This window comes from Scyliorhinus canicula, chromosome 5, assembly GCF_902713615.1.
Source record: "Scyliorhinus canicula chromosome 5, sScyCan1.1, whole genome shotgun sequence".
In the NCBI taxonomy this organism is placed as follows: Eukaryota; Metazoa; Chordata; class Chondrichthyes; order Carcharhiniformes; family Scyliorhinidae; genus Scyliorhinus; species Scyliorhinus canicula.
The window spans coordinates 191,585,119-191,722,121 of record NC_052150.1 but is presented as its reverse complement, the minus strand read 5'-3'; the positions used below and the strand labels follow the sequence as shown (position 1 = coordinate 191,722,121).

The following is a 137,003-nucleotide window of genomic DNA, read 5'->3' as shown; positions in this document are numbered from 1 at the left end:
GTGCCCTTCTCCACTGCGTCTCTGCCTTCCTGGTGGTCAGCAGGTCGAACTTGACCTGCAGGCTGCGCCGTTCTCCCAGCAGCCCCTCCTCTGGTGCCTCCGCATATCTCCTATCCACTTCCAATAGCTCCCCCACCAGCCTCTCCCTCTCCTGCCTCTCCTTTCTTTCTCTGTGCGCCCTTATGGAGATCAGCTCTCCCCTGATCACTGCCTTCAGGGCCTCCCAGACCATCCCCACCTGCACCTCACCCGTGTCATTCAAGTCCAGATAGCTCTCAATGCTCTTCCGGACCCTTTTACACACCTCGTCGTCCGCTAACAGCCCCACATCCAGCCGCCACAGCGAGCGCTGGTCCCGCGCCTCCCCCATTTCCACATCCACCCAATGCGGTGCATGATCAGAGATCGCAATGGCCGAGTACTCAGCTTCCCGTACCCTCGGGATCAGCCCCCTGCTCAACACGAAGAAATCGATTCTGGAGTACACTCTATGGACGTGGGAGAAAAAGGAATACTCCCTCGCCCTCGGCCTACCAAACCTCCATGGGTCTACTCCTCCCATCTGCTCCATGTACCCCCTCAGCACTTCTGCCGCTGCCGGCCTCCTATTGGTCCTTGAGCTCGATCTGTCTAGCCCGGGGTCCAGCACTGTGTTAAAGTCCCCCCCCATGATCAAGCCCCCTGCCTCCAGTTCCGGAATGAGGCCCAATAGGCGCCTCATAAAACCCGCGTCATCCCAGTTCGGGGCATATACGTTGACCATCACCACTTTCTCCCCCTGCAGCTTACCCTTCACCATCACATACCTACCCTCCTTATCCGCCACCACCTCCTCCGCCACGAATGACACCCTCTTTCCCACCAGAATCGCCACCCCCCCGGTTCTTTGCGTCCAATCCAGAGTGGAACACCTGTCCCACCCACCCCCTTCTCAGGCGAACCTGGTCCACTACCTTCAAATGGGTCTCCTGTAACATTGCTACATCAGCCTTCAGTCCCTTCAGGTGTGAGAATACCCTTGATCTCTTGACCGGCCCATTCAACCCCCTCACGTTCCAAGTGATCAGCCGGGTCGCGGGACGACCCGCCCCCTTCCCCTGCCGATTAGCCATGTCCTGTTCCCTGCTCGCCCCGGGTCGACCCTCCCCTTCTGACCCGCTCCCCATGGCGATGTCCCCCTCCCCCCACCTCTCCAGTCCTCCACTTCCCGTTTCTGGTCTTTTCAGCAGCAACCCGGTGTCCCTCCCTAACCCCCCTCCCCCCCCCCCCAGGCTAGGACCCCTCCTAGCCGCGATGTACCCTCCATCGTACTCCCGTTGGAGTTGCATTGTTGATTAAAGAAGATATTGATATCATGTTAAGGGAAGATATTAGTACAGATGATGTGGAATCTGTCTGGGTCGAGTTAAGAAACTCCAAAGGGGGGGTCAGTACAGCTGCACAGTGGTTAGCACTGGGACTGTGGTGCTGAGGACTCGGGTTCAAATCCCGGCCCTGAGCCACTGTCCATGTGGAGTTTGCACATTCTCCCCGTGTCTTCGTGGGTTTCACCCCCAGAACCCAAAAGATGTGTAGGTTAGGCGGATTGGCCATGTTAAATTGCCCCTGAATTGGAAAAAAAAATAATTGGGTACTCTGAATTGTAAAAAAAAAACATCAAAGGGGGCGGCACGGTGGCGCAGTGGTAGGCGCTGCTGCCTCATGGTGCCGAGGATCCGGGTTCGGTCCCGGCCTTGGGTCATTGTCCGTGTGCAGTTTGCACGGTCTCCCCGTGTTTGCGTGGATCTCGCCCCCGCGACCCAGGGATGTGCTGAAGTTGCCTCTTAATTGGAAAAAATGAATTGGGTACTCCAAAAAAAAAACATGAAAGGGCAAAAAACATTCGTAGGGATGGTATACAGACCACCAAACTGCAGTGATAATGTTGGGAATAGCATTAGACAGGAACTCAGAGATGCATGTGGTAAAGGAACATCTGTGATTATGGGTGACATTAATCTACATATAAATTGAGTGACTCAAATTAGTCACAGTACAATAGAGGAGGAATTTCGAGAGTGTATACAGGATGGTTTTCTGAACCAGTATGGTGAGGAACCAACAAGGGAACAGGCCATCTTCGATTGGGTGTTGTGCAATGAGAAAGGATTAGTTGGCAATCTAGTTGTGAGAGACCCTTGGGGATGAGTGACCATAATATTGTAGAATTCTTTATCAAGGTGAATAGTGAGGTAGTTGATTCTGAGACCAGGATCCTGAACCTCAATAAAGGTAACTATGATGGTATTAAACATGAGCTGGCTTTGACAGACTGGGAAACATTACTGAAATGTAGGACAGCGGACAGGCAATGGCATGTATTCAAGGGACGAATAGGTCAACTCCAAAAGTTGTTTATTTCTATTTGGCGCAAGAGTAGAAAGGGAACTGTGGCCATGCAAGTGAAATTAGAGATAGTATTAGATTCAAAGAAGAGGCATACAAATTAGCAAAAAAAAGCAATAGACCTGAGGGTTGGGAACAGTTTACAATTCAGTAAAGGTAGTTGAGGGATTGATTAAGAAGAGGGAAAATACAATTTAAAGTTTATGGGCAGCATGGTAAACAATGGTTAGCACTGTGGCTTCACAGCGCCAGGGACTCAGTTTGGATTCCCACCTTGGGTCACTGTCTGTGAGGAGTCTGCACATTCTCCCAGTGTCTGCGTGGGTTTCCTCTGGGTGATCCGGTTTCCTCCCACAAGTCCCGAAAGACGTGCTTGTTAGGTGAATTGGACATTCTGAATTCCCACTCAGTGTACCGGAACAGGTGCCGGTATGTGGCGTCTAGGGGAATTTCACAGTAACCTCATTGCAGTGTTACTGTAAATCTACTTGTGACACTAATAAAGATTATTATTATTAAACTAACGGGGCACATAAATACTGACTGTAAATGTTTCTATAGGTATATAAAGCGAAAAAGATTAATAAAACTAATGTAGGCCCCTCACAGTCGGAAACAGGGGAATTCATGACAGGGAACAAAGAAATGGCTGAGGAACTAAATTCGTACTTTGCTTCTGTCTTCACAAAGGAAGACAAGAATAATGTACCGGAAGTTCTGAGAAGCACAAGTTTTAGTGAGGAGCTGAAGAAAATCAGTATTAGTAAAGAAATGGTTTTGGGAAATTAATGGGATTGAAGGTGGAAAAATCTCCAGGGTCTGATGATCTTCATCCCAGAGTACTTAAGAAAGTGGCCTGAGAAATCATAGATCCATTGGTGGTCATTTTCAAAAATTCTTTGGACTCTGGAATGGTTCCTACAGATTGGAGGGGGGCAAGTGTAACCCTGCCATTCAAAAAGGGAAGTAGAGAAAAAACAGGGAACTATAGACCAGTGAGCCTAATGTATTAGAGAAATTGCTGGAGTCAATTATCAAGGATTTCCAAGCACAGCATTTGGAAAGCAGTCGTGTAATCAGATAAAGTCAGCATGGAGTTACAAAAAGAAAATCATGCTCGACAAATCTGGAGAGCTGCATGGTGGCGCAGTGGTTAGCATTGCTGCCTCACGGCGCTGAGGTCCCAGGTTCGATCCCGACTCTGGGTCACTGTCCATGTGGAGTTTGCACATTCTCCCTGTATCTGCGTGGGTTAAACGATGTGCAAGGTAGGTGGATTGGCCATGCTAAATTGCCCCTTCATTGGAAAAAATTGGATACTCTAAATTTATTTTTTAAATGTTTTTTGAAATAAATAAATAAAGAGTCTGGATCAGCGCAGGCTTGGAGGGCCGCACTCTCTACCAATCCATTAGATGAAGGATGATATGGTGTTCCTGTGCTGTAATCTTCTTCTCTCTTGTTCTTTGACCAGCAAGGAGTTTGCCGTTTTCGTGTGGCACAATGGCATTCTTCGGCACATCCGCACCACACCATATCATCCTTCATCTAATGGATTGGTAGAGAGTGCGGTCCAAACTTTTAAACAAGGTTTAAAAAAGCAGTCGACCAGGTATATGGATACATGGTTGGCGCGCTTCTTATTCAAATATCTTACGACGATGCATGTTACCACCAGGATTTCTCCAGCAGAACTTCTGATGGGATGACAGCTCCAGACTCGGTTGAGTTTTACCCTTCCAAACCTTGGGAAAAAGGTCAAGTGGCGTCAGGAGTCACAGAAGATTACCACAGTTCTGCACCAGTGACACCGTTTATGCAAGGAATTTTGGCGATAGTGCACTGTGGCTCCCGGGAATAATGCTGGACCAGTCTGGCCTGGTCATATATTTGGTCCATGTCCACGGAAAGACCCTTAAGAAGCACGTCAGTGTGATCCAGAGTCAGTGTGATCCAGAGTCAGTGTGATCCGGAGTCAGTGTGTGTGATCCGAGACAGTGTGATCCGGAGTCAGTGTGATCCAGAGTCAGTGTGATCTGGAGTCAGTGTGTGTGATCCGGAGTCAGTGTGTGTGATCCAGGGTCAGTGTGTGTGATCCAGAGTCGGTGTGTGTGATCCGGAGCTAGTGTGATCCAGAGTCATTGTGTATGATCCGTGTCAATGTGATCCGGAGTCAGTGTGATTCGGAATCAGTGTGTGTGATCCAGAGTCAGTGTGTGTGATCCGGAGTCAGTGTGATCCGGAGTCAGTGTGATTCGGAATCAGTGTGTGTGATCCAGAGTCAGTGTGTGTGATCCGAGTCAGTGTGATCCGGAGTCGGTGTGTGTGATCTAGAGTCAGTGTGTGTGATCTGGAGTCAGTGTGATCCAGAGTCGACCGTAGGGGTGTTCAATAAAGGCGTAGTGTGGGTTCGAGTGTAGCAGTAGTACCCTTTCTACTAGTGGGTCCGTTTTATGTGTCCAGACGTGCTTCCGGAGGAGAACCGGGCCCGGTGTCCTCAACCAAGATGGGAGCGAAGCCCCCGTGGTAGTGCCCCTGGGGAAAACAAATAATCGCTTGTGAGGGGTCTGGTTAGTGGCAGTGCACAGGAGGGACCTAATTGCATGGAGCGCTTCTGGGAGGACATCCTGCCAGTGGGAGGTCGGGAGATTCCTGGACCGTAGGGTCAGTAGGACGGTCTTCCAGACCGTCGCGTTCTCCCTCTCCACCTGCCCGTTCCCCCTGGGGTTATAGCTGGTAGTCCTGCTCGAGGCGGTGCCCTTGTCGAGCAGGTACTGACGCAGCTCGTCGCTCATGAAGGACGAACCCTTGTTGCTGTGTGCGTAGCTGGGGAAGCCGAACAGCGTGAAGACACTGTGCAGGGCTCTGATGACTGTGTGGGAGGTCATATCGGGGCACGGGATAGCAAAGGGGAAGCGGGAGAATTCGTCTATGCCGTTGAAGAAGTACACGTTTCGATTGGTCGAGGGGAGTGGCCCTTTGAAATCGATGCTCAGGCGTTCAAAGGGCCGGGTTTCGGGCTTTGACGTAGTGGGCGAGCCGGGTGACCCCCGGGTGGCAGAGGTCATTGTGGATAGCCTTTAAGCGGTCGTCTTGCGTGCTGGCGCATGTGCCGCGGGATAGGGCATCTGGGGGCTCGTTGAGCTTCCCCGGTCGATATATGATGTCATAATTATAGGTGGAGAGTTCGATCCTCCACCTCAAGATTTTATCGTTTTTTATTTTGCACCTTTGCGAATTGTCGAACATGAAGGCAACCGATCTCTGGTCGGTGATGAGGGTGAACCTCCTACCTGCGAGGTAGTGTCTCCAGTGCCGTACGGCTTCCACAATGGCTTGAGCTTCTTTTTCGACTGAGGAGTGTCGAAGTTCCGAAGCGGAGAGGGTTCGGGAGAAGAAAGCTACTGGTCTCCCTGCCTGATTCAGAGTGGCGGCGAGAGCGACCTCTGAGGCGTCGCTCTCCACCTGAAAGGGGACGGATTCATCCACCGCCCGCATGGCGGCTTTGGCGATGTCCTCCTTGATGCAGTTGAAGGCGGCGGGCCTCTGCTGACAGTGGGAAGAGTGTGGTCTTAAATAGTGGGCGGGCTTTGTCCGCATACTGGGGGACCCACTGGGCGTAATAAGAGAAGAATCCCAGGCACCTCTTGAGGGCCCTGGGACAATGAGGGAGAGTGAGTTGTAAGAGGGAGTTGTCGGGGCCCAGGACTCCCTTTCCCACGACATAGCCGAGGATGGCTAGTCTGGTGGTGCGGAAAACGCATTTCTCCTTATTGTAGGTGAGATTGAGTTTCTGGGCGGTTTGGAGAAATCGGTGGAGATTGGCATCGTGGTCCTGCTGGTCATGGCTGCAGATGGTGACGTTATCGAGGTACGGAAACGTGGCCTGCACCCTGTACTGGTCCACCATTCGGTCCATTGCTCGTTGGAACACCGAGACCCCATTTGTGACGCCAAAGGGGACCCGGAGGAAATGGAAGAGGCGGCCATCTGCCTCGAATGCAGTGTAGTGGCCGTCCTCCGGGCGGATTGGGAGCTGGTGGTATGCAGACTTCAGATCCACCGTGGAGAAGATGCGGTGCTGGGCGATCTGGTTGACCATGTCTGCAATTCCGGTGAGGGGGTACGCATCGAGGTGCATGAACCGGTTAATGGTTTGGCTGTAATCAACCACCACCCGGAACTTTTCCCCGGTCTTGACGACCACCACCTGAGCTCTCCAGGGGCTGTTACTGGCCTCTATGACTCCCTCACGTAGGAGCCGCTGGATTTCGGCTCTAATGAATACTCTGTCCTGCAGGCTTTACCGCCTGCTGCGGGTGGCTACTGGTTTACCGTTAGCCGTTAGGTTAGCGAAGAGTGGAGGGGGGTCGATTTTTAGAGTCGCTAAGCTGCACATAGTGAGAGGAGGTAGGGGTCCGCCGAAGCTGAGTGTGAGGCTCCTGAGATTACACTGAAAGGCGAGCCCGAGTAAGAGTGGGGCGCAGAGATCGGGGAGTACGTACAGCTGGAAATTAGAGTTGTAAGAGGGAGTTGTCGGGGCCCAGGACTCCCTTTCCCACGACATAGCCCTGTACCGTTAGGGTCGCAACGGTGCGCCCTTGTATTTGGACCGAGTGCGAACTCGAGGCGAGGGAAATAGTTTGCCGTGCGGGGAAGATAGAGAGCGAACAGCGTCTTACCAGGTCAGGATGTACGAAGCTCTCAGTGCTCCGGGAGTCGAAGAGGCACGGTGTCTTGTATCTGTTGACTTGAACGGACATCATCGAGCTCCTGAGGTGCTTCGGACGCGACTGGTCCAAAGTGACTGCGTTGAGTTGCGGGTAGTCGGTGGCTCGATCAGCAGTGCTGGAGTGGCCCTGTGATGACTGTCCACGGAGGTCATAGTCGTCGAGGTGAACTTCAGGTGATGGCCACGATGGCGGCTCCCGTTGATCGCACGTGGCGGGCGATGAAGAAGATGGCGTCCAAGATGGCCACCCCGTGGATCGCACGTGGCGGGCGGTGAGGAAGGTGGCACCCAAGATGGCGGCCCCCATGACTCACACATGGCCGGCCGCGTGGGGGAGGATTGCCAAGATGGCGGCCCCCATGAGTCGCACATGTCGGGCGGAGTCGGAGTCGGCAGACACGCTGCAACATTGCGGGGTCTGCGGGCCTGCGAGTTGGGGGAGCGATTGCTCTGGACTGCGGGGGAGTTAGAGGGTTTTGATTTCGAGAGGCATACTTTGGCATAATGTCCTTTTCGACTGCAGCTGCTGCAGGTCGCGTTGCGGGCCGGGCAATGCTGCATGGGTGTTGGGGCTGGCCACAAAAATGGCATGCTGGCGCTCCATAGTGGGTGGGTGGCCGCGCGGCGCAGGCCTGGGGCAGTCGCTGGTCGGGGGTCCACGATGGGGTCACTTGGTCTGCGGGGAATGAGTTGAGACTTTGAAACGCGACCTCCATTGAGGTTGCTAGCGCTACCGTGACCTCGAAGTTCTGGGCCCCTTTTTCGAGTAGTCGCTGGCGCACATAATTAGGCCGGACCCCCGCAACGTACACATCATGGACAGTGAGTTCCATATGCTGGGAGGCAGTTACAGCCTGAAAGTTACATTCCCGTGCAAGGGCTTTTAAATCGGGCAGGTAGTCCTCTAGCGACTCTGCGGGGCGCTGGCGGCGGGTAGCGAAAATCTAGCGACCATCAATTTACTCGAGACTTGATAGGAAGTAAACTGTGGTTTTAATAGACTTACAACTGAGCCTGCCTGCGACCAGGAGAACTGAGGGTAGACTCACAAGGCTGCAGCACTTTATACTTCTGGTAGTGGGAGGGGCCATGGGTGGAGCCATGGGCGGAGCCGAGGGTGGAGCCCTGTACAAGCTCCTCATCTCCCCCTGTGGGCAGAACCGCGCAAAGGCTCACCGACAGAGCCCACAAGGACACAATGCTATACAGTGTGAACATAATACTATACAGTGTGAATTACATGATGTACATTCACCACAGGGCGATGTGCTGGAGGAGGAGGGGGTAGGCAAGAGGAGCACGAGGAAGGGCACGCCGCTCCAGATGAGGAGGATGGGGAGGGGGGGTGCAATCGACACAACGTGGGGGCTGGACATGGACGGAAGGCTGCATGATGCCACCGGCAGGGCCAGCGAGCATGGGAGGTGTTGATCGCCGCACGTTTCACCAATTAGGGGGGTGGGGGTTCGCTGAGGAGGGGCACTAACACCACTGTACCACACCTCCTCACCATCCAGCACCCCCACGTCCCACACCACCCACCACCCTTAGCTCCCACACCACCACATGCACACCACCCCTCCATTACACAGCCACCTGCGGCACAGTGGGCTGGGCTCACACGGTTGCTTGTGGAAGTGGGTGTGGTCCATGCCAAGGAGGATGATGACAACCCACTCTGCGATGAGCTCCGAGCTCCAAATCGTTAGACAATGTTTGACTCATTGCACAGTTTCACCGCTCCTCCTGGGAGGGCCCTGTATGCATGCTGGACACTCCATCACCTGGCCCTGTCGAATCGCTGGGGGCAGGGTGGCATGCATGTCCGGGGGTGGGGACGCACATTACACCCACCGGGGCTCAACGTTCCATCACCCCCCCGACCACAGTGGCACTCAGTCCCCTACCCGATTCCACAAGCATCAGACCTAGCACAGAGGCAGCTGGCATTGGTGTAACAGTGAGTTTAAACAGAAAGGTTACATACACGTGCCCTAGCCCCTATAACTAAACTGTGCCCTGCACCCGTGCCAACTTACTAGGTGTCCACCTTCCTGGCCGCGGTGTTCCGGAACATTCCCTGCAGGAGTCTCCGGCACGGGCCACAGCACCTCCTCCTCCCTCGGGGTGCCTGATGGCCGCTGGGCCTCTCCATGGGATAGGGGTGCGAGAGGAGACAAGCCCCAAGGCACCACCGACACCTGGCGCTGCCAGTCCTGGAGGCCCGCAACGGTATCGACCAGGGTCTGAACGTTAGCAGCAATGGAGCTCAGAGTGGGCCATCCCTGTCTGGGACTGCGCCACCTCCTTCTGGGCCTGTGCGACGCCATCCAGCACCTGGGCAATGCCGCCAATGCTCTCAGCGATGGCCTGTTGAGACTCGGCCACACTGGTCAGCGCCGCTGAAATCTCCAGCTGTCTCTGGCACAAGGCTGCCAGTGAGAGGACAGCCCTGTCCTGGGCCACGGATGATGCATGCACATGAAGCCCCATGCCTTGCATAACCTGAACCATGACCGACAGCGTTACCCCCATTACCTACACCATGGACACCTCCCATGCAGTGTCGGCCTGGGTGGCAGCCATGACCGGCACCACTCCCTGCTCCTGGACGCGGATGGGCTCCTCCACCTGCGTCTGCAGCTGCTGGAAGCCAGCCGTTATCCAGTTGTCTAGTCCCTGGGTGTCTGACTGCATCGGGTCTCTGGGTGGGTCTGGAAACTCCAGGAACCCGGGACCCGTCTGGGCAGCAGCTGGTTGCTGGGGCCGGTCTGCCCTCTGACTGTCCGGCCCGTCGGCTGCTCCTACCTCCACCTGCTGTACCAGGACGGCTGTGTGGTGCGCACCAGTGAGTGTCCCAGAAGCCTCATCACTAAATTGCCCAACCGAGGTGAGAGTCTCTGCGATGGTGGAGGGTGTGGGAGATAGCATTGACGAAAAGACCATGCGTCATCGGAGCCAAAGTCTGGGGTCTCCTGCGTCGACCCTTGCCCCGATGGTCCCTGTGTCGCCCCCGTCTGTGTGTTAGTGTCGCATCTGTCCATCCCGTGTGTCCGTCCTCTGTGTGTAGGTCCTCTGTGTGTCAGTATCCTGGGTATCCGTCCTCTGTGTGTCAGTGTCCTGGGTGTCCATGTCCTAGGTCTCAGTGGCAGGGCTTCTGTGACGCCTGCCCTCCCCCCCCCCCCCACCGTGGCCTGCGTCCCTGGGGGCACTGGACCTGGCACTGGCCGTGGGCGTGGTACGCCAGATTGCCTGGGACAAACGGCGGCTGGTCCTGTAAGTCTCAAGACAGCATGTATCGTTAGACAGGCAGATGGGAGTGAGGGGGTGGAGTGGGGGGCTGGGGTGAGGGTGTGGAGTAGAGGCTGGGATGAGGGAGTGGAGTGGGGGATGGGGTGAGGGTGTGGAGTGGGGGGGGCTGGGGTGAGGGGGTGGAGTGGGAGGCTGGGGCGAGGGTGTGGAGTGGAGGGCTGGGGTGAGGGTGTGGAGTGGGGGGCTGGGGTGAGGGTGTGCAATGGGTGGGGTTGGAGCGAGGGGGTGGAGTGGGAGGCTGGGTGAGGGGGTGGAGAGGGAGGCTGGGGTGAGGGGGTGGAGTGGGGGCTGGGGTGAGGGTGTGGAGTGGGGGGCTGGGTGAGGGTGTGGAGTGGGGGGCTGGGGTGAGGGGGTGGAGTGGGGGGCTGGGGTGAGGGTGTGGAGTGGGGGGCTGGGGTGAGAGGGTGGAGTGGGGAGCTGGGGTGAGAGGGTGGAGTGGGGGGCTGGGGTGAGGGTGTGGAGTGGGGGGCTGGGGTGAGGGGGTGGAGTGGGGGGCTGGGGTGAGGGGGTGGAGTGGGGGGCTGGGGTGAGAGGGTGTGGAGTGGGGGCTGGGGTGAGAGGGTGGAGTGGGGGGCTGGGGTGAGGGTGTGGAGTGGGGGCTGGGGGGAGGGTGTGTAGCGGGGGGATGGGGTGAGAGGGTGGAGTGGGGGGCTGGGGTGAGGGTGTGGAGTGGCGGCTGGGGTGAGGGTGTGGAGTGGGGGGCTGGGTGAGGGTGTGGAGTGGGGGGCTGGGGTGAGGGGGTGGAGTGGGGGGCTGGGGTGAGGGGGTGGAGTGGGGGGCTGGGGTGAGGGGGTGGAGTGGGGGCTGGGGTGAGGGGGTGGAGTGGGGGGCTGGGGTGAGAGGGTGGCGTGGGGGGCTGGGGTGAGGGTGTGGAGTGGGGGCTGGGGTGAGGGTGTGGAGTGGGGGGGGGCTGGGGTGAGGGGGTGGAGTGGTAGGCTGGGGCGAGGGTGTGGAGTGGAGGGCTGGGGTGAGGGTGTGGAGTGGGGGGCTGGGGTGAGGGTGTGCAATGGGTGGGGTTGGAGCGAGGGGGTGGAGTGGGAGGCTGGGTGAGGGGGTGGAGAGGGAGGCTGGGGTGAGGGGGTGGAGTGGGGGCTGGGGTGAGGGTGTGGAGTGGGGGGCTGGGTGAGGGTGTGGAGTGGGGGGGCTGGGGTGAGGGGGTGGAGTGGGGGGCTGGGGTGAGGGTGTGGAGTGGGGGGCTGGGGTGAGAGGGTGGAGTGGGGAGCTGGGGTGAGGGGGTGGAGTGGGGGGCTGGGGTGAGGGTGTGGAGTGGGGGGCTGGGGTGAGGGGGTGGAGTGGGGGGCTGGGGTGAGGGGGTGGAGTGGGGGGCTGGGGTGAGAGGGTGTGGAGTGGGGGCTGGGGTGAGAGGGTGGAGTGGGGGGCTGGGGTGAGGGGGTGGAGTGGGGGCTGGGGCGAGGGTGTGTAGCGGGGGGATGGGGTGAGAGGGTGGAGTGGGGGGCTGGGGTGAGGGTGTGGAGTGGCGGCTGGGGTGAGGGTGTGGAGTGGGGGGCTGGGTGAGGGTGTGGAGTGGGGGGCTGGGGTGAGGGGGTGGAGTGGGGGGCTGGGGTGAGGGGGTGGAGTGGGGGGCTGGGGTGAGGGGGTGGAGTGGGGGCTGGGGTGAGGGGGTGGAGTGGGGGGCTGGGGTGAGAGGGTGGCGTGGGGGCTGGGGTGAGGGTGTGGAGTGGGGGCTGGGGTGAGGGGATGGAGTGGTGGCTGGGGTGAGGGTGTGGAGTGGGGGGCTGGGGTGAGGGGGTGGAGTCAGGCTGGGGAGTCTCACTTGGTGGTGCGCCTCCGACCTGGCAACCGGCAACCTCCCGGTCTACGGCTCTGCCTGCGAAGTCCATCGCCCTCTGCTGATGGACGGTGAGGGGGTGCTGTATGGGTGGACACCCTCCGTTTTTTACCCGCTCCCTGTGGTTGTGGGTGCTCTTGTCCGGGGGGGGGAACAAACATCAGTGTTAGGCGGTCTGATACATGCAGCGCAGTTGTTGATAATATGATGGCATAGGAGCAGGGGGCACCCGACCAATGTAGCTGGCATGGGTGAATGCAGCCCATGTGGGTCAGGGAGGGGGTCGTGCCGTCCAGTGCCCTCTGCTCAGGCATGGTGAGGGGTCGCAGGTCTGGTGGTCGCCCTCCAGTCTTCTCCCGCTCCCGGCGGTTGTGCCTGGCCTTGTCCTGGGGGGGGGGGGGGAGAGAAACATAAACAACGACGCTGTTAGACAGTGGGGGATATGCAGAGAGAGCGTTTGTGTGATCCGGAGTCAGAGTGTGTATCTGGAGAGTGTGAGATCGTGAGTGAGTGTGTGAGCGTGTATTTGGTCCGGAGTGAGTGTGTGTGTGATCCGGAGTGAGTGTGTGTGATCCGGAGTGAGTGTGTGTGAACCGGAGTGAATGTGTGTGTGATCCGGAATGAGTGTGTGTGATCCGGAGTGAGTGATTGTGTGATCCGGAATAAGTGAGTGTGTGATCCGGAGTGAGTGTGTGTGTGATCCGGAATGTGTGTGTGAGTGTGATCTGGAGTGAGTGAGTGTATGTGATCCGGAGTGAGTGTGTGTGAACCGGAGTGTGTGTGTGTGATCCGGAGTGAATGTGTGTGTGATCCGGAGTGAATGTGTGTGTGATCCGGAATGAGTGTGTGTGATCCGGAGTGAGTGACCGTGTGATCCGGAGTGAGTGTGTGTGCAGCGCCGGCCCTAGGGTTGCTGGTGCCCCGGGCAAGCTGAACTTCAGCGCCCTTCGGGGGGGGGGGGGGGGGGGGGGGGGGGCGGAGCCGGGGGGGGGTGCGGAGCCGGGCGGGGCCGAGGGGCGGGGGGGCGGGTCGGGCCGGGGGGGGGGGCGGGGCCGGACGGAGGGGGGGGGGGCCGCCCCAGGGGAGGGCGGCCACTGCGCATGCGCTGGTTGGCACCGGCCCAACTGCGCATGCGCGGGACCCGAGTCTTTGGCGCCCCCTAGCACATGGCGCCCCGGGCGACTGCCCGAGTTGTCGGTACCTTGGGCCGGCCCTGTGTGTGTGTGATCCGGAGTGTGTGTGAGTGAGTGTGATCCGGAGTGAGGGAGTGTGATCCAGAGTGTGTGTGATCCGGAGTGAGTGTGTGAGTGATCGCGAGTGAGTGAGTGAATGACCCGGAGTGAGTGAGTGAACCGGAGTGTGTGTGTGATCTGGAGTGTGTGTGTGATCCGGAGTGAGTGATCCGGAGTGACTGCATGAGTGATCCGGAGAGAGTGAATTAGTGATCCGGAGTGAGTGTGTGTGATCCGGAGTGAGTGTGAGTGTGTGTGATCCAGAGTGAGTGTGTGATCCGGAGTGAGTGTGTATGATCCCGAGAGAGTGTGTGATCCGGAGTGAGTGTGTGAGATCCGGAGTGAATGTGAGTGTGTGTGATCCGGAGTGAGTGTGTGTGATCCGGAGTGAGTGTGTGTAATCCGGAGTGAGTGTGTGTGGGCAGCACGGTAGCATTGTGGATAGCACAATTGCTTCACAGCTCCAGGGTACCAGGTTCGATTCTGGCTTGGGTCACTGTCGTGCGGAGTCTGCACATCCTCCCCGTGTGTGCGTGGGTTTCCTCCGAGTGCTCCGGTTTCCTCCCACAGTCCAAAGATGTGCAAGTTACGTGGATTGGCCATGTAAATTGCGCATAGTGTCCAAAATTGCCCTTAGTGTTGGGTGGGGTTACTGGGTTATGGGGACAGAGTGGAGGTGTTGACCTTGCGAAGGGTGCTCTTTCCAGGAGCCGGTGCAGACTTGATGGGCCGAATGGCCTCCTTCTGCACTGTAAATTCTATGTAATTCTATGTGATCCGGAGTGAGTGTGTGTGATCCGGAGCGAGTGTGTGTGTGCGATCCGGAGTGAGTGCTCCGGACGGTGAGTGTGTGTGTGCGATCTGGAGTGAGTGATCCGGAGTGAGTGTGTGTGTGATCCGGAGTGAGTGTGTGTGTGAGATCCAGAGTGAAAGTGTGTGTGATCCGGAGGGAATGCGTGTGTGATCTGGAGTGTGTGTGAGATCCGAAGTGTGAGCGTGTGTGATCCGGAGTGAGTGCGTGTGATCCAGATTGAGTGAGTGTGTGTGATCCGGACTGAGTGTGTGATACGGAGTGAGTGAGTGAGTGTGTGACCCGGAGTGAGTGAGCGTGTGTGATCTGGAATGAGTGTGTGATCCGGAGTGAGCGTGTGTGATCCGGAGTTAGTGAGATCTGGAGTGAGTGTGTGTGTGATCCGGAGTGTGTGATCCGCAGTGAGTGTGTATGTGTGATCCGGTGTGAGTGCGTGTGTGATCTGGAGTGAGTGCGTGTGTGATCCAGAGTGAGTGTGTGTGAGAGATCCTGAGTGAGTGTGTGACTGATCTAGAGTGAGTGTGTGTGTGATCCGGAGTGCAATTGTGTGATCCGGAGTGTGTGTGATCCAGAGTGTGTGTGATTCGGAGTGAGTGTGTGTGTGATCCTGAGTGTGTGTGATCCGGACTGTGTGAGTGTGATCCAGAGAAAGTGTGTGTGATCCGGAGTGAGTGTGTGTGATCCGGAGTGAGATTGTGTGATCCGGAGTGTGTGTGATCGGAGTGAGTGTGTGTGAGATCTGGAGTGAGTGTGAGTGATCCGGAGTGAGTGAGTGTAAGTAATCCGGAGTGAGTGTGTATGTGATCCGGAGTGTGTGTGATCCGGAGTTAGTGAGATCCAGAGTGAGTGTGAGTGAGATCCAGAGTGAGTGTGTGTGATCCGGGGTGAGTGAGTGTGTGAGATCCGGAGTGAGCGTGTGTGATCCGGAGTGATCCGGAGTGAGTGAGGGTGATTCGGAGTGAGTGAGTGTGTGTGATCCGGAGTGAGTGTGTGTGTGATCCGAGTTGAGTGTGTGTGAGTGATCCGGAGTGAGTGTGTGTGAGTGATCCGGAGTGAGTGTGTGTGAGTGATCCGATTTGAGTGTGTGTGAGTGATCCGAGTTGAGTGTGTGTGTGATCCGGAGTGTGTGTGTGATCCGGAGTGAGTGAGAGTGATTCGGAGTGAGTGAGTGTGTGTGAGTGATCCGGAGTGAGTGTGTGTGAGTGATCCGAGTTGAGTGTGTGTGTGATCCGGAGTGAGAGTGATCGGAATCCCCAGGCGGCCAGGGGTCGCTCTCTCTCTGTCTCAGTCTCTCTCTCAGTCGGAGTGCCGCGGCTGCCGCACTCAAGCCGCTGGGATCAGCCGCGTCCCGGAGCCGAGCGGCCACCGTGGATCCAGCGATAAAGTTGAGGGCGGACGCGGACGGTGAGGAGCGGGGACCGGGTGGGCGATGCCTCCTGTCGGGCTTGGCACGGTTGGAGCCGCTGACCCGCGGCCGGGCTGGCCTCTCCTGTGTCTGACAGCGGGAGCCGGCTGCCGGGGAAGCGGCCTGTCGGCCCCTGTCCGGCTGGCGCCAGTTTAACGGTGACTCGGCGGCTTCCATCTGAGCCCGAGTGGAGAGGCCGCAGGGTTTCTCTGGGTGTTGACGCAGGCTCCAGGCCCGTGTCCTCCAGGCCGGTCACTGAGAGAGGGCTGAGGGGGGAGACCACGGGCAGGCCGGGGCTGCCACCTGGGGAGTTAGCCGGGGTGAGGCTGCGTCAGGGCGGCAGAGTTAACAGCTCAAATGCTAATACTCCTCAGGCCAACGCCCCCCTCAGGACCCCCACCCAGGCCCCCTCCCCCAAAGAAAAACAGGCCCCCCTCACCCCCTCCCAAAAAAAGATAGGCCCCCCCTCTTCCCCACCCGCAAAACAGGCCCCCCTCTTCCCCACCCCCAAAACAGGCCACCCTCTCCCCCCACCCCCAAAACAGGCCACCCTCTTCCCCCCCACCCCCAAAACAGGCCACCCTCTTCCCCCCCACCCCCAAAACAGGCCACCCTCTTTCCCCCCACCCCCAAAACAGGCCACCCTCTCCCCCCCACCCCCAAAACAGGCCACCCTCTCCCCCCCACCCCAAAACAGGCCACCCTCTCCCCCCCACCCCCAAAACAGGCCACCCTCTCCCCCCCACCCCCAAAACAGGCCACCCTCTCCCCCCCCCCCCCCCCAAAACACGCCACCCTCTCCCCCCCCCCCCCACCCCCAAAACAGGCCACCCTCTCCCCCCCCCACCCCCAAAACAGGCCACCCTCCCCCCCCCCCCAAAACAGGCCACCCTCCCCCCCCCCCCCAAAACAGGCCACCCTCCCCCCCCCAAAACAGGCCACCCTCTCTCCCCCCCCACCCCAAAACAGGCCACCCTCTCTCCCCCCCCACCCCCAAAACAGGCCACCCTCTCCCCCCCACCCCCAAAACAGGCCACCCTCTCCCCCCCACCCCCAAAACAGGCCACCCTCTCCCCCCCACCCCCAAAACAGGCCACCCTCTCCCCCCACCCCCAAAACAGGCCATCCTCTCCCCCCCCACCCCCAAAACAGGCCACCCTCTCCCCCCCACCCCCAAAACAGGCCACCCTCTTTTCCCCCCCACCCCCAAAACAAGACCCCCTCTTTCCCCGCCCCCAAAACAAGACCCCCTCTTTCTCCCTCTCCAGGCCCCCCCTCGCCCTCCAGACCCCCCCTCGCCCTCCAGACCCCCCCTCGCCCTCCAGACCCCCCCTCGCCCTCCAGACCCCCCCTCGCCCTCCAGACCCCCCCTCGCCCTCCAGACCCCCCCTCGCCCTCCAGACCCCCCCTCGCCCTCCAGACCCCCCCTCGGCCCTCCAGACCCCCCCTCGGCCCTCCAGACCCCCCCTCGGCCCTCCAGACCCCCCCTCGGCCCTCCAGACCCCCCCTCGGCCCTCCAGACCCCCCCTCGGCCCTCCAGACCCCCCCTCGGCCCTCCAGACCCCCCCTCGGCCCTCCAGACCCCCTCGGCCCTCCAGACCCCCTCGGCCCTCCAGACCCCCTCAGACCCCCTCAGCCCCCCAGACCCCCTTACCCCTCTCCACTCCAGACCCCCTCTCTCTCCCCATCTCCCCCCCCCCCCCCCCCCGGTCGTCTTCTCCCCCCGGTCTCCTCCTCCGCCCCCCCCCCCGTCTCCTCCACCACCCCCCGTCTCCTCCACCCCCCCCCCTCTCCTCCACCCCCCCGTCTCCTCCACCCCCCCCGTCTCCTCCACCCCCCCCGTCTCCTCCCCCCCCGTCTCCTCCACCCCCCCCGTCTCCTCCACCCCCCCCGTCTCCTCCACCCCCCCGTCTCCTCCACCCCCCCGTCTCCTCCACCCCCCCCGTCTCCTCCACCCCCCCGTCTCCTCCACCCCCCCGTCTCCTCCACCCCCCCGTCTCCTCCACCCCCCCGTCTCCTCCACCCCCCCGTCTCCTCCACCCCCCCGTCTCCTCCACCCCCCCGTCTCCTCCACCCCACCCCCCCGTCTCCTCCACCCCCCCGTCTCCTCCACCCTCCGTCTCCTCCACCCCGTCTCCTTCACCCCCCCTCGGTCGTCTCACTGGGGCCCCCCATCTCGTATTCACCCCCCCTGTTCCTCCACCCCGCCCCCTTTACTCCTCCAACCCCCCCTTCATCCTGCAACCCCCCCCCCCTGTCTCCCCTCACCCCCCGCGTCTTTCCTCCACCCCCCCCCCCCCGCCGTCTCCTCCTCCATCCTCCCCCCCCCCCCCCCCCCCTCCCTCCACCCCCCCCCCCCCCCCCCCCCCACACACTGTGTCCCCCCACACCCCGTCTCCTCCACCCCCCCCCCCCCCCCAAAACGACTCCTCTTTACCCCTCCCCTCCGCCCGAATCCACATCTCACCCCCCCCTCCCCGGCCCCCTCCTCACCCCCCCCCGCCTCCCCGGCCCACCTCTTCAGTCCCCCCCCCTCCCCCGGCCCCCCCCTCACCCCCCCCCCCCCCCCCGGCCCCCTCTTCACCCCCCCCCCTCCCCCGGCCCCCTCTTCACCCCCACTCCCCGCACCCCTCTTCACTCCCGCACCCCTCTTCACCCCCTCCCCGGACCCCTCTTCACCCCCCCCCCTCCCTGGACCCCTCTTTACCCCCCTCCCTGGACCCCTCTTTACCCCCCCTTCCTGGACCCCTCTTTACCCCCCCTTCCTGGACCCCTCTTTACCCCCCCTTCCTGGACCCCTCTTTACCCCCCCTTCCTGGACCCCTCTTTACCCCCCCCCTTCCTGGACCCCTCTTTACCCCCCCCTTCCTGGACCCCTCTTTACCCCCCCTTCCTGGACCCCTCTTTACCGCCCTCCCTGGACCCCTCTTTACGCCCCCTCCCTGGACCCCTCTTTACCCCCCTTCTCCCCGGACCCCTCTTTACCCCCGTCTCCCCGGACCCCTCTTTACCCCCCCCCCCCCCCGTCTCCCCGGATCCTTCTTTCCCCCCCTTCTAGCCGGACCCTTCTTAACCCCCTCTCCCCGGACCCTTCTTTACCCCCCCTTCTCCCCGGACTCTTCTTTACCCCCCTTCTTCCCGGACCCCTCTTTACCCCCATACCCCTCTTTACCCCCGTACCCCTCTTTATCCCCTGGACCCCTCTTTACCCCCCTCCCCCGGACCCCTCTTTACCCCTCCTCCCCCGGACCCCTCTTTACCCCCCCTCCCCCGGACCCCTCTTTACCCCCCCTCCCCCGGACCCCTCTTTACCCCCCCTCCCCTGGACCCCTCTTTACCCCTCCTCCCCCGGACCCCTCTTTAACCCCCCCGGACCTCTTCTGCCTTTCCCTCGATTTTGTTGCTGAATGTAGCAGCATCATAAGTTATCACCGTTAAACTGAACCTTAAATTGTTTTGAAATTGATTTGTGGAATGTTTTCTTTTCATCGTGTGATGGCAATAATTTCAGATCAAATATTCAAAAGATAATTGCTGATTTGTTTCTTTTTCAAGTGAAACCATACCATGTCCCTGAAACCACGTGTGGTGGATTTTGATGAAACATGGAACAAGCTCCTGACAACAATCCGAGCAGTTGTGATGCTGGATTATGTCGAGAGATCTACATGGAATGACCGGTTCTCGTATCCTTGAATCCTTAATGGCAAAATGAAAGAATTGTGGTTTTCAGCATTATTTGTGTTTTAAAATGGTGCAAAATAGTTGATCATCAGAAAGTGGTTGGACATTAGAAAGGATGCAGAGGAGATTCACCAGGATGTTGCCTGGGCTGGAGCGTTTCTGTTATGAAGAGAGTCTGGTTTGGCTGGGGTTCTTTACTTGGAGCGGCGAAAGGCTGATTGATGGATGACAGGATTGAAGTGTACAAAATTTATGAAGGAGATGAAGAAACTTTTCCCCTTAGTAGAAGGGCCAAAAACCAGAGGCCTACATCTAGGGGCAGGAGATTTATAGGGGATTTGAGGGAAATCGTTTTCCCCAGAGGAAATCGTGGAACTCATTCCCTGAAAGGGTGCTAGAGGCAGGAACCCTCACAACACTTGAGAAGAATTTAGGTAAGCACTTGAAACACCATAGCATACAAGGCATACAGAGGAGACCAAGTGCTGGAAAATGGGATTAGAATAGATAAGTGGGTCAAAGGGCCTCTTTCTGTGTTGTAACGTTCTAGGGCTATGACTATTATCAAAATGGTAGTGCCAGAAACTGCAAGGGGTCCCAAAAGTGACAGACAAAATGTTTGTTTGGCAAGAATTTTGTCTTCATTGTTTTCATCAGCAAACTTCACACTAACGGTTGTGAATCCTTGGAATCTCTACCCTAGAAGGTTGTGGGTGCTGCTTAATATATTTAAGGTTGAATAGACTGTTCTGACGAATATTCATATTGGACTCAAAATGTAAATACTGTTTCCCTCTGCTCAGATGCTGCCTGACTGACTGAGTTTCTCCAGCATCTGTTTTTATTTATGAACAGATAGCTCTTTGGTTTCACAGGGAATTACGGATATCGGGAGCGTGCAGGTAACTAGATTGAGGTAGAAGATCAGCCATGATTGCATTGAATGGCAGAACAGGCTCGAGCGGTCTGCTCCTACACCTTTTTCTTCTATTCTGTCGACAATATCTGTTACAGTCATGTGTATTCACTGCCATGGCATTCATTTTAACAACATGATTATGCTGTTGCTGATTGGTCTTTGATTTATATGGGGTTTTTATTCAGAAATGCTATTTTATGTTTTGCCTATCTAATTCCATTACTGCTCCAGAGGCTGCAGATAGGCCATCTTTTGTTTTTATGAAAAATAGTTGGTGCCTTCTCCCTTTTAGTTTTCAAATGAACTCAGTCATACCATTTTCAAAACTGAAACAAAACAAGTCAAACACTTCAAAAACGTATTTCAAAAATTTAAATGGTAAATTGTATTTAATAGTTATTTATCATTTAGCTATTAAATAATTATTTAAATTTAACTTTCAAAAATTGATCTTTGATATAAATATTTTCAGAAGTATATTTCTGGTGGTCATTTTGCTATGTTGGAGACTATTTTGAAGAATATAATAATGAAACTAACAAAATTTACTTTTATAAGCTTTTATTTCCTCATGCAAAAGTCCGAGTAACTCTGCTATTTAAGAGAGAGGGAAACCAGGAAATTATAGATCAGCTAGCCTGCCATATGCTTTTGGGAAATTACGAGAGTCTAGTTAAAGATAGTGACTAAACACCTTGGAAATTTCCAGCTTCTCCAAGAAAGCCAGAATGGAATTGTAAAGGGTAGGTCATGCCTGACGAGTCCTGAATGAACTTTTTGAAGAAGTGACTCGAGTAGCAGAGAGGGGAATGTCTATGGATGTTGTGAATTCTAGAACGTATTTGATAATGTCCCTCATAAGTGACTGCACGCTAAAATTGATGCTCATGGATTTGAAGGCAAATTATTGACCACGTTAGGAAATTGGCTGAGTGAAAGGAGACAGCAGAGATGATTGACAGGATCTGCTTTGTGAGTCTGATGAACTTAATTAGTATTACATAGTATATTATTTTATAGTTAAAAACTACCACAGGTGGCATGATAGCACATTGGCTAGCACTGTTGCTTCACAGCGCCAAGGCCCCAGGTTCAATTCCTGGTTTGGGTCACTGTGTGGAGTCTGCACGTTCTCCTCTTGTCTGCGTGGGTTTCCTCCGGGTGCTCCACTTTCCTCCCACAAGTCCCGAAAGACGTGCTTGTTAGGTAAATTGGACATTCTGAATTCTCCCTCTGTGTGCTAGAACAGGCGCCACAATGTGGCGACTAGGAGATTTTCACAGTAACTTCATTGCAGTGTTAATGTAAGCCTACGTGCGACACTACTAAAGATTATTATTATTATTATTATTATTATTACAGATGATTCAATAGGAAATCACATATCAAAATTTGTGATGACACAAAGGTGATGTCGTAAACAGCCCAGATAAGCATAAAGCTACAAAGGGAGAAGCTGATTAAGTAAATGGGAAAATCATGGCAAATAGATTTTTATGTTGACAAATGTGAGGTTTGATCATTAACAGAAAAGAATTAAAAAGACTCATGGAATGCTGCCCTTTATATTCAGGGCAATGGAATACAACAGGGTAGAAGTTATGCTCCAGCTATCCAAAGCCCTAGAGCATTGCAAACAATTCTGGACGCAACACTTGAGGAAGAACATATTGGTCTTGGAGGAACTACAGCACAGATTTACTGGAATGATACCATGATTCCAAGGGATAAACAATGAGGAGAAATTAAGCAAACCAGGGTTGTTTGCCATTGTGTTTACTAGGTTAAGGGGTGATTTCATTTGAAGTTTTCCTGATTTTAAGGGTAACAGGTAAGGTAGATTGGGAGAAACTGTTCCTGCAAGTTGAAGAGGGTAGGTCTGGGAGTGCCATCGGAAAGTTAGAGCTGCCCTTTTCAGGAATGAAATTAGGAAACACTTAACCACACATGGTCACACATGATGGTAGAAGGCTGGAACTCTTTTTTTTTTAAATTTAGATTACCCAATTATTTTTTCCAATTAAGGGGCAATTTAGCGTGGCCAATCCACCTACTCTGCACATCTTTGGGTTGTGGGGGCGAAACCCACGCAGACACGGGGAGAATGTGCAAACTCCACACGGGCAGTGACCCAGAGCCGGGATCGAACCTGGGACCTCAGCGCCGTGAGGCGGTTGTGCTAACCACTAGGCCACCGTGCTGCCCTAGAAGGCTGGAACTCTGCTGTGCAAACAGCAATACATGCTTTTTAAAACTTAAGATTAATAGATTTTAGTTAATCAGGGAAATGGGGAGGTAAATTGAGTTTTGCAAAACAGCCATGACCTCATTGAATGGCTGCCTACTTACTTGTGTTGCTGTGCCCCCATGAGATAAGAAATTATGTCAATAGGTAAATACAGACATACAAGTTAGGAGTAGACCAGTAGGAAAATAATGCCTATGTTTTATAAAGTAGCATTCTTATTTTCTGCTTTGAATTGAGAATGCATGCATCAATAATATCTTTACTGTTGAAATATATGTAATTGCTGAGCAATTAGTCCTACATTTTTCACCAGTCTATTTTGCGTGGATTGTATGAAAGAAAAGCAGAAAGCCCCTTTTTGATACTAAATTTGAAAACAGAATACACGGTATCCCTAAACAACAGTTGAAAGCCCAACAGTATTTGTGATGAAGGAAAACATAATAAGATGAAAGAAATGTGACATGGGATTTACATTAATATTCTCCGGCAATACTGTATATGACCTGGCATTCTAATTAGCACACTCCTAATGCTACTTTATGTTTAACGGCAATCTGTGGGGGGAAAAAAAGTTTTTAAAAAATTTGAAGTGCCCAATTCTTTTTTTCTCCCCAATTAAAGGGCAATTTAGGCACGGTCAATCCACCTATCCTGCACATCTTTGCGTTGTGGGGGTGAGACCCACTCAGACACTGGGAGTATGTGCAAACTCCACATGGACAGTGACCCAGGGACAGGATCGAACCCGGGTTATAAAATCATAGAATTGTAAAATTTACATTAGGCCCATTGAGTGTGCACCAGCCCTTGAAAAGAGCACCCTACTGAAGCCCACACCGTCACCCTATTCCCGTAACCCCACCTAACCGTTGGACACTAAAGGGCAAATTTAGCAAGGCCAATTCCACCTAACCTGCACATCTTTGGGTTGTGGGAGGAAACCGGAGCACCCGGAGGAAACCCACGCAGCCACGGGGAGAAAGTGCAAACTCCGCACAGTCACCCGAGGCCGCAATTGAACCCGGGTCCTCGGCGCTGTGAGGCAGCAGTGCTACCCACTGTGCCACCCAATCTGTGAAAAATAATAGTGTGTATCAATCAAAGTTGTAAACAGGTCGTGATCCATTTGATTTAAAGTAAGATTATTTCCTTGATTGTATTGGCGGGAATGTAGTTAACACAGCTCATACATTTTCATGTAATATGAAAATATTGTACATAGTGTGAGGAGAGATTACCAGTGCAAATAGCTAATTGGAGTATATCAGCTAACCATATATAGTTGTAACTCAGTTGCTAAATAAGTTGTGAAAATACTATACTGACTCAAATATAGACAATAAGTTATAAAAATTGTTTATTTTCATACACCTTTTGTATACAGGCTATTTTTGCTTGGGCAAGTTTGCAGTTTTGGGATGTGTCAGTCTGCGGCACACAGTAGCAATTATTTTAGCTTCTGTCTCAATGATTCATAGATTTACTTTTGATGTTTATTAACCTGTTTTGTTAACGATTTTCCCCTCACTGTTTGCAATGAAGGCCCTTAATACTTTATTCAGAGACATTTATGCTTTGTGTGTTGCCTACCCAGAACCTCTGGGTGAACGACTCTACACTGAAACAAAAATCTTTCTGGAAAATCACGTCCAACATTTGTACAAGGTATATCTTAATTTTAATGATCTTTACTGCATACTTTTAAATGGCTGTACACTACATGGAGTGCAGAGCAAGAAAGGATTAAGGGCCAAATTTTCATTCTGGGTTTGGGAACCCGACACCTAGAACATTTCCGAATCCTGACCTCGCACTGTCTCCGCATCGAACACAATGCAATTTTCAAAGCCTCAGCCACTAATTGGCCTGCAGCCAAGTTCAGCTTCCAATTAGGGCATGAGCAGGAGATGAGCACGGAGGGATAATTTCAAAGGCAGCTTGGAACAGGGAGAGCAGAGAGCTAGCATTGGTTTGAGAAACGTTCCTCAATGCCCCCCACTATTTCTGATGCCTCATTTGAGGCCTGCGATGAATAATGGAATTTCAGATATATTGTATTATATGTAGTTGGTGCAGTAAGAGTTGAAAGCCTGGGATAGTATGCGACTGCAGCAGTCATTTTTTTGGTTTGAAAGGCAGCTTTCAAGTTTTCAAGATGGGTGCAATTAAAGCATCGTGAAAGTAAGATCATAACACCTTCCAGTCATGGATATTGTTTGTTAACGTTGGGGCTAATGGACTTTTGTTTCTATTAAGAGGGTCCCGAAGGAATAGATAGTGAAATTGGGTTTAGCTTTAGTAAGGTGATGTAGTTAATGGGAGGAGCCAGGGGCTGGAGCAGTCAGGTGTTGAAAGTTTCAGTTTAATTTTATATTTGCTTGTGAATAGACAAGAGGCCGTGCTCTCAGTCCAGTTAAAGATCTGTCTGTGAGCAGACTATCAGTTTCTGGAGTAACAGTTAAGGATTTTCCTGTGCGCAGACCAGCAGCTTTTGAAGCTAGAATAGGATATTTAAATCTGAGATCAATTTGATTTTTGTTAAGCAAATATATTGAGGGATATGAGCCAAAGCCAGGTATATGGAGTTACGCCATAGATCAGCCATAATCTCATTAAATGGCAGGACAGGCTCGAGGGGCTGAACGGCCTACCCCTGTTCCTATGTTTGCTCAAAGCAGTTTAGGTAAAAAGATTTTGCCTGTAAATAGAACAGCAGTTTCTGGAAAGGCTGGCAGGTTAACCAGTAGTTTGACTCGAACAACAATGTGCATCTGGTTCCTGGAGGATCTCTCTCAAAGTGGTTTATCCAATACATTGTTTATAATATGCATTCCTGAGTCTGCTAACAGTACTTAAAAGTGGATTGTGACCCAAGATGGGTTTGTTTGAGTGGAGATAAAGATAGCATTTGGGATTGTTTCATGTATTAAACATTGTTTAACTGGTAACCAAGCTATTGTTTTTTATAAGATTAAAGTTAGCAATGCTGTGTTAGTAGTAAAATTTGTTTTAATACACCATATCCCTATTTGTGCGTGGGATCACTCCTGGAGAAAAGTATCCTTTCCTCACAATCTTACAAAATTAAAATAAAATGTTGGGATTTCTGTCCATATCCTCGCAACTGTGGGGTCTCGCCTGGGACCATAATAGGCCCTGATTGAGGCGGTAACAGACAGGAGATCTGTAATTCTTCACTCCCTCTGGAATAAGAGTTTCTGTCAGCCAGATGAAACAAGCATGTCTAGAGGTAACCACAGATTCCAGCCTTCCGTTCCTTACCAAATCAAGCCCCTCGGCTCAAACGATGATAGCTTTCTGCCACTGCCTGAGCAACTGTCCATGTGGAGTTTGCACATTCTCCTCGTGTCTGCATGGGTTCAACCTCCGCAACCCAAAAAGATGTGCAGGGTAGGTGGGTTGGCCATGATAAATTGCCCCTGAATTGGGGGAAAAAAAATAATTGGATGCTCTAACATAGGACATGCATAAATACATAATGCAGTGTTAGAATTAAATTTCAAAAGGTTAGTGTGGTTGTAAGAGATGTAGGAAGAGGGTCTGTGGGAGAGAGCACGCAGAGGGTTGCCACATTCTGGTGCCATCTTTTATACACCATTTTGCACTGTAGTCATGAGCACTATTGGCTACCTGATGTGTTTCCAATAGCTATGCTCAAACATATTCCTGATATTGTGTTTCCCATGTATGCCATGTGAAAATTGTTAACTATTGCTCCCTAAATGATCTCTAAAATATGATCAACATATTTCCTTGTATGCTTGACTAGTTTTCTTTCTTCAGTCACTGCCCAAGGTAATTAAATCCATGTTCTCACCACTCTGGATAAATAAGTTTCTTCTGAAATCCCTAGTGAATTTCTTTGTCACTTTTGACCTAAATCCTACACTGCATTCATCAAAATCCCATCTAAGCTGGTGAGTTGACAATGGAGTGGGCAATTCTGGCACGGTTTTAAAAACTCCAGAATGGCATGACATCATGACTTTAAGTTGCAGTGGATATCCACAATACACTTTCAACTCCTTGCACCAATAAACGATGCATTGGTAGACCACTTGCATGGGATATACCATCTGCTTCACTTTCCTCCAAAACCCAAGAGCACCAGACAGATAGAGCGAGATGTTTCACAGATCATCCAACTTTTGTAGAAGTAGAATAAAGATACTAAGTTCCCTTGTTCCAAAAGCATGACTGTATCAGAGAAGAAATGTCCAACAAAGCGACTTCAAACCAAATAAAGATAGGAATATAGCAGAAGTGATTTTGTACAACTTTTTCCGTCTGCTGCGCAATTTCCCACACAGTAACCAAATGAAATCTCCATAGACGTATTTGATTTTGAATAAAGTTGCCATGGACCAAAATATTGACCCCTGCCAATTGAGTTCATCCAGTTCCTATGATTTAGCAAATATTTTTGTCCTTCAAAATGATATGTTATCGATGTATTTTTATTTACAGAAAGTTCTGGATTCTGAAGAAAAGATTTTGACCATGTACCATAAATATTGGGAAGAATACAGTAAGGGCGCTGATTACATGGACTGCTTATATAGGTAAGAAGCTTTTTATTTAAAATAAAATTCGAAGCTTTGCAGCATGAGTTGAAGTTGGCAGGTTAGAATCATAGAACGTTTACGACACACAAAGAGCCCACTTGTCCCATTGTGTCTGTGCCAGCCGAAATAGGGGCCACCCATCCTAATCCCACTTGGCTGCATTTGGTCCATGGTCCTTCAGGTTGGTCCATGGTCCTTCAGGTGCATATTCAGGCATCTTTTAATTGAGTTGAGTGTTTCTGCCACCATTACCATTCAGGCAGTGAGTTCCAGACTACTCCTATCTTCTGGGTGACAAACCCTTCGAACCCTTCTACCAATCACTTAAATCAACATTGAACCTAGGTTAAATTGGGAATAAAACTTTTACTTTTGTGTTCTTAGTTAACAAGAAGTAGGGGATCTACATGAACTGAGCAGAAGTTGTGTGCATATTGTAGTTCTCTCATTTGTGAGGATCGGAGTGCCATGTTGTTTAAGAAACATTCTACTCCAAACAAAAATGAAAAACGTCTTGACCATGGCGATTCACTTTACAGCATCCTTAAAAAAAGAAAAGTAAATATAAAACTCTGAATGTAACACATTCTTTGTGAATGCACAAAGTGATTGTCAACTGTAACCAGTTGAAATTTGATGACAATGGGGAAAGGTGTCCCCGCACGTTTTCTGTTTGTGGGTGCAGCTGGTCAAGCTGCAGTTAATATTCATCTCTCGTTGCCTTGAGATTTTGGTAGTGGGTCTTCTTGACTTGGTGACTCGGAATTGTGTTCGATTGAAAATTCCAGTAGTTTTATCCAGTGACAATGAAGGAAGAGATCTATCAAATGTCCAAGCCTGGGGTGGTGTGAGACCTGAACAGAAGCTTGGAGGTCTTGGTTTTCTTGTGAGCTTTTTATCCTTGTTCTTCTCGTGATAGAGGTCATACGGCTTGAAGTGTGATGCAAGTAAAGTAAGTAAATTCCTGTCTATACTGTAGCCACAATGTGTCAGTCGTGGTGGGTAGATATTTAGTCTTGTGCTGGATCATTTCGACTGCTTCTCACTGTGTCTTCACCTAGCTAAGCCAGTGGTGAGAATTTTATCACACGCCTGACTTCAGCTTTGTAGCAGCTGCCAGAAATGTTCCCTCTAAACGGTACAGCAAGTCAGTGTGTAGGCTGCGCCTAAATCAGCTACCTTAAATTACCATGTGTGCATGACCATGCAAAATAATTTACAGAGGCCATAAACTGCATGCTAATAAAAATAACAGAACATTGACTGCGAAAGGGTGTTTGAATGAGCCGCAATCAGCGTCTTCCCTACTCTTATACAGTGTAGTCACAATAATATGGCTGGTAGTTATGTTTTTGGCCAGCGGTTAACTCTCTATTAATGGGAGGAGATTTTGTGATGTTGGTGCCATTAAAAGGTCAAAGGAATTGGATTTGATTTATTGTCACGTGTACTGAGGTACATTGAAAAGGATTCTACGTACAGTCCAGACAGATCATTCCATACATGATAAAACATAGGACATAAAAATACACAATGTAAGTACACAGACCCAGGCATCGGATGAAGCATATGGAGTGCAGTACTATTCAGTAGAGATGTTGTGTGAAGAGATTAGTTCAGTCCATCAGAGGGTCACTCAGGAGTGTGGTAACAGCAGGGAAGAAGCTGTTTTTGAACCTGTTGTGCGTGTTCTCAGACTTTTGCATCTCCCGCCCGAAGGTTGAGGTTGCAAGAGAGAATAATCCAGGTGGGAGGGGTCTTTGATTATGCTGCCCACTTTCCCCAGGCAGCGGGAGGTGCAGATAGAGTTAATGGATGGGATAGAGTTAATGGATGGGAGGCGGGTTAGCGTGATGGACTGGGCTGTGCTCATGACTCTCTGAAGTTTCTTGCGGTCTTGGGCTGAGCAGTTGCCATACCAAGCTGTGATCCAGCCAGATAGGATGCTTTCTATGGTGCATCAGCAAAAATTGGTAGGAGTCAATGTGGACATGCTGAATTCCCTTAGTTTTCTGAGGAAGTATAGGCGCTGTTGTGCTTTCTTGGTGGTAGCCTCGACATGGGTGGACCAGGACAGATTGTTGGTGATGTGCACACCTAGGAATTTGAAGCTGTCAACCATCTCCACCTCGGCACCATTGACGCACACAGGGGCGTGTACTATACTTCACTTCCTGAAATCAATGACGTTAGTTTTGCTGATGTTGAAGGAGAGATTGTTGTCGTTGCACCACGCCACTAGGTTCTGTATCTCCCTCCTGTACTCTGACTCACCGTTGTTTGAAATCCAACCCACTACCGTCATGTCATCAGCAAACTTGTGATGGAGTTGGAGCCATATTTTGCCACACAATATGTGTGTGTATAGAGCATACTAGGGGGCTATGTACGCAGCCTTGCCGGGCCCCAGTATTGAGGACCATCGTAGATGAGGTGTTGTTGTTTGTGGTCTATGGGTCAGGACGTTGAGGATCCAGTTGCAGAGGGAGGAGCCAAGTCCTAGGTTTTGGAGCCTTGATATGAACTTGACTGGGATTATGGTGTTGAAAATGGAGCTGTAGTCAATGAATAGGAGTCTGACCTCGGAGGCCTTGTTGTCAAGACACTCCAGGGATGAGTGAAGGGCCAGGGAGATGGCATCTGGTGTGAACCAGTTGTGGCGGTATGCAAATTGCAGTGGATCAAGGCATTCTGGGAGTATGGAGTTGATGTGTCTCATGACCAACCTCTCGAAGCACTTCATAATGATCGATGTCAAGGCCACCGGACGATTGTCGTTGAGGTGCGTTGCCTGGTTCTGCTGGGGACCAGTATGATGGTGGTATTCTTGAAGCAGGTGGGAACCTCGGAACAGAGTAGCGAGAGGTTGAAGATATTCACGAATGCACCTGCCAGTTGGTCAGTGCAGGATCTGAGTGCACAAATGTCCAAATTACCTAACTTACCTAATAGCATATCTTTGGGGACTTGTGGGAGGAAACCCAGGCAGACACTGAGAGAACATGCAGACTTCGTACAGACAGTGACCCAAGCTGGGAATCAAACCTGGTGCTGTGAAGCAACAGTGCTAACCACTGTGATACCCATGTGATTAAGTCTGTGACAGTGGTGGCATACTTGTTTAGGTTGGCCATGAGTTCGTGAATATGGACCATTCCACTGACTCCAAGCAGTCGTGTAGGAGCTCTTCTGTTGCCTCGGACCAGCACTGCACGACCTTCTTAACCGGATTATCCCACTTAAGTTTCTGCTGGTATTCTGGGAGAAGAAACATTGACTTATGGTCAGGTTTTTCCGATTTGCAGTCGGGGGACGGATCGGTAGGTGCCCTTGATGTTTGCGCAACAGTGGTCAAGAATGTTGCCGCCCCTGGTGGGGCAGGTGATGTGTTAGTAGAATTTTGGCAGTTCTCTCTTGTGGTTGGCCTGGTTGAAGTCCCCGGCCACGATGAACAAAGCCTCCAGGTATTCTGTTTCACTGTTACTTATAGCGGTGTACAATTCATCAAGCACCTTCTTCACTTTCTCCTGGGGTGGGATGTAGACCGCTATGATGTTGGCAGAAGTGAACGCCGTGGAAAGTGGTATGGGCGGCACTTTGCCGTCAGGTATTCCAGGTCCGGGGAGCAGTAGTTCCCCAGGGTCGCCACGTCCCAGCAGCAGGAGGAGTTGATGGGGAGTCAAACCCCTCCACCCTTTGCTTTGTTCGATGACGTCTTGCGGCCTATCCGGTGCATTGAGAAGCCGTCGGGTTGTATGGCACAGTCCGGTGAGGCAGGATGACCCACGTCTCTGTGAAACCGCGCACACAGCAGTCTCTTCCTGAGGCAGATGGAACTTGTTTTTGATCGTTATTGCTTGGTGCTAATGTGGTGCAAATGTTGCCTACACAGTTCTAAATGTAGTTTCTTTTTAAAACATTTAAAAAGTGTGAGCAATTGAAAAACTAATTATGTGGGAAACATTCTGATGTGACTCGTGTAGTTGGAACAGCCCTTAAACAGCCACTCAGTGCTGAGCAGTGAAAGTGCGAGCTTTTCATACCAGCTTTGAATTAAGATATTCTTGTAGGATATGAATTTACAAGCTCCCTTAAAAATACAACTTCATGGAGTGGCACGGTGGTGCAGTGGTTAGCACTGTTACCTCATGGAGCAGAGGATCGGGATCGAACCTGGGTCACTGTCCATGTGGAGTTTGCACATTCTCCCCTTGTGTGCGTGAGTCTCACCCCCACAACTCAAAGATGTACAGGGTAGGTGGATTGGCCACGCTAAAGTGTGCCTTAATTGGAAAAAATAAATAAAACTGCAGCTCTTTAGATATCTATGAGTGATGAAATATTGGTACAAGACGCTATTCATTTGCTAATTACAGTGTAACAGCAGCAGTGTAGCTTCGAATCACAGATTATACAGCTCAGAAAAGGACTATTTGGTCCATTGTGCCTGTGCTTGCTCTTTGGTAGATCTCCCTTCCTCTTTCCCAGAGCCCTGTGGATTGTTCTGCTTAAAATATTTATCTAACTCCCTTTGAAAGCTGCTATTGAATCTGCTTTCACCAGCCCACTGAACCTGCTACCACCAGCCTATCAGGCACTGCATTCCAGATCACCGCACATTTCTGTGGAAATAATACTTTTCTCTCTGCCTCTGATTCGTTTGCCAAACACTTTAAATCTGTCATCTCATTGCAAGCCCTTCTGTCATTGGAATCAGTTTCTCCTTAATTACTCAACCTTTTGTGATTTTGCCCATCTCTTTTTTTAAAAATTTCTTTCAAGTCTCAGAATTGCATAGAATTTACAGTGCAGAAGGAGGCCATTCGGCCCATCGAATCTGCACCGGCTCTTGGAAAGAGCACTCTACCTAAGCCCACACCTCCACCCTATCCCCATAACCCAGTAACCCCACCCAACACGAAGGGCCATTTTGGACACAAAAGACAATTTATCATGGCCAATCCACCTAGCTGCACATCTTTGGACTGTGGGAGGAAACCGGAGCACCCGGAGGAATCTCACGCACACCCGGGGAGAACATGCACAAAGACAGTGACCCAAGCTGGGAATCGAACCTGGAACTCTGGAGCTGTGAGGCATTTGCGCTAACTGCTATGCTACCGTACTGCCCTACTAGGCTACCGTGCTGCCCTTGACTCCCTCTGCTCTGAGAACCATCCCAGCTTCTCTTAAAAACAAATTACTGGAAACCTGAAATACAGAAAGAAACAGAAAATTCTGACGATACTCAGGTTTGGCAGCAGCTGCGGAGAGGGAAATGGAGTTAAAGTCGCTCCACGCAATCAAAGCCTCAGAATTGAACACCGTGAGTTCAGCTGAGACCCAACCAATATTTTTTTTTTTAAATTTTAGCATGGCATTGTTGCTTTTGTATTCTGTCTCTTACTAAAGCTGATGGTTCCATATGCTTTATTAAGAACCTTCTCATCTGTCCTGATACCTTCAAGGTTTTGTGTGTATGTACACCCAGCCTCCAATCCTGTCCCTCACCTCCATCAAGATTGTGCCATTTAGTTAATACTGGTTCTCCTTGTTGTTCTTTTAGCTGAAGAATTTTCTTCATTAAATTTAATTCATCGTGTGTCTGCTCTTTTGACCAGTATGTCTATGACATCCTGCGATCTATTACGGTCCTCTTCCATTTGAATTTCACGTCATCCACAAACTTTGAAATTGTGCCATGTACACCCAGATCCAGGCCATCAATATATATCAAAGAGCAGTGGGTCTCATACCACCCACTGTGGAACACCGTTGTATACTTCCCTCTAGTCCGAAAAGCAACTTTCAAAGTAAAGTTCCAGGCGAGCGACCACATGGAAGCGATGACTGTTAGAAAACTCAATATTTGTTTAACCTACTGGACACAACGCTTACTCCGGGAAGGGTCATCTGTGCCCGGCCCACACCTCGGCCTTGGAACTTATGTCCCATGGAACTCTTGCCTAAGGTTCAGCTCCATTCCCTCATCTGGGGAGATCATATTCAGGTGAGGCCACGAGGACTCTGATGTGGCCTCCGATCAGGTTATAACGGCCCCCCCGCCCTGCAGGTCCGATAGATATAGAGAAGTACAGCACAGAACAGGCCCTTCGGCCCACGATGTTGTGCCGAACTTTTGTCCTAGGTTAATCATAGATCATAGAATTTTGGACACTAAGGGCAATTTATCATGGCCAATCCACCCAACCTGCACATCTTTGGACTGTGGGAGGAAACCGGACTACCCGGAGGAAACCCACGCACACACGGGAAGGATGTACAGACCCCACACAGACAGTGACCCAAGCCGAAATCGAACCTGGGATCCTGGAGCTGTGAAGCAATTGTGCTAACCACAATGCCACCGTGCTGCCCTTAAGAACAAATTAATCTACACTCCATTATTCTACCCTAATCCATGTACCTATCCAATAGCTGCTTGAAGGTCCCTAAAGTTTCCGACTCAACTACTTCCACAGACAGTGCATTCTATGCCCCCACTACTCTCTGGGTAAAGAACCTACCTCTGACATCCCCCCTATATCTTCCACCATTTACCTTAGATTGTCCATTTTGATGCTTGGAGGAGGAAAAGTCCTTTACACTCCTTGCATGAGGCTGTTCCGGACCTGGGAACGGTGTTTTCGGGCCGAACACCTGAGTGGGTCCACCGTGTGGGAGTCGGCAGCCTCCACCGGATCCGTTACGACCTCAGTTGGCAAGGTCAACATGTCCGAATGAGTCGACATCCCGCATCTCCAGACCGAGGGGCTAGTCTGCCGCATTGGGTGTCAACTGTGGCTGCGCTGGAGAAAGAGCCACAATTGAACGTTGGGCCTTTGGCTTTCCCTTGAGGACCTGTAGGGCACTGCTGTGGAGGTTGTCCGTGTACTTATTCAATTCCTTTCCCTGCACACTTATCGAATCACGAAACCGGGCCCGATCGCCACACCACCAGCCTCCTGGATCCGCACAAATTTCACAAAAATACTGCGTCGCCCGCAGAACATTCCCTCACTGACCTGGGTTGACATGTTTCGGAGTGTTCCTCCTGGCCATGGACCTTCTTTCCAATGTCTGGCAGGATGAGGCTCAATTGTATGCAGCGGCTGTTTAACAACTCCGAAGGTGCTACCCCGGTAGTGGCGTGAGGTGATGGTGTAGTAACAGAAGAGGAAACGGGCCATGCAAGTCTCTGGGGAACTGGAGGTCTGTTTCCACATTCCTGGAAAAAAAAGTCTGTACCACACATTCAGCCAATCCATTAGAGGATGGTGGTAAGGCATAGTCCTTACATGGTGAACCCCATTCATCTTTATGAAAGTGCCGAATTACACGCTTGAAAGCTGCGGCGATGTCTGACTCTTATCGCCTTAGGAAACCCATGAGTGTTGAAGGTTTGTCGGAGTTTCTCAATCATAGACTTGTGGTGGACCTCCATCCACTTCGAATGGGCATGTACGATAAGTAAGTACATGGCTCCTTGGGAAGGTCTCGGGAAATCCACGTGGAGTCGGGACCACAATCAGCCAAGCCGCTACCATGGGCAGAGTGAGTGAAGCTGCAGGGGCAAGCTTCTGGTGCTCCTGGCACCACGCACATTGTTTTGTCAAAGTTTTGATGTCCATATCTATCCCGGTTTCCTCCCACAAGTCCCAAAAGACGTACTTTGTTAGGTGAATTAGACATTCTGAATTCTCCCTTGGCGTACCTGAACAGGCGCCGGAGTGTGGCAACTGGGGGATTTTCACAGTAACTTCATTTCCGTGTTAATGTAAGCCGACTTGTGACAGGAATAAAAATTAATATTATTATGGCTCCCCCTTATACGTCGCCAACCTCGCATCCATATCTCGCAATACCAAACTGCGAATGCCTGAGCGGACGTGGTCGTGTTGCAGCTGACTATGGAGACCGCGCCCCCCCTGTACCTAGCTCCATCTAGAAAACTATTGGCCCAGATCGTGACCTGAATAGGTGCCAATCGTGGCGCCGATATACAGTGGAGGTGCGGGTTGCCCTCCGCTTGCTCCTCCACAAAATGGCCCCTTCCCAGGGATGGTCATCGGAATTGAGGCAGTGGTCGGGCGGGCTTTCCTGCCAGGGCCTTTTCATCAGTTTCTCTGGGTACCGGTGCGTCTGTCCTGCCGGATGGGCGTCTCTGGTTTGGGGGGGTGAGTGGCGTTAGCGCCTCTCGTCAGGAAAACCCTGATGCTGGTCCGGGCCTCGAGGGGTGCGCATCCTAGTGGCGGGAGTCCTGAACTGCAGCCTGGGGGTGGGTCGGTGCTCTGCGCCAGCCCTGTCGCCCCAGGAATGTCACCGTTTGCCTTGTGTGCCACAATGGCATTAAGCCAAAAGAAATAACACATCCACTCAACAAATTGGGTCCAGTTACCCGTCTCGGTGTCGAACATCTCCTGTTTCCCAATGAGTGGCATACATGCAGTTAGGTTGGAAGCCTCTTGAGGCCTTGTTGAGGTGGGCTGGGTCTGGAGGAAATGGCGTCCTATGCAGCTCCACTTCACCCTTGTCACCAGTGTAAGTTCCAGGCGAGCGAATCGACACAAATAATTACTGTTAAAACTCAACATTTATGGACTTCCGGTGGCGTGAGCGCGCAGGGTGGCCGCCGCCGGCGAAGAACCTCGCGCGTGTGTTGGGCATTGGTCGAGTCACACGAGTATGTGCCGCGTACCTGGTGGGTGGTGTTTCCACGTGTAATGGTGGTTTCCATGTTGATGATCTGGCATGTCTTGCAGAGATTGCCCTGGCAGGGTTGTGTGGTGTCGTGGTCGCTGTTCTGAAGGCTGGGTAATTTGCTGCAAACAATCACACAACTGCATGCAACCCTGCCAGGGCAATCTCTGCCAGACACACAACCCTGTCAGGGCAATCTCTGCAAGACACAACACATCATCAATGAAGATGAACATCTTGCCACGGTCATCCCCACTACTTGCCTTCAAACAACCGCACAACCTCAAACAAACCATTGTTTGCAGCAAATTACCCAGCCTTCAGAACAGCGACCACGACACCACACAACCCTGCCAGGGCAATCTCTGCAAGACATGCCAGATCATCAACATGGATACCACCATTACACGTAGAAACACCACCCATCAGGTACGCGGCACATAGTCGTGCGACTCGACCAATGTAGTCTACCTCATACGCTGTAGGAAAGGATGTCCCGAAGCGTGGTACATTGGCGAGACCATGCAGACACTGCGATAACGAATGAACGGGCATCGTGCGACAATCACCAGGCAGGAATCTTCCCTTCCAGTCAGGGAACACTTCAGCAGTCAGGGGCATTCAGCCTCTGATCTCCGGATAAGCGTTCTCCAAGGCGGTCTTCAGGACACGCGACAACGCAGAATTGCCGAGCAAAAACTTATAGCTAAGTTCCGCACGCATGAGTGCGGCCTCAACCGGGATCTTGGATTCATGTCGCATTACATTCACCCCCCACCATCTGGCCTGGACTTGCAAAATCCTACCAACTGTCCTGGCTTGAGACAATTCACACCTCTTTAACCTGGGATTACCCCCTATCTCTGGATCTGTAATGATTTGATTATCCACAAATGCTCGCATTCCAAGCATTGTCTGGCATCTCTGACTTTGTCTATATAAATGTTTCTGGAACATACCTCTCCATTCACCTGAGGAAGGAGCAGTGCTCCGAAAGCTGTGTTTGAAACAGACCTGTTGGACTTTAACCTGGTGTTGTAAGACTTCTTACTGTGCTCACCCCAGTCCAATTCCGGCATCTCCACATCAAGGTAATTAAGGAATATGTAAGATTCAACTGTACGGGTGAGGTGTCGAAGGCAGTCGGCTCGGAGGCTCTAATGGTGGTGGTGAGGTAATTTTGTTCAAGGACAGGGTGGACTAAGAGGAGAGGTTGGAGTGGCAGAGGGTAATAGATGTGATGTTGGAGGTAGATAGGAGTTATGCAGAGGATGGGGACCCAGCGATGCTGGGGAAAAGGAAGGAACTACAGGCGAGCTTCGACTGACTATCCACCAGGAAGGCGGTGCGCCAACTGAGACGAGCAAGGGGTGCAGTTTATGAGCATGGAGATCAGGCGGTGCGTATGTTAGCAGGTCAACTCCGGATGGGGGCAGCGGCAAGGGAAATTCTTCAGGTAAGGGATAGAGCCGGGAAGTTGGTGGTGGCTCCGGAGCTGATTAACAAGGTTTTTGAGGAGTTTTACGAGAGGTTGTACAGGTCAGAGCCACCCGGGGAAGACCATGAGATGCTGGAATTTCTAGATGGGTTGGAGTACCCCAGGCTAGGGAGGGGGACAGGGCTACATTAGAAGGAGCAATACTGGAGCAGGAGATAAAAGATTGTGATTGGGAGGATGCAGTCGGGGAAGGTGGCAGGGCCGGATGGGTTTCCGGTGGAATATTATAAAAAATGTAAGGATAAGTTGGCACCCCTGATGGTGGGAATGTTTGAAGAGGCGATAGGGAAGGGAGTGCTGCCGCAAACCTTGGGGCAGGCATCGATTTCACTGTTGCTTAAAATGGATAACGATCCAATGGAGTGTGGGTCGTATAGGCCCATATCACTTCTGAGTGTGGACGCAAAGGTATTGGCGAAGGTACTGGCGGTTAGGCTGGAGGTCGATAGGAGTTATGCAGAGGATGGGGACCCAGCGATGCTGGGAAAGAGGAAGGAACTACAGGCGAGCTTCGACCGACTATCCACCAGGAAAGCGGTGCGCCAACTGAGACGAGCAAGGTGTGCAATTTATGAGCATGGAGTATGTTATGAGTATGTTAGCAGGTCAACTCCGGAGGGAGGCAGCGGCAAGGGAAATTCTTCAGGTAAGGGATAGGGCCGGGAAGTTGGTGGCCTCGGGTACTCCAACCCATCTAGAAATTCCAGCATCTCATGGTCTCCCCCGGGTGGCTCTGACCTGTACAACCTCGTAAAACTCCTCAAAAACCTTGTTAACTGGCGGGTAGGCTGGAGGAGTGCCTCCCGAAGATGATAGGTGAGGATCAGACGGGGTTCGTGAAAGGGAGGCAGCTGTTTTAGAATATTAGGAGGGTTTTGAACATCGTTATGGCACTGGCGGAAGGGAAGGAAACAGGTGGTTGTGGCATTGGACGCCGAAAAGGCGTTTGATCGGGTAGAATGGGGGGTACCTGATGGCAGTGCTGGAGCGGTTTGGGATTGGACCAAGATTTGTGAACTGGGTAAAGCTATTATATAAGGAGCCGAAGGCGAGTGTCCGCACGAACAATATCAGTTCGAGATACTTTTCTCTCCACCGTGGGCCGAGGCAGGGATGTCCTATGTCCCCCTTGCTGTTTGCACTGGCGATTGAGCCGTTGGCCATTGCATTAAGAAGTTCAGGAGCATGGAAAGGAATAGTGAGGGGGGGGGATAGAGCACAGGGTGTCCTTATATGCCGACGACTTGCTGTATGTGTCGGAACCGAGTGCGTCGATAGGAGGAATATTGGAGTTACTGCGGGTATTTGGGTCTTTCTTGGGGTACAAGCTGAACCTGGATAAGAGTGAGTATTTTGTGGTGTCTCGGCCGGGAGTGGGGGCAGGGGTGGGGAGGCTGCCATTTCGTAGGGCACTTTAGGTATTTGGGGGTGCAGGTTGCCCAGGAGTGGGGAAGGCTTCGCAGATACAACACCACTAGTTTGGTGGGGAGAGTGAAAGCCGATCTGGCAAGGTGGGATGGTCTCCCTCTGTCATTGGCAAGTCGGGTACAGGCGGTTAAAATGAATGTGTTGCTGCGATCTCTGTTTATTTTTCAATGCCTACCGAGTTTCCTGCCAAAGTCTTTTTTTAGGGAGATTGAGGGAAGGATTATCTCGTTCATATCGGGAGGGAAGGTGGCCAAAGTGAAGAAGGTGCTGCTACAGAGGGGAAGGGCAGGCAGGGGGTTTGGGTCTCCCGAACCTGATGTGCTACTACTGGGCAGCGAATGTGGGGAAGGTGCGGAGCTGGGTCCGAGGGGTTGATTCCCAGTGGGTCAGAATGGAGGAGAGTTTGTGCAGGGGGTCGGGGCTGAAAGCACGAGCAACAGCACCGCTCCCGTAAGCTCCGGGGAAATACTCGGGGAGTCCAGTAATAATAACTTAATTGAAAATCTGGAGGCAGTTTCGGCAACACTTCGGATTGGGGGCAGGGTCAAGGGAAATGCCGATTCGGGAGAACCACAGATTTGAGCCAGGGAGGTGGGATAGAAGCTTTCGGAATTGGGAAGAGAAGGGGATTAAGACGCTAAAAGATTTGTTTCTTCGGGGTCGATTTGCAGGATTGAGGGAGCTGGAAGCAAAGTATGGGCTGGAGCAGGGAGAAGTGTTTAGATATATGCAGGTTCGGGACTTTGCCAGGAAAGAGATTCGGAGCTTCCCGGAGGAACCGGCTTCCACGTTGCTGGAGGAGGTGCTGACGGCAAGGGGGCAGTGTCAGCGGTGTACAGAGCTATGTTGGAAAAGCATAAGGCACCACTTGAGGGGATCAAAGCAAAGTGGGAGGAAGAGTTGGGTGAGGTTATAGAAGTGGGGGTCTGGTGTGAGGTGCACCGGAGAGTGAATGCCTCCACCTCATGTGCGAGGTTGGGGCTGATACAGCTGAAGGTGGTGTACATGGCACACCTCATGAGAGCGAGGATGAGCCGATTCTTTGAAGGGGTAGAAGATGTGTGTGAACGTTGCGAGGGGGGCCCCGCTAATCACGTTCATATGTTTTGGTCCTGTCCAAAGCTAGGGGAGTACTGGAAGGAGGTGTTTAGGATAGTTTCCAAGGTGGTGCGTGTGAAACTAGACCCGGATCCCCGGGAGGCATATTCGGGGTGTCGGACCAGCCAGGGTTGGAAATGGGTGCGGAGGCAGATATCATAGCCTTCGCCTCGTTGATCACCCGAAGGTGGATCCTGCTGGGATGGAGAGCAGCCTCTCCACCCTGTGTCCTGGCGTGGCGGGGGGACCTGTTGAAATACTTGACCCTTGAGAAGGTTAAGTTTGAACTGAGGGGAAGCTCTGAGGGGTTCTACAAGTCATGGGCATTATTTATTATGCACTTTCAAGAACTGGGTAACATCGAACATTAGTTGGGGGGATGGGTGGGGGGGGGGGGAAGGGGAGGGGGGCAGTGTATATTAAAGATGGCTGCGGGTAATCCCTGATTCCTTTTTTGTCATTTGTTTATGTTAAAATGCGGGCTGATTGGGGGTTGGTGGGAGGATTGGATCGTTGTTATTGTTATGGGGTTTGATATATTTGTTGATTATTGTTTGTTGTTGGTGGGTGTAAATTCGGGAGAAAAATTGTGAAAAATGAGGAGAACAAAAATATATATTTTTAAAAACTCAACATTTATTGACCTACGAGATATGACTCCTGCTCTCCGATGGGTCACTCGTGCCCAGCCCACACTTGGGCCAGGGTATTTATGTCCCATGGAACCCTTGCTTAAAGGTGTAGCTCTGCCCCCTTATCTGGAGAAGTCCTATTCAGGTTAGGCCATGGGAACTCTGATGTTGTAGATCCTGTGGCCTCCGGTCGGGTTACAACATAAAATTAGTCTCCGCTTTCTGCTCCATAACCAGTTTCCTTGTCATACCATCACTATTCCTTTGATTTCTTAATGTGACATTTTTTTTCTCTCTGAGCCTTTTAGCTTTGCACATACCCCCAGTTATCTTTGAATTGGTCTGAAAGGTATGGATAGTTTGGTGAATAATCATGCGGCAGTTGTGATTCAGAACATTCTGGGAACAATTAACAGCTTGTTTTAGAGGTTCACGTAGTCGAGGCAATAGGGAACGTCAACTTTTGCTGTAGCATACTTTGCAATAACTAATTTACAATCTTTATTGGTGTCGCAAGTAGGCTTACATTAACACGGCAACCAAGTTAACTATGAAAATCCCCTAGTCGCCACACTCTGGCACCGGTTCGGGTAAACTCGGACAATATAACAAGATTGGGACAGCAAATGGGAGTTACACAATCATAGAATCACTGCAGTGCAGAAGGAGGCCATACAGCCCATCGAGTCTGCACTGACCCTCTGAAAGAGCACCCTACCTAAGTTCACGCCCCCCACCCCATAACCCCTTAAATCCACCTAACCTTTTGGACACTAAGGGGCAATTTAGCATAGCCTAACCTGCACATCTTTGAATTGTGGGAGGTAACCAGAGCACCCGGAGGAAACCCACGTGGAGAGTGTACAAATGCTACACAGACAGTGACCCAAGGCTGGGATTGAACCTGGGTCCCTGGTGCTGAGAGGCAGCAGTGCTAACCAATGCCACCCTGAAATGTTGGTGTTTATTGCAAGGGGAATGGAGTATAAAAGTACCGAAGTGTTACTATCAGTTGTATAGGGCTTTAGTGAGAGAGCCATCTGAGGTACTGTGTACAGTTTTGGTTTCCTTGCTTAACAAAGGATTTGTTGCATTAGAAGCAGTTCAGGGAAGGTTCACTTAGCTGATTCCTGGGATGAAAGGGTCGTTTTGAGAGAAGGTTGAACAGTTAAAGAGTTTAAAAATATGGAAGGTGATCTGATGGAAATATAAAATTTGTTGAGGGGACTTGACATGGTGGATGCAGGGAGGATGTTTCCCCTGGTTGTGAGTCTCGAACTGGGTGACACAGTTTAAAAATCAAAGGTTTCCCATTAATACTAAAATTTTTTCTCTTGAGGGTCGTTGGACTTTGGAACTCTCTTCCTGAGAGAGCAGTGTTGGGCCAGCGAATATATTCACAACTGAGTTAGATATATTTTTGGGAGTCCAGCGTTATTGGAGATGAGGCCACAACCAGATCAGCCGGGGTCCTATTGAATGCCAGAGGAGGTTCGTGGAGCTGAATCACGGAAACTTGATTATGCAGAATGAGTCCATTCGGCTTTGACAAGTCTGCACCAGCTCTCTGAAAGATCATTCTACTTCCACCCACTCCCCTTGCCTTATCCAAATAACCTTGCACATTCTTTCTCTTTAGGTAGCAATCCAATTCCCTTACAAATACCTCGATCGAATATGCCTCCTTCATCCTCTCGGGAAGCTTGTTCCAGACTTCAACCATTCTCTGGGTAAAAACAAAATTCCTCCTATCACTCCCATGCAGGGTAGCATGGTGGTTAGAGCAGGGTAGCATGGTGGTTAGCATAAATGCTTCACAGCTCCAGGGTCCCAGGTTTGATTCCCGGCTGGGTCACTGTCTGTGTGGAGTCTGCACGTCCTCCCCTTGTGTGCGTGGGTTTCCTCCGGGTGCTCCGGTTTCCTCCCACAGTCCAAAGATGTGCGGGTTAGGTAGATTGGCCATGCTAAATTGCCCGTAGTGTCCTAATAAATGTAAGGTTAAGGGGGGGGTTGTTGGGTTACGGGTATAGGGTGAATATGTGGGTTTGAGTAGGGTGATCATGGCTCAGCACAACATTGAGGGCCGAAGGGCCTGTTCTGTGCTGTACTGTTCTATGTTCTATGCTCTACTTACACCTTTTGCCAATTATTTTGAATCTGTGCTCTCTAGTTCTTAATGCTCTCTTGAGTGGGAACAATTTCTGACTATCTTGTCCATATCCCTCAGGATCTTGAAAACCTCTGTCAAGTTTCCTCTCAGCCTTCTTTTCTCCAAGGAAAACAGTACCAAACTATCCAATCAATCCTCATTGCTTCAGTTCTTTAGCTCTGGAATCATTCTTGTGAATTTCTTCTGTACTCCAATGCCTTCACATCCTTCCTCATGTATGGTGCCCAGAACTGGACACAGTACTTCAGATAGCGCTTAACTAGTGTCTTACACAAGTTCAACGTGACTTCCTTACTCTTGTATTCAGTGCCCCTATTAATAAAGCCTAAGATACAATATGATTTATTAACTGCTCTTTCTTTTTTTTCTTTTGTTTTTATTGATTTAGAGGACTCGATTATTATTTTTTTTCCAATTAAGGGGCAATTTAGTGTGGCCAATCCACCAAACCGGCACATCTTTGGGTTGTGGGGAATAACTGCTTTTTCAACATGCCCTGCCATCTTCAATGACTTACCTACATATATCTCCTGTTCCTGTACCTCCTTTAGAGTTTCTCCCTTTTATTTTATATTGTCTCTCCATATTCTTTGTGCCAAAATGAATCAACTTAAAGTTCAAGACTATCCTCGGCGCAATTGACAATGTTTCCAATCTTCGTATCATCTGTAAATTTTGAAATCATGCCCTGATCACTGCAGTGCATGTCATTAATACATATCAGGAAGAGCAAAAGTCCCAACACTTAGCCCTAGGAAACTCCACTGCAAGCCACCTCCATCGTGAAAAACACTAGTCTGCTCCCTGTCACTCAGCCAATTTCTTATCCAAGTGCTTGTTTTCCCCACAAGTCTGATGTGCGGCATTGTATCAAATGACTTTTGAAAATTCATATGTACCACCCTTATCAGCCTTCTCTGTTCCCTCCTGAAAAAACACCAGCAAGTTAGTTAAACATGATTTTCCCTTAATTAATCCATGTTGGCTTTTCTTAATTATCCTGCACTTGTCAAAGTGACTATTAATTTTTTCCCGAACTATAGTTTCTGGAAATTTCCCTACCACTGAAGTCAAACTGACTGGCCTGTATTTTCCGGTTTATCCTTGCACCCCTTTTTGAACATCGGTGCAACATTCACAGTTCTCAAGTCCTCTGGCATCACCCCTGCGTCTAAGAAAGACGAGACATTTATTACTAATGCCTCTGCAATTTCCACTTCATTTCCCTCCGCACGCTAGGATGCATCGTATCTGGCCCTGATACCTTGTCTATTTAAATTGAGATAACATTTCTATCACCTTCTCCCCCTCAATCCCTCAATTGTAAATTTTTCTCCTGTACCAGCTACCATAAGACATCGGAGCAGAAGCAGGCCATTCAGTCATTGAATCATAGAATCCCTACAATACAGAAGGGGGCCATTCGGCCCACCGAGTCTGCACCGATCCTCTGAAAGAGCACCCGAATCAGGCTCCCACCCTGTCCCTGCAACCCCGTAACCACACTTAACCCGTACATCCCATGGACACGAAGGGGCAATTTAGGATGGCCAATCCACCTAACCTGCACATAGTTGGACTGTGGGAGGAACCTGGAGCACCCGCAGGAAACTAACACAGGGATAATGCGCAAATTCCACACAGACAGTCACCCAGGGCTGGAATTGAACCTGGGTCCCTGCCTCTGAGAGGCAGCAGTGCTAGTCACAGTGCCACCGTGCCGTCCATCAAGTCTGCTCCGCCATTCAATAAAATCATGACTAATCTGATGTAATAAAATTCCATTTTTCTGCCTTATCCCTATAACCCTTGATTCCCTTAGTGATTAAAAAATCTGTCTATCTTAGCCTTGAACATACTTAAAGACCCAGAGGCTACAGCTCCCTTTCACCTCAAATCCTGCTTCTATTTCTTCTGATGTTTGGTGCTGAATGATTATTTGCCACCTTGCTACCTTCACTATCTAGAAATCTATTGATCTCTGTCTTGAACATACTCCATGACTAAGCTTCCATAGTCCCCTGGAGCAGAGAATTCCAGAATATTCACTACCCTCTGAGTGAAGAAATTCCCTCTCATCTTAACCCTAAATGCCTTGATCCTTATTCTGAGACTGTGTCGCTTGGTTCTAGAAACCCCACCCGCAGCTAGGCTAGACATTCTTTTCTGGACCCGGCCCATTTAACCCCTGAAGAAGTTTGCAAGTTTGAATGAGATCAACTCTCATTCTTCTAAACTCTAGAGAATACAGGACCACTCTCCTCAATCTGTCCTCGTGGGACAGTCCTGCCACCTCAGAAATTAGTCTGGTAAGCGTCTGCTGCATTCTCTCTGTAAACCACTATATCCTCCTTGGGTAAGAGGACCAAAACTACACAATACTCAAGGTGCAGTATAACCAAGGTTCTATAGAATTGAAGCAAGACCTCTTTACTCCTGTACTGCATTTTCCTTCCTAATTGCTTGCTGCACCACCTGTGTGTTAGTTTTCAGTGACTTGGGAAGAAGGACAGCTAGATCCCTTCGGACAACATCACTTCGCAATCTCTCACCATTTAAGAAATACTATGCTTTTCGTTTCCTCATGCCAAAAAGATAATGTCACCTTATATTCCTCTTGTCTATTCATTAAGCATTGTCAACCCCCTTTGAAGCCTCTTTGAACATTCTCACAACACGTTCTCACCTAATTTTGTGTATTCTGTAAACTTGGAAATATTTCATTTGGCCCCCACATTCAAATAATTGATATGGATTTTGAATAGCAGGATCCCAAATGCTAATTCTTGTGGTGTCCCATGGACTACAGCCGTTCAATAAGGCAGCTCACCACCACCTTCTCCAGGGCAATGAGGGATAGGCAACAAATGCTGGTCTAGCTAGTGACACACACACACCCCAGGAATGAATAAAAACTTCACAGCCTGAGAATGAAAGTGCTGATTGGTTGGCAAGTGGACTCTGATAGGTGGAAATGTTGCCATGAAGCTCGGGACAGTTAACTGCCCCGCTTTGTTCAAATTCTAACCAGGCAGGTCGACTCTGGTCAAGGCATTGTCCTGGGGAATGAACAAAGGAATTGTTTTTCCCTAAGCTTTTGTTGAATTGAAAAAGGCCCAATGTGCCTTTTGTCTACAAAGGACAGGGAGGTTCCTGTGTGTGAATATATATGGCTTCCAGCATGCATAACCAAGCCCAACCTACAATCTTAAATTATTTTTCACTCTAATTCTTAGCACAATCAAAATTGTTTATCAAGTGTTATACAATTGTGGAATGTTAGATACTATTGCTGGAATTTTCCAGTCCCCTGGAAGCGGGTTTTCCTGCGGTAGAGGTAATTTGCCATTGGCCATCAACTGGATCTTCCGGCCTGCCGATCCATATGACTTGCGCATCCTGCTGCCAGTTCCACGACGGCGGCACGGGCAAGTCATGCAAATTACCATTGACTTTCGTGAGACTAGAAGATTCCGCCAGTGGGAAGGCCCAGAAAATCCTGCGCAATGTTTAGAGTTTTGCAAACACGGGCTGATTGGTTACAGTCAGCACTTTGTCTGTTACGAACAGCAGGAAGGGATGTGCTGTTTGATATGATCCACCAGTTGTTGGGATGTACAACCGATTCACCTGGCATGATGCCGTCACTGAAATTCATTGCGTTGCATATTGGTGCTCCAGCACAAAGCACAGCAGCATTTAACTGCGTAATTGTTTCTTCAGTATAGTCACCAGAATAAAGTGAAGGTCAGGAGTTCCTTTGCTTGCATATTTGGGATCATTGACATAGTTGTATACTGGCTTAGAGCTGCAAATGTACAAGATTTGAGCCAGTTGATGACGTCATGACCAGGTGTACATGCGTCATCTTGTACATTTTAGGTAAATATGCGTATGAATGCCCACAGAAGTGCTTGATGTTTTTAAAATGTGCCATTCTCACAGATATCTCAACACACAGTTCATCAAGAAGAACAAATTGACAGAAGCTGACCTTCAGTATGGATATGGTGGAGTGGATATTATTGAGCCACTGATGGAGATCGGAGAGGTAAGCTCTGCTTGGGGAAAAGAAAATCCCTGAAAATAGTTAGACCCACAGCATTAGTCTGATCAATCAGCTTGTTTGAAACTTGCAGTGGAACATTAACTGAAATTATGGAGTTGATAGACCAGTGGGTGTTCTCTTCAGTGCAACATGAGGGTTTTAACTCCCTGGTTACATAATTCATTTGCAGTTTCAAACTGCAGGTACATTTATCCAGATATTGTGGGTGGTTACTAGAATATCATTCAAAGTGAAAGTCACAGGGCAATGCCTCTCAAAATGTCAAATTCTCATATCAGAAGGAATGCATGTGAGCCTCCTTAGAACCAGTAAGTTTGTGGTACCAAAATAGTCCTTCAACCATTATGCCAGGATGGGTTTGTTTCTTTTTCAAGAAATTCAAAACAAAATCTAATGTCCTGTATGTTCCTCTGCTTGAAATTTTTTACACACGTCCTTAAAAATGGAAATGGCCATTGTTTTGGTTTCTCTCTTTCTCTCCCTTGTACATTCTATATTCAATAAATAGCTGCTTTCAGGCTGCAGCTTTGCCATTCTTCTGTGTTCAGTGCTTTGCAGTTTTCAGGCAACAGAAAGTTGTGTCCATTGATAATTATTTCATTTTTTCCTCTCTGCGGAATCCTTTTAATCACTTGTATGACCTCAAGGCAAAAATGATTAGAATTTCTATGCATTTTCAGAAGCAAGTTGAAAAGGTGCTGGAATTCAACAAAATAAATTTGATTATACTGTATTTTTTTAATGATTAGTTTGAGAAATTGAACATGTAGGTTTTGGTTTCTCTTTCTTTCTCTCTTTCTCTTCTTTTTCTCTCTCTCTCTTCCCTGCCCTGTTTGCTTGGTTCTATATTTAGAAATTTGGTGTACTTCAGCCTGGTCCCAATCAATAATTATATATTTCTAGCTAGCTCTTGACATGTGGAAGAAACTGATGATTGAGCCGTTACAGACCATCCTCATCCGAATGCTTCTCCGCGAAATAAAAAAGTGAGTAGATTTCTACTTGGATTAAACATTTTATCTTGCTCAAAGAATACTAGTCACTATTAACATGACCGGCTCTTCTGAAACAGAACGAGTTCCATTTTAATCTTATTTTCAAGCTCAATTATTATGCTTTGAAGACGTTTCTAGCCTTGGTGGCAGAACTCACACAAAATTGTTCTGCAAGGGATGGGTCTGATTGCTTAAAGTGAAAGTAGAAGAATAGAGGATGCTTGCGTCAGAAAATGAGAATGCAGTCAGACTAGTGGGACAAATGTTGCCTCTTTCTATAGGTTTATGGATATTGCAGGGAAGAATTGGAACAGAGTCAGTCTAATTGCTCGTGCTGTATGCTCAGAGTTGAAATTGCCGGTAATCTGATACCTAGTTAGTATAAAATCTGATATGCATAGTAATATTTCATACTGACTAAATAGGAAGTTCTCTTAATGTTTGAACCAAGGCAAGTTCACAGATTTGCATTTGTATAACGCCTTTCGCACAAAAATCAATCAATGTCGTAATGTAGTGAAATATTGCACCCAATTTGCACACATGTCTGGTTGTGACCTTACACCAGAACCAAGAGTATTTGGAGATGCAACAGTTTTTAAGCCAGGTGGGGGCAGCGGGACGGGAAGAACAAATGTTTGATATGGCATGAGACCTTCAATGAAAACGGGATGATGGTAAAGGCAGAAAGAAGTGGCAATGGAACAAAATAAATCTAGGAGGTGATGTAAATGGGAAAGCAGAATCACCACCATCTGAAAAGAGATTGACCTGAACTACATCTCTGCTCTTGGGTCTGCCGAAGAGCCAGCACGGTGGCGCAGTGGCTCGCACTGCTGCCTCACGACGCCGAGGTCCCAGGTTCGATCCCAGCTCTGGGTCACTGTCCGTGTGGAGTTTGCACATTCTCCCTATGTTTGCGTAGGTTTCGCTCCCACAATTCAAAGATGTGCAGGGTAGGTGGGTTGGCCACGCAAAATTGCCCCTTAATTGGAAAAAATGAATTGGGTACTTCTAAATTTATTTCTAAAATGTTCTGCCGAAGGGTCACCAATCTGAAACATCAGGTCTGTTGTTTTGTTCACTGATGCTGCCAGACCTGCTGAGTAATTCCAGTATTTTACCATTGACCATTGAAGCTCAGTGAACACAGGCGGTAATGGATGAGCTGGATGTGGTGCAAGACGAGATGTGGCCAGTGGAGTTTTGAATGCCTTCAGCTTTATGGCGGCAAAGAAGCAGCACATGGCCTCACAGCGTCGAGGACCTGGGGTCGATCCCGGTCACAGTCCTTGTTGAGTTTGCACATTCTCCCTGTGTCTGCATAGGTCTCATCCCCACAACCCAAAAGATGTGCAGGGTAGGTGAATTGGCCAGGCTAAATTGCCCCTTAATGGGAAAAAAATAAATGTGTACTCTAAATTTATATATTTTTTTGAAACTTTAAGGCGGCAAGAAGAGTGCTGGGCATGTCAAGTTTGGAGGTAGCAAAGCAATGAATGAGGGATTCAGGAAGTAATTGATCTTGCCGATGTCTTGAAACATTGTGATTGAAATTCAGGACACCAGGATTGTACACTGTCAGAAATAACAACACAGGGGGGCAGCACGGTAGCACAGGTCCCAGCTTGGAGCTGTGAAGCTCGATTCCTGGCTTGGTTCACTGTCTGTGTGGAGTCTGCACGTTCTCCCCGTGTCTGTGTGGGTTTGCTCCGATTTCCTCCCACGGTACAAAGATGTGCAGGTCAGGTGGATTGGCCATTCTAAATTGCCCTTAGTCTCCAAAAAAAAGGTGGGGTGGGGTTTCTGGGATAGGGTGGAGGTGTGGGCTTGGGTAGGGTGCTCTTTCCAAGGGCCGGTGCAGACTCGATGGGCTGAATGGTTTCCTTCTGCACTGTAAATTCGATGATTTTGTGAAAATGCTCAATGCTCAGCAAGTCTGGCAGAATTTGTGGAGAAACGAGTTAATATTTCAGACCCGTAACCAGGTTTAGACTAAATGAGCAGCTGAAAAGGAGATCGAGTTGGGAGTAAATGTATGGAGCTTGTTGGTGTTAAGTTGGAGAAAATTATGCCTGATCCACACCTTGACATGCAGTTCAACAGCAGTCATCGAGTCAAGGGCAGTACCAGAGCTGTGGAATGTTTCGTTGTATTTGTGTGTAAACGGCAAGGGGGATAGCTTCATATCCTTGTTGCTACTGCGCTGAGCCATGAGTAGCAAACAAGACAGGAGATTTGTCATGTTGGGACAACTAATGATGGAGCCAAGAGGGCATGTCATGAAGTCAAACATGAAGAGGAAGTGAAGAGAGAAGCAATAATGAACCATTTAAAGGAAAGTATTTGTGATGTCAGGGATGATCTTGAAGGAAAGGTAATTGCAGATGAGGGTTGAAAGCATAATGGTGGGTTTCAAACGGAGATTAGACTGATAATGCCTGAACAGAGAAGATTATGCGATCTGGGCCGTGGCTGATGCAAAGGAAGGCTGGATACCATGTTGAAGCTAAATGGCCTTGACCGTACACACATTACTTTCTACACACGGATAATGTATGCACTTGGAGGTGGATGCTCATCACTGAGGAGGGGAATCTAGATTATCCTTGTTCACCAGGAGGAACAAAAAATTAGGAGCAGAAGTGGGCAATTCAGGAGGAAAAAATTGGTTTGGCCAAAGTGGGTGAAAGAGCAGTATTGTTCATTCCTGCTTTGGGCTATCTCGTAGACATCTAAACTCCTCAGTCTATTTACACCCTTCACAACTTGAGGAAAGCAGTTCAGTGAGTCAGAATGTCCTTTGTTTACTGAAGTGAAAACAATATGAGCTGGAGAGACGATCTGTGATTCACCCAGAAACTGAAATTCTATAAATGGGAACATTTTGGGAAAATACTTTTTGTAGTAACCGTGAAGTAACCTATCAAAAATAAAGAGGATGCTATATAAATGTAAATACTTCTGACATGTCATTTTGAAACGCCCTGAATCACTTCACGTACAATATTAAAGAGCTGAACTCCAGAGGTGAAGTGAGAGTAACTGCCCTTGACATCAAGCCAGCATTTGACCCAGTGTGACATCAAGGAGCCTGAACAAAACTGGAGTCAATGAGAATCAGGGAAAATTCTACACTAGTTTGAGCCATATCTAGCACAAAGGAACATGGTTGCGGCTGTTGGAAGGCATCTCAGTTCCAAATATCACTGCAAGAGTTCCTCCAGTTAGTGTCTTAGACCCAACTATCTTCAGCTACTTCATCAATGACCTCCCTCCGTGTACGTGTGTGTGTGTACATTTGGGTGCTGGAGACACATGGAGCAACAGTTGCGGGTATGGATCTGGTGTCGGTGTTGTTACATGCTCCTCCCGGACAGTTTCCGCTGCCATTGCCGTCGCGCATTCACCGCCGCTTCGGCCGTTCGTCCCGTCTTTCGCCCATATTTTCCTTGCTCTCTGTTATTGTATTTGCCAAGTTTATTGTCATTTCCCGTGCTCTCCATCCGGCTATCATTCCCTTCCCTCCCCCCTCCCCGGCTCTGGTTCTCCTCGATTCTTCCTTGTCTTCTCCCTCTTTCCTCCCCCCCCCCCCCCCCCCCCCCCCCCCCCCCCTCCCCTTCTCCTGTGGTTTGCTTTTCTTTTCTCTGCGGTTTAGCTATTCCACCACCACCACAGTCTATCCCTCCCTCATGCCTTGGCTACTTTCCCCAGATTCTTGGCTACCTGGCTATTCTTCTGCTTTTTCTGGCGAATTTGATTTTCTCCATTTGGAGAGATTCTGAGAGATTCGACAGCCAGTCTGCAGCTTTGGGTGGTGCTGCTGACCGCCAGCCGAACAGGATTCTATGGCGGACGATCAGGGAGGCAAAGGCAAGGCCGTCCGGCCTCCTCCCCAGGAATAGACCTCGCTGGTCTGATACCCCGAAGACTGCCACTTTTGGGCATGTCTCCACCCTCATCCCCACCACTTTGGACATTGCCTCAAAGAAGGCTGTCCAGTACCCCGCAAGTCTGGCGCAAGACCAGAACATGTGGGCGTGGTTGGCCGAGCCTCCTTGGCACCATTCACGCCTATCCTCCACCTCCGGGAAGAACCTACTCATTCGGATTCTTGTTAAGTGGGCTCTATGTATCACTTTTAGTTGCGTCAGGTTGAGACTTGTGGAGGTGGAGTTGACCCTATGCTGTGCTTTGCTCCAGAGTCCCCACCCTATTTCAATCCCCCAGATCTTCCTCCCATTTCTTTCTTGTTGCGTCCAGTACGGTGTCAGCCGTTCATACATGTCGCTACAGTTCCCTTTATCGAGGATGCTTGCACCCAGTAACTCTTCCAGTAATGTCTGTCGAGGCGGTTGTGGGTACGTCCTTGTCTCCTTTCATAGGAAGCTTTTGAGTTGCAGGTACCTCAGCTCGTTCCCCCTGGCTAGCTGGAATTTCTCCGTCAGTTTGTCCAGTGTAGCGACCCTGCCATCCATATACAGGTCCCTAACTGTCAGTGGCCTTCCATCCTGTCCTCACTTTATGAAGGTGGGGGTCAGTCAGTGCTGGTGTGAACCTATGGTTGTTGCAGATGGGAGTTTTGTCCGACATTTTGGTCAGGCCAAATTGCTGCCATAGTTGGTTCCAGGACTAGAGGGTGGCTATCACCACCGGGCTGCTGGAGTGTTTTTTGGGTGGGGATGGGAGTGCCGCCGTGGCGATGGCCCGGAGGGAGGTCCCCTTGCAGGAGGCCTCTTCCACGCGTACCCACTCAGCTTCTGGCTCCTTGATCCATCCCCTTATTCACTTGGCTGACGCCGCCCAGTGGTAGAATTGTAGGTTTGGGAGGGCTAGCGATGATTCTGTCCATGCTGCTTTGTAGGTCCGAAATCTAGAGGATCAGGTCATCAGAGTGAGACTTTGTGCTCTCTGCTGCCCCTTCGGATCCCCCTCCAGCTTTTTGCTGTTCTGAGAGCAATTGCTAATGGCTCGATCGCAAGAGCGAACAGCAATCGGGACAGTGGGCATCCTTGTCTGGTGCCCCTGTGCAGCTGTAAGTATCGGGAGTTGGTGTTGTTGGTCTGTACGCTCGCCATGGGAACGTCGTGTAGGAGCTTTACCCAGGAGGTGAACCCTGTTCCAAGCCCGAACCGCTCCAGTACCTCTACGAGGTACTTCCATTCGATCCTGTTGAAGGCCTTTTCTGCGTCAAGAGAGATGATCACCTCTGGTATTCTCTCCCCGGAAGGGGTCATTATCACGCTCAGCGGGCGCCTGATGCTCAAGGTTAGCTGTCTACCTTTGACAAAGCCCGTCTGGTCCTCTGCAACCACCTCTGGTACGCAGTCTTTCTAGCTTTTTGGCTAGGATTTTGGCCAGTATTTTGGCATCTGCATTCAGCAGTAAGATGGGTCTGTATGACCCACATTCTGTTGGGTCTTTATCTTTCTTAGGTATCAGTGAGATTGAGGCCTGTGCTAGTGTACTTGGCAGTGTGCCCCTAGCTAGCGAGTCTGTGAACAACTCCCGCAGGTGCAGGGCCAGTGCTGTCGCAAATGTTTTGTAGAAGTCCGCCGGGAACCCGTCTGGTCAAAGAACAAAGAAAAGCACAGGAACAGGCCCTTCGGCCTTTCAAGCCCGTGCCGACCATGCTGCCCGTCTAAACTAAAATCTTCTACACTTTCTCGGTCCGTATCCCTCTATTCCCATCCTATTCATGTATTTGTCCAGATGCTCCTTAAATGTCACTCGTCCCTACTTCCACCACTTCCTTTGGCAACACTACCCACTACCCTCTGTGTAAAAATAATTGCCTCGTACATCTCCTCTAAACCGTGCCCCTCGCACCTTAAACCTATGCCCCAGAGTAATTGACCCCTCTGCCCTGGGGAAAAGCGTCTTGAGTATCCACTCTGTTTATGCCCCTCATAATTTTATAGACTTCTACCAGGACGCCCCTCAACCTCCATCGTTCCTGTGAGAACAAACCGAGTTTGTTCAACCGCTCCTCATAGCTAATGCCCTCCATACCAGGCAACATCCTGGTAAATCTCTTCTGCACCCTCTCTAAAGCCTCCACATCCTTCTGGTAGTGTGGCGATCAGAATTGAACACTATACTCCAAGTGTGGCCTAACTAAGGTTCTATACAGCTGCAACATGACTTGCCAAGGGGGCTGGTTTAGCACACTGGGCTAAATCGCTAGCTTTTAAAGCAGATCAAGGCAGGCCAGCAGCACGGTTCAATTCCCGTACCAGCTTCCCGAACAGGCGCCGGAATGTGGCGACTAGGGACTTTTCACAGTAACTTCATTGAAGCCTACTCGTGACAATAAGTGATTTTCATTTCATTGTACTCAATGCTCCGGCCAATGAAGGCAAGCATGCCGTATGCCTTCTTGACTACCTTCTCCACCTGTGTTGCCCCTTTCAGTGACCTGTGGACCTGTACACCCAGATCTCTGACTTTCAATACTCTTGAAGGTTCTACCATTCACTCTATATTCCCTACCTGCATTAGACCTTCCAAAATGCATTACCTTCCATTTGTCCGGATTAAACTCCATCTGCCATCTCTCCGCCCAAGTCTCCAAACAACCTAAATCCTGGTGTACCCTCTGACTTTCCTCATCACTATCCGCAATTCCACCAACCTTTGTGTCGTCCACAAACGTACTAATCAGACCAGTTGCATTTTCCTCCAAACCATTTATATATACTACGAACAGCAAAGGTCCCAGCACTGATCCCTGCAGAACACCATTAGTCACAGCCCTCCAATTAGAAAAGCACCCATCCATTGCTACTCTCTGCCTTCTATGACCTAGCCAGTTCTGTATTCACCTTGCCAGCTCACCCCTGATCCCGTGTGACTTCACCTTTTGTACCAGTCTACCATGAGGGACCTTGTCAAAGGCCTTACTGAAGTCCATGTAAACAACATCCACTGTCCTTCCTGCATTAATCATCATTGTGACCTCTTTGAAAAACTCTATCAAGTTAGTGGGACACGACCTCCCCTTCACAAAACCCCACTCACTAATACGTCCATTTGCTTCCAAATGGGAGTAGATCCTGTCTCGAAGAATTCTCTCCAGTAATTTCCCTACCACTGACGTAAGGCTCACTGGCCTGTAGTTCCCTGGATTATCCTTCTTAAACAAAGAAATAACATTGGCTATTCTCCAGTCCTCCAGGACATCACCTGAAGGCAGTGAGGATCCAAAGATTTCTGTCAAGGTCCTGACCCCTTCCCCGCCTGCATGGAGCTAATGCTGTCCATGATCTCTCTCTCTCAGTGCTAGTGGTGCTTCCAGGCCCCGTTTTCTGCACTCCCCCACGACTGGTATGTCCAGTCCATCAAGGAACCGTTTCATCCCGGACTCCCCTGTTGGGGGCTCTGAGGTGTACAGCTCTTGGTAGAAGGCCTTGAAGGTTTTGTTCTTTTCTCGTTCTGTTTCTAATATGCCTCTGGTATCCCTGATTTGTGCAATTTCTCTGGTGGCTGCCTGCTTTCTCAGCTGGTGTGCCAATAGGCAGCTGGCTTTGTCTCCGTGTTTGTATAGGGCCCCCGTGCCTGGCGGAGTTGGTGCACTGCTTTCCTGGTGGAGAACAGATCGAAGTTCCTTTTTAGCTCTTTCCTCTCTGCCAGGAACTCTACAGTCGGGGCCTCGCAGTATTTACGGTCTACCTCCAGTATGGAGTCAACCAGCTGCTGCCTTGCCACCTTTTCCTCCCTATCTTTGCGCTTAAAAAGCAATAATTTCCCCTCTTCCTACAGTATTTAGCACTTTCCAGAACGTGGAGGGTGAGACCTCCCCGTTCTGGTTGTTCTCCGTGTTTTCTGCTATGGCCTGCAATATCTTTTCGTTGAAGGCCTTGTCAGCTAGTAGAGCAATGTCCAACCTCCATGTGGGGTGTTGGGGCCCTGCCCGTCTCCAGCCTCAGGTCCGTGGAGTGTGGTCGGATATTACAATTGCGGAGTATTCCACTTTGTCTGGCCCTGGAAGCACTGTTTTCCCCACCACAAAGAAGTCAATTCTGGTGTATACGTTGTGTACTGGGGAGAAAAAGGAGAACTCTTCCCCATGGTAGGTGAACCTCCAACCCCCCATGATTAGTCGGTGCGTCACTATGTCAGGGATTTCTGCCATGGTCGTTTCGATGAAGCTCGTGTCGGCCCAGTTGGGTGCATACACATTAACTAGTACTACCGGTGCCTCATCCAGGGCCCTGCTGACCATGGCATACCGTCCCCTGGGTCCGTAACTGTTTTTTTCGCCCTAAACATTGTCTCCTTGCTGGTCAGTATTGCCACCCCCCTGGCTCTCGTTCCGTAGCAGGAATGGTAGGTCTGCCCCATCCAGCCCATTGTTACCTGCAGTCGCACTCTCTCAGGTGTGTCTCGTGGAGGAAGACTATGTCGGCTTTCATGTTTCTTAGGTGGGTGAGGACTCTGGATCTTTTCACTGGGCCGTTGAGTCCCGTTACATTCCAGGTGACTGGCCTGATGGGGGGGGCTTCTGTCCCCTCGCTCCTGTGGGATTAACCATACCTAGCTGGTGGACGCGCCCCTGCACTCCAGGGTTTCCCTTTGTTAGGGAGCACCTGACTTGGCCGCCCACTTTGCGTCCGCCACACGGGTAGTCCCCTGCACTCTAGGATCTCCCTGCTACACCCAGAGGCCTTACTAGGTGGTTGCTTGCAGCGTTTCCTTGTTCCGAGCCCTTGGTTGTGGCACTTTGTAGCCTAATTGTTGTTGTCTTTCTAGCCTTGTTTGTCTCTCCTTCACTGTGTCCTCTGCCCGCCGCCGGCCCCACTTTCCCCCCCATCCCCCCATCCCCCTCTTTCCCCGCCTTACCCCCCCCCCCACCTTTTCCCCCTCTCCCGTATACCCCTCTTTTGTTCCTCTTTCCCCTGTTCCTATCCCCCATTGCTCTCCCGCCTCTGTTGAGTGGTCCTCCCGATTGGGGGCGCGCTGCGGCCCTGCTTTGTTGCATGCCTCTGGCGCTAGCTTTCCTGCCAGTGCATTGGCCCCCCTCTTGGGAGTTACTGTCTCGCTTCTCCCTCACCTGACCTTTACAGTTTTCTGCCTGCTCTTCCCCCATCCTACCCTGCGCTCCTCTCGCTTGCTCTCCCTTCTCTGCTATTCTCGTTCCCTTGTGCTGGGCCCTGGCCTCCCACCTGAAGCGGTCCCTCGGGTAGTGGTTTGCTGTTTGTTTAGGGTGCGCTCACTGTGGGTGGCGGGGTTGGGGGGGGTGGTGGAGTGTTGCCCCTTCTACGCTTGCTGTTGGTTTTCCAGCCTGTGTTCCTCGACCAACCTGTTTGCTTCGGCGGGGGCCGAAGTACTCTCGGAGAAGTACTCTCTGACTTGGCATGTGACCCAGAGTTTCGCTGGGTACAGCATACCAAAACGCACGTTGCTCTTGTGAAGAGGTGCTTTCGCTCTATTGAATTTGGCTCGTCTCCTGGCTAGGTCTGCCCCAATATCCTCGTAGACTCTAATGAAATGTCCTTCCCATTTGCAGGTTCTGTTTTGCCTGGCCCAACGCAGGATTGTTTCCCTGTCTTGGTACCGGTGCAGTTTAGCTATTATTGCCCTTGATTGATTCCCTGCCTTGGGCTTCGGGCGCAGCGACGGGTGTGCTCTGTCCATTTCTGGTGGGTTGGGGAAAGCTTTCCTCCCCACTAAGATGCCCAGGATCTCGGCCACGGATGCTGTGGAGTTTCTGCCCTTGAACCCCTCTGGCGGCCCACTATCCTTACATTCTGCCTTCTCGAGCAGTTTTCCTGATCGTCCACTCTGCCCTTCAGGCTCCCCTGCTTGTGACCAGTCTCGTCACCTCCTTCTCCAGTGCCGTGATCCGGTCGCTCTTGTCAGTGGCGGCCTTTTCCAGCTCCTTAATGGTTGCCTCTTGGGCTTCCAGTTTCTTCTCTGCTCTGCCCAGAGCGAGCTGTACCTCCGCCAAGGCCTTGGTCACTGCTGCCTTCACAGCGGCCTCCATGTCTGCTCTCGCCTCTGCCTTGTTTTCCTGCTGATGTTCCCTTAGCGCCTCGGCAAAGGCCGGTTTGCGTGCTTCGACGCAAGTTTTTCTCCCCCCCCGGGGACCGGGTCGCGACTGCGTTTCTCCCCTCCGGAGCTCCGTTGCCCGTGACCGCTCTCAGCTCTGGGCCTCCCACACGTTTTTAAAGCTCCGATTCCTCAGACGCTTTTAAATCTCTGGCTTTTCCCGCACTTTTGGAACTCCGGTTCCTCAGCCGCTACTGAGTCTCCGGCTCCTCCCGCAATTTAAAAAAATTATTTTTTCCCCTCATTCCGGGCCTCCGCTTACCCCCATCCTCCCATCATAAGGTTGGAAGTGGGGATGTTAGCTGATGATTGCCCCTTAATTGGGGGGAAAAAATGAATTGGGTATTCTAAATTTATTCTTAAAAATAAATAAATGTTACAGAGTACAATAAAATTCAACAATTTTCATACAGCATGTTCCACTCTAGAGATACCTTGATACAATTACAGCACTCTTGATTTTTACAGTATACATTCCATTTCAAGCATACAACCTGAGAGCAAAACATTTCAAATTGAACATTACAGGAAGTGCAGTCAAATTCAGCTTTTCTCCATAGAGGATCATCCAGTCGGAGATGTCCCATTACAATTTCAGTACTCTTTAATATGTACAGTATACTTTCTGTGTCAAGCATGCAACCCAAGAAGCTCTGCATCTTTTCCATCTCCTTGGTTTGCTGTGAATGAAAGGCCTTATATACCAAGTTTGCTTAAGTGCAGGAGTGCAGCACTCAATTTTCTCACTCCAAAGTGAGTAATACCAAGCTAATACCATCTAACTACTTCACGACCATTTTACGATTAAGGTTGTTTTCACTGTTGAAGACTAACTTGAATACGGCATGGTGGCACAGTGGTTAGCACTGTTGCCTCCCAGCACCAGGGACCCGGGTTCAATTCCGACCTTGGGTAACTGTCTTGAGTGGAGTTTGCGCATTCTCTACCAGTCTGTGTAGGCTTCCTTCGGGTGCTCTGGTTTCCTCCCACAGTCCAAAGATGTGCAGATTAAGTTGGTCGACTATCCCTTAATGTCCAAAAAGGTTAATTGGGGTCACGGATTTAGGGTGGAGCTGTGGGTCCAGGTAGGGTGCTCCTTCGAAGGGTCGGCGCAGACTTGATGGGCTGAATGGCCTCCTACATTGTTGGGATTCTATGCCAGGTGTGCCTTTAGCAAATGGGTTCTCAAAATGAAGTATGCAAATTGAAACTAAATGGGTTTTAAAGCAACTTGATTTATTTTTCAAGATTTCTTTCATTTTTTTTGCAATGTAGTGATCGCTGTGGAGAGAACCCAAATCAAAAAGTAATCCATGGGGTTATCAACTCCTTTGTTCATGTTGAACAGTACAAGAAAAAGTTCCCCCTTAAGGTGAGAAAATTCTGGAAATTTTATGTTGACCAGCGTACATGTGATTTTTATGTTGCTGCTGAAACTGAAAGTTTGTGAGGTTGTTCACAGCAGTTTGAGACAAAGTGTTGGTGAGAGAATCATTGGTGCAGATGCTCGGTGCAGACCTGAATCTTGCAGATTTCCAAGCCAGCTATTTCAAATTTTCAGTGCATGCACCATGATTCTGAAGCAGACATGTGCTTGTGTTTACATTTAATTTACATTTTTATGCCTCTTTTTCTGTTTATCTAAATTCTTAAAGACAGATGTGGTTTTCTTTATTATGCCCTTTGCCCCTCTCCTACCTACAAGAGAGTCACAAATAAAACACCAATACACTGGGTGTGCCTACACTGAATGGACTGCAGTGACTCAATAAGTTTGCTGACCACCACCTATTCAAGGGCAATTGGGGATGGGCAATAAAATGTTGACCAAGCCAGCGATGCCCACATCCTGTGAAAGAATTTTTAATAAGAAATTCAAAAGAAACATCTTTACCCTGAGATTGTTTAGAATGTGGACCTTGGTACTATCGGAAATGATTAGGCAAATAGCACGGATACATTAAAAAGAAAACTTAAGTGTACCCAATTAATTTTTTCCAATGAAGGGGCAGTTTTAGCGTGGCCAATCAACCTCGCCTGCACATCTTTGGGTTGTGGGGGAGAAACTCACGCAAACACAGGGAGAATGTGCAAACTCCACACAGACAGTGACCCAGAGCCGGGATCGAACCTGGGACCTCGGCGTCGTGAGACAGCAATGCTAACCACTGCGCCACCATGCTGCTCCTGCATGGATACATTTATGGGGAAGCTAGGTAAACACATGAAGGAGAAGGAGAGAAAGGGTTATGATTATAGGAATCCTTCCATTCTTCCTAATAGCTGTTCTTTGTAAAATTGTTCACGTATGGCTAAAATGAACACTTGTAATGCAATCTAAAAACAAGCAACATGTGTTCAAACTGGATTCACTTTTTTTCTACATTCTCTTGCTTTTATTTCCACTTAAGTTCTATTTTTTTCTCATAAATTTTGTTCAGTGCTAACAATACAATTTAAACATTTGACTTGTAATTCTTTCCAAGTTTTCTGTTCATGTTTCCTTGCTGATTACCAAATAAAGATCCAAGATGAATCCAATTTGTAGATTCATTGATTCCTAGAGTTCTTAAGAATTATATATGACCAGGTCAATTTTTGCTGTAGTTTGCATTAGGTCAAGACCTCCTACCACTCACCAAATTGGCAGCTCTCCAGCGCTTGTGTAATGAGCAAGATTCCTCTTCTTATCAGTCACTGACTCGAATATATTCAGCTATTTAACTTCCAGAAATATGTAATGTACCTGGTTATTCACTGTAATTGGAGAGAGTTTAAACTTGGTTCTCTCTATGTATCTGTGTCTAATTTAAAACAAAGTCAAAAGTGGGTGAGAAAAAATTGTAAAATTAAAGTTAGGATTTATGGCTTTATTCAGCTTCAACCTTAATCCTTGTTATTTTGATGTATTGTAGCCACCCTTCCTTCCTTAGCAATTGTTCTTCCAATTTCAGTTTTATCAGGATCTCTTTGAAGGTTCATTTCTAACGGAAACAGGAGAGTATTACAAGCAAGAAGCTTCAAATTTACTTCAAGAGTCAAACTGCTCACAGTATATGGAAAAGGTATGTAGTAAAGTTGTACTTGTATTAAACAGCTTTCAATGATGGTCATTTGGATCTTCAACTCAAAAGATGAGAATGTTCAGTGCACTCTTGTTGCTGTAGGTTTTAGCAAGATTAAAAGATGAAGAAGTTCGATGTCGGAAATACTTGCATCCTAGCTCATATGCCAAAGTGATTCATGAATGCCAGCAACGAATGGTAGCAGACCACCTACAATTTCTTCATGGGGAATGCCAGAATATCATTAAACAGGAGAGGAGAGAAGGTGAGAAATATGGTCAGTTCCTCGTCCATTTATGTATAAAACTTGTCGGTCAGATAATTTGTTGTTGATCTGTAGAAAATTGGAAAGGAGAAGGAATATGCATTGACTAACTACTACCTGATACCCAACCCTACTTTCCAGTCTAAGACACTTGAACAAATTGCACCTTATTAAAGGGATAGTGCGGGGGGGGGGGGGGGGGGGGGGGGGGGTTATACGTGGCGGAACGGAGTGTGTCAATAAGGGGAATACTGGAGCTGCTTCGGGTATTTGGGTCTTTCTCGGGGTACAAATTTAATCTAGACAAGAGTGAATATTTTGTGGTGTCTCGACAGGGGTGGGGGTTCTGCCATTCCGTAGGGCAGGGACTCACTTTAGATACCTGGAGGTGCAGGTTGCTCAGGATTGGGAAGGGCACTGTAGGTACAACATTTCTAGTTCAGTGGGGAGGGTGAGTACTCCTTCATATGGGGAAGGAAGGTGGCCAAAATTAGAACGGTGCTACTACAGAGAGGAAGGCAGGCTTTGGGTTTGGTCTTCCGAACCTGATGTATTATTACTGGGCGGCGAATGTGAAGAAGGTACGGAGCTGGGTCAGAGGGGTTGACTCCCAGTGGGTCAGAATGGAGGAGAGTTTGTGTAGGGGGTCGGGATTAAAGGTGCTAGCAACAGCGCCGCTCCCGACAGCCCCGGGGAAATACTCGGGGAGTCCGGTAGTAATAGCTTTGTTGAGAATTTGGAGGCAGTTTCGCCAGCGCTTCGGCTTGGGGGCAGGGTCAAGGGAAATGCCGATTCGGGGGAACCATAGATTTGAGCCAGGGAAGTGGGATGGAAATTTTCAGAGCTGGGAGGAGAAAGGAATTAGGATATTAAAAGATTTGTTTCTTGGGGGTCGGTCTGCAGGATTGAAGGAGCTGGGAGCGAAGTATGGGCTCGAGCATGGGGAAATATTTAGGCACATGCAGGTTTGAGACTTTACCAGAAAGGAGATACAGACCTACCCAGTAGAGCCGGCTTCCACATTGCTGGAGGAGGTGCTGACGACAGGGGGACTGGAGAAGGGGACAGTGTCAGAGGTCTACGGGGCTACCTTGGAAGAGGAGAAGGCACCGCTGGAAGGGATCAAGGCCAAGCGGGAGGAAGAGTCGGTGGAGGGTATGGAGGAGGGGTTCTGGTGTGAGGTACTCCGGAGGGTGAACGCCTCCACCTCGTGTGCGAGGCTGGGGCAGATACAGCCGAAGGTGGTATATAGAGCGCACCTCACAAGGGCGAGGGTGAGCCAGCTCTTTCAAGGGGCAGACGAAGTGTGTGAACGTTGCGGGGGAAACCCCACAAACCACGTTCATATGTTTTGGTCCTGTCCAAAGCTGGAGGATTACTGGTAGGAAGTTTTTCAGGTGATCTCTAAAGTGGTGCACATGAAACTGGATCCGGGCCCTCAGGAGGCCATATTCGAGGTGTTGGACCAGCCGGGGTTGGAAATGGGTGCGGAGGCAGATGTTGTAGCCTTCGCCTCGTTGATCGCCCGAAGACGGTTCCTGTTGGGATGGAGATCAACCTCTCCACCCTGTGCCCTGGCGTGGCGGGGGGACCTGTTGGAATTCTTGACTCTTGAGAAGGTCAAATTTGAATTGAGGGGAAGGATGGAGGGGTTCTACAATTCATGGGTGTTATTCATTGTGCACTTTTGAGAATTGAATTACGTTGAACGTTAGGGGGGCAGAGTTGGGGGAGGGGGACTGTATGTGTTAATGGTGTCTATGGGTGATTCCTGATTCCTTTTTGTTATTTCTTTATGTTAACATGTGGGCTAATGTTTTGGGTTTGGTGGGAGGATGGGATTGTTGTTATTGACATTGCATTCTTTACTGATTATTGTTTATTGTTGAGTGTAAATTTGGGAGAAAATGTGAAAAAGGAAGAGAATAAAAAATTATTTTTAATAATTGCACCTTATTCTCTGACCTCCCGTCTTCAAAGACACTTAAACAAATTGCACTTTATTCTCTGTCCTACTCAGTTACTGTGATAGTACTGTGTATTATTCCTCCAGATTAGATACAGTCAGTTATTTCATTTGCACATCCCAATAAACTGCTTTCACTTGATTTCACTCCAATTTATTCCATTCTCCAGCAATGACTTCTCGTCAGATCCCAAGCAGTGGCATTTAAAGTGTACCATGTTCTAACCTGTTCTCCTCTCCTAATTACATTCATACTCAGATTCCTCCACAAGCTGGGGGGCATGGTGTCAGTTTTCATATATATGCTGACTACATCAAGCCATAACTTTCCATCACCACCCTTCATCAAACAACTGCCTCTGTATTTCTGTCTATTGGGGATGACCAGAAAATATTTACCTTGTTGCAATGCTGACATCTCATGAGCGGATGGGGGTGGGGGGGAGAAAATCTGATATCAAGCTGTAGGTGAGTCAAAAATTTCTCCAGATGTACATTGTGAAAATTTAATGCGCGTTATTCTGCTGGCACCAAATAAATCATAGTTTTGCCCCTGTGTTATTGCTCTACCCAATGGCTTGCCCAAGCAGAACCAGGAGGTGCTATACACCTGCGCATGAATCTATACATCCTGTCTATCATCACAACACTTATTTTTATCTCCACATTGTTTCTGTCTTATCTCATCCTCAACATTGTTAGAACCCTAATCCATGCTCGAGTTACCGCCCATGCTCAATTCTTAACCAGTGTGTTCCTCATGGAGCTCGCAAGCTCTTAAAAATACAAATGCGAAGACTTCAAAATTCTGCTGCCCTAATTTAGTCCTGCAGCAGGCTGCACTCATCCATACTCCCTGTCTTTGTGGCTTCCTATCTTCCAGTTCACTGAATTTAACATTTCTGCCTGGACCTCGGTCCATCTCTGTAATTTGCTCTGGCCCAAAGTCCCAGCTCGCACCGTGTGTTTCTCAGCGTGCCTTTCTTTATTGAAATGCAGCTGGTTGTTTCTGTTGTAATAATCTTTATTGTCACAAGTAGGCTTCCATGAAGAAAGGTTGAGTAGGTTAGGATTGTTTTCGTTGGAAAGACGGAGGTTGAGGGGGGACCTGATTGAGGTCTACAAAATTATGAGAGTTATGGACAGGGTGGATAGCAACAAACTTTTTCCAAGAGTGGGGGTGTCAATTACAAGGGGTCACAATTTCAAGGTGAGAGGGGGAAAGTTTAAGGGAAAGTATTTTACGCAGAGAGTGGTGGGTGCCTGGAACGCTTTGCCAGCTGAGGTGAAATGAAATGAAAATGAAAAGAAAATAGCTTATTGTCATGAGTAGGCTTCAGTGAAGTTACTGTGAAAAGCCCCTCGTCGCCACATTCCAGTGCCTGTCCGGGGAGGCTGGTCTGGGAATCGAACCATGCTGCTGGCCTGCTTGGTCTGCTTTAAAAACCAGTGATTTAGCCCAGTGAGCTAACCCAGCCCCTTGCAGGCTTGATAGCATCATTTAAGATGCATCTAGACAGATATATGAACGGGCTGGGAATAGAGGGAAGTAGATCCTTGGAAAACAGGCGACAGGTTTAGATAAAGGATCTGGATCGGCGCAGGCTGGGAGGGCCGAAGGGCCTGTTCCTCTGCTGTAAATTTTCTTTGTTCTTTTAACACTGCAATGAAGTTACTGTGAAAAGCCCCTAGTCACCATATTCTGGCGCCTGTTCTGGTACACGGAGAGAGAATTCAGAATGTCCAAATCACCTAACAGCACCTCTTTCGGGACATGTGGGAAGAAACCAGAGCATCCGGAGGAAACTCACGCAGACACAGGGAAAACGTGCAGACTCCGCACAGTGACCCAAGCCAGGAATCGAACCTGGGACCCTGGTGCTGGGAAGCAACAGTGCTAACCACTTGCTGTAACATGGGCAATGGTGTGCAGACAACTGCAAAAGACCACTCCTCGCAGATGTGCAATTCAAGCCATCTGACCATCTTTAGCTCTGGATCAAATTTTTTTTATTGCTCATTTAGGGAGTTGAGAATATGGAAAATAGGTGCATGAAGAAGTAGCCACTGGTTTTAAGTTTGGTGCATTGAAGGACAGGTGGCGACGGGAGGGAGGTGGCAAGCGGATAGAACTGGGGAGGGAATGCGTCAAGGAGGGGTAAGACCGAGTGGAGGAGCAGGTAGGTTTGGGGCGGGACGCAGCGAGCAGGTAGGGCCGAAGAGGGAGCCAGTTAAATTAAAGAGCGAGTCCGTAAGAGGATTTTCACAGTCAACCTCCCCAGATCTCGGGTGCAGTTTTCCCCCTTCAATATTCATTTAATTCGCAGCAACTCTGGCTTTCTGACTTTGCAACTCCTGAAAGCTTATCTCTTCAAATTTGGAGACTTTACCTCTTCTTGATTATGTTTATTGATGTGAGGAAATGACTGAGCTATTTTCCTCGCGTTTCGTGCAGTTTTCAGTGAAGGAAACTCTCAGTAAGCTGAAAAAGTAAATGAGTTTTCCACATTTTCTGTCAATTTAAAAAGGCATGCCTTCCTAGCTCTTTCTATTTTGAACTTGTCAGATTGAATAGAAGATCCTTGCCTAGAGCAATCCCTACCAATTCAACTTCTGCCAAATGACTGAAAGAAAGATGCAACAGAAAAACATGCTTCTCTCGTGTATTATGCTGTAGTGATTATGATACTGAACTTGGAACCTAGAGTTCTTGAGTTCAAATACCTCCATGGTAAATCTGAAATTGAACGCAGTAAATCTGTCCATTTGTGGACTAGCATGTTACCATGTCAAAGGCTGGATGGAGGTGGTCTTCTTGCTCCTCCTTTCACACTCTGGTAACTTTATAAAATATGTATAAGCTTCTGTTTCTTCTGGTGTCACAAATCTGCACATTACCTTGATATTGGTGCACATAACAAAATTCCGCTCATGGATGGAAAAGATTCGAAAGAACATTGCTCCAGGCTTTAAGATTATTAGTCCACTAACATAACTACTATGCCACCAGCCAAACATTATTGCATTTAATGAGAGAAATTATACAATCCTAGGTACATGCAAATGGTTTATTCCAAAAGGTGCCAGAATAGCGCAGGTAGTGTGGAGTGCAGTTATTGAAGGAATTTACTCCCTAAAACCTCTCCTCCAACCTCTCCTTCAAAACACTCTTTAAAACCAACATTGATCACCAACATTTTGGTCACCTGGCCTGGAGGCAAAATTAGTTTGATAATGCTCCTGTGAAGCCCTTTGGGTCCTGTTACTTTGCTAAATATGCCATATACATGCAGGTTGTTGTGCAACAAATAAGGTAATAAAAGTTGAATGTCATCTTTTTAATGCTTTACACTCCACAGTTGACACTTTAAATAAATACAGCTGCATGTAAAATAACTGCTAGGATGCAAGGATCTAATGAATCAATGAACAATACAGGCTTGAATTTTGCTGAGTTGCCATTACTGGCAAGACTTGTTCATAGAATAGAATCCCAAAACTAGTATTTCCTTGAACTGATGAAACATAATTTGTTTCAGGCTTAAGTGTAAATGACTAAGTCAAAATGTAAAAGTACTGTCTAGAGGAAGCTGCAATTTTATAATGCCGTTGTAACCTAGTTGAACCTTGTGTTAAAGCAGGTTGGTCTTGCAAAATGGTTGGATGACCTCATATAGCCTATGTTTGAACTTGTCAAATTGAAACGAAAGATCTTGTCTTGAACAATCTCTACCAATTCAACTTCCGTCAAATGGCTAAAATACAAGATACAATATAAAAACAAATGCCCCTCTCAAGTACAGTGATGTCGTGACTATTTGAGCAATCTCAATTTGTGTGTTTAGTTCATCAGTGTTGTCCCCGCAGTAAAATGGCCTGTCAGCACTAATCTCTTTAAGATTATGCGTGAAGAATGGCCACTTGACGGCCCGTTGAAAAACTGTCAGTTATCTTTGAAGTTCTACATTGTGAGTCACATTTGCTCTAAAAAATCAGCACTGACCTGCCCCTTGGGTACATTGATTTCTGTTACTAAATCCATTCATATGGCATTATGTTTCGGGTATCTGTCAGGATCAGATTTCCTCCAAACACTGATGAATATTTTCTACCTTAACTTTTATCTAGTTACTGATAGATATGCTTTTTACCAAATGGTGTACAAAATCCATTAAAAGGTTTCTTTTTTTCAAACTCTGAGTCATGGTTAGCACGGCTGGCATTTATTACCCATCTCTAATTGTCTTGGAAATATGTTTGTGCAACCCCAAGTGGAACTCTCGAGCACTTCAAAGGGCAATCAGCCACAGGTCTGATTGGGTACGGTTGGCAAGTTATCTTCCTTAATCAACTATTTCTGTTTTTATCCAAAGAGAAAATGCTGGAAAATCTCAGCAGGTCTGGCAGCATCTGTAGGGAGAGAAAAGATGTCAACGGTCATCCGGACTCGAAACATTAGCTCTTTCCTCTCCCTCCAGATGCTGCCAGACCTACTGAGATTTTCCAGCATCCACAGTAATTTGTTTTTATTTCTGTTTTCACGATGATCTGACTGTTTCATGGTCATTTTATTGCTTTTTTACTGATTCCATTTTTAATTGTAGGTTTTTAAATATGAATTCAAATTCTCAAACTGCCCCTGAAAGGATTTGAGATCTTGTTTTTTTAAATTATGAGTCCTAGCCTCTGGATTACCAATAAGGTAACATTTACAGCAGACTGGTATATTTCATTACTCTTATTGAAAGGTTGTTGAACAAGTATATGACAATAAAGATGTGCAATTTCCCCTTTTCTCCCTCTGTCCTTTTCACCCTTTAGCAGACATGGCAAATATATATACGTTGCTTCGTGCTGTCTCAAATGGTTTACCTCACATGATTCAGGAGCTTCAGAATCACATACATGATGAGGGCCTTAGATCCATCAGTAACCTCTCTCAGGAAAACGTGAGTCCTCCTTTTAAAGATTTCCTTGCTCTGAATTGTGAAGATGAATTGTGTGGACTATCTGTTAGTTGTTAAGAGACATTTCTATTCCTTGCAAATATTGTCCAATTTTCAGTCTTGAGAAATAAGAATCCGCAGAAGGTGGTGTGAAAGCACAATCTTTGCTTGGGATTTCTGTAGTCATAGAAAAAGAAAGATTTGCATTTATATTGCACCTTTTATTTGTCATTCCAAAGTACTTTACATCCAGTGAAGTACTTTTAAAGTGTGTCACTGTTCACACAACAAACTCCCACAAACAGATAATTTTTTTGCCATGTTGATTGAGGGATAAATATTGGCCAGGTCACAAGTGAAATTGTATTTCTTTCCCTTGGGGTATTTCCCTTTTTTAGTATTTATGAGAAAACAATGTATGCAACAATGTCCAATTGCCAAGTTCACTCCCTCTGTGCTATTGATATCCATTTGATTTATCAGTCAATATTGACCAAAATGGAGCAGGTTTTACTTTCTCTTTTACAAATTCAGGGTTTTGAGCAGGCAGTGATGTAATAGGAGAGGGGCTTTAGACTATCAGAGTAACATCAAACAAATCCGTTCAAGATTCATCCCAGAACCTAAACAACTACTCGAAACCAAGACTGGAGGGTGATTTTAAGGTAGCATCCTTCAAATTAAATTTTAAACCATCTCTCAGGATTTTTTCAAGGAGAAATGGACAGTCACTCCAATTTCCAAACAGACAATCCATCCCTGAACCAACACCACCAGAAGGAGTTAACTGGCTATGCATCTCTCTTGCTGTTTGTGACATTTTGATGTGTGCAAAGTGACTGCCTTATTTACCTGGAAAAAAATCACAATATTTGACTATCTCTCGAGAGTAATTTGTTGGGTATGAAGCGCTTGAGTTGTCCTGAGGATATGTGAGGCACCATATATAAACATGTTAAAAACAGGCTGCTTGAGGTGATGTACCCCAATCTCTTGTTTGTTTGCAGCAGCTTTCTTCATTCTTTGCATCCTTGAGCGGACCGGGTGCGGTCTGAGGAAAGTCTTTCCCGACCATCTTCTGCTCGGCGAAGACTGCCTACTTCCCCTCCGAGCATCTGCTAATATACTTTATTTCTTGGAGCTGGTTGTTCACCCACTGTCAATCACTTGTTCTAGTTCATCTGGCCAGTGACCAAATGGCTTGTACCTAAAGTGTTCTCTCCCTTTTGTCTGTCACTTTAGTTGTGATCACCTTTTAGTTTATCTCATGCCTGGTGTCATTTGTTAACATTTGCCAGACATTTGCATAGATAAGAGGGTACAAGACTTCATCCTGTCAGTTTAAGAATGTCAGCATGGAGGCCTGTACAGGAGACCGTGGTATGATGCCCTTCAGAGCAGCATTCTTCTTGGCCACCATCTTTGATTTTACCTCAGTCCCGATGGGTGAAGAGAAACGGTCTTCTCCCAGATGGCTTTGTGCTGTCACTGCTAATTCTATGAGAATTCTGTAATCTGAAAAGTATCACTACTAATAATGGATTCTAACATTTTCCCAATTTTGGATGTTGGGCTAACTGGTCTATAGTTTCATTTCTGTCTCACTCCTTTTTTGAATATGGGCATTACAAGCTGAGACCATTCCAGAATCTAGGGAATTTTGCAAGATTACAAAAAATGTAACCACTTCTTTTCAGATCAAAGAATGTGGTCCATCAGGCCCAGGGGACTTGTCAGACTTCAGTTTCATTGGTTAGAACTAGGGAAGAGTTTCTGTATTGAGAGTTTGAGGATCTAGGCACTGAATTGAAAAGCAGAACAGCAAAGCTTATAATCTCTGAAGCCACGTGCAAATTGGATACGGTACATAAAATTACAGAGATGAATACGTGGCTCAAAGACTGGTATGGGAAAAGTGGGTTCCGGTTTGTGTAGTACTGACACCAGTACTGGGGAAAGTGGAGGCAATACCGTTGGGAGAGTCTACACTTGAACCGTGCTGGGACCAGTGTTCTTGCGAATTTCGTAACCAGGGAAGTAGAGAGGGCTTTAAATTAAATAGTGGGGGCAAGGGATCAAGTGTAGAAAGATGTGGCATATCTAAGAGTAAAGACGAGGGGCCAGCACGGTGACAGTGTTTAGCACTGTTGTCTTGCGGCGCCAAGGTCCCAGGTCTGATCCCGGCTCTGGGTCACTGTCCGTGTGGAGTTTGCACATTCTACCTGTGTTTGCATGGGTTTCGCCCCCACAAATCTAAAGATGTGCAGGGTAGGTGAGTTGGCTAAATTGCCCCTTAATTGGAAAAAAATAATTGGGTACTCTAAATTTATATTAAAAAAGAGTAAAGACGAGGGAAGAGAGGGATATAGAAATATGTCGAATTAGGGTCCGAGAATGGAAGGAAGGGACAGAGCAACAAGAAAACGAAAAATCCGCAGATAATCAAGACTAGATGTTACAAAGATAGAAAGAAGACTATTGAAAGGCCCTACATTTAAATGTGCGGAGCATTCATAACAAAGTAAGCAAATTGGCACATATTGAAGTAAATAAATCATAGAAATTACAGTGCAGAGGGCAGCATGGTGGCACAGTGGTTAGCACAGCTGCCTCATGGCGCCGAGGTCCCAGGTTCGATCCCAGCTCTGGGTCACTGTCCATGTGCAGTTTGCACATTTTCCCGTTTTTGCGTGGGTTTTGCTCCACAACTCAAAGATGTGCAGAGTAGGTGGATTGGTCACGCTAAATTGCCCCTTAATTGGAAAAAATTAATTGGGTATTCTAAATTTAAAACAAAAAGAAATTACAGTGCAGAAGGCCATTCGGCCCATCGAGTCTACACCAGCCCAGAAAGAGTACCCTACCTAAGCCCACAGCTCAACCCTATCCCCGCAAACCAACAACCCCACCTAACCTTTGGACACTACAGGGCAATTTAGCGTGACCAATCCACATAACCTGCACATCTTTGGACTGTGGGAGGAAACCGGAGCACCCGGAGGAAACCCACACAGACGTGGGGAGACCGTGCAGGCTTCACACAGACAGTGACCCAAGCCAGGAATCGAACCCAGGTCTCTGGAGCGGTGAAGCAACAGTGCTAACCACTGTGCTAATGTGCCGGTATGATCTGATGGCCATTACGGAGACCTGGCTGCAGGGTGATGAGGATTGGGTCTTGAATATTCAGTGTATATGACATTCTAGAAGAATAAGACTTGGGTAAGGTGGAGGGGTAGCACTGTTGATCAAGGATGGAATTGGTGCAGTAGTTAAAGATAAACTTGATTCAGAAGATCAGGATGTGGAATTGGTTTGAGATTGAGGTCACATGATCGGTCATATTATACAGAACAGAGAATGACTAAAAAGCTAATCGGGAGAATTAAATTGGGAAGTGAGGAATCGTAGGGGAAATAAATCACTAGAGTGAGTGGTTTACAAGCCCCCTAACGGGAACCACAATGTAGGGCAAAGTATACAAGAAGAAATATTGGGTGCTTACGACAAAGGAATGGCAGTAATCATGGGTGATTTTAATCTACATATAAACTGGAAAAATCAGATGGGCAGTGGTACCCTGGTTGAGGATTCATAGGATCTTTTTGCTAGAGTTTCTTAGAACACATTCTGGAACCAACCAGGGAGCAGATTATTTTACTTAGTACTGGGTAATGTGATGTGATTAATTAATTACTTCAGTGTAAAAGCATCCTAGGTAGCAGCAAACATAATATGACTGAATTTTACATTAAGTTTGAACGGGTGAAGAGTGGGTCTAAGACTAGTATTTTAAATTTAAATCAGGGCAACTATGTGGGCATGAAAGATGAGCTGGATACAGAGCTAGGAGATAAAGAACAATACAGCACAAGAACAGGCCCTTCGGCCCACCAAGCCTGTACCGGCCATGATGCCGCCCTTGGCCAAAATCCTCAGCACTTCCTAGTGCCGTATCCCTCTCTACCCATCCTATCCATGTATTTGTTGAGATGCCTTTTGAACGTGGTTAATGTATCTGTTTCCACAACCTGTCCTGGCAACGTGTTCCAGGCACTCGCCACCCTGTTTTAAAAAAAAAAAACCTGCCCCGTACATCTCCTCTAAACTTTGCCCCACGGATCTTAAACCTATGCCCCCTAGTGATTGACGACCCACCACCCTGGGAAAGAGTGCCTGCTCATCCACTCTGTCCATGCCTCTCATAATCTTGTAAACCTCCTATCAGGTCGCCCCTCAACCTCTATCGTTCTAATGAAAACAGTTCACGTTTAATCAGCCTCTCCGCCTAGCTAACACCCTCCAGACCAGGCAACATCCTGGTAAACTCTCCTATGTTCCCTCTCCAAAGCCGTCACATTTTTCTGGTAGTGTGGCAACCAGAATTGTGCGCAATATTCAAAATGTGGCTTTACCAAGGTTCTATACAACTAGCATGACTTGCCAGTTTTTATACTCAATGCCCCGTTCAATGAAGACAAGCATTCTATATGCCTTCTTGACGACCTTATCACTTGTGTTGCCACTTTCAAATATCTGTGGGCCTGTACACCCAGATCTCTCTGACTTTCTGTATTCCTAAGAGTTTTGCCATTTACTATATATTTACCTACCAAAATGCATTACCTCACATAAGTCTCCAACCTATCTATGACCTGCTCTATTCTCTGACAATCCTCAACACTCTCTGGCACTCCACCAACCTTGGTGTCATCTGCTAACTTACAAACCAGAACAGCTACATTTTCCTCCAAGTTTGGATATTATAAACAAGAGGCTCCAGCATTGATCCCTGTGGAACACCACTCGTCACAACCTTCCATTCAGAAAAACATGCTTTGACTGCTACCCTCTACCTTTTGTGACCGAGCTAGTTCTGTATCCATCTTGCCACCTCATCTCTGATCCCATGTGACTTTACCTTTTGTACCAGTCAGCCATGAGGCATCTTGTCTGATTCGTTACTGAAATCCATGGGAACAACATCCACTGCCCTCCCCATTTCAATCAACTTTGTCAACTCCTCAAAAATCTCGATCGTGTTAGTGAGGCACGACCTCTCCTTCACAAAACCATGCTGTCTATCGCTAATGAATCCATTTGTTTCCAAATGGATATAAATCCTGTTCTTGAGAATTCTCTCCCAATAATTTACCTACTACCGATGTGAGGCTCACCGGCCTATAGTTTTCTGGATTATCCTTGCTACCTTTCTTAAACAGCGGTACCACATGAGCTATTCTCCAGTCCTCTGGGACCTCACCTGTAGCCAATGAGAATACAAAGATGTCAGTCAAGGCCTCAGCAATTTCCTCCCTTGCTTCCCTCCGTATTCTGGGGTAAATCCCGTCAGGTCCAGGAGACTTATCTACCTTTAATGTATTTTGAAACACCCAATACCACCTCCCAGACTATCCACACACGTTACCCAAGAATCATCTTCCAAAAAGTCCTTTTCCTTGGTGAACACTGATGCAAAGTAATCATTTAGTACCTCACCCATTTCCTCTGCTTCAACACATAGATTCCCCCCACTGTCCTTTCCCTGGCCATCCACTTGCTTTTTACATATGAATAAAAAGCTTTGGAATTCACCTTAATCGTATTTGCCAAGGACTTTTCATGACCCCTTCCTAGCCCTCCTAATTTCCCGCTTAAGTACCTTCCTACTTTCTTTATACTCCTCGAGGGTTTTGACTGTCTCCACCATCTAGACCGTACAAAAGCCTCCTTTTCCTTTTTGATGAGGTTCATAATATCCTTCGTTATCCAAGGCTCCGTAAACTTCCCATACTTATCCTTCGTTCTCTCAGGAACATGACTTTCCTGAATCCTAATCAGTTGTCACTTGAAAGGCTCCCGCATGTCCGATGTTGAGTTACCCTCCAACCACCGCACCCAATCCAAATTCTTCAATTGCTGTCTAATTTTATCATAATTTGCCTATCCCCAGTTTAGCAACCGACCCTCACCCCTATCTAAAAGTACCCTAAAACATACGGAATTGTGGTCACTACTCCCAAAACGTTCACCTACTGAAAACCTCAAATACCTGTCCAGGCTCATTCCCCAATATCAGGTCCAGTACTGCAGAGAACAGTAGATAGCAGAGAAGCAATATCACGCATTTAGGGGGATATTTCAGAATACTCAGAATAAGTATTTTCCTACAATAAAGAAACATTCTGAAGGGGGGACTTTCCTCCATCATGGTTAACTAAAGTTAAGGAAAGTATCAAACTTAAGGAAAAGACAAAATTGCTCAAAGGTGAGTGGCAGGTCAGATGGTTGGTCATAATATTCAGAACAGCAGAAAATGACTAAAAGATTAATCGGGAGAATGAAATTAGGGTACAAGAGGAAGATAGCTAGGAATGTAAAAATAGATAGCAAGAGTTTCTACAGGTATTTAAACAGGAAAAGAGTAAATAAAGCGAATGATGGTCCTCCGGAAAATAAAAAGGGGGAGTTAATAGGCGATAATAAGGAAATGGTGGGTGATATGAACAGATTTTTTTTCTCTATTCAGAATAGAGGATACAAGAGTCATTCCAATAAAGCTGTAAATCGGGAGGTGGACGAGAGAGAGGAACTAGGTGATATTACAATCACTGGGAAAGCTGTACTGAGCAAACTGATATAGCTGCAGGCAGACAAGTCTCGGGTTGTGATGGAATTAATCTTAGAGTCTTAAAAGAGGTAACTAATGAGAAAGTAGAGGTGTTGGTGTTAGCTTTTCATAATTCGTTAGATTCTGGAAAGGTCACAGCGGTGAGGACCCGGGTTCGATCCTGGCCCCTGGTCACTGTCTGTGTCTGCGATGTTTCAGGGTAAATGAATTGTCCATATTTTTTTATTAAAACAGTAAAAAATATATACAAGTTACAAACACTAATTTTCTGTTGGAGAAACAGGAAACCCTCCCCTCAGTACCAGCGTGTGGGGGATGGATACTCTGATTTTTAAAACCGTTCACAACACATTTCTACAAAAAACAAATGGTACAAGCACTAAACTTTACAAGCCAAATTGCCCCTTATTTGGGGGGGGGATAAAAATTGGATACTCTTTTTACAAAAAAAAATTTTTTTTTAAGTTTCTGGAAGATAAGAAAGTAATGAATAGAAACGCTCTTCAAGAAGGAAGGGAGGCAGGAAACAGGAAATTCGAGGCCAGTTAGCTTGACATCTATCGTGGGGAAGGGATTAGAATTGATCATTAAAGAGGTTATTCCTGCGCTACGAGGCAAGCTCCAGGTAATTGGGAAGGATCAACATGATTTTATACATACTAGGGTTCACCCTTCTAGGACAGATGAGTATTTTATTTCTGAGGGTTGTACGATTTTGGAACTCTACCTCAGATGGCTGTGAAAGTGACATCACTGAATATTTTTAAGGCAGAGGGAAATAGATTCTTCATGGACAAAAGAATCAAGGGATATGGGGAATGTGGATCTCATCACAAAAAGATTAGCTATGATCATCTTGAATGGCAGGACAGCCTGGAAGGGTTGAAAGGCCGATCTCTGCTCCCGTTTCATATGTTTGTAGTGTTTCTCGTACTTCTTGTCCAGTGATCATTTTTTTATGTTCCTGTCTTTTACCCTTGATTTTCATAGAATAGAATCCCTACAATGCAGAAGGAGGCCATTCGGCCCATCAAGTCTGCACCAACCCTCTGAAAGAGCACCCTATCCCACGGGTGACATGGTAGCACTGTTGCTTCACAGCACCAGGACCACAAATTCAATTCCCGCTTGGCTCACTGGCTGTGCAGAGTCTGCACGTTCTCCGTGTCTGCGTGGATTTCCTCCCCAAAGTGCTCAGATTTCCTTCCAGAAGTCCCCAAAGGCATGCTGTTGGGTAATTCGGACATTCTGAATTCTCCCGCAGTCTACGCGAACAGGCGCCGGAGTGTAGTGACTCGGGGGTTTTCACAGTAACTTCATTGCGGTGTTAATGTAAGCCTACTTGTGACACTAAACAAGATTATTATTATTATCTAGGCCTGAGGCTCACTCCCCCTTTGTGGGACTATTGAAATGCTTTTAATACCTTCTACCTTGAAGGCAGACACTAAATATTTGTTCTAGGTCTCTGCATTTCCTTGTTTTCTAGTACTAATTCCCTTGTCTCATCCTCTAAGGGACCAACATTTTTCTCTTCTATTTCATATACTTGTAGAAGCTCTTTCTGCCTGTTTTTATATTTCTTACTAGTTACCCGGCTAATCTAATTTCTCCCACTTTTTTATTTAAATCATCCTTTACTATCTTTCAAAATTTTCCCGGTGTCTGGCTTAACAGTAATCATTTTAACATTTATATTTATCGCGAATTATGAAGCCTCTCTTTTTAAATATCTGCAAATGTGTATCGACCATCTTCGTTTTAATCTATTTTATTAATCCACTCTAACCAATATTGTCTTCATACCTTTGTAATCACCTTTTATTTATATTTACGGCATTAGCTTCAAACCCAAATTTCTCACCCTCCAACTGTGAAAGTCTGTCATATTACGATCACTCTTCCCTAGAACATTATTTTACAATGAGATCATTACTCAATTCTGTCTCTGTATACATTATCAACTCTAAAATAGCCTGGTTGGTTCCACGATATATATTGTTCTAAGAAGCGGCCTCAAATACATTTTTATAAACTCTACCTCAAGACCACCTTTGCCAATTTGGTTTGTCAAATCTATGAAGTTTTAAGTTGCTTGCGATTATTGCAGTAGCTTTGTTTTTAGCCCTAATTATTTGTTGACTTATACTTTATCCTAGAGTGTCCTAGAGGAGACCTATAGACTACTCCTGCCAGTGAATTCACTCCCTTGCTTTTTCTTATTTTCACCTAACTGATTCCACATCTTAATTTTGAGCCAAGATCATTTCTCTTTGATCTAATCTTTTATTAACAAAGCTGCCAACTCCCTTTCCTTGTTGCCTGTTGTTCTGAAACAACAATAATTAGTTCCCCACTTTGGTCCCTTTTCAGCCACATCTCTGTAATAGTTATCAGCTCATACCTATTTAGTTCTTTTTGTGCGGTCAGCCTGGAACTTGGTCTTTTTACCATTTTTCCCTATTTGCTGGTGCACTCTTGTGTTTGTACACTCCATTCCACTGGTTTGGGTCATACCTGACACAAAGGAAGATGATTGCGGTTGTTGGAAGTCAATCATCTCAGTCCCAGGACGTCACTGCAGGAGTTTCCATTCCAACCTGTCCAGTAACACCACAGCAATCTATCACATAATATTCTGTGCTCTCCTGGATTAACAAACTGGTGCCATATTTGATGATGAGAGAGAAATTAAAATGAATGGTTATGGTCAGCTGGAATACTTTAAATATTTTTATTATAAACTATGGAGTGCAATCACTCTGAGAGGTGAAAGGGAAGGAGCTGGTTTATCTTTCTGAATGCCTCTGCACATATTTTCTTATAAAGGCAAAGAAATTAGAATCTCACACAGAGAGCGGCCAGGTAATGCAACATGTTCATATTTCCTCAACATTTGCACTAGCTATTCTGTTAGAAATGCTGCAAGATCATGTAGATTTATTTAAAAGGGACCAGCTGCCTGTTTTTTTTTGTAAGGGAAAAAGTAAGGGGAGAAAAAAATGAACAAGGCTCATAGGGGATTATTTTGAACCTGCGCTAGCCGTCAGCGTAAATGGCGACACCAGTGCAAAATCGCACAAGAATCAGAAAACAGGATCCTTGCCAACAAGATCTCATTTTCAGATTTTCCCCACCCCTTGCCAGTGACATAACAGTGGAAATTTCATTTAAATGCATTTAAATACATTTGAATATATTTAAAGATCTTCCCCGCCATATGTTCCCCCTAGGTAAGGAATTCCCAGCATGCCGCCGAGGTTTACAGCAGCCATTGCAAAACAGGAATTAGTCAAGGGGAACCAACCGGGGGCGCAAAGGTAAGTATAGTCCCCCACGGGAGGGGGGGAGAAGGACATGTGCCCCCTGGCATTGCTGTTCTATTGCCAGGGGCTAGCCCACTGGGGTGCCCCATTGGAGGGGATTCCCAACCCCAGTGCTTGTGTGGGGGGAGGGCAGGGGGTTGCTGTGGTACAGATCGGGGTGCCTGCACAGAAAATTTGGAGAGAAAACTCCGTTCTGCAGCTGGAGAGCTACATGCTAATTTTCTTGCTGAAACCGACACTCTGGGAGAAAAAGACATTGGAAGATTCCACCCATACACTAATTAATTACATTGTGAGAGAACCATATGGAAAAGGAGAGAACAGGAGACCGTGAAAGGCAAATAGAAATATTAAATGACTTAAACCAGGAAGAGGGATTTTAAAATTATTTACCTCTAAGTAATTCCGCAGGAGTTGAACTGATCTAATCTGAAAACAAAGAAAACTGTGTTCTGCAAAACTGATTAGTATATGCTGTGAGGAAAATAAAGTTAGTTTTAAGGGATTTATATTTGTATTGGTAAACATTACAAATAATGTACAGTTTTAGGTGTATTTCATGTTTTTGTGCCTGGAAGGGTAAAATCTGTAGTTGGATTCATACTGGTTATGTGTAGGAGACAGTTCAGTTGCAACTGTGTTTTTGTTGTGCTCAGAGTGGGCTACGACATGAAGAATAAATGAGGCATAAGTGTGTGGCTCCAGCTTAGCAACTGGAGGTCTTTGTAAGCTAAAAGACTTTAGGTTTTAGTTTAGATGATTTGAGACCAGTTGGAGCCAGGATCTTGGGTGTGAACATTCTGCTAGCAGAAAGACTAGACAGGATATGAGTTGCAAAGGGATTTCCTAGAGTGCAAGTTACAGTCCAGATAACCAGAGAATTGGGACAGAAAGAACGTTTCATACACCTGAAGTTTAAGACAACAGAGACCAAGGTGTTGTTCAGAAGAATTCAAGGAAGAATAAAGATGGTGTTCTGATATGAGACTCTTATTTTACCTTCTAATAAGAATCGGTAGTCTGGTTGGTGGGAGGTGTCAAAAATATGACTTTATTGTGAATTACTCCCAGGTATAATGTGGAGATGCCAGCGTTGGACAGTAAGAAGTCTTACAACACCAGGTTAAAGTCCAACAGGTTTGTTTCAAACACTAGCTTTCGGAGCACTGCTCCTTCCTCAGGTGAATGAAGAGGTATGTTCCAGAAACATATATATAGACAAATTCAAAGATGCCAGATAATGCTTAGAATGCGAGCATTTGCAGGTAATCAAGTCTTTAAAGATTCAGAGATAGGGGTAACCCCAGGTTAAAGAGGTGTGAATTGTCTCAAGCCAGGACAGTTGGTAGGATTTCGCAAGCCCAGGCCAGATGGTGGGGGATGAATGTAATGCGACATGAATCCCACTTGTGTTCGGAACTTGGCTATAAGTTTCTGCTCGGCGATTCTGCGTTGTCGCGCGTCCTGAAGGCCGCCTTGGAGAACGCTTACCCGGAGATCAGAGGCTAAATGCCCTTGACTGCTGAAGTATTCCCCGACTGGAAGGGAACATTCCTGCCTGGTGATTGTCGCGCAATGTCCGTTCAATCGTTGTCGCAGCGTCTGCATGGTCTCGCCAATGTACCACGCTTCGGGGCATCCTTTCCTGCAGCGTGTGAGGTAGACAACGTTGGCCGAATCGCACAAGCATGTACCGCGTAGCTGGTGGGTGGTGTTCTCACGTGGTGGGTGGTGTTCTCGTGTGTAATGGTGGTATCCATGTCGATGATCTGGCACGTCTTGCAGAGATTGCCATGGTAGGGTTGTGTGGTGTCGTGGTCGCTGGTCTGAAGGCTGGGTAGTTTGCTGCAAACAATGGTTTGTTTAAGGTTGCACGGTTGTTTGAAGGCTAGTAGTGGGGGTGTGGGGATGACCTTGGCTAGATGTTCATCTTCATCGATGATGTGTTGAAGGCTGCGAAGATGATGTCGTAGTTTCTCCGCTCTGGGAAAGTACTGGACAACAAAGGGTACTCAGTCGGTCGTGTCCCGTGTTTGTCTTCCGAGGAGGTCAGTGCCGGTTTTTGCTGTGGCGCGTTGGAACTGTCGATCGATGAGTCCAGTGCCATATCCCGTTTGTACGAGGGCATTTTTCAGCGTCTATGTGTCTGTTACGCTCCTCCTCATCTGAGCAGATCCTGTGTATACGGAGGGCTTGTCCATAGGGGATGGCTTCTTTAATGTATTTAGGGTGGAAGCTGGAGAAGTGGAGCATCGTGAGGTTATCCGTGGGCTTGCGGTAAAGCGAAGTACTGAGGTGACCGTCCTTGATGGAGACAAGTGTGTCCAAGAATGCAACTGATTTTGGACAGTAGTCCATGGTGAGTCTGATCGTGGGATGGAACTTATTGATGTCATCGTGTAGTCGTTTCAGTGATTTTTCATTGTGGGTCCAAAGGAAAAAAATGTCATCGATGTATCTGGTGTATTTAACGTCGGTTGAGGGTCCTGTTAGGTGAGGAGGTCTTGTTCAAACTTGTGCATGAAGATGTTGGCATATTGAGGTGCGAATTTGGTCCTGTGGCTGTTCCGTGCGTCTGGATGAAGAACTTGCTGTCGAAGGTGAAGACGTTGTGATCTAGAATTAAGCGGATGAGTTGCAGAATTGAGTCTGGAGATTGGCAGTTGTCGGTGTTGAGTACTGAGGCTGTTGCAGCAATGCCGCCGTCATGGGGGATGCTGGTTAGAGTGCCAAGACATCCATTGTGACGAGGAATGTTCCTGGTTCAACTGGTCCATGGGTGCTGAGTTTCTGTAGGAAGTCCGTTGTGTTGCGACAGAAGCTGGGTGCACCTTGTACGACGGGTTTCAAGATGCCCTCGATGTAGCCAGAGAGGTTCTCACACAGGGTCCCGTTGCCTGAAACGATAGGACGGCCTGGTGTGTTGGCCTTGTGTATTTTCGGGAGGCAGTAGAGATCTCCAATGAGGGGAGTACGTGGGATGAGAGCACGTAGGGTGCTCTGAAGGTCTGGATCCAAGGTCTTGATCAGTCTGTTGAGTTGGCAGATGTGTTCCTTGGTCGGATCTGCGGGTAACTGTCTGTAGTGTTCCTGGTTGTTGAGTTGTCAGTATACTTACTGAATAAAAACTTGGAAATGAAATATCAAGCAATACATTAAAACAGTCAAGCACAGAAGGCACGCGGCACAGTGGTTAGCACTGCAGTCTACGGCACTGAGGACCCGGGTTCGAATCCCGGCCTTGAGTCACTGTCCATGTAGAGTTTGCACATTCTTCCCGTGCCTCGTGGGTTTCACCCCAACAACCCAAAGATGTGCAGGATAGGTGGATTGGCCACGCTAAATTGCCACTTAATTGGAAAAAGAAATAATTGGGTACTCTAAATTTAAAAAAGAAGTCAAGTACATGGCAAAAATAGTAAATACAAAAAGAAATCACTTGACACAAACAGATAGATGATTCAGGAATTCATGAACAAAGACCTTGACCACGAGGTCGTACTTTTTTAAGGGAATTCCTATCTCTGGTTTAACCCCACATTTACTTTCATTGGCTTCTAATTCTCAGCTGAGACTTCCTGGTTTGTTCAAATTAATGTCTGTTATTTGGAGGAGGATTGGTTAATCAAACATTGGACATTACTTAAGATTGACTGGTGCCTATCAAAACTAACTTAGCGTCTGCGTGTGCAGTCTTAGGGAAAGTACTGCATATGTTTTCCATACCTGCCATGTTACATGGCTTGGCAAAGACTTTTCTAGAACTGATTAGTTGATTAGACAGAGATCAATACATTCTCAGTACTGCATACACTGGAATACAATGGTTAATTCATTTTATGAGATCGAGTTCCCACAATCAAGACACTTTTCATATTTTTGCCTCTTAGCTACAAGCATTCAAGTAGCACCTATATGAATAAAACTTTACTCTATCATCTGAGTTAGAGACAATCGCAGTAACTAGATTTAAAATAGGACAGTAGACTTCAGAGATAGATGAAATGTTTGATGTAATTTCAATACAGTCTGGGAATCGAAAGTTAAAGTAATTGTGAGAAGTTTCCATAGCAGTCAAGGTGAAGAAATCCTAAAGAGGTTGGTGTGAAATCCTGGACTGTATTCACTATTAAAAGTGGAGCAGAAGCTTTGTTTGAATTGTCATTTGTAAAACCTGGACTGGATTTCGGGATGCAAGCTGCCAAAGGAAAGCATTATTCGTAGAGAAGAATTGAAAGTGTGTTTTGGGAGTGGGGGTTGGGAACTCTTTTTTTTTTAAAAATTAATTCAGTTTCCAATTTTCTTTCGCAATTAAGAGGCAATTTAGTATGGCCAATCCACCTACCCTACACATCTTTGGGTTGCGGGGAGAGACCCATGCGAATGCGCAAACTTCACACGGACATTGACCCGGGGCCAGGATCGAGCCCCGGTTCTCAGCGATGTGAGGCAGCAGTGCTAACCACTGTGCCGCCCTGGTTGGAAACATGTGGCAATCATCTTGGGAGATTCGGAGGAGAAAACCACAGACTCTTAACGGGTTCAGAGCAAGTGCATGTATTTGACCACAGTCATCTTGCATGCTTAAAAGGACTTTAATGGGACCATTGTAGCTTAAAATGTACTTTTATAATCCATGTTATTTTTTATTATTGTTTAAACTATTAGCAGTCCTGTGATTCTGCCTGTAAAGGTTACAGTCGTTTGAGCCAGAATTCCATTCTGGCATCTTCGATCCAACTGTGATCGTAACAATGCGCAGTTCTAGTTTCTTTTACAGTCATTTTTGACATTTTTTTTCCGGCTTGCCCTAAGTAAATGAATCATACTGAAGTACAGTTTATTGACTTCTAGAGCTTCATATGCATTGACTAATTAGTTTTTAATTTGTAGCCCCAGTGGTGAATGTTTACAGGCTGTTTGACTATGAGAAGAGTCCCAGCAAAACTCATCACATTGTGGCCTGATGTCTAGGCATTCATTCTTTCCCCCAGACCAGTGATTAAGAATCGGCAATAGAGATTGTTTCTTCTGGTTTCCCTGTGCACACTGGTTAACACTGCTGCCTCACAACAATTCTGGCCTTGGGTGACTGTCTGTGTGGAGTTTGCACATTCTCCCCCTGTTTGCGTGAGTTTCCTCCGGGTGCACTGTCTTCCTTCCACACTCCACAAAGATGTGCAGATTAGGTGGATTGGCTATGATCAATGAGCAGGTTTATGGGGATAGGGCAGAGGAGTGGGTCTAGGTAGAGTGCTCTTTTGGAGAGTTGGTGCAGACTCAATGGGCCTAATGACCTTCTGCATTGGTATGGGACTCCCCAATTGCAAAAGAAAACAAGGGATGGAATCTGGGACTTTACTGGGCTGTTGCGAAATATGGTTCTCTGGATGTACAGCCATTGATGGAATTAGCATCGGTTTCTGTAAACCCAGTTGCCCGTTCTGCCCAACATTCATTTCAAACTGGACGCCAGCCAGACAGATGGCCCTGCAGTCCAGATTAAGATTTCACCTCGTCTCGGGATTAATCTTTTTTATCTTTTTGATCAGATGCCTACACAGTTTGTGGAATCTGTTCTTGAAGTTCACAGTAAATTTCTTCAACTCATCAGTTCAGTCCTTAATGGTGATCAGCATTTTATGAGTGCACTTGATAAGGTATGTTACTTTACGTAAATCTCTGCTTTTAAAAAAAAAAAATTGCATCCCCTCCTCTTGTGAGCATTATGAGACCTGATGTTGTAAAATGTACACAATTTCTCTGATAGTTTAGAAAACTTAGATCAATGTTTTAAAATCATTCATTCATTTTTCAAAATGACAATCCTGAGGGACCTGGTTTAGAATCCATTCTTAGTGAAATGAGCCAGTACATCTCTTGATGATGTTTTACGCTGTACTGTACCAAGTAGTAAATGGAGATGAGGAGCTTAAGAATTGCTGCCTCTCACTTGAGTCAAGAAAGAAGAAATTGCACAGAAAATAAAGCAGGAATCAAGAATTTAAAGCACTTTGGAATGTAAAATGTTTAGCTTGGTAAATTCAATTACTGACAAGTGTAGTGTGGTGTAATGGTGCCACCTGTTGGTCGAATTCCAGAATGTTTTTTCTGTTGACTAAATCCAGCTCTTTCGGTTAAATCACAGATCTTCTGAACTGCAAATGGCAATTTATTTTGTAAAATAATCCTGAATCTTCAGTTTCCGTTGCATCGTTCTTACTGCCGGCAGGGTCCCATACATCATTAGATTTAGGTTTATTCTCACGTGTACCAAGGTACAAGAAAAGTATTGTTCTGCATACAGTCCAGACAGATTGTTCCATACATGAAAAAACATAGGACATACGATAAATACACAATGTAAATACATGGACATTGGGTGAAGCATATGGGGTATAATGCCAACAACAGTAGTGAAAATGCGTAGAGAGATCAGTTCAGTCCATAAGAGGGCCATTTAGGAGTTTGGAAACAGCGGGGGAAGAAGCTGATTTTGAATGTTAGTACATGTTCTCAGACTTTTGTATCTTCTGCCCAATGGAAGAGGTTGGAAGAGAAAATAACCCAGGTGGGAAAGGTCTTTGCTGCACACTTTCCCATGGCAATGGGAGGTGGAGACAGAGTCAGTGGATGGAAGGGGTGATGGACTAGGCTGTGTTCATGACTCCCTCTGTAGTTTCTTACGGTCTTGGGCAGAGCAGTTGCCATACCAACCTGTGATGCAGCCAGCTAGGATGCTTTCTATGGGGCACCTGTAAAAGTTGGTAAGAGTCAATGTGGACATGCCGAATTTCCTTAGTTTCCTGAGGAAGTATAGGCGCGTTGTTGTGCTTTCTGGTGGTAGCGTCAGCGTGGGTGGACCAGGACAGATTGTTGGTAATGTGTACACCTAGGAATTTGAAGCTCTCAACCATCTCCACCTCGGCTCCATTATGCAGGCGGGTGTGTACGACAATTCGCTTCCGGAAGTCGATGACCAGCTCCTTGGTTTTGCTAATGTTGAGGGAGAGATTGTTGTCATTACACCACACCACGAGGTTCTCTGTCTCCCTCCTGTACTCTGACTCATCCTTGTTCGGGATCCAACCCACTATGGTCGTGTCATCCGCAAACTTGGAGATGGGGTTAGAGCCAAATTCTGCCATACAGTTGTGTGTGTATAAGGAATATAGAAGGGGGGTAAGTATGCAGCATTGCACATTCTCCCCGTGTCTGCGTGGGTCTCACCCCCACAACCCAAATATGTGCAGGGTAGGTGGATTGGCTACGCTAAATTGCCCCTTAATTGGAAAATAAAAATTGGGTACTCTAAATTTATTTTTAAAAAGGAAGAAAAAAAAAGTATGAAGCCTTGTGGGGCGGGGCCCAAGTATTGAGGATTATTGTGGAGGAGGTGTCGTTGTTTATCCTTACTGCTTGTGGTCCATGGGTCAGGAAGTAGAGGATCCAGTTACAGAGGGAGGAGCCCAGTTGCAGAGGGAGTAGTCAAGTCCAAGGTTTTGGAGTTTGGATATAAACGTGGCTGCATTACACACATATTAGAATATTGTAATTTGGATGTTATGTTTGCATTCAAAATTGTTAAAAATCACAAATGCTTACAAGGGCAAGAATGAGCCAGCTCTTTGGGGGGGGTAGAAGATGTGTGTGAACGTTGCGGGGGAAGCCCCGCAAACCACGCTCATATGTTTTGGTCCTGTCCAAAGCTGGAGGATTACTGGAAGGAGGTGTTTAGGGTAATCTCTAAAGTGGTGCACGTGAGACTGGACCCGGGCCCTCGGGAGGCCATATTCGGGGTGTTGGACCAGCTGGGGTTGGAAACGGGCGCAGAGGCAGATGTTGTAGCCTTCGCCTCGTTGATCGTCCGAAGGCGGATCCTGTTAGGGTGGAGATCAACCCCTCCACCCTGTGCCCTGGCGTGGCAGGGGGGCCTACTGGAATTCCTGACGCTTGAAAAGGTCAAATTTGAACTGAGGGGAAGGATGGAGGGGTTCTACAATTCATGGGCGTTATTCATTATGCACTTTTGAGAATTGGATCACATTGAACATTAGGGGGTTTGGGGGAAGGGGGACTGTACGTGTTAATGGTGATTTTGGGTGATTCCTGATACTTTTTTGTCATTTGTTTATGTTAACATGCGGGCTATTGTTTGGGGATTTGGTGGGAGGATGGGATCGTTGTTATTGATATGGGGATTGACATTACATTTGTTACTGATTGTTGTTTATTGTTGCGTGTAAATCTGGGAGAAAATGTGAAAAAGGGGGCGAATAAAAGAAATTTTACAAATAAAATCACAAATGACTTAATAAAATAGTTTTTTTTAGAAAAAAGAATAATGTAATTTAGTTGTGTACATCATTTACTCCATGTAGCTTAATCTTAATCAGACCGGTGAGGTGTACTGAATGGAAGTTAGTTGTTGCCTGCCTTACAAAGAGGAGAAAATGTAGCCCAAAATCTCATGTGTTTTTGTTGTAGTTATGGATTGATAGTGGCAGAATCTAGGGAGCTGTTCACTTGCTCATCTTGTCCAAGTAAATGATCCATGACGCATAGGAGGAAGGAATAAGTGACTAGTTGTTAAAAGGTGAAAAAAATCAATGTTGCTCGCTCTGTTCTCCATTAGAAAGTCACTTGTCCATGCTCCTCGGGTACCTGTTCAACCTGAGAAGTATTTCATGATGAGAACTATCCTGCAATATCTCCACAATCTCTGTGTATAACCACTGGCCTTGGTTCTGCTTGCTGAAAAATCTGCCTGGGGAGTTAGGCAATCTAAGTACTTGACTTTCTGGCACAGGGCATTAGAACACCAGGATGTAGGGATGACATGGTGTCGCTGTGGTTAGCACTGCTGTCTCACAGCGCTGAGGACCCAGGTTCGGTCCTGGTCCCGAGTTACTATTCGTGCGGAGTTTGCACATTCTCCCTGTGTCTGCGTGGGTCTCACCCCCACAACCCAAAAAGATGGGTAGGATCGGTGAATTGGCCATGCCAAATTGCCCTTAATTGGATACTCTAAATTTGAATTTTCCAAAAAGAACACCAGGATGTTGCACCTCTGGCTTGCTTCCCTACCCACCAGTTCTAACTTCAAGCCATATTGCCACTGAAGCACTCCCAAATCAAGGCTGTTCAAGCCACGAGGACAATTTGTAAGATCACAGCCAGCCCACCAGCAGTACATTGCACACCCGTTATTCAGCTGTGTGAATGTCTTTATCTCCACCATGGTTAACAACCTACACAACCTTCTATGTTGAAGCAAATTTTGTAGTCCTCAGAAGAGAGCAGCGTTTTTCAGCTTTTCTACCCAGTGTGTCTCACAGTTAACTGAAGGGAAGTTCTTTTCTCAGCATTGCAATGCACTTGTAATCTGAATCTTTGAAGAGTACTGTACTTGTGTGATTTACTTTCCATTTGTATCCTTATGACCACAGAGTAAGATGGCACATTTTGAATAGTAGTTATGGTTAGCACTGCTGCTTCATTGCGCCGAGGACGCCGGATCGATCCCAGCCCCGGGTCACTATCTGTTTGGAGTTTATATATTCTCCCCTGGTCTGTGTGGTTCTCACCCTCACAACCCAAAAAGATGTGCAGGATAGGTGAATTGCCACACTAAATTGCCCCTTAATTGGAAAACAAGAATTGGGTACTCTGAAATTTTTTTTAAATCACAGCAGTTCGTGCTGTGAGCTTGCACGCACCATCTCCAGACTGCCGAAATTAATTCCATGTAACTTTCTTCCAACCTACAATGTGGCAGAAGACATTTTCTGCCTTAGAATGAATTAGATTTAGATTCTGCCCCATGAGGTGAAAGAGCAGGGTGCTTACCCCAGTGTATCCTTTAGCAAGATCTTTTTGAGGATGAATGAGAAGGCCAACCTTCCCTTTGTTTTCCACCCCTGCCCAAATACATCAGATTTTCTTCCCCGTGCATTTGGTAGAACACTCACCTCGTCCCCCTTCTGTGTGCTGTTTCTGAAAACCTATTCAACGTGGTTGTAATCCGACTGAAAATTAGAACAATGAAAAATGACAGAGTTGCCATCTTGTTGAAATACTGTTTGAGGTTTTTTTTTTCTCATAGGCCCTAACATCAGTAGTAAATTATAGAGAGCCCAAATCTTCCTGCAAGGCTCCAGAGCTGGTAAGTACGGCAAGCATAAATGTGCAATATTTCTGTCCTCTTCGCACACTGACATTGAACTAATGTTCTGGACCAATTTGACAAATTGAGTATGCTGATCTATCTTGTAAACAGACTGCTCAGAGTAAGTAAAAGACTAAACACCAAAGGTTCTGGAATTCTGAAACAAAACCAGAAAGTCAGAAACATCCAGCAAGTCAGGTAGCATCTATGGAGAAAGACGGTCAGTTAATAAATCAGCTGGGGATCCTTCTCTAAGCTCCATCATTTTCTATTTTTGTTTCTTTCAAAGCACACTGAACGTCACGTTTTCCAGACCCCAAGATCAACTTAGATTTCAATTATGCCTGAATTTACATTGGGCCTCCCCAGTGCTTTAATGGTTTAAAAGCGCAATTTTACTACACAATGTTGAACCCTTAATGAACTGATTTCATAGAATTGACCTAGTACTTTTTAAATGCAGTGAGTGTTTTTGGCTGGGCCACCCTTTCAAGCAGTGAAATCCAGACCACCACCTCTGTCCGGGAGGCAAAAAGGTTTTCCTCAACTTTCTTCTAATCGTTCTACTAATTACTTTAAGTCTATGCCCTCTGGTTATTGACTTGTCTGGGAAAGAAAATAGGTCCTTCCAATCCAGTAGGCTGCTCATAATTTTACACATGTCAGTCAAGGCCATGTAGGGGACAGAGTAACTAGACAGATTTCCAGCCATAATCTCTTTCTCAAGACAATTTCTGATGACTGCTTATTTCGGAGATGAGGCCACAACTCTGGACTTTTTCCACCCTCAACTGTTATATCTGACGTTGATATTCACTCTGTGACCTGAGAGAGTCATAGATGTTTACAGGATGGAAACAAGCCCTTTGGCAAAGTTTGTCCATGCCACCCAGTTTCTATCACTAAGCTAGTCCCACTTGCCCGCATTTGGCCCATATCCCTCTATACCCACCCTGCCCATGTAACTGTCCAAACCTTTTTAAAGGAAACAACTGTACCCACCTCGACTACTGCCTCTGGTAGCTCGTTCCAGATGCTCACCACCTTCTGTGTGAAGAAATATCCCCTCTGGTCTCTCCCCACTCATCTTAAACCTATGCCCTCTAGTTCTAGACTCCTCTACCTTTGGGAAAAGATGTTGACTATCTATTCCCTCATTATTTTGTAGACCTCTTTAAGATCACCCCAAAGCCTCCTACGCTCTAGGGAAAAACGTCCCAGCCTCTCCGTATAGCTCAGACCATCAAGTCCTCGTAGCATCCTTGTAATCTCTTCTGCACTCTTTCTAGTTTAACAATATCCTTCCTATAATAGGGTGACCAGAACTGAATACAGTATTCCATGTGTGGTCTTACCAATGTCTTGCACAACTTCAACAAGACGTCCCAACTCTTGTATTCAATATTCTGACCCATAAAACTGAGCATGCTGAATGCCTTCTTCACCACCCGGTCCACCTGCGACTCCACTTTCAAGGAGCTATGAACCTGTACCCCAGATCTCTTTGGTCTATAACTCTGCCCAACTCCCTACCATCAACTGAGTAGGTCCTGTCCTGATTTGATCGACCAAAATGCATCACCTCACATTTATCCAAATTAAACTCCTTCTCCCATTCATCAGCCCACTGGCCCAATTGGTCAAGATCCTTGCAATCTTCACCATCCACTATGCCACCAATCCTGTCATCATCTGCAAACTGACTAACCATGCTTCCTTCATTCTCATCCAAATCATTAATATAAATAACAAATAACAGTGGCGAAAGAGAAAATGCTGGAAAATCTCAGCAAGCCTGGCAGCATCTGTAGGGAGAGGATAGAGCTAACGTTTCGAGTCCGATGACTCTTTGTCAAAGCTAACAGACAGAGAAAGTTGGAAATATTTATACTGCGGAGTGAGAATGAAAGATGAGTCATAACCACAAAAACCCAGGGAAACTGGGTGCTAATGGCCACAGAAACCAAGGGGCAAGAGTGCTAATGGCAGTCCCCAGAGAGAACAAAAGATGTGAACGGTCAAACAGCAAGGAAACTAACATCAGAGGATGAACTGTAGATGTGGAGGGAGGGGAAGGGGGAAGCAAAGAGGATAAAGATGAAGGAAAGGTGGATAAGATGGGGGGGGGGGGGGGAGAATTAAATATATATTAAGAAAGAAAGAAATGGTAAAAGACAGTTAAAATGAAATGAAAACAAATGGGTCGAGGTGGGGTAGAGCTGGTCATCTGAAGTTGTTGAATTAGATGTTCAGGCTGGAAGGCTATAGCATGCCTAACCGGGAGATGAGATGTTGTTCCTCCAGTTTGCATTGCGCTTCACTGGAACATTACAGCTGGCCAAGAACAGACACGTGGGCATGGGAGCAGGGTCTTCTGTTAAAATGGTAAGCAACAGGAAGGTCAGGGTCCTGAATGCGCACAGACCGAAGATGCTCAGCAAATCGGTCACCCAGTCTGCGTTTGGTCTCTCCGATATAGAAGAGACCACATTGTCAGCAGCGAATGAGGTAGACCAAATTGGAAGAGGTGCAAGTGAAACGCTGCTTAACCTGGAATGAGTGTTTTGGGCCTGGGATGTTAAGCATGAATTGCATGGGAAGGTGCCATGGGTGATGGGAGAGGTACTAGGTATGGTGGAGGAGTGGACTAGATTGTCTCTGAGGGAACGGTCTCTGTGGACTGCTGACAGAGGGAGTGAAGGGAAGATGTGTTTGATGGTGGCATCACGCTGGAGTTGGCGAAAATGGCAGAAGATTATGCTTTGCATATGGAAGTTGGTGGGATGAAATGTGAGAACAAGGGGGACTCTATTCTAGTTTTGGGAGGGAGTGGAGGGGGTGAGGGTAGTGGTGCGGGAGATGGACCGCACACTGTTGAGGGCCCTGTCCACAACAGTAGGTGGGAAATCACGGTTGAGGAAGAAGGAACACTTTTTCAAAGCACCATTTTGGAAAATGGCATCATCGGAACAAATGCGACGGAGGCGAAGGAGTTGAGAGAAAGGGATGGAGTCCTTACAGGGTGTAGGGTGCGAAGAGCTGTTGTCCAGATAGCTGTGGGCTTGTAGTGGATATTAGTGGATAGTCTATTGCCGGAAATGGAGACAGAAAGGTCAAGGAAGGGAAGGGAAGTGTCTGAGATGCGAAAGTGATGGAGGGGTGGAAACTGAAAGAGAAGTTGATGAATTTTTCCAGGTCTGGGCGAGAGCATGACCCAGTACCAAAATAGTCATCAATGTATCGGTAAAGGAGTTGTGGGAGGGGGCCCGGATAGGCCTGGAACAAGAAATGTTCCACATACCCCATAAAAAGGCAAGCGTAGCTCGGACCCATGTGGGGTAATCTAGAATGAAGGTCATAATTTTAGGATAAGGGGTAGCAGATTTAACCTGGAGATGAGGTGAAATTACTTCTCTCAAAGGATTGTGAAGGTGGAGAATTCACTACCCCAGAGTGCGATGGATGCCAGGATATTGATTAAATTTAAGAAGGAGATGGACAGATTTTTAATTAGTAATGGATTGAAGGGCTATGAAGAATGGGCAAGAAAGTGGATTTGAGATCTGCCATGTCGTATTGAATGGCGGAATGGGTTCAAGGGGCTGAATTGCCTGCTCCTAGTTCTTATGCTGTTTGACTCACGAGAATATGCATTTGCAGAAGTTAACAATGGGCTGACATCTCCTAGAGAAATGGAAAATGAATTGGATGGATGGATTGAACCTCTAACTTCAGAGCAGAAGAGGAAAGAAATGGGGATGAGATCTGAATCTCTTCGTTTCCTCAAACTTGAGTTTAAAAATCATAATAACGTGGATGGAACCAAATTAATGCGAAAAAAACTTAAATTGCAAATCAGTGATGATTATTTGATCCCTGTTGGAAAAATAATAGATTTTTGAATAAAATTTTCGTTGCAGCTAGCTAAATACTGTGACAATCTATTAAAGAAGTCAGCAAAAGGAATGACTGAAAATGAAGTTGAGGACAAACTGACCAGCTTCATCACAGTCTTCAAGTACATTGATGATAAAGACGTCTTTCAGAAGGTAAAGAGCAGTTCTCTTTGATTAATGCCGAGCTCGGCAGCATGTGGGAAAAAAATGGCCATTCTTTTAGCTTGAGCTTCTTTGATTACGCCAAAGATATTGTAATTATGTGAAGAAACTATGCTCTCCTTAAGTAGTGGATCATTAAACATATATGGTGAAGCCATGTGATCACAATAGCTCTCCAAAGCGATTGAATGTAATGCCTTGTATGTAATTTCTCACATCTGCATTCTGGTGTCACTGAATCCAAGCTTCCTATGTACTTTTTCTCCAACCTCAGTTCTATGCCAGAATGTTGGCGAAGCGATTGATACACGGTCTTTCTATGTCTATGGATTCTGAAGAAGCTATGATCAATAAGCTCAAGGTTCGTAACATGTCTTTAAGAATAAATAAAAGCATGACTCAGAATTTAGAAGGAGTCTATAATTTAGACTGTTACAACTCTTCATAGTTTACTCCTTTTCAAATCCTGTCTGTAAACGCACAAAGCACGTAATTACGAGTTTAGTAACTAACCTAAAGCAGATGATACTTTTCAGTACTTCTTAAAATGGAGTTTATCTTTCTCCAGTGGGATGGGAAGCCTGTGAATTCTGAAGTGTACCCATTACCATCCGCAAAGTCATTATGTATATTGAATAATAAAATGTTGCAGAACGGTGATGAATTTAACCATAGGCCCCAAAAATTGTACTTTCCCCTAATTTAAGTTGTAAACTAACATTTTGAGAGATTATCCCTTAAATGCTGGCACGGTTATTGTTATTCTGACTTTGAATTTAATTTTGCAGCATGGTACAAAAAAAATTATAAATTAAAAAAAAAAAGAAAATGCTGGATAAATGCAGCAGGTGTCTGTGGAGAGAAAGACAGAGGGCTGGATTCTCCACCTCATGCTGCCGGTTGCAGAGTAACCAATGAGGCGCAGTGTCCGGGGTGGGGGGGGGGGTATTGGTGGAGATGGGACAGATGCTCCGGCCCCCGCTGGCATCAGGATTGATGTTCGCACCTACCAGGCTGAGCACCATGTTCTCCTTTTGGGCGCAGAATCATATGGGCGAGAATTATTATTGGTCCTGACAAATGTGGCCCTGATGTGGTGGAACTTGCAATGGACCCTTTAAGGTAGTTGCCGCCAAGGTCCACCAGACAGTCCCCAATTTCCTCCCCCACAGAGACCCCCGAAATAAAGACAACCTCCCATAAAGATCCCCTAAATATGGCGACCCATGTCTGGAAGCTGGAGAGCAGTCCAGACAGATGCAGTGAAAAAAATTCACTCACTTAAAACTTTAAAACTCACCTGGGCAACACACCTGCTGCTCAGACACAGGAAGCAGCACCTGCCAATTCTTGGATAGATTTTTGAACAGTAAAGGAATTCAGGGTTATGGTGAGTGGGCGGGTTTCATAGAATTTACAGTGCAGAAGGAGGTAATTCAGCCCATGGGGTCTGCACCAGCCCTTGGAAAGAGCCCCTTACTTATCCTCACACATCCACTCTAACCCAGTAACCCCACCTAACCTTCTGGACACTAAGGGGCAATTTAGTGTGGCCAATCCACCTAACCTGCACATCTTTGGACTGTGGGAGGAAATCAGAGTACCCGGAGGAAACCCACGCAGACACGGGAGAATGTGCGGACTCCGCACAGGCGGTGAGCCAAGCTGGGAATCGAACCTGGGACCCTGAAGCTGTGAAGCAACAGTGTGAACCACTGAGGAGCTGAGTCCACAAAAAGACCAGCCATGCTCTTATTAGTTTGTGATGCGGGGGCCTTAGCTATCGGGCCGCCCGCCCAAAATGGCAGCCCGATAGTGGGATTCCCTAGCGACATCCTCTCCATCCAAAAATTTGCATGGCTAAGGATTGTGAATTGCTTCCTGATTTGCGCTGCAGCTTCAGATGCAATTCAGCTCTGGCCGGAGAACATAGTCTCCCAAATGGAACATCTCAGCCAGAGTTAACATTACAAATCCGTATGACTTTTCTTCAGAGCTTTTATTACAAATACACAGTTGTCCGACTGCAAAAATTAGAGCAAGGACAGACAATTTACAACTAGCTTAAATATGTGAAATGTGTAAAAAGTGATTATGATTCAGAATGTTAAATCCTTTAAACACTTCAATTTGAAAATAGACAAATATTGTTTGGAAAACTATTGGTGAGTTAGGTATTTAAGATTCTTTCCTTGCACTAAATTTGCCTTCAGAGTTATATACAATATTTCTTTTTAGTATTTTCATAGCTTAAATATTTTGAAAAAAATCACTTGGGTAATAAATTATCTGTAAAGTTCAAGGTTTTTACAAAAGAGAGACAATAGCTACTTATTTTAGTGTGTTGCAAAGAATTTTTTTTAATATAGTAGCGCCCTGAATATTTAAATTATTTTTAAGATCAAGGTGAATTTGTTGGTAGGAATTTTCAGATGACGTGATTTTGTGCCCCACAACCCAGGGGAATGCATTCCATCGATCACAGTAGCCCTGCAACTATTTAACATTTTGACAAGTGTTAATTTGCTGGAGACTTGACTCCTGCCCCAAACCTCAGGAGAAAGTCCCTCTTCCAAGAGCTGCTGACCAGCCTGATTGGCCAGCAGCTTTGTAGTCCCAGCAGAGCCAGCAGCAACAATGGCCAGAATACACACTCAGTCCTCAGATTCTAAGCACTGAGAGGCAAGGAACAGGCAAATTGTCTCATGGAAGGAGAGATAAGGCCCGGGCAGGATCACGTCTTGATAGCGAGGCTGTGGGGGCCCTTGATGAAGGCCCCTTTCCTGACCAAGGACTGAGCAGGGTGACCTGCTGGCAACCATCTCCCACCGAACCACCACTAAAAATCCTGCCCGATGTCTTTGCAAATGTCTTTTTAAAAATACTCTTGTGGTTGTGATAGCAGACTGTTTTGAGGTGAGTGATATTTTTCTATACCATAATAAAGGTGGTTACTCTTTTCTATGCAGCAAGCCTGTGGATACGAGTTCACCAGCAAGCTTCACAGGATGTACACTGATATGAATGTCAGTGCTGATCTAAACAACAAATTTACAGCCACTTTTTTAAGGCAACAGGACACTGTAATAGATCTTGGAATCAGTTTTCAGATCTATGTGCTTCAGGTACGTTGGATCACTGGTTAACTCTAACCAAGCACTCTAGCCCTCACTTGGTCCTGTTCTAATTAAAGTATAAAGCCAATACTGGTGATTCCTGAACAGAGAAAGCATAAGAAACCCGTTCAAATGTATCCGCATACACGTTTGTGAAGCAAGGTTTCCCATGGCATGTTTCAAGAAGTTTGCTCAATGCCACAGCTAAAGACTTGGAGAAGACACATGTGCAGTTACAGGTATTACTGCAGTTGCAATACTGGTGAAGATTTTTGTGACATGACGGCATTATTTTGAAAGCTTCCTGAAAAGTCTGTTCCGTTAAACACTGTATTAGTTGGAAATGTTAATTGAATAACTTTGTCAGCACTATATTTAGTAAATGCTTGTAAAGTGGTATCTTTAGGATTATTTTGGTTAGATTACCTCTGTACAAATGAGGTGTTACTTTTTGATGTTTCCTGTTCAGCTCAGTTTAGTTGTGCTCAAATGCATTCACTTATGGAGCTAGCAAGTGCTTGATTTAATTTTAAATTGACAACTTCAGCTTTTTACAAACTCGTTCCAATCCTTACAAAAGTGTGTTTTTAACCCTGTTCACTTGTATATTAAGACACATGAGTCCCTGAGTGATCAAACAGATTGCAACCTGACATACGGGTGCTACCCAAAGGGACATCAAATACTGATTGCCAACTCATGGTATAGAAACCTCTCCTCTGCCACAAAAATTGGCCAGCAGCCAGCTTTGTTTCTTGGTTGAAGATGTATAGACACCAATTAGCAGATAACGTACTTTGTAAAAGATTAACCGAATGCAGAAAGTTTACCACTTTCTGGACGAAGGGGGCAGAGAATGACAATTGAATTAAAAAAATTTTAATAAATTTTTTTTTTTTAAATAATTTTTATTAAGATTTTCAAAAACATATCAAAAACATAAAGTAACAGCAAGAAAACCGTAGTAACAACAACAAAAAGAAAAAAACACAATAACCCCCAAAACCAAACCCCCCCCCAGTAACTACAAAAAGAAGAAATAGATAAGGACCCGGCATATTCAATAAACACATGTACACATTTCTCCCTTCCCTCGGAACAAACCCCCCCCCCCCCCCCCCCCCCCCCCCCCCTTTACAATTGAATAAATTGAGGGAACTCTTGCATTATTCATCATTTTATAACTATGAGTAATATCTGGGATGATACTGGTGATTTTGCCCTCAAGTTACTTTCTGACCTCATTAATACTAATTGGTATTGGTTTCATTTTCTTTAAAAGATGAATCTTTGTCAAATTGCATTGATGTGAAAATGAATTATTTAGCCTTCCTCGTCAATGTCTATATGGTTAATATTTTCAGGGGACCGTGAGTTTGGTTATTCTGGCTAATTGGTTGATAGCTATGCACACAATTGTAGAAGTGACAGGCCACTGATTCAGGGAATGCATGGTATCAAAACCTTTTGTCATATGTACTGAAGACAATCCAAAGAGCTACAAGGCTATGATGTAGTACCAAGAGGATTAAGTTATAAGAAAAACCTGGAAAATCTGAGGTTTGTCAGCCTTTTAAGGTAGCACTTGAGCAGATATCTCAGATGTACATAGGATGGTAAGTAGTCGTTTTTTATTTAATGAATTAAAAGTAATCTTCTGGCTGTAGAACAAAGAGCAATTATTTAAAGTGTCGGAAAGCATGTTTAGGACTGATGCCACAAAGTTGTTATGCACATACTGAAATAGACATCTGGGTTGGGTAGGAGAGTTAATTGAAAGGTTGGTTACTGTGAAGGGAGCTACAGAGTCTTTCTGGTTGGCTGACTTATGGTCTGAATGGCTTTCCTCATCCCTGTCTATATATGAAGTCATTACTGCTACATTTGTCAATTTTGACCCATAATACTGAATAGAAGTAAGTCGTCCGTTTTAAGCACTTTACATTAATCTAAAATTTGGCATTTTCTTCTGTTTTTGAAACCTAATTTTATGATTTTAATTATTTTAGGCTGGTGCGTGGCCTCTAACTCAAGCACCTTCATCAACGTTTGCCATTCCACAAGAACTGGAAAAGAGTGTACAGATGGTAGGTTAGTCGGTGGTGCTTCCTTTGAAATTTAAGGATGAAGTTAAATTGACACATTTTATATAATAATAATTCTCTTTTATGATTATTCATGCAATTTTAAGTCTGTAACATATGGCCGGCTTGTCCCATTAAGGCCACTGCTTTAAATAGGTCAGACATGACGGGGTGTTGTGAAAGTAAACTTGCGGGCGGCATGATGGCACGGTGGTTAGCACTGCTGCCTATGGCGCTGAGGACCCAGGTTCGAATCCCGGCTCTGGGTCACTGTGTGGAGTTTGCACATTCTCCCCGTGTCTGCATGGGTTTCACCCGCACAACCCCAAAGATGTGCAGGTTGATGGATTGATCACTCTAAATTGTCCCTTAATTGGAAAAAAATATAATTGGATATTCCAAATTTATAAGAAGAAAAACAAAAGTGAAAGTAAACTTGCTGAGATTCTGCAGTGTGTCCTGGACATCGCACATGCTGGCATCTCTGGTGTGTCAGTAGAGGGTGAGTACACATTGACGCCAGTACCAGTGACATTGCTTAAACAAACTGCTCTGTTTTGGTTGGTATCTGATTCCTTCAGTTTTACAACTGCAACCATTCCTGGCAAGTGGAGAGTATTCCAGCAAACTTCTGACTTGAGCCTTCTGGATGATGCAGTCTCTGGGAAGTGGTCAGGAATTAAGTCACTCATTTCAGAGTATCTAGCCACGGATTCTGTAGCCTTGGTATCAGAATGGCTGATTCAGTTAAGTTTCTGGTGACACCAAAATATTCATGGTGAGGGTAACCAACAATGTTTGACTTTTTGAGGCTTCGCATTTCCATACGTGTCTATATACATAAGTATAAATAAGATAATATCACTGGTCGGCCCTTGCCTGGATGGTGCCCAAGTATTACTGTAGGCTGGCATGGGCTGCTTTATTATTGGGAGATGTTGGGAATGGAACTGAGCACTGGAATTATCAGTGAACTGCCTCATTCCTAATCTTATCCCGAAGGAATGGTCATTGATGAAAAAGGTGAAATTGGTTCAGCTGAGGAGACTTCAATGTCCCCATACTGCAGTTTTTGTCTTCTGACAACTGCACCCATTTTTTATTTGCATATGAATTACTCCAGTTATCCAAAGGTGTTCCCATTGACCTCTGTTTTGCTGGAGCTGTTTTACACTATACCAGCAAAATGCAGCCTGTATGTTGAGGATGGTGATTGCAACCTCCCCTCTGACATTCGGCTCTTGTGTCCATGTCTGGATCTAATCTGGAGTGGGTCAAACAGAACCGAGTGCCCATCAGCTAGTCATTGGTGCGAGTTAGTACTGCTAATTAGTATTACTTGATGGCAGTGTTCTAAGGCTTCACTGATCAGAATGAGGCTAATAGGACACTGACTACATTTATTTCCTTATATTTATTTCTGATAGGATACATCTGAGCAATCTTTTACAGTGGCAGATAGATGCCAATTGCATGGCTGAACTGAAATGGCTTGGTATGGGGAACAGGTGGCTCTGGTGCACAGGTCTTTGGCAGGGCGGCTATTGCAGTCAACCGCTCAGTCAAATGGAATAAACTGAATTGATTGTACATCAATATCTATGATGGTGGAAATCTCAGGAAGAATTATTCAATATTCAGTTGTGCCTGCAAGACATTTCAGGCTTTTGCATTCATGCTGGGTTCCACCATAATTGAAGACAGGATGTAATGTGTTTGGTAAGCTGGGTCTGCGAGGACTGTGTTTACTGCAGTGATGAGAGAGACAGGCTTCCGGCACTTTAAGAAATGCAACTCTATTTTATTGAACATTTAACTATAATACATGCTTTAACTTATATTGACACTTAGCTGACTTGACTGGAGACCTGAGGCTAACCTGACCAGACTATCTTACTACCACATGGTGTTTGTTCTAGTTGCTGCTCACGAGCTCTGACTGTCTCAGAGGCTGGATCCCAAGAGAGTGGGAAAACTAGTGCCCTCTGGCTTTATAGTGGTCGTGTCCTGTCTGGTGATTGGCTGCTGTGTTCTGTGTGTTCACTGGTCATCCTGTGTGTCTTATCACTGCCTGTCTGCACACCATCATATACCTGGATGTATATTATGACAGGATGTTGATGGATATCAATTGCCTGAGAACCCATTTGTTTGGTTGAGTAATTTGCCCTGTTGATATACGCCTGATTAGCTCTAACTATGCCCTGCTGCATTTGACGTTTAGCCTTATTTTAAGAAATGTGCGAAGCTAATTCCAGCATGTTTGTCTTAATTCCCGTTTTGACTAAATTTGGTCTCCTTGGTAATATGAAGCTTATAAGATTTTGTTTTGGAGCTGTCTCTTTAATTTAGGGTAAAATGGCATTGGGATAATATGACCAGAATTATGTCCAAAAAGAAACTTATTGCTGTGTTGTTCAAGGTGGGTTGAAGTGTTTTACTGGGAAGTAGATGGAAGATATTCACATCTGTGGACAGTGATGACTGTGGGTAGAAAGTGGTCTCTAAGTCCCTTCGAGAACTGTTAGGAAAGTCGGGTTTTATAAAGTTATCCTTCCTAAACTGTCTATTTAATTATAAGATAGAATGTAGTTGGGGGTTTGGAAGATCAGTATTTCTCTCTGGATACAAGACCCATGTAATTCAGATCATCATTGAGATAAGCTTTGAAAGGAAAAAGGGTCATAGAAAGCCATTGTAGTGTCTGCTTAGAGAATTTTCTTTGCATCTCACTGTACATTATAGGTCATTCTGCAAGAATCTGGGAGAGAGCAAAGGGTTAGAGGCAGTCAGTATCGCACCATGCAGAATGGACCGATGGAAAAGACCAGGTTCATTAGAGTCTAAACAAAGCTGGGAGATTTGCATGCTTTGGCTAGAGAGAAGAATTTCCAGGGTAGCACTCACTAGGAAAGTCAGTTTAGGGATTAGAAATGATCTTGCTGAAAGAGGGGAAAAAGAAGCAAGCCATCGGGAGCAGAGAATAGCTGAAGTCCGGTCCTAGAGAATGCAGTGTCCACTTAAATGACAGTAAAAAACATCTGTGGGGGGGGACATTCGTCGTGTCAAAAATTAAATTGAGAAATCTTCCTGTAGTTTAGAGTATAAGTTGCCTACTGAAATAATGTTTAGTCGATGTTGCTTGTAGTTTGTCACCATAAAAGTCTTAAAAGCTTGACATCTCTGGAAATTTAAATATCTTTTTAAAAGTTATTGGGCTGCACAAAGATCGTAATAGTGGAAGAGTGAGGAATGTGTCAACCATGAATTATCAAATTATTATGGTGTGTAATTCTGCTGTTGTTCATGGAACACAGCACTTAATGGACGTTCAGTTTGGGCTGTGTGATGTATCCTTCCACTGTTGGATTTTTGCCATTAATCAATGGAGGATGCCCTGTTGCGCAATTGAGGCTTTGTGTTAAAAGCACCGTGAAGTGATCACTGCTATCAAAGCTATCTTTTCAGTTTGGTGAAGATGGCATTAAGTTTGTCACTCCCTCTCTCTTTTACACCTGATGCAAACCCAGCCTGACACCGAGAATATGGTTAACTCCGTGAGGAATGGGAGGTGATAAAGAGCAGGAGATTCCTTTAGCCATGCTTGATCTGAGTCCATGAGATGTAGTGGGGTCTGCAGTTGCATTGTGGATTCCTGTCCATGTACCTGCAACTCTTAATGGTTCTGGTCTGCCGATAGAACAGAACAGGACATTTCCATTGATGATCATGGAGGTATCTTGGCTTACACACAGCAGTCTTCAAAATTCAGCTCACTGCATCACTTCATTCCTCCACTCATCATTAGTGGCAGGGCCGTTAACCAAGATTCTATACTTGGCAGTTTTCTTGCGAAACCTCTGTATTCTGCTAAATCTAATTGAAAATGCATGAGAAACAGAGACACAGGTAATTGTAACAGATAAGAATAAAATTGTGTTGGAGTTTACCATATTTTTGTGCTAGAAGAACCATACAGTATATGAATATTATACTTGATATTGGATCATTTAATCAAATTCCATTCTTTGATCCCCTCAATATGTTATGTGCAAACTAATCGGGGGGGCTGGGATTTTGAAGGTGATTTTAATTCCTAACTTGTTTCCTATAAAAGATTTAAGGGCGGAATTTACCGGCTGTTAAACCTCTGTATTCTGCTAAATCTCACCTCGCCTTCAGTCAGTCAGCTCCCTTGTACTTGAAAATTCTGATTGTATGTCTTCAGCCCCTTATGTGAAGTTGCTCAGGGAATTTAGAGTCTGACAGCATAGAATGGAGCCTCTTTTCCCCATTGCTCCACAAATGTTTTCTTTTCAAGTATATGCCCAAATTGCTTTTCAGAGTTGCTATTGAATCTGTTTTCACCACCCTTTCAGGTAGTGCATTCCAGATCATCCAAATCATTGTATAATACAAATTCTTCTAATTTATACTCTGAATCTTTTGCTTCATCTGGCTACTGCTAGTGGTTCGTTTCTCATTATTTACTTCATCAAAACCCTTCGTAATTTTGAATGCAACCATTAATCTCCTCTTAATCTTCTCTGACAAATGAGCTTCACCAGTCTTTCCAAATAACTGACATTTCTTACCTCCAATGCCATTCTGGGTAAATCCTCCCTATGTTGTTTCCAAGTCCTTGACATCCTTCTTAGTGTGCTGCTCTGTATTGGATGCAATACTCTGAGATCTAACCAGTGATTTTAAAAGTTCAGCATAATTTCCTGTACTCTGTCTCTGTAAAGCAAGGATTTATGCATTTTGTTGGCTTGTCAACTTGAATTGCCACTTTCTACTTTTGTAACCCCAGATCTCTGTTCCTGTACCTCTTTTAAAATGTGCCATTTAGTTTATGTTGACTCTTTTCATTCTTCCTTCCAAAATTCATAATTTTGTGAGAGATTTAAGGTTGCGCACGTCATAATTACAGGCAGCCAGAAAAGAAACTATTCGGTTTTGAAAATACATGAGAAACAAAGAGACACAGGTAATTGTAGCAGATAAGAATAAAATTATGTAGGAGTTTACCATATTTTTGTGCTGGAAGAACCATACAGTATATGAATATTATACTTGATATTGGATCATTTCATCAAATTCCATGCTTTGATCCCCTCAATATGTGTATGTGCAAACTAATAGGGGGGGGCTGGGATTTTGACGGTGATTTTAATTCCTAGTTTGTTTCCTAAAAGATTTAAGGGCGGAATTTACCGGCTGTTCACGCCAGCGGGATATTCTGGTCACGTCGACAATGCAACCCCACCTCTGGTTTCCCAGCAACGAGGGGCGCATTCAATGGTGGGACCAGAAAATCCCGCTGGCGGGCCACTTCTGTCGCTGAAAAAGATGCTGCAGATTGCTCAGAAAAGTTTTTGTTAAATTTAGCAATAGAACTGCTTGGCATTATCATGATTTCAGTAATAGATAATCTGTGACATTGGTATGTATGGATTCCAACTTCACCAAGGTAAAACTCTACTTTAAAAATAAATCATTGAGGTTCTTGGACCAAACTTTTGACCTGCAGTTACTTAATGCTGCAGAACTTGCTTGCAAACCAGTAGGCATTAAGTTTCATAAGCCCTCCATTTGGCCTTTCTCTTCAGATTTGTTGCTGAAATAACGTAGTCATCTTCAGGTTTTCATCAACATTAGTCCAAAATTTTCAAAAAGTGCAGTCAAAGAAAAGTTTTGAAATGTTTTGTCTAATGTGATCAATTTTCCCCTTGCAGTTTGAACTGTTTTACAACCAGCACTTCAGTGGTAGAAAACTTACTTGGCTGCACTACCTATGTACAGGTAAGCTCTTTGATAATACATCAGTTCCAAACGTGGGGTTTTTTTTCAGTAATAATGTATATGCATAAATCAGGACTGAAATAAAACTTGCACAGCTTTGTGAAGTGAGTACATTGTGTCCTTAAATATTTCCGTACAATTATAAGTTACTCATCAGTTACAGTAGGACATGCTGGCACTGCTGCCTTGCAACACCAGGGACCCGGATTCAATTCCGGCCTTGGGTGACTGACTATCTTTGTGGAGTTTGTCCTTTCTCCCCATGTCTATGTTGTTTTCTTCTGGGTGCTCTGGTTTCCTCCCACAGTCCAAAGATGTTCAGGTTATGTGGATTGGCCATGATCAACGCCCGGGATTATGGGGATCGAGCGGAGCGATTGGGCTTGGATTAGAATGCTCTTTCGGACGGTTGGTGCAGACTCAATGGGATGAATGGTCTCCTTTGGCACTGTAGGGATTCTGTGACGTTTGAGCCACTGACATTTTTCATTTCAGTTCATTTCATTAGAAAAGTTCAAGGGGTATTCTGGAATTTTGGGGAGGCTTTATTTCCCACAAGAAGTGGGAAACAATGTCATTTTCACCTCTTTTCCTGCATATTTTTTCCTCATTAATGGCAAAACTGATCAGAGATGCATTTTGTCCTTCTCATCAAGGTTTTTAATTTTCTGTTTTATTGTTAATCGGCAAAGTTGACAAATTCATCTTACCATTGTATAATTGAGATAGTCTTGGGAAGGTTTCAGCAATATAATGTCCGGTTTAAGTCACCTTGTTCCCACCTTTTCATAAGTTCATAAGATGTAGGAGTAGTGTTAAGACATTTGGCCCATCGAGTCTGCACCGCCATTCGATCATGGCTGATATGTTCCTCATCCCCATTCTCCTGCCTTCTCCCTGTAACCCCTGATCTTAATCAAGAAATCCTCTTATTGATCAAAGACACCATATTTTTGTTTGGGTTGCTGTTACCTACAGTGCTACAGACCAAGAGATAGATGGTGAAATCAGCCAGAGTAGTTCTTTCGAACACATGAACTAGGAGCAGGAGTAGGCAATTTAGCCTCTCGAGCCCGCTCCGCTGATCAATATGATCATGGCTGATCTCACCTTGGCGTCAACTCCACCGTCCTGCCCATTCTCCATAAGTCTTCGACCCATTATCAATTACAAATCTGTCTAACTCCTCAAATTTACTCACTGTTCCAGAATCCGCCGCACTCTGGGGTAACGGATTTCACAGATTCACAACCCTTTGGACAATGTAGATTCTCCTCAACTCTGTTGTAAATTTGCTACCTCTTGCCCTAAGACTACGACCTCTAGTTTTAGAATGCCCCACAAGATGGCATTCCTTTGGCATGTTCCAGAAATTTCTGACTTCCAATAATTATTGGAGCAGACCACAAATCCCAGGCAGTGCCCATGGGATTGTACAAAGCACTAGTCCATCCCCAGATGGATTATTACGTACGTTTCTGTTCATCATGCCACAGTGAAAAATTATCTAACTTGGAGCAGCTACTCGGATGTGTACAGTGAAGAATTGAGAGCCTCCAGAATTTTACTGAGAATACTCAGGCTATAGTAAAATTAAATAATTGGGGAAGTTTTCCAGGCCCACCCGCTGCAAGAATCATCGCAGTTGGGATGGAAAATCTGGAGGATCATTTAATGGTCCGTGGTCCTTGGACAGGAATTTCTGGTCTCGGGGCGAGCGCGACCGCAAAATCCTTCCCAATATATTTGAACAATCTGTGGAACAACAGGACAGGTACCAATCTAGAAAGGGGAACGGTGAATGGGCTTCTGACTAGGACAGTGGGAACACATTCAAGGCAGTTAAATGAGGTGATGGGGGAAACCAGTGATTTCTATTGCGGATCGACTAGATACATACATAGATACATAGAACATAGATAGGTTGATTGGCATTCCTACTCTGTACTCATGTTTGCAATCTTTAAATGTGGTGCATCCATGGAATTACCTACCCATCAGTTTAGTGAGGCAGATAAATTTGGCAAGATGTTTGGCAAAAAGAGAGCTATGTGAAAGAATAATTTACAGTAAATATCAATTCTATATGTCCTTGCATGTCAGAAATTCAGTTAATCTTGTATTGATGCACGATATATCCACACCACATGGACTGCAGTGGTTTCAGAGGACGGTTCACCAATACCTTCTCGGGCAATTAGGGAACAAATAAAAGTTGTGTATATAATATTTCTAGTTGTATCATTCAATTCAGTTAGATTGATAGTTTCGCTGTTTTCTGTTTTTCTTTCATTTGAATAACCAGATGGCGTTGAAATGTATTTTAATACAACTGTTTCTCAGAATATGAACTTTTGAAATACAATGCTTGTCCATCTTTTTTTTTCTCCTGTGTTTTATTTTTGGTGTGCTGAAAAAGGTGAAGTAAAAATGAACTATTTATCCAAGCCTTATGTAGCTATGGTTACTACATACCAAATGGCAGTGCTGCTGGCATTTAACAACAGTGAAATAGTCAGTTACAAGGAGCTCCAAGACAGCACACAGATGAATGAAAAAGAACTTACCAAAACCATTAAATCCTTACTTGATGTAAAAATGATCAACCACGATTCAAACAAGGCAAGTATGTTGATGAAATGGAGATAACACCAGTTTGCTATAGTTTATTACTCTTTCTTGCTTTAATACTGATTTGAAATAATTAATGTGCTATTAATCCTTGTTGTTTGAAATGCTGGAAATAGTTAGTGTGTATAACGTGTGATACCTGAGAATAATAACAAAACTAAACATGGCGATTAATTTTTTTTCTGGCATAACTGTTCACTTTTGAGAGATTTGGAGAGAGGCTAAGATTATGAAAACAAATGCTATGTTTGTAAAATGATAAGTAACGTTTCAGCTGCTCCCTGTGACTCTTTGGTAAATGCATAAGTCAGGAAGATCTTGAGTTTGTTAACAGGGCTGTACTTCATCAGTTGATTGCCACTGTGTTATGTTAGGAGTGCTTTACTTGTCCTCAGTTCTCCTGGGCTAGGGTGTGTGAATGGGCACAATGTCCACGGTTTCCATTCTTAATCGTTCCTTGACCCCCCCACCCCCAATGCATGTGTATGGCTGTGATTCCTTCATGGTCGCTTAGCATGTCCAGATTTGCCATCTAGGCTCGCATTGAAAAAGCAGAACTTGTAAGAGACGAGGAAAGGAAACTTGAATGAAGTAAGCCACCAGATGAACAGATTATTTCATAATGACTTGGGTGTCCAAGTGAGAACACAGGTAGATTTTGAAGTATCCCAGCTGCAAGAAAATACTTGACTGGGTGCAAATCAGGAGAAAAATAGATTGTCCTCTGGTTGCCTGTTGTTTTAGAAAGTTGTGATTGTATGTATGTTTTCCTCTCTGCAGGAAGATGTTGACTTGGATTCAGTTTTCTCTTTAAATATGGGTTTCAGCAGTAAAAGAACAAAATTTAAAATTACAACTTCCATGCAAAAAGATACACCACAGGTAAGGCTTATTTTCTTGACGAATCATCTTTATAAAACCAGTTATTTTCTGGTAGAAGTGTCAGCAAAAATAAAGGATTTAATTTCCACTTCAATTCTGTTTAACCGTAAATTTTATTTGAGAGAATCATAGAATAGTAAAGCACAGGTGATCAGGTATTTATCCAATTCCCTTTTCAGAGTTACAATTGAATCTGCCTCCACCACTCTTTCTGGCAGTGCAATCCAGATCACAGCAACGTGCTGTGTAAAATAAAAAAAACTGTTGCTTTGGTTCCTTTGGCATCTGTATATTGATCATTCTGCCACTGGAAAGATTTTACTTATTTACTTGATCAAAACTGTTGGCATTTTGGTAGGAAAAATGAGCAGAGGTACCCAGAATTGAAGGCAAGCTGAAACCTAATCGGTAATTTCTGAAGTTTAGCATAACGTCTTCGTTTTTATATTTTATGCCTCTGTTAATAAAGCTAAGGATTTCATGTGCTTTTGAAAGCAATCTTCTCATTTGTCATACCACCTTCAAAGATTTGTGTCAGTACACCCTAGATCTTGCTGTTCCTGAACCCCCTTTAAAATTTAATTCATATTACCTTCCCACTTTCTTCCCTCCAAAATGTACCAATTCTCGCTTCTTTGCATTAAATTTAATCTGCTATGTGCTTGCTTGTTTCACCGGGTTGTCTCTGTCCCCCTGAATATCCACCTCATTGTTCACAATATTTTTGAGCTTCGAATCAGCTGCAAACTTTGAAATTATAGCTTGTATATTCAAGTCCAGGTCATTAATAAATATCAAAAGGAGCAATGGTGGGCCTAATACTGAAGTGTGGAGAGTACCACTGTATACTTTTAAATTCATTTACAGGCGTCGCTGGTTAGGCCAGCATTTATTGCCTATCCCTAGTTGCCCTTCAGAAGGTGGTGGTGAGCTGTCTTCTTGAACCGCTGCAGTCCTTCGGGTGTAGGTACACCCACAGTGTTCATAGAGAGGGAGTTTCAGAATGTTGCCCCAGAGACCGTGAAGGAACGGCGATATATTTCCAAGTCAGGGCAGTGAGTGACTTGGAGGGGAACTAGGTGGTGGGGTTCCCAGGTATCTGCTGCTCTTGTCCTTCTGGTAGTGGTCGTGGGTTTGGAAGGTGTTGTCTAAGGAACCTTGATGAGTTACTGCAGTGCACCTTGTAGATGGCACACATGGCTGCCACTGTTCCTTGATGGTGGAGGATTTGAATGTTTGTGGAAGGGGGAGCAATCAAGCGGGCTGCTTTGTCCTGGATGGTGTGAGCTTGAGTGTTGTTGGAGCTGCACTCGTCCAATCAAGTCGAGAGTATTCCATCACACTCCTGACTTGTGCCTTGTATATGGTGGACAGGCTTTGGGGTGGGGGGTCAGGAGGTGAGTTACTCACCGTAGGATTCCTAGTCATTGACCTGCCCTGGTAGCCATCGTATTAATATGGCTAGTCCAGTTCTGGTTCTGATCAATGGCAACCCCCAGGATGTTGATTGCGGGCGATTTAGTGATGGTAATGTCATTGAATGTCAAGGAGCGATGGTTAGATCCTCCCTTGCAGGAGATGGTCATTGTCTGGCACTTGTGTGGCGCAAATGTAACTTGCTACTTGACAGCCCAAGCTGAATAGTCCAAGCTCCAGTCTGAATAAAAACTGTTTACCACTACTTTCTCTCTGTTTCCTGCCCTTTAGCTAATTTCTGGAAGAAAATCGGGTGAAATCATCTGTTGTGTACTGTTTGTTTCCAAATTATTTTGCTTTTTATACTTTATCGTTTCCATCTCCAGGCGGTCAAGGTTCGATCCTAGCCTTGGGTCAGTGTGGAGTTTGCACATTCTCCCCGTGTCTGCGTGTGTCTCTCCCCCACAGCCCAAAGATCTGCAGGGTAGATGGATTGGTCATGCTAAATTGCCCCTTAATTGGGAAAAGAGAATTGGGGACTCTACATTTATATTTTTAAAAAATCTTTCCACCTCCAGTAAAATCTGTAGTAAATAGCTAATGTGTTTGTACGTGTGCCTGTGTAGCGCCTTGTCTGTAGCTTGTTTTCAGACAATTAAAATGAAACCCCTATTTTCTTTCTGGCTCCAATTCTGTATTTCTCTGCATCATCAAAGCTAGATCACAAAGAGAAGAAAAAATTGCTGTAGTCATTTCATTTATTGAGGTGACTATTATCACAATTCGACTAGGTGTGATCTTTTAAATTGAGTTTCTAGCGAATCCATAAAGTATTGTTTAAGAAACACCAAATGGTAACTTGACAGACTCTAGGGAAATCAGATGTTCATAACTGTAACCTGCTCTTCATGGATGAGCACACATTATTATTCCTAATTTATTAGTAATTAGCCACAAAACGCCTAAAAGCAGTGTTGAAAAATCCTAAAATTATTGACCAGTTTTCCAGCTGGGGTGTCTAGAACCAAGGGACACATTCTAGGAATAAGGGGCAGGTCATCTAGGACTAAGATGAGGAGGAATTTCCTCACTCAGAGGGTGGTGAACTTTTGGAATTCTCTGCCTCAGAGGGCTGTCAAGGCACAGTGTGTTCAAGACTGAGATCGATACATTTCTACATATCAAAGCATACAGCAATAGGGGAGGAAAATAGTGTGGAATTAGAAGGTCTCAGAATGGTAGAGCAGGCTCGAAGGGCTGAATGGCCTACACCTCCTATTTATTATCTTATGGAAATTTCAGGACTAGAAGCAGGCATTATGTAGCACTGAACAGTTATCAGATAGCAAAAAAATAAACATCCATTCTCTAGTTGTAGTATATTGGGAAGAAAACTGGTGAGTTTAGCTTCTGTTCAAAATGTAAAGTAGATTTTCTGTTTTTGGTTCCTGTTGTACTAACTACTACTAAGCTCTTTGGCTAGTTTAAGACATGCATTGTTTTGTTTCTTTATTCACTGAATACAGCTGCATGGAATCTTTTTATATATCAATGTATATTGCTAAATTACAAAGCATAGCTCACATCAGAGCTCTGTTGCAGCAGTCACGTTGGGTTTCTAGTTCTTGTTCATTGCTTTCAGGAGATGGAACAAACTAGAAGTGCAGTCGATGAGGACAGGAAAATGTATCTGCAGGCTGCTATAGTCCGCATCATGAAAGCACGTAAAGTGCTCCGACACAATGCACTTATTCAAGAGGTAAAACATTCTTTTTAGGTGTGCAGAGTGTTAGCAAAAGCATAAGATTTGTTAAACAAATTGAAAATATCTGATATCTGTAAATTGAACTGCATTACTCCTAGGGGGCCACATAAATGAATTAGAACATCATCTTTTCACTGAAATCTAGACAAGGCTGGGGGAGGGGGGAAAAGTTTCCTCTTTCTCTACTGGCTCTTAAAAGTTCATGTGAAATTAATTTAAACAGTCTCAGCTGAGTTCCTAATAGGCACACAGTTCGAAAGTATTTTAGGAAATTGGATTAAAAGCACGCTGTGAGGCTGAATAAAAAAACATAGATTTTATCTAACCTGCCCTAAATCCACCAGGGAGTGCTTGATGACTGGGTGACAAAAGTAGGACTAGTGTTCCATTCCACAGCACTGACATCCTTCGTCTTGAGTACATAAATTGACATGCCCACAAAAATCTTCAACGGGAACACTGTACTGCTCTAATGCTCCTGTTCTATCAGGTAAGCATAGAGCAACTGTGTGTGGTTTCTGATAGCTACAATGGATAGACTGATGGATTAGATGATTATGAATGATGGACCTTGTGGCATCAGTGTTCTGTACTAATAATATTAGAGAACCTCCCCACGTAATCACAATTTCTTAATTCCTGATCATCTGTACATAATGATTCTAAAGTTACAAATTGCATGAAGAGTCCAGTATAATTTTCAGAGAGATAGTCACTTTGTTCATCAGAGGTTTTTCATTAATGCTGAAGTAGTTCCTTTTCAGAATGGAAACTTAATAATGATCCTTTATTTTGGTGTCAAACATCCAAAAAGCAAGCTCACTCTTCGCCCTTATTAATACCATTCTAACCTGTATCAGGGTTCGAAAGCTGCAGGTGATTTACTAGCCCAAAACTTTGATTCAGACCGAATGTACAATTGACGATGTGCGGTGGAAGACCTGAAACACAGACCTACATGCCCGTCAGACGTTTCACCTTCTGCAAATGTCTCTGACTTTGGTCGGCTCACAACACTTACCTAATAATAACCCAGGAAATTATGGATAATTTAAAACCTGATCTAACTCCTAGGTAACTATAGAACTGACCCCTAATTACTCCTCAGGCCAGCCGACTCCCCCCCGACCAGACTAACACCACTTGCAATCTGACGATGATTGCCACTCATCGAAGGATCTGGGCAGTTTTAAGTTTCTTCAATTTGGCAAGCATCTGACCTTTGCATTGGCTTTTTCCCCTTTGGCCCAACTGAGATCAGGAATTACAGCCACATACTAATTCCCTGTCATTTCATACCACATTGTGTTTATTGTGCCAACCAGTGAGATCCCTGAGCAGCAATGTAAAAAAAAAAAAACTAGTGGCATAATCTCTCTGAGACCTTGCATAGTGCTGGTTGGCTGCCATGTTTCTCAACATTACAGCATTAAATGTACTCCAAAGGAACTTCATTGACTATGTTGGGACGTTCTGAAGTCATGAAGGGCCCTCGATGAAGTGCAAGTCCCTTCCTTCAGAAATTCATTTTACAGAGGGAAATGTAAAACCGAGGTAAACCTAAGAATAAAAAGATGCTGGAAATTAACAGCTAGCCAGTCAGTATTTGATGGAGAAATGTAGATTACCATTTCAGTGCAAAAAAAAATTTTTTTGTTCAGAAGCTGATTAACTTGCTGTTCATAGGCAGCATTTTCAGTTTTATTTACCTTTTCTACCATCACTTCAGAAGGATTTTATTTCTTGTTTATGTGTATTGAAGACTTCCTAATGCTTGTTCACTTCTCAACAGGTAATAAGCCAATCAAGAGCAAGATTCAACCCTAGTATCAGCATGATCAAGAAGTGCATTGAAGTTCTCATTGACAAACAATATATTGAGCGTAGCCAGACCTCAGCAGACGAGTACAGTTATGTAGCATGATGCAAGCTGTTGGTATTTGGCTTGTCCGAGTATGGGTGCAAAGACCTGCTGTGTCACTGATATGTTCCTGTGAGATGAAGCAGAGCTGTGCCTCCACCAGGTTCTTCAGTCCATCACCTGGCAGCCCTTTCTCTGCTGTTTACAGTCTAACCAGTGCCACATTGCAAGTGTCAATGCATATAGATACCCCAACTCGTCATCACAACATTGCTGTAATGGGGGAGTGCTTTGGTGCCATGTTTATCTCACAGGTGCAGTTGATATATTTTAAAACGTAATTTAAGACTAAACACTGTAACATGGCGGATAAAAATAATTGTGTTTACACTGTAAATTTTTCATCCAAGACTGCAGATAACATATGGCACTTGTTCCTTCACAAAATAAAGCCTGTATACTACCTGAGGTATATGTAGGTTTCAGTGAACTAGACCATTACATCAGTGTTCTCTGCAGATCGCCCAGATGAATGAATCTATGTACATCAAAATACAGAAGTTTTCCTGAACTGTCACTACAGGAACATCATGGGGAATGTCTATACCAGTTTGCACTTCCATTAAAGGGATTTTTTTCAGACTGATTTCTTTCAGTGTTTCTCGTGTGCATTGATGATTGTCAGAAGTCCTCCAAAGCCTTAATTATTCAGTCTGAATGCTGCAGTTTTTTTTTGGGGGGTTGGGGTTGGGTTGTCTTTTGGACCGGTGAAAATGGTCATGGCTTTAGTAATATTTTAATTTTTGCCTGAATCTACTCCTCATGCAACAAAATAAAAATCTAAAATATTACACATAACCAATTGATGGTGGAGTTTTTAAAAAGAGAAAAGCCCCCAGGTCACAGAGGGCCATGGCAAAGAGGAGGAGGCCTCTGCTGCTATCAGTCTGAATCGGCTAGAATGATCCAATATTTTGGATTTTTCCCCGCCCTCTACCTTCCTTCCAATGGGGAAGTAACTGGCTCCCACCAGCCACCACCCTGTGGATACAGTTGAGACTGAGAACTCATTGAGCTGGGGAGCCATCACTCTGGCATTCCCCACTTACTGATAGTTTATCAACTATTAACAATAGTGGTCCACAAGAATGATCCTGTCACAACAGTTCTGATATGATTTATGGTTAGCAACACCAAACTTCTTTGAAACAAATTTCTGTGTAGATAAATATATCTAATGAAATGATAGATATCTATTATTAACATCCAGCAAAAGATGAATCTGCCACTTGTTAAATCAGGAACTTTGCATGAACAGATTTTTAACTTGTTAACTTATTTGATCGAAATAGGTCAGATGGCTGGTCTGTTAGTTGACTAGTGTACTTGAAGTCTTGGCATACTTCAACCCTGCATGGTGTTGACAGTTGTAGGTTTTTAAGAGGGTTGGCTATATCAATTATTACCAACAGTGTCCGCAATCTCTTTTAAAGACTTATTTTATTTTTTAACTGTTTGGTGTGACCTTTGTATTACCAGTAGCTAAGTGCAGCTGGAATAGTGAGGAATAAAACTGTTTTACTACAGTTTGAGTTTGGCTGTTCTTGCCCTGTGTAAAAAATTTTTTGTTGCAAATGCAGTTTTAAAATCTGAATGTAATTTAGCATTTTGTCTTTTCAAACAAGTATGCGAATTTGAGAACGCCCATTGACTTAAGAGGGCTCTCGCTGCATCCATCCTCACCATGACCCACAGCCTAATCGTAAGTTACCGGAGAGCAAGTAAGGGGAGAGCCCTGTACCCCAGCAAGGCAAGAACCTGTTTACATTGGACAGTCGCAGCCAAATGAAATAATCAGCGCTCCAACAGCGTTCCAATTTCCAAATCCAGGAGGCTGAGGTGGAGCCAACACTATTAGCCAAACTGGAGTGGCCAAAACAGACCACAGTAATGTTCAAAATGTACCTTTTCTCTAGAATGATGGTAGACCATGAGGAGCAGAAGTGCTCCCCTTGGTCTGGGCAAGGAGTCTATGGGCCTCCTCATCTCCAACTTTACCATTACCTTCTGGCGCTGATATGGCTACTCCCCTCAACACCGTTCAAATTTGTTGGTGACCATTCCTTTGCTCCAGCTTGGGCATCACTCCTGCCAGTTATGGGCTGGAGACTCTCCTCCTGTTACTCAAATGAGACATGAGCCTTACGCTGATCTCCATGAGGGAGTTTTCCCTCCTGCCCCACACCCTTCCCCAGTTACAATTCGCCTCATTAGTTTCTGTTTTAGTGCAGAACAGTTGCTTTGATTTTTCTAAAGTTATATGATGCTTTATTTGCATCCTGAATATAGACTGAGGAATGTCTCAGGAATTTAATTGTTTGTATAACCAAATGATATTTGCACATCTAACTTTTTTGTAAAGAAATTATCTTCTTTCTTGCTGTCATTTACACATGAAATGTAATTCTCATAATTGTAGGTCTTGCTTCAAATTATCCTGTCACAAGGTGTAGAATGGGCAAAGTATAAAGTGAACTTTATTGTTTACTGTAAAATCTATTCCATTTTCTGGGATCGGTCGGATTTTGATCAGTATTAAATAGGCAAGTATGACCTGGTTGCTGATGAGTGGATTGTAGTTTTTGGAGGGGAAAACTGTCCTGCTCTATTCAAGTTCTGTTGCACAACAGAGACTTCAGAAACTCCTCAGTTGCTTTCAAGGTACCAGAACACTTCCGTGATATAAAAAGCATTTTGCAATTGATTATGCCCCCTAAGGAAAGTGTTGCTGAATTTCTGAACCCATTTTACCCCAAAATGTTTCAACGGTCTGTAACCATCTGTTTACCTCGAGATACTAAATTGCAACTTCTCAAAACACAGCAGCCATTGGTATTGAAGTGATGGGTAGGATTCAACAAAGCAAATTGGAGCAGGCATTCAGAGAAGGCAAACTTAATTGATTACAATAATCCCCAGAATGTTTAACTGGAAACTACAGCTGATGCCACTTTAAACTAGCAGATTCAGGGAATTCCAGTTTTGGAATAGTTTTGATGATTCAATTTTTTTTAATAAGAGAAACATTCTCTCTTCCCTTCCCAAACGACGATTTTTCTTACATTTAGGTTGCATCGGGTACCTGCACCCAAAAGCAAAGTTCACTTGTTCAAGTCCGTGTTTTTAAGGACCAGTAACAGCTCAGCCTTTTGAGTTGTAAGGTTTTTCCTTCTCTCACTAATAAGAATGTGTGTAGTCTCAATGTAGCTGAGTTTGGGAATTGGGGATGTTGCCTCCCACTGGCACATTCTAGATTTTTATATCCAATTGTAATTTGTCCGCTGGGTTAGATTAATCTTTCAAAATTGAAGTTGCATCTTGAAAAACTAAAGCCAAATAATTTTGAATCCAAAGGATCTGGACTTTCTCCATTTGATGAATTATTTGAAATGGATAAACCTGAATTTTTATCCCATGTTGTAGTGAGTACATTGTGCAAAGCACCGCTAAACTCCACAGTTTGAAATATCTCTGGTTGAGTTCCTGGTTTGTTTTCGGTTAGTTGAGCTCAAACAGTAATTTGAGGCAGTTTATAATTGGCTTCAATTTTCGTGGACCAAGGAGAAAATTTAAAAAAAATCTTGGGTTCTCTTTCCTGACCCAAGTGCTAACTTGTGAAAGTGCATGTGTACAAATATAGAATGAGAATATGATTAGGTTTGGCTGTGATGCTCTCCGCAGTTGACAAGCTTGGCACGATCCATTCTCCAATGAAGACTTGCCACCTGTGAGCAACCAGAAGACTTTGCATCGATGGAACCCTCCACCACCAGTGAGCTGGGAGAGAAAATTGGACAGCAAAAGGAGCTACAGCAATCTGAGTGACACCCAGAACTAATCTTTGCAAGCTCAATTCCACCAATAAGATGAATGGATGTCCACATTCAGGGTATTTATTAGCTGGACTGCAACATCTAAGGATTACTGTATATTTAGGGTTTGCTAAATGAAAGTGTATTCAATTTAAAATAAATTGGTCTTCTGTGGCCTTAAAAAATAAATAATGGTCCTTCATTTTCTAACATGCTGAGCTCTAAAAACTGAATCATGTATCACGTGAGCAAATGGCATTATTTTGCAAAAAAATAAGCATATTCAAAGCTGGCTGCTGAAGGGGAGAGTAAATTCATATTATGTGTTATCTCCGGTTGCATGTTTCAAGTTATAGTCAATAAGTTTCTTTGTGAAATGTTTTATTATTTTTGTCAGTGACATTTAAGTGCTTCTTCCCCATGAAGCATCTTAGGATATCCTGGGATATGAAAGACGCTCAATTAATATTATATTTTTCTTGTAGATCTTTCAGTTGCATGCATTTTGTAAAGCTGACAAGCTTCTGTCATTCTTTTAATCTCAAATGAAAGAATTTGAAAAGTTCAAGCTAATCCAGCACAATTAAATGGACTAGATCTTAAAGTACTATAATCATAAATTAATTGAAGATGCTTGCTTTTAAAAATGGTTCTTGAATATTCCCTGCCCCTTGCGCTCCTTCTGAAGTGAGAAAAGCATGTCAGTGTTTGAAGGTGCGGCCTATCTCTGGTATCTCATCAAGGTTATTTTTCAGATGGAGCTGAGATGGCAAGTACAAAATGAGTTATAGGGAGCCAGTACAATGCACACTTGTCCGCAATTACTGTCCAACTGAGGTTGCACATTAGAGATAAGAATGGGAAACCTGTCCAAATTACCCCTTGACCTTTTGCTAAACCCTGGGAAATAATCCGACTGAGGTGCATTTTCACAAAATCATCACAACATTCAGCCTGTTATATCTGCGCTGGCTCTCCAAATGAGCAATGTACCTAATGCCACTCTCCTGCCTTCTCCCCATAAATGTGCACATTATTATTGTCAGATAATATTCCAATTCCGTCTTGAATGTTTCAATTGAATCTGCATCCACCACACTTGAGCAGTATATTCCCTGAGCTTGACCACCCGCTACATAGTTTCTTCTCGTTACAATATTTTGTCAATTAGCTTAAATCTGTGCCCTCAGTTCTCGATTTTCCACCAGCGGGAACAGTCTCCCACAGTCTACCCTGCAGACCCTTCACAGCTTTGAATACCTGCAAAAAGAATTCTCAATTGTCATGATCCCAGCTGATATTAATACTGACAAGTCGGATATCAGAATGAAACCTGGATTATCGATCCAAACTTTTTTTTGTTTAGAAACTGAGGAGGTTAGTTACTGGATACATTCACAATAAACCTGCCAGTGCACTTTTAACACAGAATAAATTATGTATTAAACAAGACAAATTAATAATGTTGCTCGAGACAAAGAAGTTGGAAAGATTTCAATACAAATACCAGAAAATGATTCAAATATGCATTCTTTATTTTATCCCAGCAATACACTTAGACTCAAAACCACAGCAAAGATTTACCACCATCACAATACCAAGGTATCTTGCTTGGGTTAGCTCGGTTTCAAACAGTTTAAGCGGATCTGAGTATTCATTTGATACTTAAGCTGGCATATTTCGCTACGTGAGTTCCCTAAACTCAGTTCCAGAACAGGCTTGTAGGAATTCTTATTAGCTTAGACCTTCTGCCTTCCCTTATGTGCACACTAACAGTGTTTCCCTGTCACTAGGCAGCAATAGTTTTTTCAACTTTTATGGCCAGAATTCTACCCCCACCCCACCCGCCACAATCTGGCAGGATTTGAGGCTGTGGGGGGAGCGTAATATAGCATAAACAACAGAATTCCCTCCAGGATCCTGCCGGCTCTGAAGTGGACCTGATGGGACAGATAGGGCCTGGCCTTTTCCCACCCAGTCTTAATTTTTAGACTACGGGCGCCCAATGGGTGGGAAGCAGAAAAATATCTCGTCTTCGATCTCAGATGGGAAGGTTGGGGTGCCTCCATCAGAAGGCCCTTTCTGGAGTCTTTGCTGTGCTACCCTACCCTCACTGGCCTACCCCCTAACAATGAGATCACCCCGCAGATGACCAGTGACCCTTGGCACCTGCCATGACATCCCCTACCCTCCCCCTGGAACCTTGGTACTTGCCAGCACTGCAGTTCCTGGGACTTAGTCTCAGGCACAGTGCTGTAGTACTCTACTTCCCACTGCAGTGCTGTGCCTAGATGGGCTGGAGAACTGTCAGCCAATCTGATTGGCCGACAGCTCTCCCAAGGATTCCTCCATCCAAGGGGCATGGAAGTTCCACCTGCTCATTTGAGCATGAAATGGCAGCGGGCCTGTCTGATTCAGTGGGAATGCATTCCCCACGGACTCTCCAGATGATGGGCGCAAAGTGCTCGCCATCCTGAAAATTCAGGGTTATGTCTTTGTTTAACTTCGCAAAACCATGAGCGTCTTGGTAACCCGGCTCTTCACTTTAAGAGGTGTAAAACATCACTAAAATTGCAAGTATACAAAGAGGGCCTCACATTTCCCAGTACCAAGCTCACAAATACCTCAAAATGAAATTAGAACCAGGTATCACCTTTCTTAACATGCAAAATATAAATCCAACTTAAAGCTACATATTGGCCCTTAACCTCCGTGTGGGAAGCCATGGTCAATACTGGGGGAGAAAAGTGCCCACTTGCCAGCGCTCAAAAATCCTGACAACCTTTCCAACTCCAGCAGCAACCTTGGGTCTGCATTGGGACACTGCGCAGGCCCTGGCGCAGTGCAGTTTGAATGTATCCGAGCCCCCTTGTGATGGGGAATTAAGGGAACATCCATTGAGGACAGGGATTTAAACTGCAGGTTTGTATTTTCTTTAATTTTAGAGTACCCAATTATTTTGTTCCAATTAAGGGTCAATTTAGCATAACCAATCCAGCTGCCCTCCACATCTTTGAGTTGTGGGGGTGAAACCCACGCAGACACAGGAAGAATGTGCAAACTCCACGCGGACCATAACCCGGGGCCAAGATCGAACCTGGGTCCTCGGTGCTGTGAGGCAGCAGCGCTAACCACTGCCACAGGCCAACTGCAGGTTTGTATTGAAGACAGCACACAACAGGTTTCACAGCTGTTTACAGTTTGTTGAATTTTTTAAAAATATTCTTTTGCTATTATTGGTTCTTTTAAAGTAGTTTTTATTTTTATGATTGTTTAAGATTTATAAGTGAACATGGGTTTTGTTATTTGTCTTAAACTTGTAAAACTACTATTTAAACTGCATTATATTATATAACTGTGGCATGCTTAGAAGTGTTTGTATGTTTTAATTTAGAATATGTCACTTGAAAATTTAGTTGGGAAGAAGAGACGTCAGAAATTCTCAGACCACTAACAATGGAGATTCTTAAAGCAGGATAAATAACACCGCCTTCTTTAAAATCTGCAGTAAGGGTCATAAGGTGCTGTTACAAAATAGTTCTGACCTGATCATCAGGTTGAAAAAGTGCCCCCCAGTGTTTTTGCTTTTAGCAGTGACTGTCCTTGTACCATCTGATTTTATTATTTGTGTTTATCATTGTTATTTTTCCTTGGTTACTTCTATGATATTGATTTATAATTGCTCCTTCGGTGATCACTCACTGACGAGCATGATTGTCCACCGAAGACACTCCATGTTACTGGTCATGGACTCTGTGGGTTCTTCTGATTAATCTGATCCAAGAGCCACATCTTCGACAGCACACATGGCAGGTGTTTCCAGGAGGTGGGATTGGTCCTTGGACTCTAGATTGTTGGTAATCCTTTCTCAGGCTCCTTTTTCCAGGCCTCCTATTGACGGCAGGTGTCCTCAAAGAATTGTGTCCCTTCAATCAGGAGGTTCCTCCAACTGGGTCTCTTCATGCAAAGGTCTCCCAGGTGTTGATGTCCATGTTGTATTTCTTGAGGCAAGCCTTAAGGGTGCCTTTGAAGCGGTTCCTTTGTCCTCATCTGGTTCAGAAGCCTTTCTTGATTGAGCCGGACAAAGAAGATTTGTTTTGGCAGTCTGGACTCTGACATCCTAACCACATGGCTGGCCAGGTGGAGTTGTTTTTTGATGATCATGACCTCGATGCTGGTGCTCTTGGCTCCTTCAAGGACACTGATGTCACTACTCTTGTCCTCCAAGCTGATGCAAAGAATCTATCTCAAAAAAGCGAGCTGTTTGTCCTGCACCCGGGGGATCAGGAGAGTGAGATAGGGGAACTCCCGTTGAGGAGGGCTGCGGGGAGCTTTAGGTATCTTGGGGTCCACGTGGCCAGGACCTGGGGGGCTATGCATAGGCTTAACTTTTCGAGGCTGGTGGGGCAGATGGAGGAGGAGTTCAGGAGGTGGGATGCGCTTCCGCTCTCGGTGGACAAGGTCCAGTCGGTTAAAATGACGGTGCTCCCGATGCCTCTTTTCCAGTGCCTCCCCATGTTGATCCCGAAGGCTTTTTTTAAGAGAGGTGAATGGGTCGATTCTGGGGTTTGTGTGGGCGCGGAGGGCCCCGAGAGTGGGGAGGGTGTTTTTGGGGCGGGGAGGGGAGGTGGGGGGCCTGGCACTGCCCAACCTGTGTGGATATTATTGGGCGGCGAGCGTGGCGATGATTTGCGGGTGGGTGACGGAAGGGGAGGGTGACCCATGGAAGAGGCTGGAGGTGGCATCTTGTGCAGGTACGAGTCTGGAGGCCTTGGTGACGGCCCCACTTCCACTCCCCCCGGCAAAGTACTCCACGAGTCCGGTGGTGGTTGCATCCCTCAAAATATGGGGACAGTGGAGGCGGCATAGGGGGGGAAGTGAAGGCCTCAGTTTGGACCCCGATACGGGGCAATCACCGTTTTGCGCCAGGGAGAACGGGTGGGGGATTTGGGAGTTGGCACAGGGCAGGCATCAGACAATTTGGGGACCTCTACTTGGATGGGAAGTTCACGGCTCTGGAGGAGCTGGTGGAGGGGTGGAACCACCCCCCTGGGAACGTTTTTAGGTATATGCAGGTCAGGGACTTTGTTGAGAGGCAGGTGGAGGAGTTTCTGCGGCTGCCGCCAAGGGGGGTGCGGGACGGGGTGCTTTCGGGGTCGGGGGGGGGGGTCTCGGCTGTCTACCGGCTGGTGCGGGAGGAGGAGGAGGCCTCAGTAGATGAGCTCTGGGCGAAATAGGGGGGGGGAAGCTAGGGGAAGAGATTGAGGATGGGACGTGGTCGGACACCCTGGAGAGGGTGAATTCTTACTCCTCTTGTGCACGGCTCAGCCTAATTCAGCTGAAGGTGCTGCACAGGGCTCACATGACGGGGGCGGGGATGGGCCGGTTTTTCGGGTGTGGGGGGTGTTCGGGTGGCCCGGCAGGCCACACCCATATGTTTTGGGCATGTCCGGCTCTGGGGGGGTTTTGGAAGGGGGTGGCGGAGATTTTGTCGGAGGTGGTTGGGTCTGGGGTCAGGCCGGGCTGGGGGCTCGCGATCCTTGGGGTGGCTTCGGAGCCGGGAGTGCAGGAGGCGGGAGAGGCCGGCATTCTTAACTTTGCGTCTCTGGTGGCCTGGCGTAGGATTCTGTTGCAGTGGGGGGATACGCGGCCCCCGAGTTCGGGGACCTGGGTCAACGATGTGGCTGGGTTCATCAAGTTGGAGAGGATGAGGTTTGCCCTGGGGGGGTCGGTGCAGGGGTTCTTTCGGCGGTGGCGGCCCTTTCTCGGTTTCCTGGCGAAGGGGCAGAGAGTGGTCGGGAGCAGGGGGGGTGGGTTTGGTGATGGGTGGGGGGTGGGTTTGGTGATGGGTGGGGGGTGGGTTTGGTGATGGGTGGGGGGTGTGCTATGTTATTTTCTTCTTGTATTGCTATTTGTTACTATTTATTTTGCGGGGGAGAGTTCTTTTCTTGTTTTGTCTTGGCGTGGAAACGTGCCTTGTTTGTTTTAAATTGCGGGGAGAAAATTTGTTTTTATTGTTATTAAAAAACTTGAATAAAAATTTTTTTTTTTTTTAAATCTATCTCAATAGGGGTACCTCCCCAAGGACTTGAGGTGGCGTCTGTATGTTGTGCAAGTTTCTGAGCTGTATAGAGGAGTTGGGAGGCCTTGTACATGAGGATCTTGGTGTCAGTACGGATGTCATGGCCATCAATGATTCCCATCCTTAGGTGTACGAAGGAGGCACTTGCGGATTATGTGCAACATTGGATGTCCGCATCAATATAGCCTTCGAGGAGAGGTGGCACCCCAGGTATGGGAAATGTTCTACGTTTGGTAGGGTTCTCCATCTTGATGGAGGGAGAGATCGGATCTCGCCCTGGGGTAGGTTGGTAAAGGACTTGAGTCTTTTTGAGGTTGGGGCTGAGACCAATTCTTTGGTATGCTTCCGCAAAGGTGTAAAGTATGGTTTGGAGATTCTCTTCTGAGAAAGTGGAAATGGTGATGTCACCTGCACACTGACGCTTCACAAATACAGACATAGATACACAGATGATAGGAGCAGGAGGAGGCCTTTTGGCCCTTCGAGCCTGCTCTGCCATTCATCACGATCATGACTGATCATCCAACTCCATAGCCTAATCCTGCTTTCTCCCCATAGCCTTTGATCCCATTCTCCGCAAGTGCTACATCCAGCCGACTCTTGAATATATTCAAAGTTTTAGCATTAACTACTTCCTGTGGCAATGATTCCATAGGCTCACCACTCTTGTGTGACTGATCCTGCCACTGCTTTCTAAATGTTCCGCTATAAAGTCCTTGATAATGGATTCAAGCATTTTCCCCACTACCGATGTTAGGCTTACTGGTCTATAATTCTCTGCTTTCGCTCTACCTCCCTTTTTGAATATCAGAATGAGGTAAGCTACCCTCCAATCTGCAGGGACAGTTCCAGAGTCTATAGAACCCCGGAAGATGACCACCAATGCGTCCACTATTTCCAGAGCCACCTCCTTAAGCACTCTGGGATGCAGATTCTCAGGCCCTAGGGATTTATCCACCTTCAATCCCATCAATTTTCCCAGCACCATTTCTCTATTAATGTTGATCTCCCTCAGTTCTTCACTCTCACTAAAATTTTCATTCTTCAACATTTCTGGGATCTGATTTGTGGCCTCATTTGTGAAGACAGAACCAAAGTATGTATTCAATTGCTCAGCCATTTCTTTATCCCTTATTATGCATTCCTCTGTTTCTGTCTGTAGTGGGCCTACATTTCTCTATACCCATCTCTTTCTCTTCACATTTCTATAGAAACTCTTAGTGTCAGTCTTTATGTTCCCTGCAAGCTTCCTTTCGTACTGTACTTTCCCCTTCTTAATCAATCCCTTTGTCCTTCTTTGCTGAATTCTAAACTGCCCTCAATCAATCCTCAGACCTATTATTTTCCTTGGCCAATCTGTATGCTTCTTGTATCGGATACTATTTCTAATTTCCTTTGTAAGCCATGCATTGGCCCTCTTACCCCCTTTGCTTTTGTGCCAGACAGGAATGTACAGTTGCTGTAGTTCCCCCATGCATTCCTTGAATGTTTGCCCATTGTCTATCCACTGTCATCCCTTTAAGTAACTCTCCCCAATCTATCAAGGCCAACTCACGCCTCATATCTTCATAGTTCCCTTTATTAAGATTCAGCACCCTAGTCTCCGAATCAACTACTTCACTCTCCATCTTGATAAAAAAATTCTATCATGTTATAGTCGCTCATCCACAAGGGTTCTCTTACAGCTAGATTGGCAATGATTCCCTTCTCATTACACAGTCCCCAGTCTAAGGTGGCCTGCAGTCTAGTTGGTTCCTCCACATATTGGTCAAGAAATCCATCCCGTACACACTCCAGGAATTCCTCCTCTACGGTATTGTGGCTAATTTGATTTGCCCAATCTATGTGAAGATTAAAATCACGCATGATCACCGATATTCCCTTGTTACATGCATCTCTAATTTCTTGTTTAATGCCATCCCCAACCTCACTACTGCAGTTTGGGGGTCTATATATGACACCCACTAATGTTTTTTTGTCCTTGGTATTTCTCAACTCTACCTATGTAGATTCCACATTGTCAAAGCTAATATCCTTTCTCACTACTGTGTTAATTTCCTCTTTAACCAGCAGTGCCACACCACCACCTCTTCTTTTATGCCTGTCCTTCCTAAATACTGAAAACCCTGGGAAATGCAGCCCTGTCTCCATAATCCTAATTTTAAAAAATAAATTTAGTGTACCCAATTTTTTTTTTCCAATTAAGGGGCAATTTATTGTGTTCAATCCACCTACATTGCACATCTTTGGGTTGTGGAGGCAAAACACACGTGCAAACTCAACACAGACATGACCCAGAGCCGGATCGAACTTGGGACCTCGGCGCAGTGAGGCAGCAGGGCTGACTCACTGCGCCACCATGCTGCCCATGTAATCCCAATTATATCATACCCATTTATATGTTGTTTTTTTCTTGGATTTCAACTGGAACAGGTTGAATAGTTTTCCGCCCATCCTGTAGACCGGTGTTTTTCAAACTTTTTTCCCGGGACCCACTTTTGCCAACCGGCCGATCTTCAGGACCAACACCAGCCAACCTTTGTGAAACACACTCGGTTACCTTTAATACAAAAGGGGAGCCTGCTTGGTCCTCACAATCTCACTCCAATCAGGTTCACAAGAGGAGAGGGAAATGCGCATATCAGGTGCAGAGGTCAGCTAGTTTCCTTGTGCCATCTTCATCTTTGTGAAAATGGAAAATCCAACCTCCTACATGTAGCTCATCATGAAGGACATCAACAAAATGCTTGTTTTACTCAGCACTGGATAATCCTGGGAGATGCTACTCCAGAATGCTGACAGCCTCATAAGCTTTTGGCATGTTTTTAATGTACTGTCACAGATCAGTTACAGCAGTGCAGCCTTTTCATTTAGAGTCAGCTGTAAATTAATAACTGGCTCTGGGATCTCAACCTCAAAAGGAATTTTTCACCCACCACTTCTCTTTCAACAGCTGAAACTTCTCTCATTTACCAGTACTTGCCTAGAAGTACTTTGCGTCCTTATTTGCATAGCACAATTGACAAAACCATACCTCAAGAAATCATTATATACTGGTTTGTTTCCAAATTAGGTTTCTTCTTATAGGCTGTTAACCAGTGATCCTGGAGCTCTGTGCAGAGCAAACACTAGCACTGCTTTGTCCTGGACTCTCCTGAACAGCTCTCTCCAGCAGAGTCAGATGTGAGACCGTGGCCAGTAGGTACTCTGCCTATTCTCTGATCGTCTCTTTCTTGTAAGAAAATGATTCAACTTCAGAATCTTCGTGCTTTACTTGTTAACAGCTAGAAAACGGAAGAGGCTCTCCCCTGTGATTTGCCGCCAAAAGCACATACAGGGCACCTGATGTCAATTTTAATTGCAGCGGTCGTGACTTGCTCATTGTTGCAGCTTCTGGCAGGAACACTCCCCATGGCGCCTCATTTCCATGGAGGCAGCTGCTGCCATTCACTTTTTAAAATAAATTTAAAGTGCCAATTATTTTTTTCCAATTAAGGGGCAATTTAGAGTGGCCAATCCACCTACCCTGCACATCTTTGGGTCATGGGGGTGAGACCCACGCAGAAACAGGGAGAATGTGTAAACTCCACATGGACATTGACCTGGGGCCGGGATCGAACCTGGGTCCTCGGCGTTGTGAGGCTGCAGTGCTAACCACTGCAACACCGTGCCGCCCGAACCGGCATTCTCAATTAAAATGCAGGTAGCGGCTGTGGGGCGATTCACCTGTGATTTGGTACCACCACAAGAACCCCTCAAACAATCGTTCTGCGACCCACCCGCGGGTCACAACCCACACTTTGAAAAACGCTGCTGTCGACGATGTCCACTCCAGCGGGTAGCCTGCTCTTGACGAGGTGAAGGATGATGGCGATGAAAATGGAGAAAAGGGATTTGGATTGGATTTGTTTTATTGTCTTATGTACCAATGTACAGTGAAAAGTATTGTTCTGCGTACAGTCTGGACAGATCATTCCATACCTGAAAGAAAAGCATCAGACATACAGAAATACACACGGTAAATGCATAGACACAGGCATCGGGTTTCATACAGGAGTGTAGTCCTGCTCAGTGGAGAAGATGTGTGAAGAGATCAGATCAGTCCATGAGTCATTCAGGAGTCTGGTAACATCGGTAAAGGAGCTGTTATTGAACCTGTTAGTGCATGTTATCAGACTTTTGTATCTCCTGCCTGATGCAAGAAGTTGGAAGAGTGAATAACCCGGGTGGGAGGGGTCTTTGATTATGCTGCCCGCTTTCCGTAGGCAGAGTCAATGGAAGGGAGGCAGGTTCATGTGATGTATTGGGCTCTCTGTAGTTTCTTACTGTCTTGGGCCGAGCAGTTGCTGGACCAGGCTGTGATGCAGCCAGATAGGATGCTTTCTATGGTGCATATGTAAAAAGAGTCAATGTGGACATGCCGAATTCCCCTAGTTTCCTGAGGACGTATAGGCACTGTTGTGCTTTCTTGGTCGTAGCTTCAACGTAGCTGGACCAGCACAGATTATTGGTGATGTGCATACCTAGGAATTCAAAGCTGTCAATCATCTCCACCTCAGCACCATTAATGCACACGGGGTGTGTTCAATACTTTGCTTCCTAAAGTCAATGACCAACTGCTTAGTTTTCCTGACATTTGAGGGAGAGAATGTTGTTGTTACACCACACCATTAGGTTCTCTATCTCCCTCCTGTACTCTGACCCATCGTTGTTCGAGATCCGACCTACTACATTCATGTCACCAGCAAACCTTCGTTGAAGTTGCAGCCACATTTTGCCCCACAGTCATGTGTATATACCAAGTATAGTAGGGGGCTGAGTACGCAGCCTTGCGAGGTCCTGGTTTGAGGACTATCATGGAGGAGGTGTTGTTGTTTATCCTTACTGATTGTGATCTATGGGTCAAGAAGTCGAGGATCCATTTGCAGAGGGAGGAGTCCTAGGTTTTGGACCCTTAATATGAGCTTGGATGGGATTATGGAGTTGAAGGCAGAACTGTAGTCAATGACTTGGAGTCTGATGTAGGAGTCCTTGTTGTCGCGATGCTCCTGGGATGAATGTAGGACCAGAGAGATGGCGTCTGCTGTGGGCCAATTGTGTTGGTATGCGAATTGCAGTCGATAAATAAAATAAATAAATAATCTTTATCGTCACAAGTAGGCTTACATTAACGCTGCAATGAAGTTACTGTGAAAAGCCCCTAGTCACCACATTCCAATCAAGGCATTCTGGGAATATGGAGGTGATGTGTCTCATGACCAACCTCTTGAAGTACTTCACAATGATCGATGTCAAGGCCACCGGATGGTTGTTGTTAAGGCACGTTGCCTAGTTCTCCTTTGTGACCGGTATGAAGGTGGTCTTCTTGAAGCAGGTGGGATCCTTGGAACAGAGTAGGGTGAGGTTGAAGATGTCCGCGAACACATCCGCTAGTTGGTCCGCGCAGGATCTGAGTGCACGACATGGAACCCCATCAGGACCCGTCGCTTTCCAAGGGTTAGGAATGCTGATCTGACTTTGGAAGCTGTGACGGTGGGTATGGGTGTGTCCGGGACTGCTGGGGCACTTGACAACAGTTTGATGGTTTCCTGCTCGAACCGAGCATAGAATGCATTGAGTTCATCGGGGAGGGGTGCACTGCTGTCATAGATTCTACTCGGCTTTGCTTTGTAGCCCTTTCCACAACCGATGAGAATCAGTGGCCTTAGTCTGTGACTCTAGCTTAGTCTGGTATTGTCTCTTGCCATCCCTGATGGGCTGGGGACGATAATATATCTGCTAGACTCCAGTCCTGACCTCAAAGTTTATGTTTTATTTCCGGTGGTGAGGACTGCCATCGGCATTTTGTTGTGCAGGGATCAGAGGAAATTGTGGATTTCTCTGGACAGCCGGCCTTTGACAAGGTCTTTTACAGCACTTCCCAATTGACTGTGTCAAAAGCCTTGGTCAGTTCAATGAAGGCCATATAGAGTGGTGCTGGCTTTTCCCTTGACATTGGCAAACAGTGAAAATCATGTTTGTTGTTTCCACAGTTTGGTCAGAAGCCACATTGGCTTTCCAGAAGGATTTCTTCAGAGGCTGGGATAAGGCGGCTAGCGCAAATTTGGGTGATGTGATTCCCAGCGATGGAGAGTAGGGAGATTTCTCGATAGTTCCCACAGTCCGTTTTGTCTCCTTCCTTGAAGATGATGTCTATGATGGCAGCCCTGATATCCACAGGAATTTCGCTGAAGGCGATGATGGGAGGTCTCCTCTCAACGTTTGAAAATCTCCGCTGGGATCCCATCCACTCTTGCGGCTTTTCCATTCCTCATGTGTTTAATGCTGGTTGGGACTTCGTCCACGCTTGGTGGGAGTCCAAGATCATCTTTGATGGGGAGTTATGGGATTTCCTCAAACACTTCTTCATCTATGGTTGTATCATGGTTTAGGAGTTCTTTGAAAGGTTCTCCCCATCGAAGGCTGATGTTTTCTCTGCCTCTCAAGAGGGTTCCATCCTTACTCTGCACCGGTTTGAGGCCTAATGCATTGAGTCCATATATTGCCTTTGTGACACTGATCAAGCCAGCGAGGAGTTGCAGCTCCTTAGCTTTCTCAGTCACCAATGGTTCTTCATTTCCCACATTTTTCTTTGTACCTCCATCTTTTTAAAAATAAATTTAGAGTACCCAATTATTTTTTTTTACAATGAAGGGACAATTTAACGTGGCCAATCCACCTCACCTCCACATCTTTGGGTTGTGGGGGTTAGACCCACGCAGACATGGGGAGAATGTGCAAACTCCACATGAACAGTGACCCAGGGCCGGGATTCAAACCAGATCCTCAGTGCCGTAGTCCCAGTGCTATCCACTGCGCCACATGCTGCCCTTTTGTACCTCCATCTTGACTAATTGATGAGCTCTCCTCTTAGCCTTGCTGGTTGTGTCGTTTTGCCAGACGAGGAGAGCTTTCCTCTTCTTGTCCATGAGGTTTTGGATGGTGTTGTCACTCTTCGTGTACCAGTCTTGGTGTTTCCTGGTCTTGTAGCCAATTGTTTCTTCACAGCATGAGTAATGACCATCTTCAGCTCTTTCCAGTTTCCCCTCACTTCATTAGAATGGATACTTGGAGATTTTGGAGAAGATATTGGAGGTTCACTGGCATTCTTGGCTCTTGAAGCTGCTTAATGTGGTTCATGTTTCTGAGCTGTTTCTTCATCTTTTGCTGCTTATGGTGGAGTTTGGACATGGAGGATTGGATGAACCAGTGGTGATGAGGGCATCATTTTTACCTCGGGATCAGAAGATGACAAAGTTGATCATGTGCCAGTGCTCTGATCATGGATGTCTCCAGGAACTTGAACTTGTCTTTTTAGCAGAACAGTGTGTCAGTGATAAGTTGGTGTTCCAAACATCTGGCAAGTAGGAAAACCCCGATGGATTGACAATTTCCAACCCCTCCTTTCCAATGGTTCCTTTACAGATTTCGGAGTCCTTTCCAACTTTGGTGTTGAAGTCATAAATCGTGGTATCATAGAATCCCTACAGTGCAGACGGAGGCCACACTGCCCATTGAGTCTGCACCGACCCTCTGAAAGATCACCCTACCTAGGCCCACGCCCCCACCCTATCCCTGTAACCCAGTAACCCCACCTAACCTTTTGGACACTAAGGGCAATTTAGCATGGCCAATCCACCAAACCTGCACATCTTTGGACTGTGGGGGGAAACCGGGGCACCCGGAGGAAAACCACACAGACAGAGGGAGAACGTACAAACGCCACACAGTCACCAAAGGCACGAATTGAAGGCAGGACCTTGGTGCTGTCAGGCAACAGTGCTGACCACTGTCCACAAGGTCCTTATCTTCCTTAGGAATGTTGGAGAGAAGGTGTCCAGGGTGGAGCAGAAGCCTTCTTTGGACTCATCATTGGCATCAAGTATTGGAGCGTACGCACTCATGACCTTGCCTGCTGGTTCTTGGCGAGTTGTCAATGGAGGGTCATTAGGAACTCTTTGATGCCGACCGGGGGCTCTGAGAGTCAGTTGACGAATTTCGTCTTGATGGGAAACCAATTCCATGCGTCCTGGGCTGATCCCCAAGTTTTCCTCTCCAGACGAATGTGTAATCACTGCCACCATTGAGGATGGGGATATTTGTGGAGCCGCCTCCTCCAGTGAGCTGTTTCATTGTCCACCGCCATTCACGACTGGATGAGAATGACAAGTAGTCCTGTGTTATAACGTTACCTGGTTGGCACCTCAATTTTAGGTGTGCCCGATGTTGCTCCTGGCATGCTCTCCTGCACTCTTCACTGAACCAGGCTTGATGTGGTTGCAGATTGTGGTTAAATACAATTGTGCTGCTGCTGAGGGATCACAGCTCTTCATGGATGCCTAATCTTGAATTGCTAGATCTGTTTAAAGTCTATCCCATGAAGACAAGACTTCATCTCCACAAGGACTGCGGTGGTAACTTTTACCGATACTGTCATGGACAGATGCATCCGCAGCAGGCAGATTGGTGAGAATTAGGTCAAGTATGTTTTTCCCTCTTGTTGGTTCCCTCACCACCTGCTGCAGTCCCAGTCTAGCAACTATGTCCTTTAGGACCCGGCCTGCTCGGTCTGTGGTGGTACTACCGAGGCTCTCTTGGTGATGGACATTGAAGTCCCCCAACCAGAGCACATTCTGCGCTCTTGCCACCCTCAGTGCTTCCTCCAAGTGGTGTTGAACATGGAGGAGTACTGATTCATCAGCTGATGGTGGCCGGTACGTGGTAATCGACAAGAGGTTTCCTTGCCCATGTTTAACTTGAAACCATGAGACTTCATGGGGTCCAGAGTCGACTGTAATAGTCCTACATTCTTCTTCAATCTTTTTCTCTTCACGTACCAAAACAAACTTTTACAGTCAGTTTTTATGTTTCCCACAAGTTTACTCTCATACTCTATTTTCCCGTTCTTAAATCAATCCCTTGGTCCTCCTTTGCTGAATTCTAAACTGCTCCCAATCCTCAGGTCTGTTGTTTTTCTTGGCCAAATTGTTTGCTTCTTCCTTGGATCAATTATTAGTCACCTTTTACTTTTGTGCCAGACAGGAATAAACAATGAGGGCAATTCATCCATGCGTTACTTGAATGTTTGCTATTGTCTATCCACCATCATCCCTTTAAGTAACGTTTCCCATAGCCAACTCGCACCTCATTTCATCATAGTTTATTTTGTTTAAATTCGGGACCCTAGTTTCAGAATCAACTACGTCGCTCTCCAACAACTCTTGTTCCTCTCTACTTCTACAATCCTTGTCCATATTTGGATAAATAAAGTCTCCCCTTACTACTATTCTACAATTCTACTATTACCTTCCTGTAATTTCTTTGAAGCTTGTTCTATCATATTTTGGTTGCTTATCCCCAAGGGGTCTCGTACAACTAGATTGCCAATGATTCCTTTCGCATTACAGTACCCAGTCTAGGCTGGCCTGTTCTCGAGTTGATTCCTCAATATATTGATCCAGAAAACCATTCCTTATTTACTCCAGACATTCCTCCTCTATGGTATTGTGACTACTTTGATTTGCCCAATCTACATGCAGATTAAAATCACCCACAATTACAGATGTTCCTTTCTCACATGCATCTCTAATTTCCTGTTCAACGCCGTTCCCAACAATATCACTGCAGTTTGGGGTTCTATATACAAGCCCCACAAAGGGTTTTTTCCCCCTTGGTGTTTCTCAGCTCTACCCATGCAGATTCCACATTGTCAGAGCTAATCATCCCCATTGTGTTAAGCTCCTCTTTAACCAGCACTGCAACTCCACCAACGTTTTCTTTTTGTCTGTCCTTCCTAAGTACTGAATGCCCCATAATATTTAATTCCCATCCCTGGGCACTCTACAGCCGTGTCTCCGTAATACCGACTATATCATTTCCTTTTGTGTTAGCTACCAGTCTCTTTTCATGCTCTCTCTTTTAATCTCTTATGGGCGTTTTCAATTCCCCTCTGAGCCTTCCATATTCCACATGGTTCTTGGTTGTATTATTCACCTTGGATTGGATTTGTTTATTGTCTTGTGTACCGAGATACAGTGAAAAGTATTTTTCTGCGTGCAGCTCAAACAGATCATTTAGTACATGAAAAGAAAATACGTAATAGGGCAACACAAGGTTCACAATGTCAATACATAGACACAGGCATCGGGTGAAGCATACAGGAGTGTAGTAATAATCAGATCAGTCCATAAGAGAGTCATTCAGGAGTCTCGTAACAGCGAGAAAGAAGCTGTTCTTGAACCTGTTCATGCATGTTCTCAGACTTTTGTATCTCCTGCCCAATGGAAGAAGTTGGAAGAGTGAGTAAGCCGGGAGGGAGGGGTCTTTGATTGTGCTGCCCACTTTCCCCAGGCAGCAGGATGTGCAGATGAAGTCAATGGATGGGAGGCAAGTTCGTGTGATGGACTGGGCGGTATTCACGACTCTCGGACGTTTCTTGCGGTCTTGGGCTGAGCAGTTGCCATACCAGGCTGTGATGCAGCCAGATATGATGCTTTCTCTGGTGCACCTGTAAAAGTTGGTAAGAGTCAAAGTGGACATTTCCTTAGTTTCCGAAGGAAGAATAGGCGCTGTTGTGCTTTCTTGGTGGAGCACAACATGTGTGGACTTGGACAGATTGTTGGTGATGTGCACACCTAGGAATTTAAAGCTGTCAACCATCTCCACCTTGGCCCCGTTGATGAAGCACAATACTTTGCTTCCTGAAGTCAATGTCCCGCTCTTTAGTTTTGCTGGCATTGAGGGAGAGATTGTTGTTGTCACACCACTCCACTAGGTTCTCTATCTCCCTCCTGTATTCTGACTCATCGTTATTCGAGATCTGTCACACTACCGTCTTGTCATCAGCAAACTTGTAGATGGAATTGGAGCTAAATTTTGCCAAGCAGTTGTGTGTGTATAGGGAGTATATTAGGGGGTTAAGTACGCAGCCTTGCGGGGCCCCAGTCTTGAGGACTATTATGGAGGAGGTGTTGTGGTTTATCCTTCCTGATTGTGGTTTGTGGGTCAGAAAGTCGAGGATCCAGTTGCAGAGTGAGAAGCCACCCTTGGCCCACGTCATTCCCAAGAACCAGATCTAGCAGTGCCTTCTTTCTCATTGCAATGGAAACATATTGCAGGACAACATTTGTCCCAGGATGGCATGGTGGCGCAGTGGCGCACTGCTAGCCATAGCATTGAGGACACGGGTTCGATCCCGCCCCAGGTCACTGTTTGCACATTCTCCCCAGCCCCACAACCCAAACATGTGCAGTTTAGGTGGATTGGCCACACTAAATTGCCCCTTAATTGGAAAAAAATAATTGGGTACTCTAAATTTATTTAAAAAAGAACAACTCTTGTCCCTCTCTACTTCTACGATCCTTGTCCATATTTGGATAAATTAAGTCTCCCATTATAACTATTCTATAATTCGTGCACCCCCTTGTAATTTCCTTTGAAGCTTGTTCCTCTACATCTTTCCCACTAGATGGTGCACAGACTACACCAAGCAAATTAACAAGCTAAGATTTCGGGTCTGTATCCTTTCATCAGAACTCGCCACAGACCTGAAAATATAAATTACAGAATTGACAATGACTTGTCTGATTCATTGATAATATATACAGTAGCATAATATATACAGTAGCATAATTATATATATATTTTTTTAAATTTAGAGTACCCAATTATTTTTTCCAATTAAGGGGCAATTTAGCGTGACCAATCTACCTATCCTGCACATCTTTGGGTTGTGGGGGTGAAACCCACGCAGACACGGGGAGAATGTGCAAACTCCACACGGACAGTGACCCAGAGCCGGGATTCGAACACAGGTCCTCAGCGCCGTAGGCAGCAATGCTAACCACTGTGCCACCGTGCTGCCCCGCATAATTATATTTAACTAAACTTGCAGAACTTGGTGTACAATCTGAACACAAGAGGAACACATGCTTACTAGCCAGAGTGTTTTTGCAAGATGCGGTTTTAAACTGTTAATATCCTCATGCTTTTTTTTCTTATTCATTCATGGGTTGTGCGCGTAGTTGGCAATATCACCCATCCCAAATTGCCTTGAGGAAAATGATCAGCTGCCTTTTTGGACTGGTGCAGGAACCACTGCTGTGTGTCAAAGGTGCTATCGTGGAAGGAGTTCCAGAATTTCAATCCAATAAGTGTTGCAGTATTCTCCTGACTTAAGTTTTTTATCAATGGTCATGACCAGGGTGTTGATGATAGGAAATTCAACTGTGGAAATGGACTGTCAAGTGGAGATGGTTAGACCCTCTCTTGTTAGAGATGGCCGTTGTTTGGCATTGCATGGTGCAAATGTTATTTGCCACTGACCAACCCAAGCCTGAATGTTGTCCAAGTCTTGATGCATATAAGCATAGACTGCTTCATCTTCTGAGTTGTGAATGGAACTCAACACTGCAATGATCAGCAAATACCTGACCTTATCATTGATGGTTAAACCTCAGCCATTGCTCTCAGGAGAGAGTTTCATGGGGAAAAATTTGTATCATTTGTTAAACCACGTACATTTCAAACATTCAAATTAAAGTTCACTTTATTTTATCAGGGCAGGCTGACAAATTGAGTAATTAATTATATTCATACTGAGGGAATTCAGCTGTCGGAGTGGGCGGAGCTACAGAGTCGAGCGGTGAGTATTTAAACTAGCTGCTTCGCGGATTCGAGTCTTTTCGGTGGGAATTCAGCTGTTGGAGTGGGCGGAGCTACAGAGACAAGTGGTGAGTATTTAAACTAGCTGCTTCGCGGATTCGAGTCTTTTCGGTGGGAATTCAGCTGTCGGAGTGGGCGGAGCTACAGAGTTGAGTGGCGAGTATTTAAACTAGCTGCTTCGCTGCTTAAACAGCGGCCACAGGGTCTTTGGGGATAAATCTGAAGAGTGACATCACAGCAAAGCAGTGACCTGATTGGCTGGTAATTTCTGTGGTCGAAAACGAGAAAAATAGACAGGCATCTCTGTGGTCGAAAACGAGACTCCCGAATGGAATGTTGCCTCCCGGGTGCACGGGTTAGGGATGTCTCCGATCGGCTGCAGGACATACTGAAGGGGAAGGTGAACGGCCAGTTGTCGGGGTGCATATAGGTACCAACGATATAGGCATAAAATGGGATGAGGTCCTGCAATCAGTATTTAGGGAGTTAGGAGATGAGTTTAAAAAGTAGGACCTCAAAGGTAGTAATCTCAGGATTGCTACCAGTGCCACGAGACAGTCAGAGTAGAAATTCAAAATAGTCAGAATGAATATGTGGCTTGAGAGATGCTGCAGGAGGGAGGGGTTCTGATTTTTGGGACATTGGAACCGGTTCTGGGGGCGGTGGGACCATTACAAATCGGATGGTCTACACCTGGGCAGGACTGGAACCAATGTCCTAGGGATTGCTTTTTCTTGTACTGTTGGGAACGTTTTAAACTAATGTGGCAGGGGGATGGGAACCAGATTAGGAAGTTAGAGGTCAGTAAAGAGGCAGCAACCAAAGTCAGTAAGGTACTAGATAATGAACTCATTGTGACTAAGGGGAAGAGTAGACAGGGAAGAGATAATGAACTCAAAGGGACAGGTGGTCCGAGGTGCATTTGTTTTAATGCGAGAAGTGTAGCAGGTAAGGCAGATGAACTTAGGGCTTGTATTAGTACTCGGGAATATGATGTTATATGATATATTGAGACTTGGTTGAGGGAAGGGCAAGATTGGCAACTAAATATCCCAGGGTATTGATGCTTCAGGAGGGATAGAGAGGGAGGTAAAAGGGGTGGAGGAGTTGCATTACTGGTCAGAGATGATATCACAGCTGTGATTAAGGAGGGCACTATGGAGGATTTGAGCACTGAGGCAATATGGGTAGAGCTAAGAAATAGGAAGGGTGCAGTAACATTGTTGGGACTTTACTACAGGCCTCCCAAAAATAAGCGTGAAGCAGAGGTACAAATATATAGACAGATTATAGAAAAATGTAGGAGCAATAGGGTGGTCGTGATGGGAGATTTTAACTTCCCCATTAGCACAGGGCTAAGTCGCTGGCTTTGAAAGCAGACCAAGGCAGGCCAGCAGCACGGTTCAATTCCTGTAACAGCCTCCCCGAACAAGCGCCAGAATGTGGCAACTAGGGGCTTTTCACAGTAACTTCATTTGAAGCCTACTTGTGACAATAAGCGATTTTCATTTTCATTGAATGGGACTCATGTAGTGTTGGAGGCGTAGATGGAGCAGAATTTGTAAAGAGCATCCAGGAGAGTTTTTTTAGAGCAGTATGTAAATAGTCCAACTCGGGAAGGGGCCATACTGGACCTGGTATTGGCGAATGATCCCGACCAGGTGGTTGAAGTTTCAGTCGGTGATTACTTTGGGAATAACGATCACAATTCCATAAGTTTTAGAATACTCATGGACAAAGACGAGAGTGGTCCTAAAGGAAGAATGCTAAATTGGGGAAAGGCCAAGTAAAACAAAATTCGGCAGGAGCTAGGGAATGTGAATTGGGAGCAGCTGTTTAAGGGCAAATCCACATTTGAAATGTGGGAATCTTTTCATGAAAGGTTGATTAGAGTGCAGGACAGACATGTCCCTGTGAAAATGAGGGATAGAAATGGCAATATTAGGGAACCATGGATGATGGGGGAATTGTGAGACTAGCTAAGATGAAAAAGGAAGCATACATAAGATCTAGGCGACTTAAAACTGATGAAGCTTTAGAGGAATATTGGGAAAGTAGGACAAATCTCAAACGTGAAATAAAGAGGGCTAAAAGGGGTCATGAAATATCTTTGGCTAGCAGAGTTAAGGAAAATCCCAAAGCCTTTTATTCGTATATAAGGAGCAAGAGGGTAACTAGAGAAAGGATTGGCCCACTCAAAGACATAAGAGGGAATTTATGCATGGAGTCAGAGGAAATGGGTGAGATTCTTAATGAGTACTTTGCATCGGTATTCACCAAGGAGAGGGACATGACGGATGTTGAGGTTAGGGATGGATGTTTAAATACTCTAGGTCACGTCGGCATAAGGAAGGGGGAAGTTTTGGGTATTCTAAAAGGTATTAAGGTGGACAAGTTCCCAGGTCCGGATGGGATCTATCCCAGGTTGCTGAGGAAAGCGAGGGACGAAATAGCTGGGGCCTTAACAAATATCTTTGCAGCATACTTGAGCACGGGTGAGGTCCCGGAGGACTGGAGAATTGCTAATGTTGACCCTTTGTTTAAGAAGGGTAGCAGGGATAATCCAGGGAATTATAGACCTGTGAGCTTGACGTCAGTGGTAGACAAACTGTTAGA

The 137,003-nt window shown here is 46.2% G+C and overlaps 1 protein-coding gene across 9 annotated transcripts; it reads left to right on the top strand.

Moving 5' to 3' along the window:
• Window positions 1-15,441: 15,441 nt before the first annotated feature.
• Window positions 15,442-115,788, top strand: cul2 (cullin 2). 9 transcript variants are annotated; one of them, XM_038798292.1, is made up of 22 exons: window positions 15,442-15,665; window positions 19,222-19,352; window positions 24,083-24,185; window positions 27,009-27,103; window positions 46,578-46,683; window positions 47,605-47,687; window positions 59,022-59,118; window positions 60,701-60,811; window positions 60,914-61,088; window positions 67,867-67,991; window positions 77,853-77,939; window positions 83,498-83,605; window positions 88,051-88,110; window positions 92,034-92,162; window positions 92,446-92,532; window positions 95,141-95,296; window positions 97,297-97,374; window positions 103,110-103,176; window positions 105,596-105,798; window positions 106,588-106,689; window positions 109,748-109,864; window positions 111,663-115,788. In XM_038798292.1, exons 2-22 carry the CDS (start codon window positions 19,234-19,236, stop codon window positions 111,792-111,794), a joined length of 2,340 nt encoding a protein of 779 aa, XP_038654220.1. In that variant the 5' UTR covers window positions 15,442-15,665; window positions 19,222-19,233; the 3' UTR covers window positions 111,795-115,788. The 9 variants fall into 9 exon arrangements, with proteins under 9 accessions (XP_038654220.1, XP_038654225.1, XP_038654223.1 ...); XM_038798294.1 differs by having other exon boundaries at window positions 15,443-15,665; window positions 60,914-61,076; XM_038798291.1 differs by having other exon boundaries at window positions 15,443-15,665; window positions 67,864-67,991.
• The last annotated feature ends 21,215 nt before the right edge of the window (window positions 115,789-137,003 follow it).

Coding starts and splice junctions, on each gene's coding strand:
- cul2 (XM_038798291.1), top strand. CDS start 19,234: ATGTCCCTGAAACCACGTGTGGTGGATTTTGATGAAACATGGAACAAG. Junction 67,992..77,852: donor GTAACCTCTCTCAGGAAAAC/GTGAGTCCTCCT, acceptor TGTTCCCCCTAG/GTAAGGAATTCCCAGCATGC. Junction 97,375..103,109: donor TGGAAAAGAGTGTACAGATG/GTAGGTTAGTCG, acceptor TTCCCCTTGCAG/TTTGAACTGTTTTACAACCA.